Source organism: Megascapheus bottae, chromosome 16 (assembly GCF_031878675.1).
Source record: "Megascapheus bottae isolate mThoBot1 chromosome 16, mThoBot2.hap1, whole genome shotgun sequence".
NCBI lineage: Eukaryota > Metazoa > Chordata > Mammalia > Rodentia > Geomyidae > Megascapheus > Megascapheus bottae.
The window spans coordinates 34,317,923-34,439,818 of record NC_143524.1 but is presented as its reverse complement, the minus strand read 5'-3'; the positions used below and the strand labels follow the sequence as shown (position 1 = coordinate 34,439,818).

At 37.6% G+C, this 121,896-nt stretch overlaps 2 protein-coding genes and 1 long non-coding RNA gene across 5 annotated transcripts; 1 reads left to right on the top strand and 2 right to left on the bottom strand.

Moving 5' to 3' along the window:
* Positions 1-309: 309 nt before the first annotated feature.
* Positions 310-13,261, bottom strand: Cyp2r1 (cytochrome P450 family 2 subfamily R member 1). Of its 2 annotated transcripts, XM_090348096.1 has the most exons (5): positions 13,009-13,261; positions 8,062-8,203; positions 4,149-4,781; positions 3,191-3,520; positions 310-1,168 (listed from the first exon to the last, which is right to left on the bottom strand). In XM_090348096.1, exons 1-5 carry the CDS (start codon positions 13,231-13,233, stop codon positions 993-995), a joined length of 1,506 nt encoding a protein of 501 aa, XP_090204222.1. In that variant the 5' UTR covers positions 13,234-13,261; the 3' UTR covers positions 310-992. The 2 variants fall into 2 exon arrangements, with proteins under 2 accessions (XP_090204222.1, XP_090204221.1); XM_090348095.1 differs by lacking the exon at positions 13,009-13,261 and having other exon boundaries at positions 4,149-4,372; positions 8,062-8,183.
* Positions 12,852-105,714, top strand: LOC150053141 (uncharacterized). Of its 2 annotated transcripts, XR_016538072.1 has the most exons (6): positions 12,852-12,942; positions 17,935-17,999; positions 57,924-58,042; positions 99,342-99,377; positions 101,578-101,669; positions 105,674-105,714. It is a non-coding gene; the product is annotated as an uncharacterized LOC150053141 (long non-coding RNA). The 2 variants fall into 2 exon arrangements; XR_016538073.1 differs by lacking the exons at positions 12,852-12,942; positions 17,935-17,999; positions 57,924-58,042 and adding an exon at positions 96,787-96,816.
* LOC150053142 (calcitonin-like) lies at positions 55,334-58,814 on the bottom strand. The gene is made up of 4 exons (XM_090348098.1): positions 58,737-58,814; positions 57,544-57,638; positions 56,673-56,816; positions 55,334-55,736 (listed from the first exon to the last, which is right to left on the bottom strand). Exons 2-4 carry the CDS (start codon positions 57,627-57,629, stop codon positions 55,538-55,540), a joined length of 429 nt encoding a protein of 142 aa, XP_090204224.1. The 5' UTR covers positions 57,630-57,638; positions 58,737-58,814; the 3' UTR covers positions 55,334-55,537.
* Positions 105,715-121,896: the final 16,182 nt, after the last annotated feature.

Sequence of the window (121,896 nt, the reverse complement as noted above, 5' to 3'; positions counted from 1 at the left end):
TAATAAATATCAAGGTTAAATCCATATTCCTAATAAATGTTAAGTCCATATTCTTGATAAATGTTTGTAAACTAATCTACAAGAATATTAACACTATTGTATAAAGGTGTCATGTGAAGACAGCAATAAACAAGTGAATATACATTTCACAATTTACCATTTTTTACCTTTCACAATTTACCATTGTTTGTCCTTTCATGATTATTAATAACAATATCCCATCATGCTCAAGTACTCTAATTTATAGTTACCTTGTCTCTAAATCATGTTTGGATATGAGTATTTTATCTTTCAAAATGCAATAATCCATTGAAATGTGTAGAAATCTCTAAAATTAAAATATTTCCATCTTTAAGTCATGCAACTGCTTTTATATCGAACTGAAGCAGGATAAATGGCTGTTCTTACAAAGAATCAATAGTCACATGTTAATTTGCTGCAACGTTTAATGCACAGTGGCTATGGAATGGATGCTTAGGGATCCTGGAGACCCTCAATTTTTAGGAAGAGTGACACAGCTCTTACTAAGACATAATGAACAATGCTTGCAGGCTCTACATTGGGTAAGTATTTCTACTGTTATCTCTAAAGTGCCTCTGTAGTACACACTCATTTATTTGGATTGTTATTTCTTCGTTAAATTTTTACTAGTCTGGACTAGTATCCAGTCTATTAATGACAATAGCTGATCAGAGAGGAGTCAGCACTTGGAAGCAAAGCTCCTTGAGACATGAGACAAATAGAATAAGGAAGGGATGACAGGAAGCTTGCACTGAACAAGCATGCTTTTTTTTTTTTTTAAGCATCTTATGAGACACCTGCAGTTTGTATCTTTTTGTTACTCAACATTACTCTAGTATTTAACAACAACACATCTGTGTTCACTTGACTTTATAATACTGTGGTTTTCTTCTAAATACTACACTGATTAGGTTAAAAAGGTTTGGAGGAAAGACATAATCAACCTTATCTTCTAAAACACCTATGTACTTTCAACGTCTTTTGGCACAGATAAGATAGGGCTGGGGCTGCAATGTCATGCCTAACCTGGGCTTCAAATTCGGAACTATATCATGTGAAAAATGCAAATGAAACCTCTGAAGCAATGCTGTAAAAAACAAGAACATTTCCATCCAAGCCAGCTGTTCTCCAAGACAATGTCTTCTCCCTAAAGAAAAATGCAGATACAATAAGTTTTTAAGGCTTATAGTTGCTAAAAATTAATGTCTGATATTTTGTTGTAATTAATGAAATCTGGAATTTTAAATGTTTCAAAAGTTATGTTTAGTAAAATATTCCTTTTTTTTTTTTTTTGCCAGTCCTGGGGCTGGAGCTTGAACTAAGGGCCTGAGCACTGCCCTTGGGTTTTCTCAAGGCTAAAGCTCTACCACTTCAACCACAGTACCACTTCCAGCTTTTTTCTATATATATGGTACTGAGAAATCGAACCCGGGTCTTCATGATGCTTGGCAAGCACTCTACCGCTAACCCAAACTTCCAGTCCGTAAAGAATTCTTTTAAATCTTCCAATATACAAACTAGCATTTTCAGCGTTCACAAACTATTTGTTAAGTCATAAATTTCTTCAAAGTTTTAGTTCCATCTGCTCTATTACCTCTCTTACTTTCAAAATTACCACATATCCTAAGATATATTATGAGACCTAATTTGAGGTTTGCCATTTTATTCAATAGACTCATGAGAAGCTCATTTCAACTGACTGTATTCTCGAGGATAAGTCTGTGGGTCTCTTATATGTGTCCTATTTCACAGGAGAAACAATATTTCCTAGTAAGAGATGTGATAATATAACCTGGGAGGCTAGATTCCAGTCTTACTTTAAACTGTTCCTTTCTCAAGGTCTGTCTCTCAAGACATTTGTTAATAAATTCTAACTATACAAGTTTGATTAGAGTCAAAAAGTTTCTAAAGAAGCTTGTGCTTTTCAGCAGTTTAATGCTAGTTAATTAACTTACTTTATTTATAAGGAAATGGAAAGACTTGGAAAAATCATAAGTGAGCCAGACCTGAAGAAACATAGGTTCCATGGTTTCCCTCATATGTAATAATTAGTATGTGTCTAGGATTTTCCTAGGAGAGGAGCATAATAGCTCAAAAGCTATGTACTACATATGGCCATATAAGAAGAGGCTAAGCAAAATGAACTCCAGGATAGGGAAACCAGAGATTTATCCTTGTGGGTTATTGCTTTTAATATTCTACATGAAGATATTTCTTTACTCTTTTTTTTCTGTTTTTCCTTTTTCTTTCCCTTATGGTTTATCCTCTGTTGCTGTATCTGAATTTGGTACCTGGAATATTGTATATACATTTATTAGTTTATTTGAATCAGAGGAGGGAAGGGGAAAAACAAGATGAGGAGTCAAAGGACAAAGGATGAACCAGTTTAACAGCGATATTAACAAGACAATATGTTGGAAATGAACTCTACAACTTGGAAGGGGGCAGGGAAAGGGAAAGGGAGAAAAACATGGGAAAGGGTAACTGTTCAAAAAGTAATATATGTATTCAGTACATTAGGAATGTAAGTAACTCCTTTATACATCACTATAAGAGTTACTTTAAGTGAAGATCTGTGTGTGTGTGTGCACATGAACTAGGGACTAGGGACTAGGGTCTGGGCACTGTCCCTTAGCATTTTTTTTTGCCAGTCCTGGGGCTTGAACTCAGGGCCTGAACACTTATCTTTGGGCTTTCTCAAGGGTAGAGCTCTACCTGAGTCACAGCACCACTTCTGGCTTTTTCTGTGTATGTATTCCATTTCGAGGAATGGAACCTGGGTCTTCATGCATGCTAAGCAAGCACTCTGCCACTAGGCCAAACTCCTGGCCTCCTTTAGTATTTTTACTTAAGACTAGCACTCGACCACTTGAGCTATAGCTCCACTTCAAGCTTCTTGCTGTTTACTTGGAGATATGAATGTTAAGATACTTTCTTGCCTAGGCTGGCTTTGAATCATGATCCTTAGATCCCAGACTCTTAAGTAGCTAGGATTAGGGCTTGAGCCACCAGTCTCCAGTTAATTACCTTCAATCAAACCATTCTTTCCTATATGAATTAATATAATATTAGTCAGAATATTTAATTAGAGAGGAATGTCTGATATTAAAATGTAACACATGGTGAATCAAACTTCATTCTGAATTCATAGTTGTGAAAATTGTCTTACCCAGGGAAAAAGGTACCAAAGCTTCCTTCTTGGAAAAATATCCACTACTGTCCAAAAATCGCTCAGGATAGAACATTTCTGGGTTTCTCCAGTACTTTTCATCGAAGTGAACAGAATAAAGATTTGTAATTATTGTTGTGCCTTTAGGAATGGAATAACCACGTACAATAGCATCTTCAGATGTTGCATGGAAAATCCCTAATGGAACTATGTTACAGAATCTTAAAACTTCATGTAAAACTGCTTCAGTGTAAGGCATTTTGCATTTGTCATTCCAAGAAGGCTTCCTATTTGGGCCCATAATTAAATCAATCTCTTTCCAAACTTGTCCTGAAAAAAATTGTTCAAGTTATTAAACAATTTTTAGAACTGTAAATAAAATAGTATATATGTGTCTGTACATATATATATATTATATTCAAAGTAATTTTATTTGGAGTAAAACAGGATAACTTACAATAAGCCACCAGGATACAGGAATACTCACATTTAGATTTTTCATTATTTTGGAATTCTATTTAAATATATATTACACATCTTCTACCAATACTAGCCAATGTTCTGTACAATTTGGTCATAAAGACACAGTACAAAAAAAAACCCTCAAAAACAATAAAAAAGTGAATCCAGAATTAAGTGAGGAAAATTGTAAAACAGTCCTCTAATGCAGTGAAAAAAGTAAAACATAAAAGTCAGATGAGAGAAACCAGAGATTAGATTCTAGCTTTGGCACTTCTGGACCCTTAGTCTGTACCCTCATTTATAACATCCGTACAGAAAGTCTTATATTGAGATTTTTTTACAGGAATGAAATACTTTGTTAATGAGATACTAGATTTAAATACTTCTCTTCTTGACTAACACATCAAGGGTTTCTAGAAATGCTTTGCACATTTGCCAGAGCTGAAATATATGGTTCATATATATGGGCAGACTTTGATATCAAGAGAATAGTTACCTTGAATGTTTGGATAAAGGGCCATGAAAAGCATTGCCCAGCGTAGCACATTGGTTGTTGTTTCAGTTCCAGCAATGATTAGTTCACCCACTGAGAAAATTAGATTTTCTTTGGAGAAAGTAGATAAGGGATTACTTTTACCTTGATCCATTTCATCTAAATATGCATCAACAAAATGCTGAGGTGAATGAGGCTTTCTGTTGGCTGATACTTTTTCAATAAGTCTGGAGAGAAAATCATAAACCACATCTGCATTTCTAAATAGTTGTTGATGCTTTCCAAAAGGTAAGATGCCAATCCATGGAAAGGCATTATACAGGAAGACTGAGGCACTGGCAGCTAGTTCTACATTTTCACTAAATAACTCAATCATGTGCTGAAAATCAGTGTCTTCATAAGTAAATCGTTCTCCAAAAAGGATCAGATTAGTTATATTTGAAACAGCATTTGTTATTAAGTGCTTAAAATCAAAAGGTCTGCCTTTGTATGTTTCAATAGCATCAGTAAAAAACTGAGTTTCTTCTAAGATTTTAGATTCAAAAGACTTTTGGCCATATCCAAAACAGCGAAAGCTGTTTACAGCTAATCTTCTGTGATCAATCCATCCTCTGCCATATCTGGAATTGAGTAAGCCTGAAAAAGATATTAAAATATTGTATATTTCCAACTTTTCTCTATTTTTTATCAGTCATGGGGCTTGAACTCCGGGCCTGGGAGCTGTCCCTGAGCTCTTCAGCTCAAGGCTATACTGCCCTACCCCTGGAGCCACAGTGCCACTCCAACTTCTATTTAGTAAGTCTATGGAATTATGAAAAGAAAATACATAAATGAATAGTTATTTTTCGAATTGTCTTTCCACATAATTAGATTATTCTCTGCTACTCATTAGGCACAAAATATTATAACTGATAAAGTCTGTCTACTCCCCAGACTGGCAGAAAAGATCTACAATTCTCCCAGCACAGAAATTATGGCTAGTTTTGGTTAATTCAAGATGGGTTGTTTGGCTTTAATATAAGTCTCACTTATAAATGACTTCAAGGGCAAATTTTTATCTTGGATTAAATGAACATTTAAAAATCATTCTTTTAGGGTTGGAAAATTTCTACTTAAAACATATAGGATATAAATTTCTTTCCTCCTCTTCCTCTTTCTTTTGTGGTCATGGGGCGTTCTTTTCCTTCTCCTTCTCCTTCTTCTCCTCCTTCTTTTGTGGGTCATGGGGCTTGAACTTGGCCTGGGCACTGTCCCTGAACTCTTCAGCTCAAGGCTATTTCCCTACCCCTTGAGCCACAGTCCCACTTCCTCAGATCTCAGCCTCCTAGTACCTACAATTACAGCGTCAGCCACCATGCCTAGCTTATAAATTTATTTTACCAAATAAGGTAACCTACAGTAGAAATATCAAATAATGAGGGTAGGGAACAGCAGAGACAAACAAGAAGCTCATACTTTTCTGAGGTAGTTACTGCTTTCCATAAAATTCTGCTGTCCTGTTGTGGCTACTATGGAAAATATCCTTTTTAAATTAACTGAAGAAAAATCACAGTATCTTTAGTGCACGTACTTATATAGCTAATATTCTCTATGTAGAATTACATTGTTCACTGGAACATCAGACCACATCACATTTTCTTATGTTCATGAAGTATATATAAAATTTGAATTTCAACACTTGTGAAACATGTTTAAAATGAGGTGCTTATTGATCCAGCAATTCCACTCCTGAGCATTTACCCTAAAGATTGTAAACCACAGGCAGTACAGCCATATTTATTGCAGCACTGTTCACCATAGCCATGGTGTAGAATGGGCACAGATGCCCTTCAATAGATGAATAGATCAAGAAAATGTGGTGATGCAAAATGGAATTTTACTCGTCCATCAGATAGAATGAAAAGGAAGGAAGAAAATGCAATCAAAAGTCTAATGTATAGCCTACAAAATTAAGAAGAGTGAAGGTAGGGGAGGGATGTCAAAAGGGGTGACATTGATTAAGATATATTGTATTCATAAACTGTTAGATGACAACTCCTTTGTACAACTACTTAAAGATAATAACAAGAAAAGGAACCCCAGCAATATGGAAGCAATTTTACATCCCATAGCCTAGTCTTGCTCTCCACATTCCCACGCAACTATTCAATCAAGAAACATGAATTCAACATGTATTATGGAATGCTGATTATGTTCCCAGCAGTTAGGGATTTATTAGTGATGAGTCAAAGATCTCCATTCACATGGAACTACAAGTAGGAGAGATGGGCAACAGGTAAAGGGGTAAAAAGAGAAAATATAATCTAGGTAGTAAATCCTTAGGTAGGTAAGTAAATCCTTAGATAAGTGAGTTAGTCAATCAAATATTCAGGGGAAAGTAACTGTAGGCAGACACAGGAGCTGTAAGAAGCAAAACCAAAATGAGAGCAAAACAATCACCAAAAAGATGACAGCAAACTAGAGAAGTGTGTGTGATTACAGAACACATAAAAAAGAAGGTTGAAAGAGAATTTTCATATCAATCCAATACTGGCCCAAATGGGCCTGATCCTATCTAAAGGGCAACTTGTCTCCATTCTTACAGTTGGCTAATGGTTGCTATGATTTTTCAGTTCGAAGGTCAGTGCATATGTACTTTCAAACAGTAGATAATTTTCTTATTTTTATTTTGCTGTTTTCTTTTTAATAAACTTAACTTGAATTCTCACTTTATATCTGTGATTAAAAAAAACAGCCTAAACTATAAATGTAAGCTTTGAAAATACATATGAATCTTGTCACATCATCTTTCATTTTCATCACTTTCTTAAAGGTTTAATATTAAAACTTATTGCTTTCAAATGTATTTTGATCTGAAATTTTAGTCTTTAAAATTGGTTCTATTTTTTTCATTAACTACTTGATATGTTTTGTGATTCTAAGTATTTTTCTTTTCAACTAATAGCTTTTTAGCCTACCTAAGCAAAAAGTTAAATTTTTCTTTGAAAGTGTGAAGTTGTCACTAAGTTACAGAGTTTAGAGCATCACTACTGTAAAAAAAAAATCTTATTAAAATCATTGCATATGGATGGACAGTGATAATCTGCTGCTCAGGAGGCTGAGATTTAAGGACTGTAGTTCAAAGCCAGCCCAGGCAGGACAGTCCCTAAGACTCTTACCTTCAATCAACTACCAAAAGTGGAGTTGTAGCTCATGTAGTAGAACATTAGCCTTGAGCATTAAAGCTCAGAGACAAGAGTCAGGCTCTGAGTTCAAATCCCCAGGACCAGCACGAAATAATAAGGAGAACAGGAGGCCTGGGTTCTAGTTTGAGATTTTCCATTTGCTAGTTCTTGCCAGCAGTCATTTATCTCATTTCAACACTGTGAGGCTTTCTTATTACCAGTTTATTCAACTTTTATGTTTGCATCCTATTGAATATAGATCAGTGACACTAAACCATATAGAAAGCTAGATCTTTATTTAAGCTTCACAATTCATCTATGTACTTACCATAATAAGGAGTAATTAAGAAAGGCTCCTTCAATTTTTGCTAGTTTATAAGTAAAATGACAGTAAAAATGTTACAGAGTACTCAAGTTTGGCATAAAAAAGACGCTCCTGATTCAAATTATGTATATGCATTCATATGTACATGCATATTCTTAACTTGTTTCACATTAGCAAGTACTAACTCTGTAAAACATTATTTGTAACATTGATTAAAACTGCTTAAAAGAAAATGAGAATTTAATAGTTTAAGATATTAGTGTAATGCAGCCTGAAATGCCCTCAGAAATTAATATTTCCATAAGTATATAAATGCATTTCTGTAATCAGTACAAAAGAATCTAAACCATATGCACTAAAACTACCTAAATTAAGGAATGTAATTTTAAATAGTTTAATAATTTTCCAAATAGTTGGAAATACGTACCTCCCATTTTTGTCATTTTTATGAAGAGAGGAAGGCATGGTCTATCTGCAAAAATTTCACTTTGATGAACAAGGCATTCCTTTATTACGTCATAGCCATTGAGAACCACAGCTGATAGGCCTCCAAGATCTAAACTGAAAATCTTTAAGAAGAAAACAATCAAATGGTTAAAGAAATATAATCATAGAAATGCACTTGTAAGCTCAGTCTTCCAGGGTTCATTACTTTCTTGAAAATATGAGCATATATTAATCAACTGACAATGTCTCAATAGTACCATTCACTATAACACAATAGATCTGAAGCTATAATCATATAATTGGTAAAATAGAAAGAGTAGTACTCAGGAGGCCTGGTTTCTAGTGCAAGGTTTTCCATTTGCTAGTTCTCTGCAGCAATCTGTGGATAAAAAATAACTCATGAAACAATATTATTGCCCAAGAGATTGAGGAGAATTTAATTGATAGACATGATTAAACTCTAGTATGTTACTTGTTCTCTGATTTTAAAGGATCAGAGAATACATATTTGTTGGAGAAGTTTTGGTTAGAGATCCAATGGCTCATTCTAAGGAGCAGTTAGTGGGCTCTCTGGAAGCAGTAAGGTAATGCACACACAAGCTCTCATCCAGTCTTTTGATGGGTTTGCAGCAGAAGGCCAAACACTTGAGTCTACTCAGACACAAGATAAGCAATCACACAACCAACAGTTTTTTGCTGACATCAGGCATTTTCTTTGTATACCTTCTACTTATACTTCCTATAAGCAGTCATAGTTTTCATGGGGCTGCAGGGTTCTCACAGCGGTTTGAGGTTCCCATAGCCATTAGGTAGCTATAAGACCTGAGCCAGATCACTTAACTTTGATGGACTGTAAGTTGCCACCGAAATTTTATTTAGACATTCTTTTAGGATTCACTAGACCTTAAAACATTCAATATATAAAAATCTGTTATTTCCAAGAAGAATGGAGAGGCAACACCATCTGTTCATTATTATGCCAGGCTTAGGTAGGGAAGAGCTTATCAAAGGTATGACAGACAACTCTGAAGTAGAAATATATTGTAAGCAAGGCTCATTTGTATTTGCTTCACTGAATCTTATGATGTTAGCCCTGAACCACTAAATGAAAAAAGACCGTGAAGAAAAGACATTCACCACACAGGCATAGGTGACTATCCTCTCAATTTTGCCTGACAGCTTTTTATAGACACAATATGGAGACAAGGCTTATCTCTGTATGAATAAGTTGGGAAGATTTAGTATTGGTCCACACTAATTCAGAAGAAACCACAAGACTTGGAAGAGACCAAAAGTTCTACTGAAGCATTTTTGTCAGCAAAAGTGATAGAGATTGTTAAGTGGAAACAAAGTCAGTCCCACCTGAATGAACTGGCTGCCAGAATCTCAAGCATAAGTATAGGCCCTAGAACTGGGCAGGAGCTACCTTCAGAAACTTGAGGAAAGAGTATAGACTCCCTGCTATAAGCACCAGGATTAGTGCTGGGCAGTGGAAGAATTTTCCACACAAAGGGAATGGTTATGAGCTGATAAACAGCCACAGGGGAGTCGGTGGAAGGACAGTCTTTCAGGTCTCAATGCAGTTATATAATATTGTTAAGAGGAAATCTTTCATAGAAATGTAATTTTAAGAAAACCAATAAAAAGATGGCATAATTTATAGGAAGTGGTTCTGATGTAGGAAAAGACCCTGGTACTAAAAGTTATCCTAGTATAAATACAGAATAGAGAGGAAATGTATTTCAAAGTAAAGCTGTCAAATGTAGACACTAGATTATAAAAACCAAGACTTACTGTCTCAGAAAGGTGTTACTCATATTGTTACTGTATCTGACTTTGGTACCTGGTATATTGTATATACATTTATTTGTGCATTTGAAAATGGGAAGTTAATCCTTAATGTACTATGTTATCTCTCATCTCCTTTGTTGTCCCTTGGTTATCTCATAATGTTACAGTATCTCACTTTGTTATCTGATATATTGAATTTATTTGTATTTGGTCATTTGAAATTTGATAGGGAAGGGGGGAAAACCAAGATGGGTGGAGGGGTGGGGGGGAGGGTAATGGTTACCAAGACATGTGAAAGGGTATCAATGTATGTGAATTAATGCACCTTCTATCTGGCAAATATCATGTAACCCTTTTATTAATTACAATAAAAAAATAAAAAAATATTAAAAAAAGAAATGCAAATCAAAAAAAAGAAAATGGGAAGTTAAGGGAAAGACAAGAAGAGTGGGAAGGGGGAGGGAGAGGGAAAGTGGGAGAAAAACATGGGAAGGGGTAACAATGTTCAAGAAGTAATGTATCCACTATCTGATAAATGTAACAGCAACTCCTCTGTACATTACCCCAACAATAAAATTACAAAAAAGAATTTTAGATATTATTTTTGAGAGTAAAACAGGGTAAATTTTCCCTTTAGTATTTTATTTTAGTATACACTGTTTTCTTGTTGGTAAAGCTTTGCGAATCAAATTGTAGAACCTAAAACAGGTTTGATACATGAAAAGGTCTAATAAAATGCCTATATATTCTTTGATTTATTCACCTGCTTTTAGAACCTATTATTGGTAAATTTTGATGCTGATGGAGGTGTAAACAAGAAGATAGGACACGTTCTCCTTAACTTCTGTAAGTCACTTTATGATCTAAGTCACTTCCTCTTCCTGTAAATCATCTTCCTAAATAACTTCACTGTCTCAGTTAATGATCACTTCATCTGTCTTCAGGTTTCTCAAGTCCAAACCCATGTGAGTGATGTTTTCCCTAAATCCAGCATCAACTGCTCAGATCGGATTTTAAGTGTTCCCTAAAGGCCTATGTGTTAAAGGCTTGTTTTTGAGTTTGGTACAACCTGGAAGTGGTAGAACCATAATTCATGCTTAGAAGTTCTCATGAACTACCTTAAAAAAAAACATTTTTCTCATCTTCAACATGCCAGCTAAATTATAAACTCCTTAGAAGCAGATTTCAGCTTTGAATCCTTTAGAGTCTCAGTCAGTACACTGCATAAAGTTCTCAATGTTTGCTGTAAAAATAAATTGATGTTATCAATTCTATTTGCCTTAATTATTTTTAGGTCTTTAAGCAAATTACCTGAAAAGTATATGATAAAGCTAACTGTATTGACATTGCTTCTTGAAATTTAGCTCAATATTAAAGTTGCTGCAGAAACTCAAAGACTTAGAGTAAATCCCCAAAGAAATGGTAACTTATAGCATAGAATATTTGTATGTAAGAATTATGAAGAAGAAAGCCAGATGCAGTGGTTCATGTCTGTAATCCTAGCCACTCAACAGGCTGAGATCTGAGGATTGCAGCTCAAAGCCAGCCAGGACACTAAAAAGTCTGTGAGATTCCTATCTCCAATTAACCACCTGAAAACTCGAAGTGACGTTGTGGCTCAAGAGGTGGGGTGGTAGCCTTAAGCTGAAGAGCTCAGGGACAATGCCCAGAGTTCGAGTCCTATGACTGACAAAAAAAAGAATTATGATGAAGAATGGATTTTTTATGTGTACAGAGTAGGTGTCACTTGAAGTGATTCTCATAAACAACTCTATTATCCAGGTTTTTTCCCTGTGCAATCACATTTTAAATAATAAAGTGAGAATGAAAAAAAGATTGTATTTCTAAGTAAGTCACATAAAGTATTTTCTCCCCAAACTACAGCAGATAATAATTTTTTACCTCCAGCAAAAGTAACTAACCTTGAGACTGACAGAACTAAGAAGTACTGCTAAAACAAAGGGAGATCCCTATAGGGTTGAACAATGCTCATTTTTCAATGCATATAACCTCATTTTTTCCTTCTTTCTGTTTTTTCAATACTCCTTTCTTGATTTACCTCTATTTGATTTTTAGTAAGGACTTCTCTTGGTAACAGCAACAAAAATCATGGAACTCTCAAAAAATAACACCAGGAGCAGGGCACTCACTGGTGGCTCACACCTGGAATCCTAGCTAATCAGAAGGTGAAGATCTGAGGATCATGGTTCAAAGTCAGCCCAGACATCAAAGTCCATGAGACTCCAATTAATCCCAGAAAACAGGAAATGGTACTATGGTTCAGGTGGTAGAGCACTAGCCTTGAGCTGGGGATCTTAGTGACAGTGCCCAGACCCAGAGTTCAAGCTCTACGACTCACCAAAAAATAAAATAAACAGGAATAAAATCTGTTATGCATGCCAATTTCTCATCTCTTACATTATATCTAACTATCCCTACATGGCAGCTTTCTGGCATATTTATAACCTAATTTGTAACCTATTCTGATCACCTTGTCCCAAAGGAGTATTTGTAGTAAATACAGTTCCTTTCAGTTCAAGTATTTATATATGGAGATTATAATTCTCTATTTTGAGAGAAACTATTTCAAATATTCAAGTATTGAAAATACTTTTATGAGTCTTTAACTCTCATGCTAGAACTTGCAAAATTATACTCATGCCTTGGAGAACTGGACAGTGGAAAATGGAATCTAAGAGTTTATCCATCTATTATTTATCTAAGTCCCGCTCTCCTTCTGTGCTATTGCAGAAACTTAGCTAATACTTATAAAAATTCACCGCCTGGACTCCCTGACAAAGCAGAGTCTTAACCTCTGACCTCACAGGGTCGAGAAGTTTTTGTCCACAGCGCAGGCGTGGGTCCAGGAGGACGCAGCCTGCAGCGCGCAGGCGCAGTGCTCGCTGGGGGGGGGGGCACCTGAAGGCGGGAAAGTAGCTCCAGCGTCGCCTCAGGACAGTGGCCTGGAGTTCCCCAGGCTGAAGCAAGGTTCCCTCAGCAGGGAGGATGGCCTCGAGACCCTCTCCCTACCCCGCCGGCGGAAGTACCCTCCCAGAGCCACAGCTACACGGTGAGAGAAGTCCCTCATCCAGGGAGGAAGGGCGTTGAGCCCGAGCCGCCCCGCGAAGAGCCGTACCTCGCCGTACACCTGGCTCTGCGTCCGCAAGTACACGTGAGGAAGGTCAGCCGAGGTGGCCAGAGAGTAGATGTTGCCGATAAATGGCAGCCCCCGAGGGCCCGGGGGGAAGCCCGCCGGCCGTCCCTGCTTCTGTAGTTGACGAACAACCAGTACAAACAGCAGCAGGAAGAACGCGCCCCCGAGAGCCGCCAAGAACACCTCAGACGCCCAAAGCTCCCTCATGGGCTCCTTCAAGCTGGGAATCTCACCACCAGGCCGCGACCGGGGCGTTCCCGCCAGCTCTGCCGCGTCCCATTGGTTAGATATCCAGAAGTCCCGCCTCAGCTCGGTGGCTATTGGCTAACGGAATGTAGGACGCTCCTGTCGAGTCAGGTCCAGCCTGGTTAGTTTTGCAAGCCTTAGGAGCTGAGCGGTGACCGCTGACCCACAGGGCACCGAGCCCGGTGGCTCTTTTCCACGGTGTTGCCATCAGAACATCCTGGGCACAGGTCAGGATAGTTTCACTCACTGGGGCCAGATGAATCTTAGCTCCCTGGCCTCCACTCCGGGTTTTTTTTTCCTTTTTTTAAGGCGCCCTTTTAGGTTACCAGGTGTGCCTATTTCAGACTAGTAAGTCTGGAGAATCTCACCAGGACTCTGTACCTGCCGGAACTTGACAACGTTCTCAAGAATTCACGTGTGTTCTACTTCACTCCTCAAGAATTGTGATGAGTTATGAATTTGACGTAGTTTACCTGTCATTTTCCCTGTGTCTCTCATCTTCCCATATCGATTACTCATGGGCCTTTCATAGGTCCATTGTTCAGGAGCAAAACTCGGAGATTTTTCTCCCACCCAACAACTAGGCAACTGATTTCATATTGTTATTTCAGCTTCTATTCATATTTTTTTTTCTATCGGCAAATTTCTTGCGGCACAAGACCGACTGGATTTGAGACTCATAGCAGCCTCTAATAATGATTTGACATTGGCAGACGTTTTGTAGTCCTCATTAGCATAAGTTTCATCCCTACAACAAACATTTATTGAATGTCTGCTTCATGCAGATGGCCTATGCAATGGATATTAGAGTATGAGCAATAATGATATCCACCCACAAAATATCCACTACTGCTGATTACAAATGCTTGATATTACCTTTAATGATTTCTTAAATCTGTATTAATCAATCCTTATAAATCTGCTAGTGGAAGGAAAAATAACAGCGAGAGATTATTGTTAAATTTAGTCACTAATGTCACAAGATAGATGCTGAGATTGCAGATGGGGGGATAGAAATGCTGAAGCACTCACCAATGCCTGAGGTCAGCTTTGCTTTTTCCCAGCATCATCAGGTTTTGTGTGTCAGATCTGGCTACAGCTATTAGGCAATAGAGGCAGTTAATTCATCTTTTATTTTCAGTAGGATTAATTAAAAAAAAATCCTACGTTCACGTAGAGACCATTCTTTCTTTGGCATTCTTTCCTGCTATTTTAGCAGAGAACTCAGTTATTCCCAATGTCTTATTGACCACCCTTTGGAAAACAGTAAGAAAGGTTCTTAAGAATAAAACTTAGAGTCTAGAGCCTTCCCCATAACCACCCATATTTTATTGATGCTTACTAAATATAGCTCCCTGTGCTCCTTCTTCCCTCATTTTCTCCTCCTAGCATTTGTTTGTTAAATGATAGAAAGTGATCAATAGTATTGTGTTTTTCCATGCTTTTTATTTATCATCACAATTTGTGTGTTTGTGTGTGTGGTACTAGAGTTTGAACTCAGGTTTTCATGTTTGTTATGCACACACTCCTACCACTTTAGCCACATTCCCCCCTCCCACTACGGGGATGTTTGGAAGTAGAGGATTTCATTGTTTCATAACAGTATGCAGGGTGCTGGAGAAATTTGAATATATTATACAGAAGCTTGTGATCTTCATGGGTAGAACTGTAATGGTTATTACAGAAAACAACACAATTTTGCTCCACTTAGAATCTCTTTTCCAGCCTTTGGGAATTACTTTGGTTTTTGGACATGGTTTGTTACTTCAACTCATGGGGATGGTTGGTCCCAAATATGGCAATGTTTAGACTTGTTGAGATGTTCATGAGATACTTAGATCTCTACTTAGAGGTGCTCAGAACTCTACCTACATAAAGGGATCAATGTAGTTACTTCAAGTAGGGGTTATTCCAAGAGGGGGTTGTTTTTTAAAAAAATGTGAGTTTGACTTTCTGTTGTTTGCACTGTACACATTCGATCTAGTCATCAAGAACCCGCTTCCTTTCTGCCACAGAGCATCACATAGCCTTCCTTAGAAACCAAGAAGATAACGATGCCACACTGGACCTGTAGAACTGTCTTCTACATAAATCTTTTTTCCAAATTGCCCAACTGATTATGTTAATAACCAAAAACACCCCAAAATAAAAAGACAAACAGACAGGGACTGACCCAAGCCCCAGGGCTCATCCTGAGATTGTTCAGGTGAAAGTGTCTCACTGTCTCCTGACAAGCTTTATAAAGTTGCTCACCACACTGAGCTAGTTCCCTAATACAGAATGATGTAGCTAGCAAAAGTGTCACCTTTGCACATTGTATTATACATACTCTTGATTTGGAACAAGACGAGGTAAGAGTAAAGTGTTTAGCTGACTTATACCCTGATGCAAAAAGGGAGGGGAAAAAAAAAAAAACAAACCCAAACAAAAAAAAAACTTTTGGTTGAGGGTAGTCACTTAACTTTTGAGCCTCCAGTACCTTCTGTGTTCCACTGGAGGGCGCATTAAGACAGGCCGAAGAGGCTCTGGCCCTTTAGCTCACACACAGTTCACAGGTGAACTAAGGTGGACTGTTCTGACTCAACTAGCTCTGTAAACACTCCCACAGTTCAAGGCAGCTGGGCAAACAGCGTCTGGAAGGGCTTCTCTCAACCTGATGGAAAGTGTGTGTGTGTGTGTGTGTGTGTGTGTGTGTGTGTGTGTGTGTGTGTGTGTGTGTGTGTTAGGGAGTAACCAGGTTGCCTACAAAGAGGAGCCTTCTAAATGATGCTAGGCTGAGCAGTCTGTACCCCAAAGAAGGCAAAACTACTGGGAGAGCCCATAGGAGTTTTGAATCTGCCTTTTCTAGTTTTCAGATTAGCCTGGCCTCTTGCTAGATTTCCCTGGTCTCTGATTTTTTGATTAAGGAGACTGTACTTCAGAAGCTGCCCATCTTTGGGAAAATTCAAATTCTAGTCATCCCTTCAGTAGGCCCCAATTCTTCTTCTCTGGGCAAGATACTGCCTTCTCAGGTGAGCTTGTTGTATGGAGATTCCAGATCGCTACTCTATCCCTCCACTTTTTTTTTTTTGTCTGTCACAGGGCTTGAACTCGGCCTGAGCGCTGTCTCTGAGCACTTCAGCTCAAGGTCCAGATCTCTACTCCCAAAGTGCTCAGAATCACATGTGCACTGCATCTGTTTCTGAAGAAATGCAGTTCAGTGGAGACTGGAACTTGGGCTTTAGATACACTGTGCTCCTTGGGAACAGTCATTAAACCAGGGTAGTGTTGCAGGCAACCATCAGGAGATAGGTGTGTCCATGGATGTGGTGTTTGGTGGGGACTGATGTGATGGATCTGGTGTTGGGTGGGGACTGTCGTGGCACTTGGATCTGAGTTCAACAGAAGTCATTTCTTAGCTCCTTCTAGGCGCAGGGAAATATGCAGATTAGAGCCTTCAGCTCTGTACTTGTCATATAATGTCCCAAGGACTAGGGACATGAGTCTCTCTCCCCTCCCCTCCCTTCCCTCTCTTCTCTCTCTTCTCTCTCCACTCCTCTCCACCCCTCTCCACTCCTCCTCCTCTTCCTCCTCCTCCTCCTCCTCCTCCTCCTTCCTCTCTCTCCCCCCCCTCTCTCTCCTCTCTAGATCTCTGAGTTTCTGAAATAAATGAACAACTTTGCACAGGAAAATATAGTTCTAGTTGCTCAGCCTCTCCAGCTTCAAGCAAAATTTGAAGTCCTCAGGGCTGGACACATCTCTCTGCACTTGCAGGCAATCAAGCCATTTATATTTGTGGATTCCTTTCATGGGCTTTCAGGCCTAGAGAGGGAGTCACACAGAAACAGAGGCCACTCTGTTTGTACACTGTACCTACACTCTTAGACAAGAATCTCCCAAAATACAGGAGGCACTTTAGAGAGTCCAGGTACACATGCAGAATGCTGTGTGCTCCCAGAAATGTAAAGTCCTAGGAAGAAAGAAGGTTATGCAATGAACAATCAACCCACAAGGTGGCAACAGAGAACTATACAAATGACAACTAAGAGCTCTAAAATGTCAATCTGAAAAAAAAAAAAAGAAAATTGATATAAAACTCAGAAATGTTTTTCATGTCTGAATAATTAACAGGAAAATAAGTGAAATCTCTTGAGTTTAATTGATGCTGAAATGGCTGGGGGGACATTTGTTGACTATCTACTACAATATTGAAAAGAGCCAGTGATAGTATATTCATGTGGGAGCAGATTGTTCCTTGTTATGCCATTAAAGATGATGATAGCAATGCTGTTTTGTAAATATTTAAATAAGATAAGGTAGATGATAGCAGTACAAATTTAAAAAAAATCCTTGTTTTCAGAATAAGAAATTTAGTCTTTATTTCTGAGTAGGGATAAGAAAGGTCTTTTCTTTTTGGTCAGTCCTGGGGCTTGAACTCAAGGCCAGAACATTGTCTTTGGGCTTTCTCAAGGCTAGAGCTCCACCACTTGAGTCAGAGCACCACTTCTGGCTTTTTCTATGTATGTGGTACTGAGGAATCGAACCCTGGTCTTTGTGCATGCTAGGCAAGCACTCCTACCACTAGGTCAAGCTCCCAGCTCATGGTCTTAATTTTTAACAAATGCTTTTTCTATATCTTATTGAGATGGTCATATGGTATTTCTCTTTTATTTATTTTATCAGTGTGGTGATTTACACTGACTTTGGATGGAAAATCATGCTTGTGTTCCTGGAATAAACATGTACAGGTGAGAAAACTGAATCACAATAGGTTAAGTAATCTGTTTAAAGTCACAATCAAGTAAATGATAAAAGCTGGATTTTACAATCCAGAAAGTCTGGTTGTACAGTTATTTATTATTATTATTTACCATATCAATGGTTGTTGTATATTCATGAAATATATTTATCTATAGTAATTGCCTTATACATTTTGGCAAGTGAAATGATTTTTCTTTCTTTTTCTGAGGATATTTGTTTGGTTATTTCTTCCTTCTTGTGTTTTTGTCATTGTTGTTGGTCACAGGGCTTGAACTCAGGGCCTGAGGGCTATCCTAGAGCATTTTTTGCTCAAGACTAGGGCTCAACCACTTTGAACCACTGCTCCACTTCCTCTGGTAGTTAATTGGAGATAAGAAAGATAAGAATCTCATGGTCGGGGCCAGGAGTTTGGCCTAGTGGTAGAGTGCTTGCCTAGCATGCACAAAAGCCAGGGTTCGATTCCTCGGTATCACATACATAGAAAAAAGCCGGAGTGGTGCTGAGGCTCAAGTGGTAGAGCTCTAGCCTTGAAAAAGTCCAAGGACAGTGCTCAGGCCCTGAGCTAAAGCCCAGGGCTGGAAAAAAAAAGAAAAGAAAAGAATCTCATAGTCTTTCCTGCTCAGGCTGGCTTTGAACAACTATTCTCAGATCTCACCCTACTGAGTAGCTAGGATTACAAACATGAGCCACCATCATTTGGATTTACTCTTCCTTCTTAAAGTTTCTTTTGTGATACAGATTTGCATTGCATATACAAATTCCTTATCAGATGTAGTAATGTTCATATTTTTCATTTCATTATAAAATTTGAGGACTTTTCCTTTTTCAAGAAATTGGTTTTATCAAAGTTGCCAAAATTATTGGTATATAATTATTCATACCATCCTCCTTTGACATCTGTATGGTTTCTAATTTTTTATTCCTTATATTGGTAATTTGGACATATTCTTTGAACATATTTGAACATATTATTAAAGTAAATATTGGTAATGATAATTTTCAGAAATTCACTTTGGGCTTTGTTGAATTTCACTCTATTATTTCAGTAATTTCTACTCTTGCTTTGGTTATTTTCTTTTTTCTTCTTTCTTTGGATATTTTTTCCTAACAGTTTTTGGTGATAAAGGAAGAAATAACTCATTCTTAATCTTCTTTTTCTAGCATATTCATTTAAAGCTATAACTTTTTCTATAATCATTTTGGCTACACTCCATGTATTTTGATATGTCTTATTTTGATCTTTAGTTCTGTGTATTTTTTCTTTGATAAATAGGTTGTATAGAAAGGCGCTACTTAATTTTCAAATTTGTATATTTTCTGTTGTTTATTACTAATCTATTTTCACAATGATGAGACAAATACTTTCAGTGATTCCAATTCTTTAAAATTTATTGAGAACTGTTTTATATTAGCATGTAGTTAAATTCAATAATTGTTCTAGGATAACGTGTGGATTCTGTACTTGATTGTCAAATTGTAGGTCAATTACTTTGAGTTGCTTAATTGTGCCATTCAAATCCCATGAACACTGTACTTTTGGAGTGCTTTTTCTGTTGGCTGTTGGGAACGATGTGTGAAATTCTCCAACTATGTGAGTTTATTTATTTGTCCTTATACTTCCAGTTATTTCAGTTGCATATAATTTGAAATTATGTACATTTAAAATGTAAGAGTTTCCTCCTCCCTTACTTCTGAATTTACACATTTCAAGATTGTGATAGTATCTGAAAGTTTGCTTAACCTGGAACTGTATAAGTATAGTATATGTGTGTGTGTGTGTGTGTGTGTGTGTGTGTGTGTGTTTTGTGTGTTCTAGTAGTGGAGCTTGAACTCAGATTTTCACATTCTTGTTTAGCTCACAACTGGCATTCTACCAGTGTGCAATAACTCCTTCCAGTTTTTTGTTGGTTAATTGGATATAAAGGTCTTTTGGATTTGTCTACTGGGGCCTAGATTCAAACCTTGATTCTCAGATCTCAAGGTTCCGAGTTACTAGGCCTACAGGCACCAGCACCCAGCTTGCTTTGCCTTTCCTTTCCCTTCCCCCTTCCCTCTTCTCTCTTCCCTCTCCTCTCCTTTCCCTTTCCCCTTTCCCCTTTCCTTTCCCCTTTCCTTTTCCTTTTCCTTTCCCTTTCTTTTCCTTTCCTTTTCTCCCTCCCTCCCTCCCTCTCTTCCTCCCTCCCTCCCTCCTTCCCTCCCTCCCTCCCTCCTTTCTTTCTTTCCTTCTTTCTTTCCTTCCTTCCTTCCTTCCTTCCTTCCTTCCTTCCTTCCTTCCTTCTTTCTTTCTTTCTTTCTTTCTTTCTTTCTTTCTTTCTTTCTTTCTTTCTTTCTCTCTTGCTTGCTTCACATAAAGGTAAAATGCATACAATTATGGAATACAACCTGGTTATATGTAATTGAAGTGTTTTGTTCACTAATATATACTATGATTTCTGCTAATAATGGAGCTTTTTTAGTTATTTATTTATTTTTATTTTTTGTCGTTCGTGGGACTTGAACTCTGGGCCTGGGTGCTGTCCCTGAGTTCTTCAGCTCAAGGCTACCTTCCTACCCCTCGAGCCACAGCACCACTTCCTGTTTTTCAGTGGTTAATTAGTGATGAGTCTCATGTTCTTTAGCTGGCTTTGAATCATGATCCTCAGATCTCAGCCTCCTGAGTAGTTAGGATTGATTACAGGCGCCAGCTACTGCACCCTGCTGGAGCTTGTTTATTCTTGTATTTATTTTGTTTGCCCATCTAGTTTACATTTCTTTTTCGTGTTTTCTTTTGTATGAAATGCATTTGCTTATTTCTTTTTTTTGCTGTCTTGTTCTTTGATCTTGGCAATGAATTTATTTGTCAAGACTTACTGAACATAAGCTTTGAGTGAATTTAATTTTGTACAGATTATGCATCAATAAAAAATTTAAAGTTAACAGAATAGTAAAATAAAATTAAAAAGGAAAAAGGAAGTAAATTTAATTTTATTTTTAGTTGTATTTCTAAATGTAAGTGACATAGAATACTTCTGCATATTTATATGGCATGATATATGTATATAACGTTTAATCAAATCAGGTAATTAGCCTGTCCATCACCTCAAATATTTGTCATTTCTTAATGTTGGGAATATTAAAATAAGTCTTCTCTTCTTGGGTTTGCAATATAGAATGAATAGTTATAAACTAGAGTTGCTGTCTTGTGCTAGATATTAGAGCTTATTCCTTCCATAGAAACTGTATTTTTACTCTTCTTGCAAACTCTTTTTTTCTCTTCTTTCTCCTACCATTCCCTCTATACATATGGAGGGAATACTATTGTATTTTCAATGGTTATTACATCAACTTATTTTTCTTCCATGTATAAATAAGAACAGTTGGCATTAGTCTGTATACCACTTAATGTAGTATCTTCCAAGTTCATCTCTTTGAGATACTAGTAATCAGTATCTTATAACTCAGATTGCTGAATCATGTGGTAGTTCTATTTTCAATTCCTTCAAGCAACTTCACTACTGTTTTTCACAGCTGGCTGTACAGTTCTGCATTCCCATTAGTAGAGTATATTCTCCCTTTTCTTCATATCCATAACTGAATGTGCTGTGTATTACCTTTTTGATGATAGCCATTATAACTGTGATACAATATTATTTTACTGAGGCTTTGATTTGCATTTCTTTGTTGTTACTTAGGTTGAGCGTTTTTTCAGGTACTTGTAGGCTAGTATGTCGTGTGTGTGTGTGTGTGTGTGTGTGTGTGTGTGTGTGTGTATGCTAGTATTGGGACTTGAATTCAGAACCTTGCAATTTTTCACTTTAGGCTGATACTTCACCATTTGGTCCACACTTCCATTTCTGGCTTTATGCTGGTTATTTGGAGACAAGAATTTCATGCATTTACCTACTTTAAATTTAGGTGACTTCTTGTTATTGAGTTGTTTTGTTTTCTTATGTTTTTTCATATATATATATATAGATATATATATTTAATTTTTTTTGCTAGTCCTGGGCCTTGAACTTTGGGCCTGGGAACTGTCCTTAAGCTCCTTTTGCTCAAGTATAGCATTGTACCACTTGAACTACAGCACCATGTCTGGCTTTTTCTGTGATTAATTGGAGATAAAAGTCTCATGAATTTTTCTACCCAGGTTGGCTTTGAATTACCACCCTCAGATTTTAGCGTCCTGACTAGCCAACTAGGACCACTTGCTCTCATTTGCAATTTCTATTCAACAACTTTTGACTAATATTTTCACTTCTTTTTATATAACTTTTTAAAATTTCAGTGCATAGAGAGGTTACAGTTATATTCGCCAGATAGAGGGTGCATTACTTCTCACACATTAATATCCCTTCTTATGTTTTTGTCCCCATTTCCCTCCCCGTACAACCTACCCTCATTTTTCCCCTCCTATTTCAAATAAACAAGTAAATATATAACATACCAGGTAACAAAGTGGGATACTGTAACATATGAGATTAACCAAAGGGCAATACACAAGAAGAGAGAAAAACATAATACAGAAAGAATAACAGTCACTTAGAATTAAGCTCTTGTTTCCATGTCCTGGAGGTCCATAAATTTAAAAAAAATTTTTTTTGATAAGTCTGAGCTTGAGCTCAGGGTCTGAGCATTGTCCTTGGGCTTTCTCAAGGTTAGAACTCTACCACTTGAGCCACATCATCACTTCTGGCTTTTTCTATATATGTGGTACCAAGGAATCGAACCTGGGTCTTCATGCATGCTTGGTAAGCACTCTCGCACTAAACTAAACATTTGGCCCTAATATTTTCACTTTTGACTAATATATTCTAGAAAAACAGACCTACAATTTCAATAAAGACACTATATCTCTATTAGTATTCAAACCTGTAACCAATAAGGAAAATTATACAATAGAATGATGTACAAAGATTACAAGCAGAGAATCTATAGAGGAGTAAGTTTGAATGCTAAATAAACATATGAAAATATGCTTTATCTTACTTATAAAAAGTAAAATTAGGGGCTGGGGGTTTGGCCTAATGGTACAGTGCTTATTTATCAGGTTCGATTCCTCTGTACCACATACATGGAAAAGCTGGAAGTGGTGCAGTGGCTTAAGTGGTAGAGTGCTAGCCTTGAGGAAGCCCCGGGACAGTGCTCAGGCCCTGAGTTTAAGCCCCAGGATTGGCAAAAGAAAAGTAAAATTAAAGCATGAAAATAGTCTTATCTAATTCATCAGTAAGGACATTGAACTAATATAATCTAATAATTTTTTAAGTGAATCAAATCTTGTCATTTACTAAAAATATTTTGAGAAAAGAAAGCCAGGAAATATTGGTGAGGAAAGAAAATATCATATCTAGTATTTTATCTGTCTGGTCTCTATGCCTTTGCTTATACAATTCTCTTTCTACCTTGTTACTTAGCTAGTATCTTCTTATCCTTTAGATCTTAACTGCTTTTGTTCAGGGAAATATTACCTGATTCCTTAGATAAAGGCCAGGTGTTCACAATCTCTGTAAGATACATATGTGTTATGTGTTTGTGGTGTTTTATATTTCCCCACTTTCTCATTTCCTAAACTTTGCTTTAATTAAGCAGCTTTATATGTCACCTTCGACAGGCTAGTTCCTAGTCATACATTAAACACTAACTAGTCTAACTATTTATGTATAGACATTGTGTAGATGTGATTTGTATCTACAATAAGTTCGTTATGTAAAATTACCTTTCATAAGATGGCTGGCCCTTATTTAAGTAGTTGTAAGACCTTAAAAGCATAGGTACAGTGGGGATGTGGCTCAAGTGGTAGAATGCTTGCCTAGCAAGCCAGAGGCCAGGATTCAAACCCCAATACCACCAACCAACGTACAAAGAAAGCAACTAACAAAAAGTATCTGACAAAAAAACAGAATTGAAATTTCCCCAAGGAAAAAGAAATTGCTTCTTCTTATTTGAGCCTCAGTTCCTACCTGAGAATTTCTAGCTTTCCCTTTCAGATGTCTTCTCTATGGATTTTGTTAGCCAATCCCAATAATCTTGTAAAACAGTTCTTTCCAATACATCTATTTACATTTATACATAGGTTGAGTATCCCTTACCCCAAATAATTGAGATCAGAAGTGTTTCAGATTTTGAATGGGGAGGAGGTGTTTTGGAATATTTGCATATATAACATGATATAGCTTAGGCAAATGGTTCCAATTTAAACACAAAATTGATTTATGTTTTGTATATACATTAAATATAGCCTGAAGGTAATTTTATGCAATAATTTTGCTGTGACTGCATTTAGACTGCCACTCATCTTATGAAGTCAGGCATGGAATTTTCCACTTGTGGTATTGATAGTAGCATTTAAAAACTTTTGGATTTTGGAGAATTTCAGAGTTTGGACTTTTAGAATGCCCAACTTCTTTTTTTTATATAATAAAATGAATTGTTAGTTTATTTTATTCCCCCTGTTAGTTCATTTTTCTTTTTTCCTTTTTCCATATATTTTTATTGTAATTAATAGAAGAGTTACATTATATTCACCAGATAGAAGGTGCATTACTTCACAAACATTGATACCCTTTCTCATGTCTTAGTCTCCATTTCCCTCCCCCACCCTAGGCCCTCATCTTGTTTTCCCCTCTTCCCTATCCGATTTCAAATAACCAAATAAGCCTATATATAATATATCAGATAATAAGGTGAAATACTGTAACAATATGAGATAACCAAGGGACAGTGAAAGAGATAAGGTATAACATAGTACATTAAGGACAACAATCACTCATTATATGTTTTTTTGTTTCTATATCCTGAAGGTCCTTCCATTTAGCATCATTCTATATGGCCTTATGTATCTAGGTTCTATTGTAAATCTCTGCTAGGAGAGCCCAAGGTTTCTAATGATTATGACAAATGAGGGAAATGAGCTTATGTTCCTTTGAGTCTGGCTTACTTCACTCAAAATGATTTTTTCTAAGTCTTTCCATTTCCTAACAAATGGGGCGATATCATTCTTTCTGACAACAGCATAGAATTCCATTGTGTATAAATACCACATCTTGTTGGTCCACTCATCAGCTGAGGGGCATCTGGGTTGGTTCCATATCTTTGCTATGGTAAATAGTGCTGCAGTGAACATCGTTGTGCCAGTGGATTTAGTATGTCCTTGTTTCTGGTTGATTGGGTAAATGCCAAGTAGTGGAATTGCTGGGTCATAGGGGAGCTCTATGTTTAGTCTTTTGAGGAACTGCCATACTTCCTTCCATAGTGGTTGAACGAGTTTGCACTCCCACCAACAGTGTAGTAGTGATCCCTCCTGGCCACATCCCCTCCAGCATCTGTTGTTATTAGATTTCTTGATCATGACCATTCTAACTGGAGTTAGGTGGAATCTTAAGAGTTGTTTTGATTTGCATTTCTTTTATGACCAGAGATGTTGAGCATTTCTTCATGTGTCTATAGGCCATTCTTACTTCTTCTTCAAAGAAGACTATCTTTAAGTCTTTGGCCCATCTTTTTTTTTTTTTTTTTTTTTTTGCCAGTCTTTGGCTTGAGCTCAGGGCCTGAGCACTGTCCTTGGATTTTCTCAAGGTTAGAGCTCTACCACTTGAGCCTCAGCACCACTTCTGGCTTTTTTCTATGTATGTGGTACCAAGGAATCGAACCCGGGTCTTCATGCATGCTAGGCAAGCACTTTAACCACTAGGCCAAACTCCTGGCCCCTTTGGCCCATCTTTTAATGGGATGGTTGTTTCTTTGGAGATTAGTTTTGGAGTGATTCAATTTTTTGAACTGTTGATATATTTTAGATATGAGGCCTTTGTCCGTTGTATGGTTGGTGAAGATCTTCTCCCACTCTGTAGGCTTTCTAGTTAATTTGCTAGCTATGTCCTTTGCCATACAGAAGCTCTGCAGTTTAATGCAGTCCCACTTATCCAGACTTTCTCTGATTTGTTGTGTTTCTGGGTCCTTATTAAGAAAGTTTCAACGTGGCCGAGAGTTTGGCCTAGTGGTTAAAGTGCTTGCCTAGCATGCATGAAGACCTAGGTTCGATTCCTCAGTACCACATACATAGAAAAAAGCCAGAAGTGGTGCTGAGGCTCAAGTGGTAGAGCTCCAGCTTTGAGAAAATCCAAGGACAGTGCTCAGGCCCTGAGCTCAAACCTAGGACTGGCAAAAAAAAAAAAAAAAAAAAGAAAGTTTCAACCTGTGCTAAGAAGACCTAGTGTATCTCCTATTCCTTCTTGTAAAGTTTTCAGTGTATCTACTTTTACCTCAAGATCTTTGATCCATTTGGAGTTAATTCTGGTGCAGGGTGACAAAGAAAGAACCAACTTTAGTTTTCTGCAGCTACTTAGCCAGTTCTGCCAGCACCACTTGTCTTTCTTCCATTCTATTTTTTTTGTAGAATGCCCAACTTCTGTCTCATCCTATATATACATATACACATGTGTATAATATTCATATGTCTATACATATATAAATATATCATATCATGTATGTATATGCATATATCTATATGTATATTTCCTACTAGTTCTTTTTCTCTGCTAGAATCCTTCCTGATTAAATTGGTATACCAGATTATATATTTTTTTGTGTTTTTTGCACATCAGACTATAAACACTATTAAAACAGAAATATTGCCTATCCTGTTCACCTATGTTTCTGATGTCTAGAATATAATTATATGCTTAAAAGTCATTATTTGACTGCATGAATTTTCTACTCAGAGGAATATGAGAAGCATAATTTGAAAAATTTCAATACAACTGTAAGGAATTTTAGTTAGCAAGTTGTAGGATTAGAAAGAGATAGGACTTAAAGCTTTCTAAATGCAGCTAGTAAATTCTGAGGAATGCCAAATAATACCAGTTTACTTCTTGGGAAAGTCATCCTTATGGTAAGCCACTGGAGGATTCATCATGTTTTCCAAATTGTAGCAAACATTGAAAGCAAGAAAGTAGATTCTAGGAGCTAGTAATCTCACTTTCAAAGAGGTTCAACAAAAGTTTCTAGGATAGCTTAGTGACAATAAGCCTTGATATATTAAGGACATGTAAATACTAAAATTATCAAGTAGCCCATCATCACATATTCTAGGAGACTTATTTCATTGTTAAATTCCAGTGAAAATATGAAAATGGAGTTCATTCTGATTCAGCACAAAACATTATAACAACCTAATATGATAATTGCAAAAGAATGAATCAGGATCTTGGCACCTATTAAAGGACAAACATTACCTTGTAGGTCTTCAAAGGAGGGGGAAGGGGTGCCAGAAAAAAAAACTGATGACATCAAATTTTTTTTAATGCTAAAGATTTAATTTTTTTTTAAGACAACAATTGAATTATGCCCTAAACGTATGTGTCATCAAAGTGCTTGAAAGCTGATTATACCAACATCATTTAGGTGTTAAATTAACACATTTTCTTCTTTCTGGCCTGCCCTCCCTTCCCTCCTTCCCCTCCTTCCCCTCCCCTCCCTCTCCTCCCTCCCTCTGTTCCTTCCTTCCTTCCTTCCTTCCTTTCTTCCTTCCTTCCTCCCTTCCTTTCTTCCTTTCTTCCTTCCTCTTTTTCCTTTCTCTTTCTCTGTCATTCTCTATATCCCTTTCTTTTTCAAAAGTCTAGAGTTTATTTATTTATTTATTGCCAGTCCTGGGGCTTGACTCAGGGCCTGAGCATTGTCCTTGGGCTTTCTCAAGGCTAGAGCTCTACCACTTGAGCCACAGTACCACTTCCAGCTTTTTCTGTGTATGTGGTACTAAGGAATTGAACTCAAGTCTTCATGCATGCTAGGCTAGCACTCTACCACTAGGCCAAAAGTCTAGTTTTCAGTTGGCTTTTTTCACTCCCTGTAGGCACTCTTATCACTTGAACTATGACTCCAGTCTGGCTTGTTTCCATATTAATTGGAGATAAAGGTCTCTTGGATTTGTTTGTGTGGGCTAGTTTTAAGACTCTCATCCTCCAATCTTAGCCTTCTGGGTAGCTAGGATTATAGACGTGAGCAACCAGCATATGGCTAAACACACATTCTCTAAGGTCTACATGACATCAACTGACTCTGAATCTCCAGAGATCAAGTCTGAATGTCGCATATTTGCCATGTTCTTCAGGTAATTTCAATGTCCAGTCAGTTCTTTCTTTCATCTCACTGGTTAAGGTCAGCTTCCTGAAACAAGCTTCCTGTTACTCATTCCTTTTATTAACTGGCAAAATTTCTGTAGTTCCTTTTTATTTACTAGCTCCCATGTGTTCAAATGGCATTTAGACAGAGTGTATTCTTCAGTAAAATCATCATGAAACTGGTTTTAGAAAAGAATGGAGAAGCAATATACTGTTTCTTTTCTCTCCATCTATATTATTTAGATGCTGATTTATTACATACCTTACTAATTCTTTCATACAGAACGATGGATGTATTGATGTTCAAATGAATATCTGTAGGTGATCTGCATTTCTGGTAAAAGGATTCTAGAACACAATTTTCTCAGAGGTTGTCATAGCATACTTTCATTGAATCATAACATCACAACAGGGGCTATTCCTTCTGGCAACCTTGACATAACAAAACTCTTGACTCAATATTTTACAAAAGGACCTCAGGCTTAAACAAAAATAGAGTTCTCTGGATGAATTCAAATGCTAATTTTACTACTACTTTATTTTTAAACAAGTTGCTTTACCACTTTGCATCTAGATAACTATATGTGTGTGGTGTGTATGTGTATGATACAATGTAGCTGCTACACAAAAGATACAAGTCTATAAAGATATAATTGTATTGATGGGATCTTAAATGAAAAAAGCAAAACACAGAATAATGTGTATAGGATCAATTCTACTTTTGTTAAAGCATATAGCTGGTGTCAGTGGCTCACATTTGTAGTCCTAGCTATTCAAGAAACTGAGATCTGAGGATCATGGTTAGAAGCCAGCTCAGGAAAGGAAGTGTATGAGAGTCTTACCTCCAATAAGCCACTCAAAAAAGCTGGAAGTGGCACCATGCCTCAAGTGATAGAGCCTTGAACATAAAGAGGCTCAGAGACAGTGCCTAGGCCCTGAGTTCAAGCCCCAGGACTGACAAACAGACAAACATATACTATGGAGGGGATTTCTTTGAAAGAGAACCAAAAAATTAATAATAGCATCTCTAGAATATGGGAATATAGAATTTAATTGGGAAATAGAAAACTGTATTTTGTTTTCTAAATACTCTATTTAAATATTTGAGTATGGGTTTTTATAAGACATCAAATGCATCAAAATAGTACAGTTTAGTTATAAAGTATCAAAGTTACCTTTTTAGTTAAAAAATAAATAAGGGTATTTGCCCTACTTGGATGATTACATTTATTCAAGACAGTTACCATATACACAGATGTAGTCACTGACTCAAACACATTTGAAGTCAGGAAGCCATGAATTTCATCTGAAATACTAAAAATTTTGATCAGGGTTAGTTGTTCCATAAGAATATGAAGAAAGATAAGGAAAATAGTATAGCAACTTTAGCCTTTTAACTTTTTCATAGTAATGGTATTACCAAGAACAACATGATTACTTACCCCAGTTTTCAAGTTGACTGTGAAACAAAATATATTAGTGTAGCCTCTTGGACAACTATAGATGATATTACAGAGGAACAGTGTTAGGTGGGACCCTACAAACACTTGCTCTGTCCAACATTAGAAGATTTGAAAACCAATTGACTGGTGTATTGCTCAGGCTATGAGGAAAATTACTCTGGTTTTCTAAACATATATCAACTAGGGGTTAGATTAGATGAGTAGAGTGCAGACAAACAGTAAAGAAAAGCCATTTGAGAGAATGAAATTTGTCCATATTTTCTGTAACTCTGATGGAAATGCCAAGATAATTAAGAATGTAGTATCAAACCAAGAAACTCAGTACAGATTTGATGTTTTCAGGTTATTGTTGTGTTTAATGGTTGAAAAGTTTTGATTTGAAAATGTGATTATACAGTCATGCTGAAGAAACCCTCCCATTAAAAAAAGAAAAAACAGTAAGCATGATAACCGTCCTTAAATAATAACTACCAAGGCTTATAGAAAAAAGGAGTTCTCAATGAGTATATATAAAATCTTAAGATATTAAACTTTTTGTGCATTCAAACTTCTTACTCCCTTTGCTAAGCAACAAGAGCATGCATTTATTTAGTCAAGAAGACTAATGTTAACTCCTCTCTCCCACATGTTTTACCTGACATTAAGAACAGTGAGCTGTTATTCTTGCCTTTAGAAATTTCCTTTGGTAATTACATGGTTCACATCACACCACAGGATAGTATACATGTATTAAGGAACGATCTGGGTCTTATTTGTATTTGTTTGCTTTGTCTAGCATAGTTATAATTTGTGTGCGTGTGTGTGTGTGTGTGTGTGTGTGTGTGTGTGTGTGCGCTCAGAATGAACACAGGGCTTTGATCCTGCTTGGGAAGCTCTCTACTGTTTGAACTGTACCCAAATCCTTTGGTTTGTATTTTGTTTTTGAGAAAAGGTATTTCTACTACTTTTGACTAGGCTGGCCTCAATTTCTTAATCTTCACTTAATTTTACTTCTTGAGATGCTGGGGTCATAGGCGTGCACCACTGTAACTAGCTTCAATTATCAATTTTAATTGCAGCAAAGATTTAACTATTAATTTTCTTTCTAAAATATAGTCAGGAGAACTAAGTTAAGTGAATGTGTGACCAAATGAATGAAAGGCTATTGGGGAGAATCAGCATGAGATTCTGTCAAGGGATCAAGAAGGACCAAATAAAGGAATTAGAAAATTTCTCACAAAGCTAAGATAATTGATGAGTTTTTGAAGCTTAATCTGAGCAAATGATGTAGCACATCTAATGGCAGATCTTGGCTTCTTTTTTTCATTAGCTTCTGCTCCTATTTCAAGCCTTGGCTTTGGCATCACTTACTTGAGGAAGTTTACTGATCTTCCACGGTAGTTAAGTCTCTTTGCTTTATAGCCTATAGTTCTATGCACTTCCCATCATGCTCATGACATCAGACTAAAGCTACTTGAGGGCAGGGATGAATTTCTTATTTCTTCTCTGTCCTAAGCACAGGACATAGTGACTACTCTGTAGTTGCTCAATTTGAATCTTGTTGATTTGAATTATATGCAATTACTCAAGGATACCTGATCATATTTCTCGTGTTTTTTTGGGGGGGTGTTTTTTATGTTCATTAGTTTCTGTTAAGTAACATTATAATGCGATTGGAGACTTTTATAAATTCCATATGGTTCTAGAGTAAGTTCAATCAATAGTTTTGGTGTGAGGCTACTTTCATGCAATCTAATTTAAAAAGAATTAATCTATTATAGATTTTTTTTAAGACAGACTCATTACATAGTACTGCCATGTTGGCCTTATCATCTTACCTCTACCCCCTTCATTCTGGGAACACAGGTGTGAGCCATTATACCTAGCTACTTTCGTTGCTTTTAAATTCTTTCATCTACTATTTATTTACTCATTCTTTGATTCAAGCATAGTAGTATCTGACACATGGTAGGAGCTCAGTAGTTGAAATATTGACTCAATAAGTGAGTATGAAGTAACTAAAATAGGAAACTGTCAAAGGAAAAGTCAGGATTTAAGAAATGAAGAAATAGGTCATAAAACTATGGGAATAGCTGTGCTCTTAAACATTTAAGTTAGTTAAAGATATAGCACACTTAGTATCTAAATCTGGGTTTCTAAATACCATACTCAAATGGGACATGTCTCCTTGGATAAATGGGTGATTCTAGGTTTGAAGCAGGGGAAAAACACAAGATAAGTTCATAACATCTTGTAGTGCTAGAAAGTGAGGACTCAAAAGCACCTAAATGTACCACCAAATCCATGGCATGAACTACTAGACAGAACATGGAAAGGGACACATAGTAACTATGTTAAGAGGAAAACCTAGCTTAACCAAGTGATCAAGTTCAATATAAACTGCACTAGATATTAACTGGACTTCTTCATATGATACAATGAGAAAATAACCTAAATCATGGATATTCTTCCCCAAGATTTGTAACTTCAGTTCAATCATGGGAAGACCTCAGACAACTCAATTTAAATGACAGTTTGATAAAACTATCTAGCCAGTGTATTTTTAAAATTCAAGGTCATGAAAAGCAAAGAAAGACTGAGATGTAAAGGAATCAAAGAGGACTAAGGAGACCTGACAATGAAATGCCACATGACATCCTGGGGAAAAATACTAGTGTAAAACACTCCAAATAATTCTACACCGAAGAAAATAAATGCAACTATGTGAATAAATTCTATGGTACCATTAATATTTGCTAATGCAAAAGTCATCATTTGATAATGGACTAAAGCGAAGGATATATAGAAACTCTGTGGACTATTTTTTTGTAATTTCAAACAGTAAAAATAATGCCCTAGGGCTGGGAGCATGGCCTAGTGGTAGACTGCTCACCTAGCATGCACAAAGCCCTGGGTTCGATTACTAGATACTATGTATACAGAAAAAGCCAGGAGAACTCTAGCCTTGCAAAAGCCTAAGGACAGTGTCCAGACCCTGAGTTCAAGCCTCAGGACTAACAAAAAACAAAATAAGGAATAATGCCATATAAGGCTTGACTTTAGGGTCTGCCGGGGCCAACCGGCAGCACCAGGGTTTGCAGATTGGGGTTCCTGAAATAGGGGGCAAGGACTAGGAAGAAATAGAAGAGAGACAGACACACCGGGTCCAGGATGTCTGCAGTCCAGGTAAAGACTGCGGAGTTTATTTTTCACTCCAGCTTCTTCCCTCCTTGAGACCCAGGGAACTTCCAGGTGTTACATTCATATGGTAAATCTCAGGTCATTTAAACAGAATAAGGCCAGAAAACAATAAGACAATAAAGCCATTGTCTGATGCAAATCAAGGTACAGTTTGATTCCACTCTGGCTCCCAACAAGGGTCCATTTAAGATGCAAGAATGCTTTACTGATTTTAAGATCCATAAAATCTTGACTTTCTCACAGCACACGTGCACACACATGCACACACACATATACTACCAATGTCTACATAATGTTTTTTATTGTAATTAATAAAAGGGTTACATGATATTTGCCAGATAGAAGGTGCATTAATTCACATTCATTGATACCCTTTCACATGTCTTGGTCCCCATTATCTACATAATGTTTTTGAATCTACAGAAAGATTTTACATCCTTGCTTTTATGAGACTAAGCTGAGCCTTTTCCAGATTCTTAGGGTAAAGAACTAGTTGTAAACATTGTGGTTGAGATTAGGGATCTGTAGAGGGTAATCTTTTAAAAGAATATGACACTTAAAATTAACACGACAAGAGGTTTATAATAGGGCAAAACCTAGATACATAAGGCTATATAGGATGAGGCTAAATGAAAGGACCTCCAGGATATGGAAACAAGAACCATAGAATGTGTGATTGTTGTTCTTAATGTACTATGTTATTTCTCACCTCTTTTGTTGTCCCTTGGTTATCTCATATTGTTACAGTATCTTACCTTGTTATCTGGTATCTTGCATATATGTTTATTTGAAACAGGAAAGGGGAGGGGGGAAACAAGATGAGACTAGGGAGTGGGGGAAGGAAATGAGGACAAAAACATGAGAAGGGGTATCAATGTTTGTGAGTAATGCACCTTGTATCTGGTGAATATAATGTAACCCTTCTATTAATTACAATAAAAAATCCTGAAAAAATAAATAGAGCAATGGGAAAAAAACACATACAATAACTAGTAAAAAAATAAGATGAGAGGCCATGTTTCCAGGGATGGTCATTTTTACCAATGAGGCAAAGTAACTAATAAAGCTGGATTGCTTTTGAATAATAAAAAAATTAATGTGACAGTGATGGTAACCAAGTAAGTCCAGAAAGAGGATTACCAAATACTACAAATTTATCAACATGTTTTTACTTGGTCCCAGGGAGACATAGGTCCCAAGGATATCTCATGTTTGGTAAAGATCAATTTCTTAATCTTCTCCAGATACCTATTATGATTCTATTCTAAGAAAACAAGGCACAGAGGACAATGATATCATATGAACTTAGCACTGTCGCAGGTAATTTAAATGTTTGTGTTCTTTAATTATCTGAAAGCATAAGTGCCAAATCATCTGTAAAGGCAAACTCATCAGAATAATAGCAGATTTCTCAACAAAACAGGAGGGTATTACGTGATGTATTTCAAGCTCTGAAAGAAAATAACTACCACCATATATTACCCAACTCAGTAAAACTTATCATTCATAATTGAAGAAATAAACACCTTCTATAATAAGCAAAATGTAAAGCAAGCTAAGGCCACTAAACTAGCAATGCAAAAGATACTCAAAGTAATTCTACATGCAGAAAAATATAACTGTGAAATATGGGTAAAATAAATCTCACTAGGTAAGTATATAAGCAAATGAAGACTATGAAGGAATTGAATGCTACAGAAGCAATAAAATTGCAAGAATTACTATGAAGCTTTCAGTAGTAGTCTTGATTCTTTAATCAAAAGATGTAGCCTGATAAACTATAGACAATAAAAGCCTTCAATATGATATGACATATATCATATCTCCTCGTCCACTTGACCAAAGGTATGGTTCTATGGTCAGTGTTAGTGGAACAGGGCTAAGCACACCACCTGAGAAGGAAACACTGAAAAATCACATGAAATGTGATATACATGTATGAAAATATTACATGGTGGAAGCAAAGAGTTGGTGATATCCTGTTGACATCTACCATGCATTGGACATTAGATGAAAGGCCCTTAAATATATGATCCTCTCAGCAATTATAAGAGAACAATATTATTCATATTTATTATATGAATGAGTGCTTAACTATTGTATGCCAATTGGGCTATGTTAGTTGGCTGAAGAATGGGCAAGAAAACTGGAATTCTCTGTTCATATTATGTATAATTAATATACATTAATAATTATAATTTTTAAAGGGAGCTGGAATTATTTCATAAACTCAGATTAGCAATGGTGCACATAGGAACCCATAGCAGCCAATGACTAGTCTTGGTTTCAACAGTGAAAGAATTTCATGGCCACTCCACACCTCCTCCTCACCTGTAGCCTTTACTCTTCAGGTCTTTTTTCCTACATGGCACTATTTTCATTTTAAGGTGAGGTTGTGTTGATTTGGTGTCATCACCTCTTTTGTCATCCAGCTGGTATTGAACTTCTGGTATCAAGTGCTCCTTTCACCTTAGCCCCCACCTATTGGGACTATAGGGATGTGCTACTACTCCTGGCAATAAGGCACTACTGAATAATATCCCTTCTTCTTATTCTAGCACTTACACATGCACACACAGATGCTCCCATGAATACACATGCACACATATCACACATGCACATTGGCAGTTTTATAAGTTAACTCACCAAATGTGTGCTAATTGAGATTTTGCTATTCTTTCATGTTCATAACAACCTTTACATGAACATTAGACAATCACTAACGAGCAATAATTGAAAACCACAAGGACTGTAATAAACAATAAGAGGCCATTGTACTTGATCACTGGGGTTTTTTTATAATGGGATTTCAAGCATCAAGGAAAAGTTTAGTGGGGGAAAGTCAGGGATTGGAGTGACTTCCAGTTAGTGTTCAGATTGCTCTTCCTCCCACTCATTCTGTAAAACCATTTTCACGTCATAAACTTAAAGCTTCAGAGCCTGAGTGTTTTGCCAAGTCCTTAAAAGGATGAATGAGAAAAACTGTTATTTATTTAATAAATAATACCCTCCTGCAATTAATACAGTGTATTCATATATGTAATTTCATTTATCCAATATGAATATCTACTATGGACTAACCAGCATGTGACAGGCAATAAGCTAATATCAAGGACAGTCTTGTCATTTAGGGTCACTTACTTAAAATTCATAATATTTTAGCAGAACTTGATTTGAGATAGGAACAAGTGTGATAGGATACAGAAGAGATTCTCTTCTTAGGAGAGAAGAGCAGAATAAGTAGATATTATTCAGTGTGAGCCTTGAAACTGAGGAACAAAGAGGAGGAAGAATACTTAAGACAGTTGGCATATGAAATGCCACTAGAATAAAAAGCATGTCTTGTTTCATTTAGATTCTTGTACAGTTGTCTCAGGTACTGATGTTGGGTAGGGAGCAAATGAGTTGGATGGTATCCTTCCCTCAAAAAGAAAGAAGGCTATATTTTAACCTGAATGATATTTTATTTGGAAATAGGGTTTTCATAGAGATATTTGTCAAGCTGACATCATTAGTCCTTAACTGACACCTGGGTTTTTTTGGTGATTTTTTTTTTTATTAAAGAATTTGTTAACATTGATTTTTACATCATATTTCAAATGACGTGTTTAACAAACAAGTATTCAAGAAGGGAATCTCTATATACAATCACAGGCACTTAATTTTTAGAAAATATTCAAAATTAGGCAAAGGGTTTATATATCATAGATACATATTAATCAAAGTAATAAAACATTATGTCTATAGAGTCATAAATTTTTATGTCTATGTGGTTGTTTTTATATTTCCCGTATCATGTCCATATCATTGGGTATGCAAATGTTGAGTCCTCGCTCTTTCACTGTTTGGATCTAAAAGCCACATATTAAGGATACTATGCACCTTTTGCTCCTTTGGTCTTGACTTGTCTGATGCCTGTTTTTTTTTTTCTATTCTTTTTTTATTTTTTTGATAATTTTTATTGTAATTAATAAAAGGGTTACATGATATTTGCCAGATAGAAGGTGCATTAATTCACATACATTGATACCCTTTCACATGTCTTGGTCCCCGTTACCCTCCCCCCACCTCCCCATCTTGTTTTCCCTCCTTCCCTATCCAATTTCAAATAACCAAATACAAATATATCCAATATGTCAGATAACAAAGTGAGATACTGTAACAATATGAGATAACCAAGGGATAGCAAAAGAGAAGAGTGATAACATAGTACCTTAAGGACAACAATCATTCTTATATAGTGATGCCTGGTTTTAATGATTGGCATCCTGATACAAAGGGAAACTAAGACACAGACAGACAAGCATAGCAGAATGATCTGAGAAATTCAGGGAGAATACCATATGAGGACAGAGGGAATGCTGAAGTACTGGCAAACCAGCAGCATCTAGGGAAAGGCAGAGGATTCCCTGTAGGTTTCAGAGCCAACATGGCCACTGATTTGTGTCTCAAAGCTTTCGGAACTATGAGATAATACATTTCTGTTATTTTGAACCAGACAATGTGTGGCACTTGGATTCAGCAATCCTAAGAAATGTACACAAGGAGTCAAGAAGTAGCTGTGAGGAGTCTATTAACATGTCCTTAATTTTATACTTATGAAGGTTTTGTTAGAAAATCATAATTTACTGGTAAAAAGAATGTAAAAACAACAGAGAGATTTGAAGATATATTATTTTTAATTGCAAAAACTAAAAAAACTATACCAAAAAATTTCTGGCTCATGTAATTGTAAGAGCCAAAGGTAATGTGAATTTATGTGTCATTTGATAGAAGTGTGTGTGTGTGTGTGTGTGTGTGTGTGTGTGTGTGTGTTGTAGGGTTGAACTCAAGGCTCAGGCACTATCCCTAAGCTCTTTTATCCCTAAGCTCAAGGCTAGCACTCTACCAGTTTAAGCCACACTACCACTTCTAGTTTTCTGGTGATTAATTGGAGATAAGAGTCTTACAGACCTTCCTATCCTGCTGGCTTTGAACTGTGATCCTCAGATCTCAGCCTCGTGAGTAGCTAAGATTATAGTTTTGAACCACTAGTGCCTGGCTGATAGAAATTTTGATCAAGGCTCTGACTGCATTTACTTCAGTGTTTCAGAGTTCTCATGTTTTTGTTTCTTCCTTGAGCTGCTCTTGTTATAGTAGGAAGGTGGGCTGTCATAATTCCAAGCTTTACTTCATAATTTGCCATTAAGAACAGCTATGACTTCTTATTCTCAGCCAAGGCCTTGAGGTTCTGATGACCATTTCTGACCCTATGTGCGTATTTACCGATTAACTTAGGCCTGTGTCATGAACCAACTATAGCAAGCAGGGATTAGCCTGCTGTTTCCATTAGTCTCAACTATATAACAGAATACCTCCAAATTTAAAGGCTTACAAACAACAGCAGTTCATTTGCTTATGATTCTATAGCTTGATATTGTAATTTAGGATTGTTGGTACCATTTCTGCCATATTATATACAAATTATACACAATCAAATAAGTACATCTTTTTATGAACATGTATTTATTGAACAACAGTTTCATTGTGTTATTTCCAAGTAACCACATCTTTTTGGGGAGAGCTAAAAGCATTATGATTATTTAAAAAAATTTTACTTCTAACCTTATACTATGGGAGAGGTTAACCACAGGGGTAGAATCTAAAAGGTAATTAAAATTGGGCATCCTAAATTTATTCTTCAGATTAGCAAAAAAGGAATGAAATCCTTGGGCAGAGAATAAAGGACATCTACTATATCTTCCAATCTGGTGCTCTAAAGTGGTCATAATTTGGTGGCCTTAACATTCATGTTAAGGTTAAGACTAAACAGGAGGTTTTGGTTTCATTCATTCAGTTGTCCTTGAGCCAATGAATAGTGGTAGAATAGGAAAGAGAGATCAGAGGACAGAGGCTGGCTAATATAGTACCATGTTGATACATCACTTATGGCTATCTTGCTCCATTTTTTTCCTGGGATGAGATAATTTTCTAAATTTATAATTTTCTACTATGAAAGACAGCCAATTTTAGACAGATTTGTAAAATTGAAAGGCCCTTCTGTCTAAGTCTATGTCATTAACATTGAAAATGTTGAAAATGAATAAGCACTATATTTTAAGCAAATGACTCATAGGTATTTTCTGATATGAATAGACAGAACTATAATATACAAACCATTAGAGTTAATTGAACTAATTTAATATGGGAAGAATTTGGCTATATATCATTCTATATGATCACAGGCAGAAGTTGAACTTGACAAGCTCTTTCCCCACAAATTATGACAAGAAGATAATCACGAGCTGGGAAGATTTCTGTTACCTCCTTTAAAAAGATGAAAAATATGTAATCTGACACTTAGAAAAGTTGAGATTTCAAAGGCAGCGTTTTATTTTAATATTAGTTTAATGAAATATATGGAAACAAATTGCTGAAATCTACCTGTGTGTTTCAATATAGCTACACACCTAGATGTATGCAGTTATCTTTATATAAAAGAAGGCCCCAAACCTGAAATAAATCAAATTGTGGCCTATTCACTTATCGGCAAAAGCACAATTATTTTCAACATGCATTTATATTATTTATAAATATCACTGATATAAGGAAGGTGTTACAAAGTTTATATGCAAAAATGAAATATACTATAATATTTATCAAAATTCCATAGCCAGTTTGTCATAATTGTCTTAATTTTTCTGGACTCTTATTTCTACAGACAATCTATGCTTATAACTTATGAAAGAATATTGTTCTGATATAAGCATGATAAATATATTTACATAAATATAACAAAAGTAAAAAGATGAAGATGTGGTATTTAATTTCAGTCACTAGTTAGTGACAAGTGACTTGTTTTCTCAATAGGACAATGATTGATAATACTGAAAGACTGACTGCTCAGTTTTTATGTATTCTACAATTAGTTGGTTACAGAAATGAAACACTCTTAAGTTTAATCTCTGCTTTTAATATTTTCCCATATTATCTGGAGATAGAAAAATTAAGCTAAGACTCATTCTTTTAACTTTTAAGTGCTGACAATGAAGCAAAACAAAACAAAATCAAACAACAAGCCATGACTGGTAATTTTCTAACTTCTGTGATATAGGAATTCCCATGGTCAAGTTCAAGCTACCAGTGTGACACCACTGAATGGAAATGTAGAAGAAATGTGAATAGCATACAACTCTTATTATTTCTATCGAACAGATATAATAGATATAAAAGTAAAGATAATAATGACAAGTAGTAAGGAACAGTAATTTTAAATAAACTGGAGTTTTGAGTATTACTTTTTATTTATTTATTTATTTATTTATTTATTTATTTTTTACTAGTCCTGGGCTTGAGCCCAGGGCCTGAGCACTGTCCTTGGACTTTCTCAGGGCTAGAGCTCTACCACTTGAGTCTCAGCACCTCTTCTGGCTTTTTTCTATATATGTGGTACCTAGGAATTGAACCCCGGCCTTCGTGCATGCTAGGCAAGCACTCTACCACTAGGCCAAACTCCCAGCCCTGAGTATTACTTTTTAAAAAACAATCAAATTATAACTTTATGTAATGTAACTTAATGAGTGGTTCAATGGAATTTAACAAATGGCTTGCTAGTTCTGAAAACTTAACCATCAACTCGCAAGAGCCAATGTATTCAGTGCCAAAACAACCAGTGTTTTGCCTTTTTTTTTTACCTGTCCTGGGGCTTGAACTCAGGCTTGGACACTTTTTTGCTCAAGGCTAGCACCCTGCCAATAGAGCCACAGCACCACTTCTGGCTTTTTCTGAGTATGTGGTACCAAGGAATCAAACCCAGGGCTTTGCGCATGCTGGGTGAGTACTCTACCCCTAGGCTACGCTCCTGAGAATACTACTCCAGAAATTTCTCAAGAATATCCAATAACCAGATAGTATGACAGCCCATATCCAAGTTCTCCTCTAAGATTATCCTTGGAAATAAGATATCCTACGAAATAAGTATTTAAATGACAGACTTTGGATTGGCATGGCTGCCTTTAGTTTTATTACTTAGCTGCGACTGGGCAAATATTTGAAGACTTTCACCAGCCCTTCAGCCTCTCTTCAAATTCATCTCACAAAGTATAATCGAAGGAAAATGAAAGCATCATTTGTGAATGTAATGAAATGGATATGATTCACCCTTTCATATATTTTTAATTCACAAATACTAACTTTTGGATATAGGCTTTGAAGCTCTCTATTAACTCAGCTCATAGCTGAGTTATGCCTTCATTTTCTTAGACACAGTCTAGAGTAGAAAAGCTAACCTGCCTGAGGCCTTTCAGGCCAAGCCCAAAGTGATGAACCAGAAAGAAAATAGAACAAGGAACCAGATCTTTGTGAGATTTGTACACATGTATATACATACATATACTACTAAATATCAGGCCGAAGTTAGAACAGTTTGATTATTATCAGTCTTCTCACTTTCAGAAGCTAAATTTATTTTTTTCCAGATGCTCTGTCTCTTCATCCATATTGAATAATGGGTCTTGTCAAGGGCACAAAGTAAGCATGTAGTCTCCTATAGCTGTTGTATTTTGGTAAGTGCCTAGAAGGCTTGTGAACCAGGGAGTTTTGTTGAGGACTGAGGCTCTCAGTTCTGTTCTTCTGCAACTTGAGACCCCTGTTGTTCTTGTTCCTCTAGTATCCCAAGGGTGGGTCAATCCACCATGGAAATAAGGAGGTGGAATACACATGGAAGTGGGGAGACTTCTACCTCTCCCACAAAATGAAAATCTAATCCTTTACTAAATCAGAGAAAGTCAGAGGTCATTCCCGTCCACAACCAAGGTTTGAATACTTTTGAAAGCACTTGAAGGAAAATAAACTCTGTAGTTCTTCTAGGCAGATTTCTCTTTATTTTTCTAGTCAGCTCTGCTGTTTCTTGTTGAGTCTTTGGGGAGTCCTATAATGAGCATCTTTGTTGTTGTACATCTCCAAGATTAGGGTAATATCATTTTTTCCATCAATATCTACCTAGAGCAGGTGATCAAGATGTCAGATTAACATAAAAAAAGCCGATGACCTGGTAGTCCCCAATCTCACCCTGTATAGAGATAACAGATCATGTCATGATGACAATGGATGACATATCCAAATGTAGTAAAGCTTGGCAAAGATCCCAGAAAGCACAGATTTTGTTCCATATTATGCTAGCTTTCCTATAGAAATATGACACAGAAAAGATACTAGAGAGTGTATATAGTACCAGTCCCCTCCTTTAATGGAAAGTAAAGCTGTGACCACATTTCCAGATGAGAACTTACCTGACCATCATCACAAAAGAGGCCAAATTAGAGCAGGGAATGGGAAGTCATGACCCCTAAAGCATAACTTAGGCCAATATATTTTACTGTTAAGTGTCTGCTTGAGAATCTGGTTTGTTCAACACAGGAAGGAAGCTCATCAATGTGAAGACATCCTTATACTGCTTATCCAACCTCCTCAGCCCTACTCTCCTGAAGATTTCAGAAATTTCACCCAAGACTGGATGTCCTAAGCCTAGATGGAGGCACCTGTGACCCAAGTCTATTCCCAGAAGATCTATCCCTATTCAGCAGAGACCCAGGAAGGGACAGAGACACAGAAAGAGTCTGTTGTGAGCTGTCATTTTGGTGCTTCACTGGGTTTGTGGCTCAGCGGCTATACCAGGTCTTTTTGGCCAGATTGTGAGAAGATGGTTTATGACCAAATCCCAGCTAAAATGATTATCAAAGAGCTTCTTGTAGCAAGCATGCCAGCATCATCCTAAAATGGGGCTTCTCATTCTGGCTAAAAGGGTTTCTGGATTCTGGAGGGATTCTGGAGCCACATGTTCTCTTTCTAGATGTGTTTCTATTTCCTGGTTTGGCAATCCTTGATATTTCTTGATCTTGACTCTTTTTTTTTTGCCAATCCTGGGCCTTGAACTCAGTGCCTGGGCACTGTCCTTGGGCTTTCTCAAGGTCAGAGCTCTACCACTTGAGCCACAGCACCATTTTTGGCTTTTTTCTATGTATGTGGTACTGAGGAATTGAATCCGGGTCTTTGTGCATGCTAGGCAAGTACTCTACCACTAGGGTAAATTCCCAGCCCTGATCTTGACTTTTATAGATCTTAATCCAATCTATTTACCTAAGTTAACTGTTTTTTTTCTATCCCTTTTGATCCCTGGTTTCGTCTTGTCCCACGTTTAGTGTGTAATTTCCTGTTTTCTTCACTGCACAGTTTTAAACAGCACACATAACCTAGTAGGTTATATAAGGGAACCCTACTTTGTTTTTAACTGTAAAATATAATAAGCTATTAGCATCCTGTAAGTGCTGTGTGCTGTGAGACACTCCAATGACTATAAAAAAAACATTGAGTATTATGAGAGGATACAGGTGTTAGCCAATTACAATAGCATATACTAGATACAATGAAAATAAGCAACAGTCAAAGTGCCGTGAACCATACTAGTTTTAAAGTGTGGTCTTCAAACCAGTAGCATTTAGTATTACTAAATTCTGGGATCTCTGGCACCAGCCTAGAATTTGTACTTTAACATAATGAGTATATAGACAACACATTGAAAAATGCAGTTGCAGAGCACAAAGGAAGAGATGATTCTACCTGGGAGGAGTAAATATGTCATTGATAGCACCACAGAATAGGGGACTTACCCTAGGCAAGGAAGGACAGAGAAGATTTTTGCTGAGCATGTGTGGGGAGAGGGCAAGAGGTCTAGTCAGAGGGAATGACATAGAAAGAGGCATGAGGTACAAACAGTGTATTTGGGGAATGATATGTAGCACTTCTGTGGGGACAATGAGTGAAAATAAAGTTGAAAATATAGAGTATGGACATATTCTGAGAAATCTGTTTTGCTAAGCTAAAGACTGTAGGCAAGGTTAGGAATGGTGTCACATGCCTGTAATCTCAGCTATTCTTGAGGGGAAGGTAGGAAAATTATCGTCTGAGGGGGTCCAGGCAAAGGCAAGAGATAAACAAATTGTCTGGGAACATGACTGAAAGCCATGAATTTAAGTTTTAGTGCCACCCACCAAAAATGAAACACATTTAAAAAGGAAAAGTGTAGGCAATTGGGATTCAAGAAGGTCTTTGAATTGAAGAATAAGAGCTGATCTCTCTCACTTAAATGAAAAGAGTACACTGAATGGAAGAAAGTGATAAGAGTGATAAGCCTAGAGGAATTTATTGAAATAATTCAGATCAAATACTGGAACTAAGACAAAGACTATGAGAATGCATGCTACTTTAATAGTTAAAGACTGGAAATAAGGCGAGACTATGGGAATGCATGTTATTTTAATCTGTGGTAATTTTCTGTGTAGTAATAAATAATACTGATTTTGATACCTGGAAGTCACATATGCTGTAACAAATAACATAAAGCTATCATGGTAGTTGAAAAGCCAGAAAAAGCAATTGGTAGAAGTATTTTGAAAAGTGTACTTGAGAGAGTTTAACTTACCTTAATGCAACTTTAAAGACACTGTTGCTAAGGACTCAGAAGGAAGTGAGGTTTATGTTATTGGAAACTGGAAGAAGGAATATCCTCAGTTTATAATTTATTTTAGGCTCAAAGTGGTAGAGTGGTAGCCTTGAGTGAAAAAGCTCAGGGACAGGGCTTAGGCCCTGAGTTCATGCCCCATGATCAACCATAACAACTTTAAAAAATTGTTTTTATACCAAGGAATTACCATTTAATGAACAGTCCATAAATACAATGCATCTTGATCAGTGCTATCTTTTTCAACATTTTCACCCTTTTCTCTTACTGTTCTTAACTTTGTGGTATATACAATATAGCCTTAGCTGCATTTCCTCCCCACTTCTTCCTTCATTTGTCTATACTTCTTGTCACCACTCACTTATAAGTATACCCATATCCTGGGTATACTTTTGTTGGGTACAATATAATTCTTTCTAATGGCTGAGTAAAAATCTTCACTCTTAGCAACTGAATCCTAGGAAAATTGTTTCCTGCAGTTATGTGGTAAAACAGAAATTAAAGAAATTAATATAGATATATAGCTAAGGAAGGAAGATATGTTGATGGTATCATTTGGTATCTTCCTGTTTACAATGAAAAAGCAAGAGATAAATTGAGGGGAAACTATTGACTAAAAAGGAATGACAACCTAAAGAGTTTGAAAAGTCTCAGCCTATGCAAATGGCCAAAGATGCTAAGATCAAAAGATTCTCAAGAAAACATGATCTTGAGAGAAGGATGAGCTTGCTATCATACATTTTGATAAAATATGAAGACAAAACATTAGAAATTCATCTCATTGATTACACTAAGATCAGAGAAATCTACATACAATAAAAAGTTCAGAATGTTCAATAGATTCAAAGGATGCTTAAGATTCTTTCAGTCAAACCAGAGGGTCTCTAGGAGACTTGAAGACATTGATCCTCATGCATCTTAGCAGGAACCAAGGAGAGAAAATGTATGTATCATCTGGAATAGATGAGCACTGTTCTTGGCTGTCTCAAAACTAGAGCTCTACCACTTGAGTCACAGCACCACTTCTGGCTTTTTTCTATGTATGTGGTACTAAGGAATTGAACCGGGTCTTTGTGCATGCTAGGCAAGCACTCTACCACTAGGCCAAACTCCCAGACCCAGAGGTCCTATCTTTCTTGAAAAAGACAAGATAACTCAGAGGTAGAGCCTGAGAGTCAGGCTTCAATGCCTAATTAAGAAACATTTGTCCAGATGAAACAGAATTGCCAATCTGCAGTCACTTCTCTTCTTTGCATGTTCTGCTCAATTTGAGCCAGAGTTTACCTGGAATACAGAAAGACCCTGTGGCAGGAGGATCATGCTGAATGTAACACACTGAAAGAAGTAGCTGAAGGGCTGGGAGTTTCGCCTAGTGGTAGAGTTCTTGCCTAGCATGCACAAAGACCTGGGTTCGATTCCTCGGTACCACATGCATAGAAAAAAGCTGGAAGTGGTGCTGAGGCTCAAGTGATAGAGCTCTAGCCTTGAGAAAGTCCAAGGACAGGGCTCAGGCCCTGAGCTCAAGCACAGGACTGGCAAAATAAAAAAAGAAGTGTGGCTGAAGCTCAGAGTAGGAAGGTGAGCATGATATGAAATGAGATTGGAGCAATAGTATGTGAGCTTTGTGGACTACACTAAAGACCTAGCACATTGTTGGCTATGAGAATGGAAACAAGAAACCACTTCTACAAATTTCTAGTTCTATAGATGAGCCAAACTCTCCAGGAAGTCCTTAAAGTACCCCTCTTTGTGGAAACAATTAATCTTATCATTGTCTTGGCAAGTCTAAATGCGAAAGATGAAGCCAGATTTACAGTGCTTGGCTCAGAGCCCTACCAGAGACAAGAGCAAGACATTTCTTAGCTCTACCTATCACTTCAATGCAGCAGCAGCTACATGAAAGTTTCATTGAAAACGTAGTGGTCAAATGATTGAAATAATTGATGAATCTTACATCCTCCATCCTCAGATACATAGCGTGTATGTGTATGTGTGTGTGTGTGTTACAGGATTTTGTTATATAGCATACATTGGCTTTATTATTCATTATTTTCTTGACTCAGCCTTCATAGTGCTGGAATTACAGACATGAACTGCCAATCCCAGCTCTAAAGCTGCATTATTGAGACAGAAAGGTATAAACATAAGAGGAATCCAGTTAATAAAGATGTCACATAGGAAATCAAGTCCAGCTAATATTTTATTTCAGCCAGGTGCAGTGGCTTGCAACTATCATCTTAGCTACTCAGGAGGCTGAGACCAGGAGGAATTTGGTGTAAGGCATGCAAAAAAGTTTGTAAGACTACCTCTTAGTGGAAGAAACTGGACATGTTGGCACATGCCTTTAATAATAACTATTACAGGAATCATAAACTAGAGGATTGCAGTTCAGGGCAAAAAAAATCAAGACCTTATCTTAAAAATAGCACAAAAGAGATATGGCCCAGTAAAGTACACTAGTGAGTGTGAGGCCCAGAGTTCAAACCCCAGTATTGCCAAGAAAGTAATATGCTTTAAATCCCTCACAATTAACACTAAGTTGATTCAGAAGTCCATTGTCAATTTGTCCTGGAAAATCCTCCCAAGTGAATCTAATGAGAAGCAAATGAAGAGAATGAGTTCTGCTTACTAATGGGGAGGTTGTCTAAGAGCTACTGTGATCTCAAAAATAGGATGATCTACCTCTTGAAACAAGGACCTCAAAATTTCAAAAACCAATTAGAAGATGAATTAGTGGGAGTATTCTAGAGGAGATTCAACCGTATGGGTTTGTCTGCATGATTCTAAGGGTTTCTCCTCACCCTAAGAATTTTAGAGCCAGGCGTGGTGGCTCACGCCTGTAATCCTAGCTCCTCAGAAAGCCGAGATCTGAGGATCACAGTTCAAAGCCAGCCCTGGCACTAAAGACTGTGAGACTCTTATCTCCAGTTAACTACCAGAAAACTAGAAGTGACTCTGTGGCTCCAGGAGTAGGGCTGTAGCCTTGAGCTGAAGAGCTCAAGGACAGCACCCACGCCCAGAGTTCAAGCTCCATGACCAAAAAAAAGAAAAATCTTAGAGGCAAGATAATAACATGAAACACTTGCTATAGGATAAAAAGAAATGAGACATCAGAAAGGAAAGATGGGTGCTAATAAAACTCAGTAAAAGGGAAGAAGAGAAGGACTTAATCTCATGAGGAATGGAAGCATTTGATGCCATGCCATTGATTTTAATTTCAGCTAGGCTTTGGGAACCAGGAGAAAGAGATCTAATAATGTATCCTTTCTGGAAGCAATGTCTTCTAATATGAACGCAGATCTAAACATCCAGCCAATCCTAGTGGATATGCTTTCCAGATTTGACTTAACCTGGAATTATTACAGTTGGAAGGGATATCACTTATCTATTACTGTGTAGTAAATTATCTCAAAATTTACATCTCAGAGCCACAGACATTGGTTATCTTACACAGTTTCTGAGAAGAGGCTCTGGAAGAGGCTCAGTGGGGGTGGTTCTTGTGCAAGATCTCTTACTAGGATGCAGTCAAACTCTCAGCAAGGGTTGCTTTCATCTCAAGACTCTGCTGGGGCTATAGGACCCACTTTTGAGCTCATACATAGTTAATTGCAGGCTTATACTCCTTGCTGGCTGTGGGCCAGAGACTTCAATTCTTTGGATACATGGGTCTCTCCATATATTTATTACTTCAGTGGGATCATAAGTAACATCTGGTGTCCCATAGAGGAAACCATCCAGGAGAGAGAAAAATGTGAGCAAATGAGTGAAAGAGTGGTCCAGATGAAGCAGGACTGTGAAGTAGAATATTCAGAGATGTTCTAAGTACAAAGATAAAACATCCAATTAAAGCGGAAATTATAAACAAAAACTTCAAAAAGAAGACATATAAATAGCTCTTAATTTCACAGGAATATGGTCAATTAAGACTGCTCATTAAGAAAATAAAAATCAAAATTTATGAGATGCCTTTGCCAAATTATAGGAATAGCTAATATGAAAGCCAGCCTCCAGTGCTTATGTCCTGGATTATGCTCCCAGGCCAGTGCTGGCAGGAAAACCTATAACTCCATCTCAATGGAAAGAAACTTGATATGGTGGTGCAGTCTTGTCATCAAAGCTATGATAGCAAGTAAAAGGTAAGATTATGGTTCAGACATGTACCCTGGCAAAAATTGAGATGCTATCTTAATAACCAGAACAAAAATGGTAGGAGACATGGCTCAGTGGGAGAGCCCTACAATGCGCTTAGTTTAAGGCCAGTACTACAGAAACAAACAGAAAAAAGATGAATTTAAAAGAATTGAAAAAAAATCAAACATTGGAAGGATAGGTAGAACAAATTAAGTTACATTAAATTAAATTATATATTTCTAGTGGGACTGTAAAATGAGAAGTAAAGCTGGCATCACACAAAACTGAGATACTATCTCTCCAAATAATTGAAACAGAAAAATATGAAATAAGGTGTACTATTATTTCCCAATAATACAATTTTCGGTATGGAGAACCCAATGTTAGTCAAAATGCAAATACAAGTTTTTTTTAAAGAACAACCTTTGTTCTGATGAATAAATGTGTAAAGATGGTTAGAAAGCATTGTGAGAAAGAGAAATATGAGGGTGGCTTGCCCTAATAGCTAATATATCTTTAATTGTTCTTTTATCTTAATCCATATGGAATCCTTTTGTTATGAAAGATGTTTTGTGGAAAAAAATCATTGGTGGATCCTTAAAATACACACTGATAGTATTAATTTTTTATTTTTAGTTCCAACAAATTTATACTTATTTTCTATAAAGAATTTATTACTGTGTTTTTATGCAGCATATTTTTATCTTATGATGTTATTCTGGCTAGTTTAAATGTTATGTATTATTACTATTATTATTTGGCAGTACTGGGGACTATACTCAGGACCTCACACTTGCAAGGCCAGTGCTTTACCCTTTGAGCCATACCCTTAGCCATACCCCTATATCTGGGTTATTTCCAGTTATTTTCTTGCTTTGTGACTGGGCTGTTCTGGCTGTGATCTTCCTGCTTGTGCTTTTCCTGTTGCTGTGGACAATACTAGCCCAGCTTAGTCATTCATTGAGACGGAGTCTCAAAATTTTTTGTGCCCAAGCTAGTGTACAACCTTGATCCTCTTATCACCTCCTAAGTAGCTAGGGTTATAGGCTTGAGCTATCACTCTTGGGAAATATATTTCAAGTGATTGCCTTAACTTAAAAAATATCATTATCCATGTTTACTTATTCCTATTAATGATGAATAGAATGAATATCTATATATGCCAGTCACCTAGTATAGAAAATAAAATTGGGGGGAAATATTTGCTAGTTTCTTTCAGTCTTCCCAGAGTTATTCTTTGGAACTTAAAACAAACTATACTATTTGTTATGTATTCTTTTTAAGTAGATTTAGTTTTACACTCAGATATGTGAAACTTATCCAAGTTGACTCATATTTGTATTCATTGCTATGTACTGTATTACATATACCCATTATGTACATAAATCACAATTAATTTAATGTATGCGTTAATCTAATTTCAGCAGCAAGCTAGAATAGACACAAAAGAGAACAAACTTTAAGATGATTTTAAGACCAAATGAAAATTGTTATCAAAATGATTAGATTTTTTTCACAAAGTAGATTTGATAAATTAGCCATTTGGCAAATTGACCTAGAGCCCAAAATCTGAATGAGAGGCAAAACAAGCTATCATTGCAATAATAATTTCATTCTCTAATGCTTTTTGCATTAGTTGGTGCAGACTGCCATCACAGAATATTACAGACATTTATTTTCTCACAGATACAGAGAGTGAAAGTCCCTTAATCAAGATGTGTCAGGGTTGATGCCTAATGAAGCCTCTCCTAGTTTGGAGATGGTAGCCTTCTTGTGGTGTCCTTAGCCTACCCTTTCATCTTCATGATCAGGGAGAGTACTAGAGAGTTTCCTTTCAATACAAGGATACCAGTCCTGTCAGATTTGAGCCCTATCCGTATCACCTCATATAACCTCAGTTACCTTCCTAACAACTCTTTCTCCAAATACAGTCCCTTTGGAGTGTTAGGGCTTTAATATATGAATGTGAAAGAGACACAATTCAGTCTAGAACTCCTCTAAATTTTGAGTTATTACCATTCAGCTATTAAAAACTGATCCTATTTAGCTTCTAAGATCAGAGGCGATCACTATTATAAACTTAAAAGTAACTTAACTGTTTCTGTAATAACACTATCTAAAAGTATTCTCAGTGCCAAAAGCATATGAAGATATTTATTTTTCTTGATTGTGGATTTGTTGGTAGTTTGGATGAGTCTGATCTCAGCTGGTTTAGGCCAAGTGTAGGGTGGGCTCAGAGATACCCAGCAGATCACGTTTTCATCCAAAACATCTCATTTTGGAGCCTACAGTAGGACAAAGTACATAGAGGACATGTTCTTTTCAAACACAAAATCTAAACCACACTTCAACCCTCTGCTAGCATTATGACTATCAATGTCACTTTAGCCAAAATAAATCGTGTGATCAAGGAGTAGAGAAGTCGCCATCAGCCCACCTCAGCCTGGCAAGGATGAAAGTGCTTAATATTCTAGCATAGTAAAGAGCAATATTGAATTTAGCCACTACTTACATACACTAGAGCTCTGACTATTTGGAATGAATGTAAATCGACATTTTATTGAAAGTCTTTTGTTTTCTCTTGATAGGAGTGAAAAGTAAAGGCTAATGCTGCAGCCACACCAAAATTTATTGTTTCTGCATGTTGTGCTTTAACACACTTAACATTCTCTCTACATATCTTCTTAAGTTTCTGAGTAAGTGAACCCAACCAGGATTAAGGTTAATTATTCTTTCATTCTTTGAGCTCTGACTTGACAGGAATGTCTGCAGGGTCCTAAAGTTAGTTTTGATACTTTATTAGTTCTGCTCTCTGAAGCTGCCCTACACCCAATACTAGAAGGGTCTTTCTACAATTTTCTCTTCTCATTTGAACTTATTCAGCTAATCATAGGAAACATCACCTAGAGAGTTCCCTTACTTTCAGCCGATTAGAATTAATCAAGTGGGTAAGGGTGTAGTTAAACCTATGTCCAAACTGAAGAAATAGTCTGTATGAAGACCTCAGAGAAGGAAAAAAATTAATGATAAACTGGCAGCCATTGAAGTCTTCAAGCAGTTGAGGTATTCACTTATTTAAGATTAAGGCCCTTGGGCCAGGAACATGGCCTCGGGGTACAGTGCTTCCCTAGCATGCATGAAACCCTGGACTTGATTCCTCAGTACCACATACACAGAAAAACTAGAAAAGGCAAGTGTAGATCAAGTGGTAGAGCAGTAGCCTTGAGAAAGCCCAGGCCCTGAGTTCAAGTCCCAAGACTGGCAAAAAAATTAAGGTCTTGAACAAAGTTAGGCCAAAGAAAATCAAGCCCAGAAGGACTCCAAGAGTTAAACACGAACATAAAGGAGAATATATAACTCCAATATCAATATCCAATATCCAATATCAATAAATATTTATTGATTATTGTCTTGTAGCAGGAATACTGTTTTCTGTCCTGGGGGTATATAAATTAGCAAAATGGCTTTATCTCTGTCCATGTAAACCTTATATTCATCATAGAGAGAACAGAAAATAAACAAATAAAAATTATAGTATGGTAAAAGGTAGCAAGTGCTAAGGAGAAAAATAGTAATGCAAGGAAGGAGAATAAGACATGTTGGAGGTCTGTGCAAGTTTAGGAAGTATGGCCAGGGTATGTGCCATTTGAGTAAAGAACAGTAGGAAGAGTCCATTCTGCAAGGGTATCCTGCACAGGTAGCACAAGGTGTAAAATTTTGTGGTGGTGGAGTGAAGAGAGGCTGGGGTTAGAAAATAGGCAGAAAACCAGTGTATAGGAGATGAAGCCAGGGAGGAGAATGAGAGACTATAAAAAGAAAGATCAAGTTGGACCTTTAAGTCATTGCAATACCTCAGCATCTACTCAGTGTACTAAGGAATTCCTGAAGTATTTTGAAATAAAAGACATGTAGTATAATCTGCCTTTTAAAATGACAGCTGGGCTGTTGTGTTAAGTATAGTTTGGAGTGGGGAAAAGGGATGCAAGTATATGTGATCTGAGAAAGTCATTAGAGTCAGTAGCAGAAGAGGGTGCCTTTTTAAAGTAAGTAACCGTAACTAACTGAATATCCACCAGTGAAACTGGCTATCCAGTCACCTTGAAGTTACACTCAGCAACCTGCCACTGATGGTCCCAGTAGATGCTAGGAATATTGACAGAGGGAAATTCTTATACTAGATGAGACATCCCAATCTTCTTTTCACAGTTACTCTATAATTCTACATCTATCTTCTTAATCTCCTCTTAAGTTCCATAAAGGAAGAGAGTTTTATATGGTTTGATCTTTGCTCACTTCTCAGTGTCTAGAATAATGACCCTATACAGTAGGTAGTCATTATTGCACAAATATCTCTGTTAAGTTTACTGCAAAAAAATTTTTTTGCAAGTCTTTGGTACTGAACTCAGGGACTGAGCACTGTCCTTGGGCTTTCCTCAAGGCTAGTGCTCTACCACAGCACCACTTCCGGCTCTTCTATGTATGTGGTACTGAGGAACCAAACTCCAGTTTTTGCGAATGCTAGGCAAGCACTCTACCACTATGCCAAACTCCTAGCCTGCTTGCAAAGACACTTCTCTGCACTTCACAGTTTAGAAAGTTAGGCTGGATGACAGTGATGGTTGGACAGAATAATCCATATCTCAGACCATGAGCCATCATTTCTAAGGGGCTTTTAAGGCTAATGAGGGTACAAAGGGGCTCGTAGTGGAAGAAAGACAGAAATAGGTGAGGACAGACATAAAAGATGAAGTACATGGGTAACCTTTTGGGTTGAGAACCAAGGAAACCTCTGAAAATAAATATGCATTGTCTTCTTTGACATGCACGATAGAGGACATTTCACTAGAAACAGAGTACAAGACATGGGCAATCCCTCTCAAGCATGTTGTTTTTTTTATTCTAGTGAGTCAGCAAAGTGCTCACAGCTTCCCTGGGACAAACAGCATAAATAGCAGCAGGAACTCCATTTAAGAGTATTGAAAATACATTTTTAATTTTGATCGATTTCACAACTGACAACATTGACATTTCTTTTTTTTTAATTTTTTTTATTGTAATTAGTAAAAGGGTTACATGATATTTGCCAGATAGAAGGTGCATTAATTCACATACATTGATACCCTTTCACATGTCTTGGTACCCATTTCCCTCCCCCCCCCACACCCCCCCACCTGTCTTGGTTTTCCCCCCTTCCCTATCAAATTTGACATTTCTTTAAATAAGTAGTTCTGTTAAGTCACAGCCTTATCCGGTGTCCCCAGATGCTCAAGAGGCAGTGATTTCATGTCCCCTTGAGGTTTAGCAGTGCTGCCAACATCAACAGGATGGTTGATAGGGACCAGATATGCTATCAGATAAGCCAAGGAGACATGCTCTCATGTTTATTGGATATAGAATCAGATATAAAATGATGTACAACAGGAAACTGCAATGAGCATATTCTACACTTAACTTCAATTCTTTTCACATGAACGAGATAGTTTTCAATAGCAGTAAGGATACGAATATGTGTCTTCCACGGAGCTTTTCCTCTAAATGATTTTCATTACACATTTAAAGAAGTAGAATATATCTTCCTTATGACCTAACAAGAAACATAGTTTAGTGATTTTAATTGTCAGGCTTTTAAATCTATTATTTCATTTACTCTTTATATTAATGATGGGATCTTGATATCATTGAAGCCCTCAGTTTTTAAAGGGAGAAACCGAAGCCTACAGAGAGTTAAGTGACTGGCCCACATGTGGTCTTACAGCAAGTAGAGGGCAGGCATAGTTGAACACCAGACTCTACTTTTAATTTAGAAGTATAAAACATTACAGGATAATGGCATGACCTTTTAAGCCAAGATATTAGAATAATCATAATTAAAATGGCAAAGAAGTAGTGTTTACATTTTCTGTTCTGATGATCTTAGTGGCACAAGGAAAAGTAGAAAACCAGGGAAGCTAAAGTCTCAGTGCTTTTCCTTCAGACACCAGTGTAGATACCTGTCTGTGTAGACATTTTCAACTATAACGGGTCCTTAGAGGCTCAAGGTATGGAATATATTCATACAACATCTATCTTCCCACCCAATAGTACAAGGCAGTCACCTTCTTCCTGGAGTCATTAGCCGTTCAGTCTTGAAGGTCCCTGCGGCGGCGGCCAAAGGCATTGGAATCCACATTGGTGGGCACAAAGTCATCCTTCACTATACCCCCTGACCTGCTCAGCAAGCCTGCCAGTCGGTGGGTCATACAGGTGGCAGTGTTACAAGATCTCTTCTCGGCAGTGACACTGATTATCAGAATGGCAAAAGAAAGAAAAGTCTGAGGGTGATGACTAGGGTGGAGCTTGTCCTATGAGATCATAGTAATATTGCTGCTTGAAGAACCACTAATTAACCTTAAGTATTTCTCCTAATCAATTATCAGAGAAGAAAAATCGCTAGGCTATTAGGGAAAATGTTGTGATTCATCCCCATGGGGAACCTAGAAGGTGTCAAGATGAGTGGCCATGAAACACAGGGCTATAACAGCCAATGTTTTCTGTATAAATGAATTAAAAATCAGCAAAGGCTTATGAGGCCAGGGTGAATTACAGTGCCACACCCAGACTTATTGCAAAGACAATGGAATCCATATCCCAGTCACAGGCACAAGTACCCTTTCTTAAGAAAATGAAAATTTCTGGGTCTTACCTGAAAGAAGAGAAGTCCAGTGCTGCTTACCTACCTGCCCTTTAATACCTGTTCTTGTTGCTTGAGCTGTGCCACTAGGATCACCATCATACCTTATGTCCAGCTACCCCAGGTCAAAAGCTACTTCTAAGCACAGTTCTTAAACACCACAGCCTGAGATGTGGGTCAGAGAAACCACCACTATAGCTTAGATCTTTTTAGAAAAATAGTTTTATTCCCCAAACCAACCAGCACAATTGAGAAATAGGATTGAGAAGTTCTGCTCTGAAATCCTCAGGAACCTCAGAAGAATACCCTGTTCTCTCATATCTGCCCAGATGATTCTCTCTAGGCCTCTGAGTCCTTTTTTTTGCCCATATGAGGTTCCAGATATCCTCTTCCATAGGAGAACCACCAATAACAGCCCAAAGAGCAATCAGAGAAAACCCACATGCATCAAGTTATAGGAAGGAAGAAAGAAGGAAATTAGGAAAGGGGAAGCTTAGTTGGCATACTGGGGCATGCCAATATAAGGGTAGTAGTCTGTTTCCAAGTTGCTGGACACATCTCTTTTCTTGCCAGGTGCTCCAACCCCAATTGCAGTTTGGGGGAAAGTGTGAAACTTGTTGAGCTCTTGGGTGTACGTGCCCAGCATGCAGGTACTCAGATTCCCACATCGCTTAGATCTGGAGCTGTCCAAGCTGCAGGGGGAAAAAAAACCCATGCCAGACAGTACCATGCAGTAGGGGCTGCCTCTTATGCAGTCAGCACAAGGATAGACCATGCAGGAGGACTTCAAGCTAGGGAAGGAGGCACAGGCAGGGAGGCAACTCATACTTCCTTCATTGGGAGGACTCAGGGTTATGACCAGTCAGGACAGGCTGAGGAAGGGCTGCAGTTGGGAAAGGGTGATCTTGTCTGGCATTCCACATGCTCTTCAGTCCTTCATGCTTGACAGGGTGCTTCTCAGGGTAGATGCAGCTCCCTACATGCCTCTGCCCAGGCAGGACTGGGACAGGCCAGGGCTTGTCTCAGGGGACACAGGAGGATAGGGCTGGAGAAGGGTGCTCTCCTTGACCCAGTGACAACATGCACATTTCTGTAGAGTCTCAGACCTACCTCAGTCTCTCCTCTACCTGCCCATACCCCTTGTAAGGCCTTCCCTTCACCTTGCAAACTATAACAAGGACTCCTTGTAGGTATGAAAGGACATTATATGCAGATTAATGTGGTGGAGCCAAATGAAACATTCTCCTGAGATATATCAAAGATATATGCCCAGGCTTCAGTTTTATTCCTACTAGTTTTAATCCATTCTGTGCTGGGAGGTTTCCTCAATATTGATGAACCACTGTAAGAAATTCCACACCTTCCCTAAAGGCTTTTGAACATGGATCTTCTAAATGTGATCCACCCAGTCACTCTAGGTGACCTGTATCCTCTATGGAACCTGACAACAGCTGGACCCAGGTTCTTTTAAATAACATTGCCTTCTGGACTTCTGACCATGTATATGCTTTATCATTTGCCATCTGCCATTGTGTTGTGAGAGCGTGTGTGTGTGTGTGTGTGTGTGTGTGTGTGTGTGTAGTGGGTGGGAAAGGGGAACCTATGCTGGACTGGGTGGGGATCCTTACCTGGAGTCCTCTGCTTCTTGCTTCTCCTCAAGCTCCAGCTCCCTGGCTTTCATCTGGACATAGTTTTGTACTAGCTCAGCCAGCAGAAGGCGCAGATCTCCCTCACTGAGGGTGGCCAGGTCTGGGCTGCTCTCCAAGGTAGATCTGCAGAGAGGAGGCAGACCCAAAGCAGGCTCTGAGCCACTGCCTGCTCCCTCCCCAGAACAAGCAGCCAAACTTCTTGGTCCCTGCCTCTTTCCCTAGGGATATAGCTGCCCTATCTCCCTCCCAGGGCTCATGGCCAGTGTCTTCACTGACATGGTGTACATGCAATAGTATGCTGGAGTCAGTTCTTATGGGCTTATGAATGCTGATGGTTACATTTATCAGGAATTTTTCAATTTAAGTATTAAGCTCAGCCATTATTAAAAATAAAATGATAGAATTTACAATGATTATTGAATCTTAAAAGGCTTAAATTTCATAAAATTTGTATGTCAGCAAGGAAAAGATCAACATGTTACTAATCAGTTTTACTAGCAACAAATTTACCACCAAACTAGTTCACAGCTTAGGATGGTGTCTATTTCTCAAAGCATAGCTTAACTGAGTACATAGTTTGGTTACCAATATAAAAATCAATTAGAAAGCAATGAAGGAATTTTGTGAGAGTTAATAGTCAATATGGACTATATAACACAAGAGTATTTATTACTATTTATAAATTGCATGCCCCATCTTTATGTCAAGAAATTTATAATAAACAAATATTTCCCTCAAGAGATAGCTCTTACAAAAAAACATTCAGAACACTGCAAAGAAGAGTCAGGGGATTGTATGATTTCACTAGAGCTAGAAGGGGAGTAGGGCTCATGTTTCCTGTCTGTCTTACCTGAATGGTACTGCATGAAGGCTGCCAGCCTGGTACAGGACCAAGATGCTTAGAGCTAGGAAGAGAGAGAACTTCTGGAAACCCATTATGTCTTCCTGCAAAAGAAGAATGATATCATCTGCAGCAGTTCTCTGTTTGCTTCTGCCTGTCTCTAACTACTTGGTTCTGTGGTTTCTGCTGGTTACTACATTTCTTTTCATCTTTGTTTCTTTACCAGCAAACTGGACCAATGGAATGTCCAGTGGGCTTATAACATACATGGTTTGGCAAGCTAGAGGAGTGATTTGGAAGAACAGATTGGTGGTGAATTCTCAGTCCCAAAGAACTTTTTTTCTGTACAACACATGAACCTGTTGATTGAGCCCCTCCTTTTCCACTAGGTTTTGGGGATTGAATTCCGAGCCTCTGGAATGCTACAGTACTCTACTACTGGGATAACCCCGATTACAGGAATGCACCACCACCTTGGCTTGTAGAAGCGATCCAAACAACCACCCAGGTAAGGAAACCAAGAGCTAGCTGCCTTAGAAGTGTTGGGTTTTGGTGTACACCTGAGGATAGGGAGAGAGAGGATAGGGTGAGGGAATAGCTCCACCTGTCAACCCCCCCAACTCCCTAAACAGAGCTCAGCTGCTCTACTCTCTGGCTATGCAGTTATTTGTAAGAACCAAACTTAAGAAAGTCTCAAGTCTGGACCCAAGGCACTTTTCTCAGTAACTCCCCAAACCAGCAGTGAGGCTTGCAATTTAGAACTGCCTGTCGTTTAGCAGTTTTTCTTTTTAACCATACCTTTATGCTAGCCCAAGCTCTGAACCAAATTCCCAGGGAATGCTAGATACTAGACCTGATTCTTGGAATATTTCGTCTGCAGAAAGCTAACCAATGCAGGCTGCTGGCTGCTGCGTTCTGTTCTGGACGCTCAGGGACTGAAGATTGGCTTAAGCATGTGGCAGCAGGAGAAAGTTAAGGTTGGAGCCCGCGGCCACGTGGGGAGAGCTGAGCAAGGAGTTCTCTGGTAGATACCCGTCCGATTCTAACTGGATCGGGAGTCTGGAATGAATCGCGAGCTAACAGACTGGCAAAGAAACTGAGAGAGAAGTGGCAGGGATATAAACAGAGAAACAGACAGATGGCGTAGGGAGGAGAGAGAAGATGGAGCGCGCACACCTGAGCGGGGAAATCTCGGGGCTCACCTGGCGGGCGGTGAATTGGAGCAGAGGCGGCTGCGAAGGTGTCCAGCTAGGGCCCAGTGGCACTTGCCGGGGGGCCGGGGAAGGGGTCACTCCGGAGTGACTCCGGCCGCAGAGAGCGAACCGCGGCTCTTATCCCCGCCGCCCTGGGTCGGGAGGGGTCCTCAAGCGCCTCGGGGCAACCAATGGGCGCAGTGTTTTGTGCCCCATCCACATTGCGTCACCCCCCCAAGCTTCCGCAGCCCGAGACGTCCGTCAGGACCGTCCCACTGGTATTTGCATTGAGGTCATTCACAAAAATGAGAGTGGGGATGGGAATAAACGAGAAAAGCCCTGAAAGCGGGAATTCGAGGGCGGGTATGACGTAAAAATGGATCTCACCACTTCGTTCTTAATTGGCTTTGAACTTTTCTCATGCTCACTCCAATTCCAGCTGCATGGTCTTGGAGGGAGGGGGTCCAAGGCGGCAGGAGCCCCTGCCTCCCCCAGGTCTGACTCTAGGTCTCTGCCCGTGTGAGCGAGCCAGAGGGTGGATGAGGCTGCTGTGGAAACAGAACTTTGTTACAACTGAGTTCCAGGGTAGCCGCATCTTTCCGGGGTTTGGGATCACAGGTGGATCGCAGAGTCTTAATGTCCTCATCTTTAAAATGGACACATTAGTCCCATCTTGAGGAACTGCTGCAAGAAAGCCCAGCTTTCAGGAAGCAGATATCTGCCTGTCGGTTGCCAGCAGGGAAATCCTGAAGATTTCTACCCATGCTTTTCCAATGCTTACTGTACTAGACTGCCTCCTATCCCCTAGAAGGGTCCCAGGGTCTCAGGGTGTTCTTCAGACGTTCTCCTGCGTGAGAAAGGAGTCCAAAGCCCAGCAGGCCGAGAAGCAAGCAACAGATGCTTCCAGAACTTCCATCCAAACCTCTCTCTCTTCCTCCTCCCGGTTCCACCATCCATCACCTCTCACTCCACCTGCTCCAACCATTTACACAGCTGCGCCTGGGCTTCCGCTGCTATTTGCCAAGATGTTCAAGTGGTGTTTATTCCGGCCTGGCCCCTCTCCACCCCTCTTCCTTACTTAGGTCTTAGACTAAAGAGCAGATAGGCTTGACGGCGCTGTGGTGTCCTCGCACAACTCACACTCACGCTGGACACACAGGCTGTCACTCAGACATTGGCGCACAAGGATATTCTTAGAGGACCACGCTCGAATGTACCGCGAGCCTGTCTTCGTCTCCCCTTGCAGGCACCTCCAAATATCCTCCTCTGTGTCGGTGGATCTTTCACATCCTCACAAATAGACGCAGTCCACTGCCCCCACGTATGCTTAACCTGCATCCCTCTCAAACCCAGCCGTCTTTCGGGAGACCCCTCTGTTAGAGCGTTCACCACCCCCCGGGCACACCTGGAATGGCCGAGGTTTAGACGAAAGCAGTTACTGGGTGTGCAAAAGGAATTGCGCTTTCTCGGAATTTCCCAGTCAGAGCTCACGGGAGCTCTATCCGCAGCCTTCTTTCTGTCTGTTGCCGGGGTTGTATGGACAGCAGTAGCCTGGTCTAGGGGCTGTGGATGGATACCAGGATCCTGGTTTTCACGTTTTCGGACAACTGCTGAGGCACTCCTGCTTCACAACGCATCTCTTCTTCCTGGCGACAATGCCTCACTAAGATGCCCGTCTGCTGGGGGCAGAAGAGAGTAACAACTCAAGGCTAGGGCTGGGTGTCTCAGATCCCTTTCCAGAGAGTCAGTAGGCCTGGAGGCCTCAAGACCCCAGACAAGAAGAACTGGAAGGGTCAGACGACGGCAGGCTCCCCTGGTGCAGAGCTGGGAAAGGCTAGCAGCTCACTGGGGGACTGGGCAGAGCCCGGCGGGGGTCTCCTCCTTCGCTCTGCTCCCTCCTCTCCCAAGTATGAGTGTTGGAGCTTGGGTACAAACTTCTGTGACTGACCCAGGGGAGCTTCTGGGCTTTTTTTTTTTTTCCTCAGTTGTTTTGCTTTCTTCCAGAAATTAAGTTCTGAGCTCCCGTGGAGCTTCCGAAGGAGTTGAGGAGGACAAGTTATGGCCACTACGTGGCGCACCGTGGCCAAAGTTTTCTTTTAATACCAGGGATTTCTAACGTTCAGAATGTCTAAAATCATTTGTGAGCATATGTATCTGGGGTGTGCATTTATCTAAAGAAATAACTTTTATTCATGTACTGGTGACCACACCGTGACATCAGTGGTGAGAAACTCTGCTCCTGGCTCTGCAGTGTGTTTCTTCAGCCTGTAGCAGTTCCTCTCAGTGAACTCTTTTGTCTTTAAACAGTTTATACCCAGAGGACCTTGGTGCAGCCTCGAGCAGTTTCAGACTTCACTTTATACTGGGCAAAGAGAAAAGCAAAGAGGCATTATCCCTCAGTCCCTCTAAATCTGAAGGACCAAAGATAAAAGGAAAAGAAGAAGTATTTTCTTTGGCAATTAGCACCATGCTGGGTGCACCAACAAGTGCTCCACTAGTCTTAAATGGAAATGAATTCTGGCAAATTCACTAGTTGGTCTCTTAGAGAAAATGCAGAGCAAGTTACAGTTGCATAATACTAGCTTCCCAAATTAGGAGTGCAAAACTAGGGTTCCCTGTTAGAAGTTTCCAGGAACAAATTAGGAAAGTAAGAGCTATGACAAGGGACAATACTGTATACTCTATTGGAGGTTATAGTAAGGGAGGTTAAGTTCAGAACAGGAAGATAAACCTTGCATGACTCAAGAGCTCATGGCAATAAAGAGTAGAAGGTGCTTACTAGGACGTACAGATTGTGAGAAAAGGAGAGATGCTGGTCAATCTGGAAACCTAATGTATAGCAGTGACTAAAGATAATAATGTTTGCTTAACCTTTTCCAAGAGAGTAGATCTCAGATGTTCTCATCACACATACACAAGCACATATAAATACAACATACAGAGGTAATTAGAAGGGGGATAGAGCTGTTTATTAGCTTGATTGGGATAATAATTTCACAAAGTATATGTCTACGAATGTATCACCTAGTGGATCTTTAAAGAATAAAACCTTTTCATATATACAGACAAAAAAATTAAGAAGAAAAAGAGCATTAGCTACAAGTGGACCTGAGTATGGACTTTGATGATGCTTTTAGAATAAGTAGATCTTTACATAGGTGTCAAAGAGCATATCTTTATTTTTTAATTACAGAGGTATAAAATTATATGGAACAATGTTGCATGTGCAATAAGCATAAACATTACATAAAATATTGAAATAAGGGAAATATAAATAATAAAATATATTAATTTAATTTGTGATTTAATATTCTATAAATATTAAATATTCTATAAATATAAATATTAAAACATTTACAATTGAGTTCCATCTGTGTTCTGAGCACAATACACATATTAGCATTCATATTCTCAGCAGTTTAATAAGATGGGTGTTACTGTCTTCATTGTATAAGCAAAAGAACAGTAAGATTATTTAGTTTATGTTAATTGTATTTTCTTGACTCCTAAAATTCTGGAACATAGCTTATCTGTCTGTGATGCCAGGTAAGAAGTCTGGCCTCCTGGAAAGGGGCACTGGCTCAGAGGAAGATATGGGTCTGTCTTCTTTAGGGCTGATGTGATTTGTGGTGAGAGGCTCAGTGACCAAGCATAAATCACTTACAATTCTTATACCAGCATCCACTAGACTGACAATTTTGCAGTAAGAAAATTAATGTTGGCTTTGCCACTTAAGTGAATTGCTAGAGAATAAAGACCAATTAGATTCACAAAATAAAAATTTAAGATACTATAAAAATAGTTCATGTTCTTTTTTTTTTTTTGCCAGTCCTGGGCTTGAGCTCAGGGCCTGAGTACTGTCCTTGGACTTTCTCAAGGCTAGAGCTCTACCACTTGAGCCTCAACACCACTTTCAGCTTTTTTCTATGCATGTGGTACCGAGGAATCGAAACCGGGTCTTCGTGCATGCTAGGCAAGCATTCTACCACTAGGCCAAACTCCTGGCCCGTGTCATGTCTTTTTGCAAGTTATTAGTAACCTTTGTAATGTAGCTCTCTGGCAGTTTTACCTAGAGCTCAAAGCACACTCTTTTTCTTTCAAAGCATCTTTCTTTCTTTCTTTCTTTTTTTTCTTTCTTTCTTTCTTTCTTTCTTTCTTTCTTTCTTTCTTTCTTGTCAGAGTAATGCATAGAGGGATTACAGTTACATTCATTAGGCAGTAGGTGCATTACTTCTTGCACATTGATACCACTTCTGATGTTTTTGTCCCCGATTCCCTCCCCCCACCCCCTCCCAATCATCTTGTTTTCCCCCCTTCTCTATTTCAAATAAACAATTAGACTATATACAATATATCAGGTAACAAAGTCAAATATAGTAACAACACGAGATTAACCATAAGGGCAAAAAAAAAGAGAGAAGAGAAATAACATAGTACATTAAGAACAACAATTGCACAAGAAAAACTTCTTGTTTCCATGTCCTAGAGTTCATTCCATTTAGTCCCATCCTATATGACCTTATGTACATCAGTTTTGAGCTATTGTGATCCTCTGCTAAGAGAGTCCTAGATGTGTACTAATTATTACAAATGAGGGAAACCATTGAGCCTATATTCCTTTGGGTCTGGCTTACTTCACTTAATATGATTTTTTTCCAAGTCTTTCCATTTTCTTATGAATAGGGTGATGACATTTTTTTCTGATGGCAGCATAGAATTCCATTGTGTATAAGTATCACATCTTCTTGATCCATTCATCTACTGAGGGGCATCTGGGTTGGTTCCATGTCTTAGCTATGGAAAATAATTCTGGAATGAACATTGTTGAAGCACTTTTTCTTTTTTAAAGAGAGGAACTTATTTTATTTTGTTTTGTGTTGTTATCATTAAAGTACATACTTCTTAAGACAGTGGAAAAACAGCTCTAAAATGTCTCAAGTATTTTCCTCTAAAGTGAGGAGGTATGGCAGAAGCAGTGATTTTCAAGTAGGTCTAGCCAATACTTTAACAAATATATGGTGAATAATTTGGTTGAGTGATAAGTCAGCTGAGATTTAGGGAGATGGATTAGGTTAATTAATAGATACAATAAATACATAAAATACATTTGTTTAAAAAGGTTACAAAAGCATAATTATATGGCTATTCACATTCTACATGGTTCGTAGAAATAGAATGAACCCAATAAATACATTTAATTGGATATGTGAAGACTTAGATTAGTGAGAAATGTAGTACTATTTATGTATTTGTTATTAAATGAATGAAGGAAAAGTACAACTAGTTAACAGAGTTGAGCAAAGATGAGTCCACTGAATTTCCCCATTTAGTCTCCCTCCTTGTGTTAAAGTAGTGAGTAAAGGTGTGCACTAATGGAGCCAACAAGTAAAGCTATCTTTGATTATAAGGTCATCTTGTGAGGTTTCAGTATAAGTAGAAGGCAGAGTAGGATCAAATGAACAAGGCCTTGCATTGCAAATAAAAGGGCTATACATACTGTGTTTTTGTGTCTTAAGATCATCATTAGCCAATCTGTTGATCTCCATCCTGGTATAACCTGAACAAGTGTAAATAAATCTAAGTTGTTTCACCTATGTTGCTAATAGTCCCTTTATTTAGGGTACCCTGGACCTAGGGTAGAGTAGAGTATATTCTCTAGGCAGCTATTATGAGCTAATTTATATTTTTTTTGGGGGGGGGTCTGTTCTGGGTTTGAACTCAGGGGCTGGCTTGAACTCAGAACTGCCAGTCTTTGAGCTTTCTCAAGGCTAGTACTCTATCACTTGAGCCACTGAACCACTTCTGTTTTTTTCTGTATATGTGATACTGAGAAATTGAACCCAGGACTTAGTGCATGTTAGGCAAGCACTCTACCACTAGACCACACTCCTGGCCTGTAATTTATTTTCTTAGGAATTGGATAGTTAGGTGCTTCATTTGGCTTTGTCTATAGAAAGTGAGCTACAAATTAACAGCATTGAGGTGCATTATATGCAGGAAAAGATGAAAATAAACAGGACCAACTTATTGAACAATCATAAATTTACATATGAAACAAAGAAGAATAAAGAATAAAAAACATGGTGAATAAGTGAATTTGTTTTCTGTAGCTGCGGTAGCAATTTTAATAGCTTAAAACAATGCAAATTAATTATCTTATCTGTGAAAGCTCAGCATCCAATATTTGTTTGCTAGGCTGAAATGTTAGAAAGGTTGTGTTCTTTGCAAAGATTTTAGGGGAGAGCCTATTTCCTTTTTGTTTTCACCTATAGCGGCCAGTCACATTTCTCCCTTTCCTCCATTATCAAAACCAAAGTCCTGGAATGTCATCACCGTGAGCTACTCTCCTGCTTCCTTCATCTACTAAGTACAATCCTTGTGTTTATACTGCATTCAATTCTAACAATTCAGGCCAAACTTTCCATCTAAAAGTCTTAAATTTAATCATATCTTAAAGCCTTTTATATACCCTTTTCTCAGGAGTCAGATATGGCCATTTTGGAGAAGTTATCATTCTGTCCACCATGTTAAGCACGCTAATTGACAAGGACTGTAAATAGTGGGATCTCAGAGAAAGAGGGTGCTGTAGGTTGGACAACTTGAGAAATCTCCCTGGAGAAGTTGGAGCCAGTACATAAAGTAGCTATAAAGAAGGATAATTGAAGGATAATTATTAAATCCCCGTTAAGGGAAGGTATCTACAGAGTGAGGGATTAAGGTGAGCAGACAGCTCCTCTTTATATCAGCCACCGTCTGTCAAGTTTGATATAGATGTCTATGAGACTCCAGTAGCAGTGGAGAATGAACCCTTTCTATCACAAAACTTTGTGCACTAGTAGCTTATTATGCTGCTATTACACACTATAGTTGATGCTTGGACTTTGAGTATCATGGCTTTGAAATCTTTGCTAAACTCCATGGACAATACCTAAGCAGAAAGTTTTCTAGTGAATTAAAACCAACCAATTGAAAAAAATAACAACCTGTATTTGTGGCTGAGCAGAATTTGAGCAGTAGAGAATTAGTAAAACAAGTGAGTAGTGCATGTGAGCTTTAGGACTTTTCCCCACCCAGTATGGGAAAGATTTCTAATATTCCCCAGGAACAGAACACAATTATTTGTACTCAGGTATCAAGACTATAAACCTTGTGATATGTGCCCCCTTCTTCATGTGACATACCAACTATCATTCAACTAGAGCTTCAAACTAGGGAAATCAAGTCAGTGGAATTTAAAACTGATTAAGAATGAGAAAAGCATTTAGGGATGAAAGAAGGGATTAAATAGTTGATCTATGTGGTTTTCTTGGAAAATAAGGGTCTATCTGACGTTCTTGTAGAGAACAGCTGAATATTGCCTGAGTGGATGTTGTTCCCAACGCTAAAGGCACCTTATTTGCTGAATGCACCAGGAGAGGTTCCTTCCAAGGTCCAGAGATATTTTTAGAGTAGCTTCAGTTGCCAGGAAGGAACTGAGTATGATGGAAAAGGACCAGAGTGGTCACTCTGAAATGTTGGTGACGTCAAGGAATTACTCAGGATGGACTCTTCTAATATGATTAAAATTCTCCATTGGCTTAGACTCACTGGATCCAAAAGGCTGTCCTTTTCCTGGCTAGGAACACTGTTCCATGGAATCAGAGAGATAGAAATAGGAACCATCCCATTCTACCAGAAAGCTCATTAGAGAGATAGTTTCATTATGTCCTTTGCCAGGGATCAGTAAAGTTGCATATAAGAAAATTTCTTATATAAATTGAGTTTCAGTAGAATTGTAAGGAGTATAGCTTTGGGGTCTTATGCAGCTGGATGTGAGTCTTGGCTCTACCACCCATTGACCTTGAGCAGATACTAATCTCACTGAGCTATAGTTTCTTGACATGTAAAATGGGAGTGTAACAATAACTAGCTGACAGAATTAAAGATATTAATCCTGACACATTGCTTGGCATGGTGTAGGTACTTAAGACTGGTGGTTATTATTAGTATAACAAAGCTTATTCCTTCAACTGCCAAATTACATCAGCTTAATACAGTAAATTAAGTAAAATCATTACATACGCCTCGCCTACTGAAAAAGAAGACAATCCATAAAGTCCTTGATTCTCAAAATAAAATTAATTGCCAAGGCCACAATGGAATGAATTTGCCTCCTTCAACCCTCTCAGACACAGGCCTGGCCATGTTGCAGCTTGCTGCCCAGCAGGATTAATGATCATATATATTACATTGCCTGGCATAGAACAGCCACTGTAGAGTGATGGATGTGATTATCATTATAACAAAAGGGCCCTCTTGCAGATGCCAAATTCTATCCAGTTTCAATGTGGGTAAAATGAGAAAAAGTGTCTCACAGTCTTCTCTACCTTTTCCTCCTCCTCCTCCTCCTCCTCCTCCTCCTCCTCCTCCTCCTCCTCCTCCTCCTCCTCCTCCTTCTCTTTCTTCTTCTTTCCAATCCTGGGGCTTGAACTCAGGGCCTGAACACTGTCCTGGAGGCTTTTTTAAGGCTAGCACTCTACCACTTGAGCCACAGCACCACTTCCAGCTTTTTCTATATATGTGGTACTGAGGAATCGAACCTGGGTCTTTGTGCATGCTAGGCAAGCACTCTACCCATAGGCTAAACTTCTGGCCATTCTCTACCTTCTTATAAAGATTAAATCCAATATGTTTGAGGCCCTTTTTTATGATTCACTGTCACTATCATAAGCATATCATTAGTTAAACACTACTCTCAGGGGCTTGAATAATTAGATGATACCATACATTTTTAAGATCTAATATCTCTATTTATGGCTATTCCATTTCATATTTTTCCAGATTGTCAACTATCATTTTTGCTAGTGTTACTACCCATTTTCATCTGGTGTGTGGTGAAGCAAAAAACAAAAAAACAAAACCAACTTTGTAGGATGGTATTAGAACAGATGACCTATCCAAACATTAAGAACTTGTAAATACTGGTCAAGAGCTATAGAAAAACTTTCAGACCATCTGTTCCATCTAATCCATTTAAGAGGAGAGAAACAAAGCTTGTCAGAATTATATGTAGTCACAGAGGAAACAGACACTGAGTTAGCACTTTTGAGTAATGATCAGGAGGAGGTGGAGTTTTGTAGCAATAGTTTCAACTGCTTGTGTTCTGAGAAGCAAACAGAACAAGCACATAAATGGAATCTGTGTGTGAGTATAGAGTCCTTACATGTTGAATGGTCACAATATCAATACAAGTTGTTGTGACAATGATTTTACTCATTCAGATGCTCTTTTCTTATTTTTTTTTTGCTATCATCTTGGTTAGGTTCAAGGGAAGACACAGTTAAGTAACACCTGGTGAGTGGGTGTCTTTGGATTTCTCTCAGGAGGTATAGTAGTGGGAAAGACAAAATCTATGATGTGAGGGTGGCCAGGGAGAGCATGAGCCTAGATATAAGAGTAGAGACATGAGTAGTGTTTTCCTTTCTAGGCAAATAGGGAATTGGTGCTTGGAGCAGGGGCAAGATGATTCAGCCTTCAGGTGTTCAGATAACTATTGATTTCCAAGTTTCTTTTTGACACCAAAGACTAGGGAAATCTTAAAAGGCTCTTTGGAAGCCCCTCAGACAGGGGCCAAACTGTCCTCTACACAACTTTTAGCAGTAGTTTAACATGTTTAGATAGTCAAGGCCTGGATGCTTTTCAGCACTGATTAGTACTGTTCATAGAAAACCCCAGTGAAATGAAAATGTGGTGAAAAGCCTTCTAGAGGAGCCTAAGGACTCAGCAAACATCACAGGGTAGAGAATAGTGAATTCCTGTCCTTCCGCTTTTCCCTTCTGGAAAACCTGGAAATGATTTGATCTTTGGTTTGTGTCTCAGAAGTTCATCCTCACTGGAAAAAAATGACTACTAAGAAATCCTTTCATCTCTGTAGAAAGATGGAAATGTAGGTGCAGAGGCAGGATAAGGGAGAGGCTGTTGGGGAGTTTATTCCTACTTTTATCATAGATGCATGAATTTCTACACTAGTCCCTGGTTTTTGTTTTTCCTCCTCTGCAGTCCTACTAGGTGTGGAGTAAACTTACTTTTCATTTGTAATCATTAGGTGATAGATTATCTTAGGAAAATCATTCTGATGTGTGGCGTCATGTAACTAAAATAACTGTAAGGCCCCTTCAGTTTTATGTTTTTATTATTAAACAAGGAGTTAAACAAGAAACAGAATAGAGAAAAACAAAAAGCATATGAAAGCATATGTGCCAATAGTTAGATTTACTTGGAGGTTGGTTGGGAGACATGGTTGATGGGTTTCCTCTTACTCTGGGGGAAATGTCAGTCAAGTTGATGTTAAGCTGTTCCAGTAGTGACAGCTGCCAAGGAAACACCTTCCAAATATGAGATCTCTTATGTGTATTTTTGTGAACTTTTATTTCCACCTAATTTTAGGAATCCTATCTTGATGAGGAATTTCATTCCCTTCCAGTCCCCCATCTCCTTATCTGAGCATATGTACACATGTGGTACACTCCATTCATTGGAGCTGTGAACATTAAGAAAGTTGCACAGATATAGCCAGTGATCCACAAACTATGAGGCTGCTGCTCTGCTACAACTAACTCCTAACATCTATGGAAAGCTGAGTGCTGGGAGATGCTGAAGACTCCTCACTTGGCTGTGTTTACCAGCAGAAAACAGAAGAAAGAGCAAAAAGACAGGGCAGCTAAGTGGGTGAAATTTTTTTTATTGTAATTAGTAAAAGGGTTACATGATATTTGCCAGATAGAAGGTGCATTAATTCACATACATTGATACCCTTTCACATGTCTTGGTACCCATTTCCCTCCCCCCCCACACCCCCCACCCATCTTGGTTTTCCCCCCTTCCCTATCAAATTAAGTGGGTGAAATTTGCATTTAGATCCCAGGATTTATAAAGTAGGGGAAGAAAAATTCTGCTTTAGTTTTCCAGCCGGTGTGGGAGTGTTAAGATATCGTTTCCACAATAGTAGCCAGCACCTAGAGTAGATGGAGCACTGCCTTACATGTGCAAAGCCCTGGGTTCCATGCTTAGCACCACAGAAGAGGAGGTGGAGCACAAGAACCTTTGGAATCTGGTTTGGAAAGTGTGGAACTGGTAGTGACGGATATTGCCAGTCTGCCATAGATAAATTTATACCAAAGGAAAGAAACTCTAAGAATGGAATTTCATCCATCAAGCATTGACACTCTTCTTTTTCTTCATGGTAGGAAGGTCCTTCAGATTTTAGCATGTCATAATTTGCTACCAATTTTACCTTAGGTTTCTGGGTGTTCTAATGTAATGAATATCCAACAGAGGGCAGATCTTCTACTTAATCTTATTTCCTACTGCTCAAGCATGTAACAGATTCTCTGGATTATCTCATTTTATAGTTGAGAACATCACTTAGGTTGTCTCCATCTCAGATTCTTACTTTCTTCATTCTGGCTAAAACTATCATGAATCCATGTAATAGAATGGGCACAAAGGCACATTTATGCTGCTGGTATAATCCTGTGCTAGAAGAGCACTGGGGATTTGAGCATGTAGGGTCTAGTCTAGGGATGCAGCAAGAGCTAGAACTAAGAACTAGCAGGTAGACCATAAGACAGTGCCACTTACGATTGCCCTACAGAATGAGTTCTCGAAGGACTGACCCCAAGATTATTCCCCAGAATAGCTATGCTGGTTCTTTGTTCTGTATCCAGAAATGGCAGATTTCTTGTACAAGGTGGTCACATTTCTCTAGGGACTTATTCCACACTGCATACTAAAGACAGGATCTCTTCCACTTCTTACTTCCCCAAACATCCCTGTCACACGCAAAGCCGCAGGCAAACAGTATTGATCCTTTTCTGTCCTTCAGAGCAAATGTAGAGAGGTGCGAGGGCAGGGAGCAATTTCTCATTGCTGAGCACTGAGAGAACATGATAAATGGATACAGGGAAGACTTCATATTCTGAAGGGCTTCTCCCTCCCCATTATCTCCCAAGGAGTAGCGGGTGTGGGGGCATCCCAACAGCAACAGTGCCTGTCAGTCAGGAGCAGAATCAGGGCTACTCTGAACTCTCCTCTGCTAATGCAGCCAGGGAAGAATGCCAAAGAAGGAATGCTCCTTAATTTAAGTGAGCTGGAGGATATTTACTGAATGGAAATCAATCCTTTTTGAAATTAAAAAATGGTCTGACTACAGATCCTCTCTTGAGCAATAAAATCTACTGACATGGAATTCAGGCAAGAATGACCTCAGGATTATCTTCTGTGGATATTCGGTTCATCAAAACTTCAAACTAAACTCCTTATTCTCATGGGAACTCTCCAATGGCTTCACTCCAGGCTGTGACTTAGCATTTTAACAAAACCCTAACCAAAGGTCTTATTTTGGAATATAAGGCAGGCTGACAGGCTTTTGGAGAAATTCTGATTTGGCACTGCTGCATAGACATGTAGTCTATAAGCCTTTCTAGTTAATTATTGCCAAACAGTTGTAAAACATGGACTAGATTAATCAATGAGAATCAAAAATATATGACAAATGAGCAAGACTAATATGTCACAAATCTGGCTAGCTGTATAGGAACTGTTGCTGAGCATATCTAAAGCTTACTGAAAAGATGGCCTAAACCCCAGCAACTCAGTAGCCCAGTGACTCAGATCTCTAAATCCTAGTTTCTCAGTAGGCTGAGATCTGAAGATCACTGTTTGAAGCCAGCCTTGGCAGAAAAGTCAATTGTACTCTCGTCCAATGCGGAGGTGTGGCTCAGGTGGTATAGAACCCCAAAACCAAATGAGAATGTGAGTCCTTTAAGTTCAATCCCTAGTACTGTCACAAAAAGAAGGTACATATAAAGTTACTGGAAGATAGAAGAGACAGAAGGATGATCTTGAATTCTATCTAGTGCCCCAGAGGAGCTATTAATATTTCCTTTCCTCCTTTCTGACTGGATCTTACTATTAAGTTTTATTACCACCTTATAATACATCCTCCATCAAGGACATGTGAGGTCAGTCAGTATAAAATCTATGAAGGCTACTGTGATTAGTTGAGGGGAAGGAAAGACAGATTATCCTGGAGATGAAAGAAGGAAGATAGTTCCCACAGAAGATCCACTGCTCTTTTCTTTATCCTATATGGCATTTCTTTAGATAAGATCTTGAAGCCAGGCAGCAGTGGCTCATGCCTATAATCCTAGCTCTTCAGGAGAATGTGACCTGAAGATCATGGTTCAAAGCCAGCCTGGGCAGGAAAGACTTTCTTCAATTAACCTCTAGAAAACCAGATTTTTTTCTATGATATAAATATTCTTTACCTGTTTTCTGTATGTCAAAGCTACTAATATCATATGGTTCCTAAACACTAGACACTGACTAGCACAACTAATGAACTGATTTTTTTAATCAAAATTAAATATAAATTTTCAGATGGCTAGTAGGTAATAATTTGGACAATGCATGTTCTTGACTTAAAAAATGAAAATAGTCAAGGTTTGAGTTGACTTTTATCTTTTTAGTTGGATGTTTTGGCACAGTGAGCATATATCATATAGTGTCAGAGAAACTGAGTATAGCACAGGAAATGACAAAGCATTAATCTTCATTTTCAATATGGGAGATTTATTCACTTAGTCAAAAGAGATTTATGGAACTTTACTGTATACTGGGCACTGTGTTAGAGCAAGACATCCATGCAACTGGCCTCCAGGGACACAGGCCTATTGATAAATAATTCATCAGTGCTGGTAATGGGTATCATTTAGTGCTTGTATTAGAGACTTTTTTCTCCTTTCCTTGGTACCTTTTCCAGCCAAGTCTGATGAATCAGAAACGTCTGGTTTCTTAAGGCTTAAAATAAGAAGAGGTCAGGCAATATCTCTGTTTTATAAAAAGGGGACTCCCATGTCCTGATGTGGCTGAGAATACAGTATTTAATTTCCTATCTACTACAGAAAAATATTTAGAAACCCATGTGGGAGAGATGGGGAAGCATTTCTTATACAGATTACTCACTGGAGCTATTATTTAAAAAACTAGTCAGAAATTTCAACAAAACAGCAAGAATTTCATCTATTTTCTTTCCTAATGTCTTTATGTTAGAAGAAGATATATGATGTTCCTGGTACACTGGCTTCCTGGAGCCATCAAACTGTAGATGTGATTAGGTAGGATTATTAAAATATGGTCATATATCTTTTTAGTCAACCACAATTTCTAGTTACTTTGCAAAATATAGTTTATTTTAAAATGCACCCCCAAATCTCTAAGTACTTTGACCTACCAAAGACATTCTTTTATTTAATATTCAAAGAAAAATTACTTCTCATTCTACATAATAGCAAATTCCAGCAAATTCCCCTTTAACTTAATTTCTTTCAGTTCTTGTGATTTATGTTCATGTTATAGTGAAGGGAATGGAATGCTTGGAGGTATTCTTAAAAGCCCCTGAACAATTGAGTTCACCATTGCATTGTTGGTGTTGGTTTTTACTTGACTGAAGACTGAGTGAGAAGAATTCAGTACTGAAGATGTATGTGTTCATGAAGCTGAGATCCAGGTCCCTGAGGAATCTTGCTGGAGGAGCCACTGTGGTTTTCCCACACAGATTCAGTAATTACCTAGAATGGAAGGGTAGTTAAGACCACCATACTTGATTGTAAAAGCCATTCATTGTAAGACATGAGGTGGTTAACTTTTATGATTTTAAAATAGTTTATATTTAATATTTAAAAGTCTTTAAAATCTCATTTTTCTAATTATAAAAGCATGCATAGTGTAAACATTTCCAAACAATATATTAAAGTAAGAGACAGTAAAATTATTTGAACATACAGTAATGACTATAAATCACATTGGTGAACATCCCATTATCTTTATTCTTGGGATGCAAACAACTGCACATATCCACATGAATTTTTATATACATGAGGTCATTTGTTCTAACAAAATACAATCAATACCATGTAAGTAACAAAAATAAGAAGATATGGGTAAGTACTTATGGCAAAGAGAGAACGCAACTGCCTAGAAATGAAATATGTTCTTAAAAAATAACCTAATTCTAGCTTCCACTATGAGAGAAAACACGTCACTTTTGTCTTTCTGGGCCTGACTAACTTCACTTAGCATAATTGTTTCCAGGTCCTTCCATTTATTTGCAGATGTTGCAATATTCTTTCTGGTGGATGAATTAAATGCCATTTTGTATATATACCACATTTTCTTGATCCATTTGTCCAATGAGGGGCATCTGGGATGATTACATACCTTAGCTTTGAGGAATGGTGCTGCAGGGAACATGGATGTGCTGGCAGCTTTACTGTATCCTAGTTTATCCTTTGGATAAAAGCTGGATCATAGACTAGTTCTACATTTAGTATTTTTTTTTTGAGGATCTTCCATACTGCTTTCAGGAGTGATTGAACAAGTTCATCACCAACAGTGTATTAGGGTTCCCATCAACACGGTATTAGGGTTCCCTTTGCCCACATCCAGGCCAGCATTCATTATTGCTTTAACTAAAATACAGTAGATTCAGGGGAGAGCTTAAACAGTGTAATTACTTAGAAAGGCAAAATCATACCAGGAAAGGGGGTTAAGAGGAGCAGACAAGTGAAGAGAAGCTGAGTGGGCCAAGAATTGAGTGTGTCTTACAAAATTAAGAACAGTGAGGTAAGGGATGGATTGAGAAGGATTGGTGGGGGTACTAAGAAGGATGACTTTGATCAAGATGCATTGTACTCTAAACTGCTTTGTTGAATGGCAACTCCTGTATACAACTACTTAAAGATAATAAAAATATTATAAAAGTAAAAAGTGTAACTTCAATTTATTCTGCTTTTATAAAAGCATTCTTACCTTTAGTAAGTAAATATCTTTTTTAAAATTTATTTATTTTTTGCCAGTTCTGGGCTGGAGCTCAGGGCCTGAGCACTGTCCTTGGACTTTCTCAAGGCTAGAGCTCTACCACTTGAGCCTCAGCACCATTTCCGGCTTTTTTTCTATGTATGTGGTACTGAGGAATCGATTCCCGGTCTTTGTGCATGCTAGGCAAGCACTCTGCCACTAGGCCAAATTCCCGGCCCCTAGTAAGTAAATATCTTAAATTTAGCAATCCTTTTGGCTTATTTTTTAGTATATTGGGGTATAGTAAATTCAATATTTTATAGCATATTATGATATGATCCCAATTGACAACAATTTTATAGTAATCCTGTTTTTGTTTATTCACCTACCACCTAGGTAACCAGATTTTTGTCTGATAATAGGAACAAAAGGTGCTTGGAATTATAAGTGCTAAGCTTTTTTATTTCTGACCATTTTGAATAAATTATTGCTTTTTTTGTAATTTTCTATATTACATAAACTTTTCCTTTTCCTCCTTTTTCCAGTGATTATTCAGCAGGCACACTCTAATTGAGACACTCTCAATTAACCAATTTAAATTTGAATCTTTATTATGTACAGTATTCTATCTTCCTTGCCATTTTCCCTCATTGAACTTGTCTCCATCTGGCATATATTTTATTCTTTTTTTTTTTTTTTTTTACTGTGCTAGGGTTTTAAACTCAGAGCCTCTTTACAACTTAACCATAATCTTTTGTTGCACAAGTTATATATATATACATATATATATACACATATATATATATTTTTTTTTGGTTGGTCATGGGGCTTGAACTCTGGGCCTGGGTGCTGCCTCTGAGCTCTTCAGTTTAAGGCTAGCAGTCTACCACTTTAAGCCACAGTGCCATTTCCTGTACAGGTTATTTTGTGATTCAATCTCCCTTCTTGTACTTAGACAGTTATCCGCCTATTTTAGGCTTCCTATATTAGCTGGGATAGCAGGTTTATTGTTTCTGATTTTGGGGGTTCCTTGTTTCTGGGATATTAAATACTCTTGTGATATTTTATTTCCTCTGATTTTTACTTCTCCCCCACCATTTGTTTTATTCTCAGTTCTTTCCTCCCTTAACTCATCATTATTATATTATGTTTTCCATTTGCTGTTATTTGAATTTTAGCGTCTCTATCTTGCCAGATGATTTCAGATTTATAAATAAAGTTGTTTGGGTGTTTTTTTCTTACCTTATCTTTAAAATTTGCATTTTTCCTCTTATTCTGCTACTTTACTTTTCCATTTGGATCTTTTACTCATTATCAATTTTATTTTTACTGTAGGAAATTTGTTTCTATATTTTATGTTAAATTACTTTGTGAATGAATTTTGTGATAGTTTTTGCTTACTTTCTGAATTATTTGCATTTTGTTGGTGAATTCTCTTAGGTATATCCCTCTTTGATTTTTTTCTGCTCCTGTTTGAGATTTTCATATTTCTCTCTATTCACTTTTTCTGAAGGATTTTCATCCCTTCAGTCTTGATTTAAAACTTAGAGACTATAAAAATATTAGAGACTAAATTAGCATTCTCTAAAACCACAATTTGTGATTTTGATCAAAATTAAAGAAAACCTTTAGCTTTAAATTTTAATCTTCCTCAAAAGAATCTACCAAGATCTTTAAATTTTTAGCGTTAAGATTCTCAGCTTCCAACTTGTTATTTGGTGAATAAAAACCAATTACTGTCAAACTTTTAACCAGTTTTAAAGAAGATATAAACCACACAAATAAACCACACAAATGATATATTTTGCTTGGGGCATGATGAAATATCTAAAGGTCCTTGGAAAGGTATTGATTTTTATAGGTAGCCTGTTTGATCCTTTCTATGAAAGCCTTTACTTAATGTTACATGAACACTTCAAAATCACTTAAATAACGAATGTTCTCAAAAAATATCAGAAAAATTGGGGAGAGAGGGAAGGAATGACATTCTCCAAAAAGAAATATACTCTTTCCTGATCTTTGTAACTGCAACCTCTCTGTATATTATCTTTATAATAACAATAGAAATGTAAAAAAAACACAAAAAGACTATAAAAGGGAAAAAATTGCTGGAGACAAAAAAATTTGGACCTCTTTTGTGGTCTTAACTAAAAACACTATGCTTATTTTACTCTTTCCTTGAGATTTCAAAAACTTCTGATTTTATACAAATGCACATCTATATACAAGTACATAATAATAATTACTTTTTAGTGCTGGTGGTACTGGGGTTGAACTCAGTATCTCATGCTTGCTGGGCAGTTCACTTGCTTGGCATATGTTCTGCCACTTGAACCACCCTTTGAGTCTGTCTTTTTACTGGTTATTTTGGATATAGAGTCTTGCAGACTTTTCTGCAAGGGATGGCCTCAATCTGTGAGCCTCCGGACCTCAGCCTCCTGAGTAACTAGGATTATAGCCTAGGATCTTAATGCCTAGCATATAACTGTTTTTTATTTTGTCTCATTCCCATTATCACAATTCACATGCTTAAGGAAGAGATATTATATTTAGAGTTATACTTACAGTCAATTGAAAAGAATTTTAAAAACAATTGCAAAATTTAACTAGACAGAAACTCAGTTTATTGCACCTATAGGGAAAAAGGGAAATTGCCTCTTCACTCACTCAAGATTTTCTAGAATAAACCAATAAAGAGATGGAATAGGAGAAAAGGCAGATAAATTTATTACTGCATACAAGGAAAAATATAGCTTGGAGGAAAATCCTAGTATTATCTTGAAGTTACTTAGAAGTTTGTAGACCTCATTTCTATAAGGGAATAGAATGGGGAATGTAGAAAATTTTCAGGGGTGCAGTAAATGGTTTCTATTGGGGGAAGGACTCTAGTAGGTTTGAGGAATGTACAATGACGAGACAAAGTCAGAATGTCTGTAGAACTGATGAAAACGTTTGTAAATGATTCTCCAAGGGGCCTAAATAGGGAACAGATGGTGTACAACAAAAGCCTGTGTAGAAGTGTAAGCATAATCCAGTCTTTCTTCTTATGAGTTTAGTTCATGAAATCAGTGAAGGGAACAGGTTCTTTGTTGGGTCTGGTCTGGGCAGAGAAGGGATCTCTGCAGGAAGCCATTGCCTGTGTATGGACAAGAAACCAGGGAAGGTCAGAGCAACCTTCATTCTGATGTAGGTTTAAAGCCTCAATATATCAAAACACCAGTCTTCATGGTACTGTGTTTTGGGTCATAACAAATCCAACCAGGTACATTCATCCAAACCAACTCACTATAAAAGAGCCCGGTGGGTTCTATTCTCCATTAAAATAATTTCTAAAGCAAAGGGTATCTTTTACTTAACCATGGCACATTTCTCTTAGTAAAGACCTCTGCAGTACAGTCTTGGAAGTTTTGATACTAATACTGAGAAAATAAATAATAATGACTAGTTAAACTGTTGAAAAGTCAAAAGTTTCTATTTGTTTTTAATAAAATTGAAAAGGGACCTAATCAAGATGTCATCTTATAGATTACTAAAAATTATCTAATAAGCTCAAGAGTGGTTTAAAGAACTGACATTTTGCTAATATGAAACTTCTTCCTTCCTGTTCTCATTATTCTTTATGTCAGTGGTGTTTCTCAACTCTTATATTCATTAAAACAACTACAAAAATAGTAACAGAACAGCTGCTGAGCTTTTTTTTCCATTTTAATAACAAGTATTGCCCATAGATACTGGAACTGATTAAAAAATACCCATCCATCTTCTTAAGAGATGTGTTTCCAGTAAAAATTGACTTTTTATATTAGTAATTATTTAGCAATATATGTACCAGATTTATGATATTTTAATGACCTTACTATCAATAATATTTGTAACAATTATTCACTTCAGAAGAAAAATTTATTCTTACCACATTATAGATATGAAAACTAAAAATATATCAAATTCAGAAGGAGTCAGAAGAGATGAATAAAAGATTCTCAGGCAGAAAATGTAGTACATTAGGATGAAATTCAAGGGGAAAACACAATGTAAAATTTTTGACAGTTGAAGAAGTGCCTTTAAAATTTTTTAAATGGATGATGTCATTGTTAAATTGCTATGGCATTTGGATTCCCAAGGCTGTATTTAAAAAGAGCAATTTGATAGCTTAAAATGTCAATATTTATAATATATTGGAAGTTCATGCTTTACAACTATTTTAACTTAGCAACAGTTTATGTTATCACCTAGAATAATGAGTAAGCAAAATTGAACTAAGTAGGCTTTCAGTAATGGCACTTAGTTTCAGTTTCCTACTAAGAGAAAGTAGACATAATTATACTAAATTTACAATGTATAAATGAAATAATGCATGCAAAGGTCATAACATGAAGTAATGATGTTCGTTATTGTCCTTGCTTGTAATATGAAGATACTGAGTTAAATTGACCTGCCTAAGAAAAACAGCATAAGGCCAGCTCCAGCTCCAATAAGAGAAGACCTTGTGGAAACCACACCATACAGTCAGCATACCTAGGATAGCTAAATACAGGCAAAGAATCCCAGAACATCAGGGACTTATCTGGGTGCGACTTACTTGGGCTGGACTAGTGCAGAAAGCCAAGCAATTCCCCAGTCCTCCATAGCTAAACAATGTTTATGAATTTTAGGAATTGAAACTTAGTCCTACACACAGACCTATGTGATTTTTCTTTTTAAAAAGATTTGTCCTTTAGTCAGGCACTGGTGGCTCATGTCTATAATCTTAGCTACACAAGAGGCTGATATCTGAGGATCAGAGTGGGAAGTCAGCCTGGGCAGGAAAGTTGTAAGAGCCTTATCTCTACTTAATCACCTAAAAACTGGAAGTGGAGCTGTGGCTTTAAGTGTTAATGTATTAGCCTTGAGCAAAAGTACTCAGGGTCAGTGCCCAGGCCCTAAGTTCAAGCCCCAAGACAAAAATTTAAAAATAAAAGAATTGTTCTTTAATCACAGTTGGGGAAATAGAACTTATTGGAGGTTAACTAATTAACAAGGTAAACTAGAAAATGCATAAACCCAGTAAAGTAATGGCAAGCTAGTAAATGCTAGTAAACGCAGTCCTACCTCCACTCAATTCTGGGTCTATGGGCTGTGTGAAAGCGGCTCATGTCTGTAATCCTAGCTACTCAGGAAGCTTAGATCTGAGACTCATAGTTTGAAGCCAGCCCAGACAGGAAAGTCTGTGAGATTCTTATCTCCAATTAACCATCAAAAAAATTAGAAGTAGAGCTGTGGCTCAAACAATAAAGCACTAGCCTTGCACCAAAAAGCTCAAGGTTAGTGCACAGGCACTTATTTTAAGCTCCAAGACCAACACAGACACACACAGACAGACAGACAGACAGACACACACACACACACACATCCCACAATATAATTCTATATGTATATGAGACATTCCTTTCTAAGAAGGTTGTGGCATGAAGGACTATTAAACTCGATGCATAGGTCCTAGGAACAAACTTTTGGGTGGGTTTCTAAAGCTCTACTTAGGGACCAGAAGAACTCACTAAGGCCCTGGACATCTCAGGGTGAACTCTAGGTCACATCAGTGCCAGAACCTGTGTAATACCAAGTCAATTGTCAGCTCTGTCTTTTCATTTCCTGGAAGGAATGACTTGTTCGAATTTGGCTAGCTGTTGGTTGTATTATTATTATTAGTTTTTAGATGTATGTAGTCAAGGAAATTCAACCTGTGCCCAGCTTGATGTGAGAAATAATAGTTTCCATAAGTCTGAAACTCTGAGCCATCTTGGTTCAGAAATAGAGGGGGAAACACACACGCACACACACAGAGGTATATATGCAAAAAAAAATCTTCAGGAGTAGGAAAACAAGAGTCAGATTATAGAGGAGCTCAGATGCTATTGCCAAGATTTTTCAACTTAGTCCAACACAGAGGGGAATCATGGGACATTTAGGACTACAGAATGTACATCTCTTACTAGTATGCCAGTAGGAACTGGAAGTTAATTTGAAAGAGGAAAAATATAGGCCCTAATTAAATGACTAATATAAGGGCTCAATTTTGAGTAGTGGCAGTAGGGTTGGGAAGCAAGAAACAGGTTTTTTTCTTTTTCCTTTTATTGTATTGTCTTGCTTCAGAATAACCCACAGGAACATCTAAAAACCAAGGCAGATTTCTAGTCCAACAAGAGGAACCTATTTTAATGGGTAAGCCATGGAACTTACCTTTTCATTAAGTACCTTAGGAGATCCTTTTGTGCATTGAAATTGGAAGCGTTAGGATGAGAAAATTATTAGGAAGCAGTATGGGCTGTATTACTAGTGAGTCAAAAACTTACTGCATACTCTGGATTGGGCAACCAATGGTAAAATTAATTACTAATTAGCTAAAAAGGAACCATGCCTTAGGTAAGGGCCCTATACCAGAATGAGACATGGGGATTCTTCTACATATGAGTTATTAAGTAGTGTTCTTGAAAGATGTCTGTCACAAGGCTTGGAAGAAACCAAACTAAGAAGGGATTCTGCTAAGCCTGCACACAGGAGGAACTCTGTGTGGAAATGGTTTTGGTAATTTCTTTGCCTCCAGTAAGGATGATACTGGACTTTTGCAGCCAGACCCCAGGCTATTTTCAATGCCATAGCTGATCCTGTAAAAATATTAGTTTGGGTGCTGGTGGCTCCGGCCTGTAATCCTAGCTACTAAGGAGGCTGAGATCCGAGGATTACATTTCAAAGCCAGCCTGGGCATGAAATCCCTGAGAATCTTCTCTAATTTACCACCAGAAAACTGGGAGTAGCTCTGTGGCTCAAAGTAGTAAAGTGCTTGAGGAAAAAGCTCAGGGACAGTGTCCAGGCCCAGAGTTCAAGCTCTATATGTGTGTGTGTGTGTGTGTGTGTGTGTGTGTGTGTGTGTGTGTGTGTGTGTGTATAGTCTTCTTTTTTATATTTTTTATTGTAATTAATAAAAGGGTTACATGATATTTGCCAGATAGAAGGTGCATTAATTCACATACATTGATACCCTTTCACATGTCTTGGTACCCATTACCCTCCCCACCCCCACCCCCACCCCCCCGTCTTGGTTTTCCCCCCTTCCCTATCAAATTTCAAATAACCAAATACAAATAAATTCAATATATCAGATAACAAAGTGAGATACTGTAACAATATGAGATACCCAAGGGACAGCAAAGGAGATGAGAGATAACATAGTACATTAAGGACAACAATCATTCATTATATGGCTTTTGTTTCAATATCCTGGAGGTCCTTTCAATTAGCTTCATACTATATGGCCTTATGTATCAAGGTTTTGCTCTATTGCAGATCTCTGCTAGTGGAGCACAAGGTTTCTACTGATTATGACAAATGAGGGAAACCATTGAGCCTAAGTTCCTTTGAGTCTGGCTTACTTCACTTAATATGATTTTTTCTAAGTCTTTCCATTTCCTAACAAATGGGGCGATGTCGGTTTTTCTGACAGCAGCATAGAATTCCATTGTGTACAAATACCACAACTTGTTGATCCACTCATCAACTGAGGGACATCTAGGTTGGTTCCATATCTTTGCTATGGTGAATAATGCTGCAATGAACATTGTTGTGCTAGTGGATTTAGTATGTCCTTGTTTCTGGACAATTGGGTAAATGCCAAGTAGTGGAATTGCTGGGTCATAGGGGAGTTCTATGTTTAGCCTTTTGAGGCACTGCCATACTGCTTTCCATAGAGGTTGAAGGAGTTTGCATTCCCACCAACAGTGTAGTAGTGATCCCTCCTGGCCACATCCCCTCCAGCATCTGTTATTATTCGTTTTCCTGATCCTGGCCATTCTAACTGGAGTGAGGTGGAATCTTAGAGTTGTTTTGATTTGCATTTCTTTTATGACCAGAGATGTTGAGTCTTCTATTTTAAATCTTTAAAAGTTTTCTTACATGCCTCAGAATAAAAACCATACTCCTTAAAATGCCTAGAAGACACTATATGATTTAGACTTCCTTGAAACTTCCCTTACCTCTGCTATCAAAACTCAATCACTTGCTGATTGCTCATTCTGTTCAGTATCTCAAACACTAAAGATGTGATCCTACTCAAGGCCCTTACATGTGCCTTAATCTCTATCTGGTAGGCTCTTCCTCCAGGTATCTGTATGACCCTCTGCCTTTATGTTTTTACAGAAACAAAACCTTCCCAATGAGACCTTTCCCTGGAACACTATATTTAATCTAAAAGTACATTTCCTCTAAAATACGTTCTAAAATGTGTGTGAACATTAGATGATCTGCATATTTTATTTTTGTCATCTCTTGCAGAATTTAAGAGGGTAAAAATAATCATAGTGTTGTGTTTTACTGTACTATATCCAGCACTTAGTATAGTGTCTAGCATAAACAAGGTACCCAGTAAATATATTGTCTGAACAAAATACAGAATAGATATTATAATAAAAATAATTCAAGGGAAACTTAAGTTGAAGACCATCTTTATGAACCAAATGGAGATTTATGATCTGGATGCAACAATGAAAACATGGACAAATAAGTGTTTAAGGAGAATGTCTGGAGGGTATAAATCAATTGATTTCATCCTGGAACAAATCTTCTGACTGCTTTGCAGAAAGCATGGGCTCTGATATATGTGAATTAGTGCTTCATGAATAGCATGGAAGTTCTTTAGTCAAATAAGCTTGAGGAATTCAGAAAAAAATCAAATGAAAATGTAATGTGAAATCTTCTTTGAAGAGAACTTATTTGTACAGAATACTTCTATAGTCACTTACTTTAAGACATAATCTATGTGACTTGGCCTATGAATTTCTGTTCATTCCGTGACTCAGCTGCATTTTTTTTTGTTTTTTTCTTTTGGTGACATCCTTCTAACTGCTATGCTAGGGGAATCCAAAGCCAAAGATTTAGACTTAGTGTGCTGTTTCTTGGAACTTGGATCTACAAGTTAGTTAAATCAACCAGATGGGAAAACCACAACAAGCACACTGTTCTCACAACTGTTGAAGTGCCCTCTGGTGGAAATAGAAACAAGAATACGCTCCTGGCATCCACCTAAACACTTGTAGCTGTTTAATTTTAATTTCCTATGTATAAAAATGAAAGTAAGGGCTAGGGAGTTTGGCCTTCTGGTAGAGTGCTTGCATATCTTGCCCAAGGACCCAGATTCCATTCCTTGGTACCACATACATAGAAAAATCCAGAAGTGGTGCTCAGGCTCAAGCCTTGAGACAGCCCAAGAACAGTGAGTGCTCAGGCCCTGAGGTTAAGCATAATAATAATAATAATATTAATAATAATAAATTAAAATTCAGTTTCATTGGCTCCATTTTAGTGCTTATCAGTAAGGTGTTTAGTGGCAATGCAAGTGGATGGTAGTTACAGAATCTTTCCACCCTTGAGCAGCATGTATTAGATCAGAATCAATTAGCTGACATGTTCTAAGTCTGTAGTCACAGTCAACAACTATTCCAAAGCTAGTAAAATATATAGCATTCTGTTTTAACAGGAGCAAGTGGTTCAAATTATGCAACCTAAGAAATTTTGTTACAGCAATAGAAATAGACAAATATAACTCCATTGATTTTTCTTTTCAAAGTCCTTTTCTATTAAAAGATTTTAGTAACATTGATTTTTTTACATCATTTTTCAAAAGTCAAGTTAAACAAACAAGTATTCAAGAATGGAATCTATATACAATCACTGACACATACATTTAAGAACAAAATTACAATTAAGCTGAGGCATTGTATGTCATAGATACATATCGATCTATATATCAATATATCTATAGAATATATATCCCATCATAGACTTATATGTCTATATAGTTATATTTATATCTCCAAGTTCATGTTACTGACCTTGAGTACCTGAGTATTGAGTCATTGCTCTTGTACAGTTTGGATCTAATATCCACATATGAAGGAGACAATGCCCCTTTTGTCCCTTTGGTCTTGGCTTATCTCACTTAACATGATTTGCTCTAGTTTCATCCATTTCCAGGAAATGCCATTATTTTATCTTGTCTGGTGGCATGTAGAATTCCATTGTATATATGTACCACATTTTTTTTGTATCCATTTATCTCTAGTGGGGCATCTAGGGTTGTTGTTTCCATCACTTGGCTATTGTGAATAGTGCAGGTGTCCTTATGATATCCTGCACATGGCTGTGCAGGTGTCCTTATGATATCCTGGGTTATGAAGCTCAGGATAGATGCCTAGTAGTGGTATGGCTGGATCATAGGGAAGTTCTAGTTTTGTTTTTGGTTTTTTGTTTTGTTTTTGAGAAACCTTCAAACTGCCTTCCAGAGTGGTTGTACTAGTTTACATTCCCATCAGCAGTATAGTAGGGTTCCTCTTTCTCCACATCCCCACCAGAATTTGTTGTTGTTTGAATTCAGAATATTGGCCATTCTGATTGGGGTAAAGTGGTATCTTAGGGTTGTTTTTATTTGCGTTTCCTTTATGGCCATGGATGATGAACATTTTCTCATATATTTCTTTGCCATTTTAACTTCTGGTAAATCTCTCTTTAGTTCCCTTGCCCATTTAGTGATTGGTTTGTTGGGTTTGGGGGGATTCGTTTCTTGAGTTCCCTGTAGATATTGGATATTTAGCCTTTGTCGGATGTATTGTTTGTAAATGTCTCTTCCCAATTGGTTGGCTTTCTACTTGAATAGCTACATCTTTGTCTTTGCTGAAACTTTTTATTTTTAAGTAGTCTCATTTGTCGTCACTCTCCAATCTGTTGTGACCTTGGGACTCTGTGCAAGGGCAAGAACCTGTGCCCTTGAGTTTCAGTGTCTCTCCTACTCTGTTGTGTAGCACTTTCAAAGTTTCCAATCTGACACTGGGTTCTTTGATCCATTTTTGAGTTAATGTTTGTGCATGGCAATAGGCTGGGATCAATTTTTAGTTTTCTGCATGTGGCTGCCCAGTTTTCCCAGCACCAATAATTGAAGGGGCTGTGTTTATTCTATTGTGTAGCTCTGGCTCCTTTGTCGAATGTAAGCAGACTATAAGCAGGTGATTTTATTTCTGGATCTTCTATTCTGTTCCATTGATCTTCTGGTCGAAGTCCTTTTTTAAGAAGCAGTCAGTTTCAAAAAAATTTACAGTTCCAGTTTAAATAAGCAAATATATTGCAATAAATATAATATTTTAGCATTCACAGAGGTATTATTTATAGAAAATTATTTTATTTCTATAAAATAGAGCTTAACAATTATTAAACCATTTTTGACTTATGGTAATATTATTTAGCTCCTGTGCTTTTTCCATTTTGTCCTTTTTTAGATGGGTGCTAAATTTTTCAATAAAAGCAATGGATAGGGTTCTAAGTTGTTCACTAAACCATTTCAGAAAAGGATTTTCAGTGCTAGGGACTGAACCTACAGCCTAGATGAGCACTATGTGATTGCTAAGAATGCATTCTAGCAATAGGCTACATATCCCCTGTCTTAAAGTGAGATTTTTAATTCTTGTTATTTTCTGTACAAACTTTCATTAATGTTCTTCTCTTTACCCTTCCAAATATCTGATATTTCATGATATTAAACATATTTGAAGGGCACGACTCAAATTTTATTGTAAGCTGTTGTTTTATGTTGATTTTGGATGTTGAACCTGATAGTGACGAAATCTAGTTAAATCATGTAGAGAAAGTTGAAAGAATTGGAAGCTAAACTTAGAGAAGACTCTACTGGGGCAATGAGAATTAGATCTGTTGAGATAAGCTTGTTTTCATCCTGCTTCAAAAGTCTTTAGCAGTTATGTAAAGTTCATCCTGATTCCAGTGTCTAAATCTTCTGCGTATAATAACTGCCCAGTAGGTAGGCGGCTAGTTTGGTTTTAAACAAAAAAACGTATTTTAAATAGTTGTACAGGGTGTTTTAATTCTACAAGTTAGATTGTAAGAACAATGTATATTGATCAATGAAGGTGACTTATTCTTCATAAATCCAGGGATTCAACAATTGTTCATCCAGAATACTTAACATGTGATAGACATTGCATGGGAACTTTGTGTTTTAGCAATGAAGAGAAATACTTTTTCTTGTGGAAACTGTGGATCAACAGAGGGATTAATTATTACTTGACATGGCCAATCTTCAGACCATTAAGAAAGTACATTGTGGGACTCATGGAAAAGAATTTTGGAACCATGGAAATGCCTGATTTATTTGAATTGTTTAAAATGTCTAAATCTGAATAAAGGCATATATTTACATATATTTAGATTAATTTCCAATGTGGAGATGTACAAAAATAAAAATATTCTTAATATTAGTGTTTTCTAATGTGGGGACTACAGACCATAAAGTATCGAAAGAGTTATTTCAGAGGCATTAGGCATTTGTTTTTATAATTTCTGGCAGCACTAGGATTGAATTTAGGATCTCCTGCTGATTAGGTAGATGATCTATCCCTTGAGTCACTCATTGTACCTTTTGCTTTGGCTCATTTTGGACGGAAGTCTTCCTTTATACTGAGGCTGGCCTGGGCTGCATCCTTTTACTTGTGGTTCCCTGTGTTGCTGTAGATAACATGTTAGGTATCATAGTACCCAGCCATTAAATGAGATGGAATCTTATAAACTTTTATATCCAGACTCGCCTTGAACTATAATCTCAAGATCTCTCTCTCTCCTTATCCTTGAGCCACTGTACCTGACAAACTTTTTTTTTTGTCATTCCTGGCTTGGGCTCAGGATCTGAGCATTGTCCTTGGGTTTTCTTAAGGCTAGATCTCTACCACTTGAGCCATAGTACCACTTTTGGCTTTTTTTCTATGTATGTGGAATTGAACTCTGGACTTCATGCATGCTAGGCAAGCACTCTACCACTAAGTCAAACTCCCAGTACCTGACAAACTTTTAAAAATTATTTTTAGATAGAATCTCAATATGTTGCTTAGATTGGCCTGAAACTTGTAATACTCCAAATTATACTTCCTGAAATGCTGAGACTGCATGTGCCACCATACCTAGCTTAGTAATTGCCTAAGACTGATTATCAGCCAGGCATTGGTGGCTCATGACTGCAATCTTAGCTACTCAGAAGGCTGAGATCTAAGGATTGGAGTTCAAAGCCAGCCCAGTGAACTAAAATCTGTGAGACTCTTATCTCCAATTAACCTCCAGAACATTGGAAGTGGCTTAAGTGGTAGAGCGCTAGCCTTGAGATAAAGAGCTCAGGGACAGCGCCCAAGCCCAGAGTTCATGCCCATGACCCACCAAAAAAAAATTGATTACCGAGAATCCCATACTTATATAAGTAATCACTGAAATCTTCATGTATTTACTCAATTGTCCATTCAGTATGTATGTGTGTGTGGTGCTTTTCTAAAAGTTGGCAAGAGTAGGAAACATTGAAAAAGTATTTTCAAAGTTTGAATTATTGATTCATAACATAGAATTTACTTCATTTTTTAAAATCAAAATTTCAGGTGTCATATTCATGATTCTTATTCCTTCTTTCCTTCCTTCCTTCCTTTGGCTTTTTATGGACAAAGTTGATATACAAATTGCTGGGATATACAAGATACTTTGCAGGCCAGGATAACTTAAAAGTTTTGAGGTATTTGATGATGCCCTGTCATTTTGAATGAAATTTAACTTGACCAAAAGTCACACTATTTTGCTATATTCAAACACACACACATATACACACACATTCACACACATATTTCTTTTATTTATAGCAGTTAACTTAAAATGAAACAGTCTTGTTAAAAATAATGAGATTCTGTTTCTATGGTAACAGCACAAGAACCATCCACAAAGGAGATTTGAAAAACTCCATAACCTGTCCTATGAATTCTGCGATTGTTAATGATCTTAGGAGAATGGGAATTCTAGTGGCATATGATATCAGCAGTGAGGGAAAAAATATTGAACTTCATTCTTTGTCCCTTTTTTGACACAGGGAAAATGTGAGACTCATTAGCCAAAGATGTTATCTTAAAGTGTAGTTGTTGGACCAGTGAACAGTGAGCTATCCCAGCGTTCTGTTGCACTCATAATATAACAGTGTTTTCTTCATTGATCTGAGATATAAACTGATACAATCAACACATTATTGTGGATATTCTGGCAGGTCTTCTTAAGAATTGAAAGACAGTCTTATACTCTACAAATAAAGGAGGACTTTACAGTATTAATATACTTAAATAGCATGTGTTAAAAAGGACAGAGAGGGTCAGCATGAAATATAGTAAACATGAAGTAAAATAGAAAGATTCTGGCAGCAGTTACCCACTGCTGTCTAGGAAATAAAGATACGATAAGTTGTTACTTTTAAATTTATTGTGGGATAATATTGTGTGTGTGTGTGTGTGTGTGTGTGTGTGTGTGTTTGTGCGCACACACACACACATGCATGTGCACGTGCCAGTCTTGGGGCTTGCACTCAGAGTCTGGGTGTTGTTAATGCTTTACTACATGAACCACAGCTCCACTTCTGGCTTTTTGGTGGTTGATTGGAGGTAAGAGTCACTTGAACTTAGCTAACTGGGCTGGCTTTGAACTGTGATCTTCATATTTCAACCTCCTGAGGAGCTAGGATTATGGATATGAGGCTGGAAAGAGATTTTTTAAACATACTGAATAATATTCTGTTTGTACTTGGTGACTAATTTTGTGTTTAAATCTCTAAATTTCCCTGTTGACTAATTAGCTGCCAAGAAACAGGCACAAGAATACATTCATGTGAAGTATACAGTGCAGTGTAACAGTGTATTTTCACTGGAGATTTGATCAGTGACTTAATAACTATGTGTATGCTTAATAACTACGTGTTTTTTGCTCCAATTATGAAGTTTGACCTTCTAGATGGTGTATAAGTTATCGAAAATTGGAGATTTATCAGTTTGGATTCATGGATAAAATTAAGACTGAGAAAGTAGACTACTATCTTTGACAGTGATGTCATTCGCTCCCTGATAGCCTGAGTGACTAGTTATTCAACCTACATATCTTTTCTTTTACATACTTTAAACATAGCTCTTGAACCCAGAAATAAGTTACATCTTTGGGAATATGGGAAAGTAGTTTCTGTTATATTTGTTTGTCAGGAAACAATTTTTCTAGTCAGATGTAGGGCTTTCTCTCCACTCTACCTCATCTAATTTCTAAAGTGATATGTATATTGGCATATATGATTCTATAAAGTACAGACTTCAGAAAAGATAATTTCTTTCTTTCATTATAGCTGCTAGTTAAATCTTTCAGATATGAACCACTTATGTGTGATGACATTCGGGAACTTCATTGCTGTTGTACTTAATATGTCATTTGAATGGGGGAGTTAAGAACAAGTAGAAAAAATGTTTTAAAGAGCTTCCTTGGGCTTTTGGCTTATATTGTATTGATTATCACAGAGGAAGCTTGGACTATAATAAATTATGTCAGATCTAATGTATACTTATTAAAGTGTCTTGTAACATTTACCAGTTGGTAAGCAGGGTGGGGAGGCTAATGAGACTGGGTTGTGAGGATCTAAGGTAGCTTAGGCTTGTCCTTTCAATAGAATGTTTGATATGAGATCTGAGAGCAGGTTAAAAATAGAAATATTTATATCAGTAGAAAGATTAAGATACTTCATTATCTCTAGATGGGATAAAAATGGTAAGGGAAGTGTGTTAAAGGGGTAGATTGGAAGCTTCCTTTGTTTGACTCTGTATGAGAAGAATCAAAGTAATAAAGGAGAGACTACATCTTAAAGAGAGATGACAGGAAGAGCTTCAGAACCATGAAAGAGGGACAGGGCTGCTGAAAACAAAGAGGAAAAAAATATGAGCCAATCTGTATTGCCAACCATGGTGGTGGGGTAGGGATAGGGAGAAAAAGATACTACTACAAAGGTCAGCAGGTAGCCCTGGCAAGAGATTGGCTCTGGCTAGTGATAAGCCCACATTTCTGTAAGCCTCAGCCTATTGTGGGGACTTTCTGTGGAAGTGAATACTCCTGCATATGAGTTTACACTTGAGAAGAAAGACATTTTGATATTCCCCGAGAGCTATAGCCAGGCATCATCTTGAGAAGGCTGGGGAAATGAACACTTCTGGGCATCCAAAAAGCAAGGAATAGCCATGGCTCAAGAGAATATTGTATCTTTATACCTGTGTGGAAGATGACTACAAGAGGAGTTACGGAGAGAGAAGGAATTTCTTACATGGACCTACTACTTGCTGAGGTGTTTCAGCAGGGGGAACGTTTAACAGGGACTTTAGATTATAGAAGATAGTAACAAACATAACATGTTACTGGCACAAACATATATAACCAATTGAATACAATAGAAGATACAGAAACAAACCCATAGAGCTATAATCATGTGATTTCTCAAAAAAGGAACAAAAAATATTGCCAGTATCTTCAATAAATAATAGAGGGAAACTGGATGTCCATCAATAGAAGACTGGAATGAGATCTCTCTCATTCTTTACAAAAGAATCGATTCAAAATGTACCAAAGGCCTTAATATGAGACCTGAAACTGAAACAATTTTAGGTAAACATAAACTACTTGGAGATACAGGCATAGAAATCACATTTCTTAAAAGGACTCCAGGAATAAGAGTAATAATTAAAAATGGAACTATACAAAATTGAAAAGCTTCTAGCTAGGTGCCGGTGGCTCACACCTGTAATCCTAGCTACTCAGGAGGCTGAGATCCAAGGATCATGGTTCAAAGTCAACCCCAGGCATGACAGTCTGAGTCTGATCTCCAATCAGAATAGCAATCATTAAGAAAACCACAACTATGCTGGTTAAGGATATGAGGGGAAAGAAAGCCTCAAACACTGTTGGTGGGAATGTAAATTAGTGCAGCCACTGTGGAAATCAGCATGAAGACTCCCCTAAAATTAAAAAGAGAACTACCATATCATCCTGCTACATCACTGTTGAGCTCATACTTGAAAGGATGCATGTCAGTACACAATAAAGATACATGCATGCCCATATTTATTGTAGAAGACTATGAAAGTTACGAGCAAGATATATTAAGAAGAGCTATGTGCAGGAGGGCTAGCAGTAATAAGGAAATATTATTAGGTTATTACATGCCCATCTAGGAAAAGCAAATAACCCCTTTCATATTGTAAAATTAGTATGCACTAATAAAAAGTAAAATGTACTGCAGGTGGTTTATGCCTGTAATTCTAGCTACCCAGGAAACTGAGATCTGAGAATTATAGTTCAAAGTCAGGTCAGTCAAGAAAGTTCATGAGATTCTAATTTCCAGTGAACTACTAAAAAGTCAGAAGTGGAGCTGTGGCTCAAGAGATAGAGTGCTAGCTTTGAGCAAAAAAAGGTCAGGGACAACACTGTGGCCCTGTATTCAAGTCCCAGAACAGGTACCAACACACACACACACACACACACACACACACACACACACACACACACTTACATGTGGAATAAAAACCCAGTGGCTCACACCTGTAATCCTAGCTACTCAGGAGGCTGAGATCTGAGGATTGTGGTTCAAAGCCAGTCGGGCACTAAAGACCTAAAGACCATGAGACTCTTATCTCCAATTAATCACTAAAAAACTTGAAGTGTGGCTTGGCTCAAGGGTAATGCGGTAGCCTTGAGCTGAAGAGCTCAGGGACAGTGACCAGGCCCAGAGTTCAAGCTCCACAATCAACAACAACAACAAACCCAACCCAAATGGTAATAGATCCATTGACTACATATTCAGAAGAAAACAAGAACACTTAGTGGAAAAACTGACTTCCTGGAATTGGAATTACTATCACATATTTCAAAAATGGATTTTATTTTCAAAAATGAAAAAGGCTTTTGCTGATTTCTGATAATAGCATTAATGGGATTAATGGGAAAGATCATGGTATAAGTGCACATCTATCTATGCATAATACACCATTTACTGAAATGAAGCAAATAACAATCTAAGAGAAAGATCTCAATGATGATACCAGAGCAGGCTTTATCTCCATAATAATCTCTGAATAAAGGATGCCAAGCATAGGGCAGCACATCTGCTTTTCCTGCTCATGAGTACTGAGGACTCAACTGTGGGAAGTGGTAGAGAGGGAATTGAAAACTCAAAGTAGTGATTTCCCATGAGAGGAGCAAATGCTGGTGTTGCAAGTCGACTCCAGAAAGAATGGAGAACATCTTACTTGGAAAGGAAGAAAGCAAAGAAATTTCTTGAATAAGTAGCGACATGCTTTTATTACCTAACTTCCTGTACAATATTGCTCTATGAAAATCTTCAGTATAGCTGTGGTCAAGAAATGATACTATTGGGCCGGGAGTTTGGCCTAGTGGTAGAATGCTTGCCTAGCATGCATGAAGGTCCAGGTTCGATTCCTTGATACCACATATATTAAAAAAAGACGAAAGTAGTGCTGGGGCTCAAATGGCAGAGCACTAGCCTTGAGAAAGCCTAAAGACAGTGCTCAGGCCCTGAGTTCAGGCCTCAGGACTGGCAAAAAAAAAAGAAAAGAAAAGAAAAAAGAAGAAATGATACCATTTACTCACAAAATTAAATACATATTTGCCCTATAAACAGTTCTCAATACTGAAGATAGATTTTTATATCAAATGTTGCAAAACAGTCAAAATTTTAAAGATGTCCCATTGGTATTCAAAAATGGATGAGGAGAGATTTCAATAAATTTAGGATGAATCTGCAGAATTAGATTTCCAGACTGGAGTTGCACCTTGGGAATGTAGGCAAACTTCAACTTCTTTCAAGAATTCCCAGTGCAGTATCAATTAGGATGTAGGATAAATCCAATTTGGAGTGTGTGTGTGTGTGTGTGTGTGTGTGTGTGTGTGTGAAATTTAGGAGTGGGCTACCATTAGGATCTGGGGTTAGGGTCAAAGTTAGGGATATGGAAAATAAATTATGGTCAAACTGAAAGCAAATTTTAGAACTACAAGCAGAGTAACAGGAAGATTGTGAAATCGAGTCTTTGCTATTAATAGCATGATTTGGGTACTGTTAGGGTTGGGGGGTAGCCTAAGTATTCCAGTTAGGATTAGGGACAGGTTGATAGAAAATATTGGGTATGATGGAAATCTATTTTAACAAGTATCCGTTTAAAGTTAGGATAAAAAAAACTAGTATCTATGTCATTTGTTTGGTTGTTTCCTTTTGTTAGCATTAGTTGGTCATTATTATTAGGGTTTGCTTTCTAGTTTAGGTTAGGGGTAAGGTTAGAGAAGGGTAAGCTTTAGGGAAAAAATTTTCCATTAGCAATTAGAGGTCAAAGAAGAAGAGAAATAGGGAACCAATGGCAGAGTTGGAATTAGAACCTCTAAGTGTTTATTACTTGTTGGTCTGTTGACCATTAATGGAAGACCATTAATTTTTTATCTAGGCATCTTTTCATTCTTACTCATTGAGTAGTTGAGTAGTTTGATGTTTATTTCTCTTCTGGGTAGATGAATATGTCACAATGTTTTATTTCCTGCTTTCAGACATTTAGCATTTTCATTTTCCTGGATTTCATGTATTATTTATTATTTTGAATAGTTGTAATAATTGAGATTTTTCCTGTCTTGTTCCTGGTGTTAAAGAAACTGCCTGTAATGTTTTGTCATTTTGTGTAGTTTTATTTTCCCACAGCGCTAGAGATTAAAACCAGGGCTTGGTGCTTGCTAGGCAAGTATTCTACCACTGAGTTGTAAGCCCTGGGTTTTTATCTAGTTTACTGATTCTCAGACACTTGCATGCCTGTGTGTTACCAACATTCTTCTAACTTGGATCTGGGAGTTGGGATTCAGTGGTAAAATGTTCAGAAGAATCCAGCAAAATAAAATTCTTCGGAAAGAATAGGGCTATTCTGTATTTGTAAGCCCTTTTCAATTATTAAGGCTTTAATGACTTTGATATGTGCCTTTTCAAACACCAAAGGTGAATTGGGCAGTAAGTGTAAAAATAAAAGAATAATGGTATTAAAATTGAATTATATTACTAGGCCAGATATAAGCAACAGAGCTAATGCTCTGAACAAAATCAAGGGCTTAGATTGAGTATATGATATTCATGTAATTGGTATATAAGTTGTGACTAAAATTATTTTTAAATTTGTGACCAAAATTGTGTTGCTAGATTTTTTTTCACATAGCAAGTAAGAACAATAAAAGGCATAATAACAATAACAACAATAATAATAATAAACCAACTACAACCATATCAAATGTGAGTAAGTTAGAAAGAACACAATCTTAATAAAATAGAATCTTCTAAGGTGAGAAAAATTAGTGTTTTAAGGAATCTACTATATTATTCTTTCTCATTCACCATTGAGCAGTGACAATGAGACAGACAGGTAGGTTTGGAAGCCTCCAGTACTGGCCCATCTTTCACCTACTGTAAGAAGATTCCCTCTTATGCTTTGATGGAATATTTGCAGAATTGTGATGCTACTTTTAGACCAATTTAACTAAAAATTATTCTTTGAAATTAGCTTTTTCTTATAATTTCAGGTAACAGTTGCCTGGATTGACACTTGAAAGCAACACAGACTGAATTTCTTGTCTTTCAAACAAATGCCTGGGAAAGATTTCAGAGAATGTTTTGTTTCCCTTTGCCTCCATCTCTGATTTTCTTTATGAGTGAAGTACATGTATTGGGTGGTAGGCAAGTGTATATAAATGTATTGACTGAAATATGGTAGATTGAAGGGAAAACTCAAATAATGTAAGTTCCTTAGAAAGGCAAAGTCAAAGTTCAACAAAATAAATACCCAGAATCGGGTACTTGAAAGGGGTAGGGTGGTGTCTAGGGGAAAAGGGTAGAGACAAAGGAAGAGAAGAGGGAGAAATTGCAGACAAGAGTTCAACATATATACCACAAAATTCGGAAGAGTGAGGGAAGAGGTAGGTTTGTAAAGGTGGGTGAGACTGTAGAAAGAGGTGACATTGATCAAGATGCATTGTGTTCAAAAACTGTTTAGTTAAGTGGCAAGGCTTTGTACAACTGCTTCAAGAAAATAACAAAAAAGAATGCTTAGTAAAAATGAGTCACAAAGGATAAAGAGAATGAATATCCTTGATTCTTTCTTTCAACGTTCTCTACTACTGATGTTCTTTAAGAGCTCTTGCTGCCTATTTCTCTGAATCTATTCTAGTTTGACAAACATTAATTTGTGGAATATATTGGTTTAAGCAGGAACTTCTGATAAATTTGAATGTAACATATAGATTGCCCAGATATTTTTTTTGAAAATCTTGCCTAAGGGAGATTTCATAAGAAGTAGCTCACCTTGTGTTGAAGTCGGGAGGAAGTTTAAAGGAATTAATGGTTATATAGAAATTGGCAATGAACAGAACTGAATTGAGTTCATTCTCCAGTATTTACTCTCTGTGCATCTTGGGATAAATTCCTTAATCTCTTATATTTCAAGTAATATTTAAAAGATTCAATTTATGAAGATCTTAGAATGGTGCCTGGTATGTAGAAACTGCCTAAGTAATATTACTTGATGTTTTTCTTATTATTCATTTTAGGAACTAGCATTGTGACTGCAATTGTTATTTGTGTATAGCCAGTCCAGAAATCTATTTAAAATACTGTTGAGGAGTATTTTGTAGCTATGGATTGTAGAATAATATAATGTAAGCTGAAAATATTTGGGCTCACGCAATGGGCTAAGAAAACAGTGAGTTTATGGGCAACTTTAGGATGTTTTTACTATTTGTTTCTATTTGAAATTTAATTCACATTTACCTAGGTATCTTCAAGAATTTCTGACCTCAAAACATTATCCTTTAATTCTCTTGTTAGTGTGTGTGTGTGTGTGTGTGTGTGTGTGTGTGTGTGTGTACACGTGTACGTGTGTGCACCTATGTGTGAGTGTGCCAGGCACTGTCCCTGAAGCTTTTTTGCTTAAGGCTAGTGTTCTATCACTTGAACCCCAGCTCCACTTCTGGCTTTTTTGGTGCTTAATTGGAGACAACATTTTCATAAGCTTTCCTGCCAGGGCTGGTTTCAAACCCAAAACCTCAGATCTCAGCCTCCTGAGTAGCTAGGATTATAGGCATGTGCCACCTGTGCCAGGCCTCTGTTGCCTTTTACTTGCTTCTTGTCCAGAGCAGGACAAGTAAATTATCTGATGGATGTGACTTAGGAGAATGTAACAGAGTTAGACTACTTCATAAGGCTCAACAATGATGCAATAGAAAGTGGATTTGCCTGTTTTCTGCGCTTGAGCTTCTTCCTGATAAGGAGTCAGTATGAAGAAAGGGGGGTGAGTCCTGCCTGAGAGAGGTAGGTGGCTGAGTTTCTATATTTTGGCTGCTTCCTCTGTGCTTACATAGTTGTGTCAGTTCAGTCCCTTATCTCCAATTTAGAAGGAAGTTTTATTTTGGATTGTGGTCCAAACGATTTTCTCTAACCTTTTAGCAAAGATGATTGACTTGATATTTGAGCAGTGCTGGGATCAAATTAGAGCCGGGGGCATGCTAGACAAGTGCTCTACCACAGAGTTTAACTCTGGTTCTGATGATTCACATTTTCATTTCTCTAATGCTAATTTATAGCCATGGTAACTATAAAATGAAAGTCTGATATTCATTTCACCTATTGATCAATGATGATTCATTCACTTATTTACCTATCCATTGATATGACCATTGTAAATGTGCTTACAATTTTACACAAAACTATAAAATACCTACTCCTGTGAGATTTGTAGCTGGGAAGTTAGGCCATAATGGCAACTTCTTTGTACAACTACTTAACAATAACAAACATATATATATATATTTTTTTTTTTGGTGGGTTATGGGGCTTGAACTCAGACTGGGTGCTGACAGGCTGTTCCTGAGCTCTTCAGCTTAAGGCTACCACTCTACCCTTCAACCAAGCCCCACTTCCCGTTTTCTAGAGGTTCATTGGAGATAAGAGTCTAAGGTCCTTTTGTGTCCGGGCAGGCTTTTTGCACCTTGATCCTCAGATCTCAGCCTATTGAGTAGCTAGGATTACAGGCGTGAGCCACCGTGCCTGGCTATATTTTAGAAATATATTATTAACTAACAAATAAAGCAGAGAGAAAGACTTTAAAGTGCAATGGGATGAGATTGAATTTTAAATTATTGGTCAGGAAAGGCATTCTTGAGAGGGGAAAGGAATGAAGGAATAGAAGAAGCAAGGCCTGAGCTGCCTAGGGAAGGTCTGAACAGTATATGCACATATTAGAGGGAGTGTGTGCAGTGATGGTCCATGTGCTCACAAGAACTTTGACACTGAAAACAAGGAGAACCTTTGAAGGAGTACAGGAGTGTCACAATATTTCTGTAATTTTAGCACTGCATAGAACATAAGATTCCTAGTCTTATGAAAATTATATTTTAGTAGAGAAGGCAGAAAATGAAAAAAAGTAAGATTTATGGAATAGAAAGTGTGGTCCATATACAGCCAATGGAAAGGATGTCAGGGCAGGAGAGCATGCTAAGCCTTGTGATGGGAATTCCTTTGGGGCAGCACAGTAGAGGGTGTGTGCGATGGAGGATGAAGATTACTGTAGTAACCAAGGTAGAAAAGAATGTATTTGACTGGGGAATAAAGTAGTAGCAGTGAAGGTGGTGGGACATATTTAGAAGACAGACATAACTGAAATACAGAATGAGAGAAATAAATCAAGTATGGTGCCAAATGTTTTGGGAAGAGTTACTGGAAGGATGAGGTTTCCTTTGATTATGTTGCAAAAGACTATACGAGGGGGCTGGGAGTTTGGCCTAGTGGTTAAAGTGCTTGCCTAGCATGCATGAAGACCCGGGTTCGATTCCTCGGCACCACATACATAGAAAAAAGCCGGAAGTGGTGCTGAGGCTCAAGTGGTAGAGCTCTAGCCTTGAGAAAGTCCAAGGACAGTGCTCAGGCCCTGAGCTCAAGCCCAGGACTGGCAAAAAAAAAAAAAAAGACTATACGAGGAAGGTAGGTTTTCAGAAAACTGGGAGTTCATTGTGAACCTACTAAATGTTCAAGTCCTATTAGGTAACCACGTAGAGATGTTGAAGAGGCTGACTAGAATGAAGGTCAAAGTGTCTGTATAGAATTTGGGCTTTTGAGTTACATTTAGTTTGATTCATCCTTATCCACTGGGAGGGAACAAGAAGTATCAAACCTGAAGTTTAACTACCTGGGTACTCATGTCGAGCTCTAAAGTTTACTTAGTGCCCTGGAGTCATTATTGAACCTCTCCCTCCCTCAGCTTTGTCATCCCTAAAATAGAGTGTTGTGAGATTCAAGTGAGTTCATCTTTCTCATAATCTTAACATTGTATCTTGCATGAAATAAGTACTCAAAATAAAATAAAAAAGTAATTGGCATTAATATTGCCATCTTTGTGCTAAGTAATCACTATTTGAGGAATTTTATTATATGTTCTTTATCACTCACAAACCTTAGGTGGCTGGCACTATTACTTCAAAAGGGCCTGAAGATGGCAGGGAAGGTTGTTTCATTCCTACTTTCTGGCAGAGCTGGGATTCAAGCCCAGGCAGTCTGGCTCCAAAGTCAATGAACTTCAGAATACCACATTGTACTGTCTCTTAAAACATGTTAACTATGGATATGATTCTAGGATATACCATCTTAATCTGCTTAAGAACCTGCTCAAAGTTCACCCAGAGTCTGGGATTTATCAATTGAACCTCTAAGTTGTATTGCTATTGCCAATATACTTTCTCAGAGTATAATTTTGACTTGCCCTAGGAATGACCTGTTTTTTCCATTTGCCAGGTATTATTGCCCTCTGTCTTTCTCTAATGTGCTACTCTGTTTTCTTCTAGTACTAGGCATTGAACCCATGGACTTCAATCTTCTAGGCAAGTATTCTACTTGGGCATTGGGAGTACACTAGGCAAGTGTACCCCCAGCCTTTTATTTATTTATTTATTGTTTGTTTGTTTTTCAGATAGACTCTAACTTTGCTTAGCTTAGAACCCCGATCCTTCTTTTTCTACCTCCCATATGGCTAGGATTATATGTGAACCAATGCTTTGGGGTCTTGTGCTCCATATCCTGTGCTTGAGTGATTAGTATTCCACTTTGGCATCTGCCAAAGAGATTCAATTCTGACCATTTTTGAGAAAAGATTCCTTTTTGTTATTGTTGCCAGTCCTGGGGCTTAAACTGAGGGCCTGAGCCCTGTTCTTGGGCATTTTCAAGGCTTGCTCTCTACTACTTGAGCCAGAGCACCACTTTCAGCTTTTTGTGTGTATGTGGTACCCAGGAATCAAACCCAGGGCTTCCTGCATGCTAGCCAAGCACTCATACCACTAGACCATGTTCCCCTGGAGAAGAGATTCCTGTTGAGAGTCTATCTCTTGTGGCTTCTGCCACTTGGGGGCATTCTTGCTTTGGCATTTCCTATCCATTCTTTCCTGAATAATTAATGCGTAGCTAACATCAACTCATAAACATTTAGGCTATTTTTTCTACATATACCACATAATTGCATGTATTTTTTGTTTTGTTTTGTTTTTTTTCTCTTTTCCTTATCTCTTTCCCCTTCACCTCAATTTCTCTCCCCCATTTTCAACTTTTTTTTTTTTTAAGACTAACTACACCAGAATGCTTTTGGATTCTTGATCCTCCTGACTCAGCCTCCTGAGCGCGGGGATTACAGGTGTGCATATTGTAGTAACCTGTCAGGATTAACTGTCTAATCCTGTTTTTGTTTTTTGTAAAACTACTTGGACACCTGCGTGTGTGTTTTCCTTGTGACCACCTGTGTGTGGTATTTTCCTAGTGAACAGAACCACCTGTGTGTGGTGCTCTCCTTTAAAAGCTCAGCCCCATGGAAGGTCAGGGCTGCTCTCTATCAGCCTGAAGGTGGCTGTGCTGCTATTAAACTGACTCCTAGCGCCATTCACTGAGTGCTGGTGACTCTATTGTTGGAGGGCTTGGGGGCCCCAAAATGGCTTGGATATTACACATACACTAATAGATTCTTTTAAGATTCATATCCAGTACCTTATTAGATAAAATTGCAAAAATTGGGAGAATGTAGCTGGGCACAGTGGCTCACAACTGTAATCCCAGCAACTCAGGAGGCCGAGATCTGAGGATCATGGTTCAAAGCCAGCCCAGGCACTAAAGAATGTGAGACTCTTACCTCCAATTAAGCTCTAGAAAATGAGAAGTGGGATGGGGCCGGGAGTTTGGCCTAGGGGTAGAGTGCTTGCCTAGCATGCACGAAGACCGGGGATCGATTCCTCGGTACCACATACATAGAAAAAAGTCAGTAGTGGTGCTGAGGCTCAAGTGGTAGAGCTCTAGCCTTGAGAAAGCCCAAGGACAGTGCTCAGGCCCTAAGCTCAAGCCCAGGACTGGCAAAAAAAAATGGGAAGTGGGGCTGTGGCTCAAGGGGTAGGTCAGTAGCCTTGAGCTGAAGAGCTCAGGGACAACTCCCAGTACCAGAGTTCAAGCCCCATGACCCACCCCACCCCCCAAAAAATTAGAATGATTTTGTCAATCATTCACTTTTAATCTCATAAAATTAAAAATGTGTAGACATAATCATGGTATATATAATAATTTATGGCACTAATTCAAGTGTGCTCTGAAAACAACTTTTTTTTATAAGAACAATTTCTTATAAAATTGAGAGTAAAACTCTACTCATTGAACACTGTAAAAAATAAAAATAAAAGTGGCATAAACTAGAAGTTGTCAAATAGCTGCTCAGGTGCCGATACAGTTGCTGCTTCTTATATTTTTAAGGGCTAAAAAAGTCAAAAGAAGAATGAGAATTTATGACATATAAAAACAAATACAGTTTGATGTAACCCTTCTATTAATTACAATAAAAATATATGGAAAAAAAATACAGTTTGAATGCCAGTGTCTATTGGCCATGGTTTGGATATTAAGTGTCCCTGAAAGGCCTATTTGTTAAAGGCTGTTCTGCTATTGGGACGTGGTGGAACCCTTAGTTAGTGTTGCCTAACAGAAGGAAGTTACTTCATTGAGTTCATTCCTTTTAACTGATTAAATTCTGGTCTCTCTCTCCTTGCTTCCCAGCTACCACAAAAGGTGCCCCATTATGATGTTCTGCCTTCCCAAGACCCCCAAACAACAGAGCCAACCATTCATGGTCTGGAACCTCCAAAACAGTGAGTAGAAATAAGCTTTGCTCCTTGAATTGATTATCTCAGCTATTTTTGCTAACCAATTTTTGCTGGAACATAGCCGATGTGTTCTTTCAGACCTTGTTGATGGTTGTCATCATGCAGTAGTGACAAAGTAATTGTGAGAGAGACTGTATAGCCTAAAAAGCTTTAAGTATTAACCATCTTGCCTTTTGCTGAATAAAAAAATGCTCCCAACTTCTGAAATAAATTCATAAGCAAATCACAAAAATTCTTGCCAAAGCCAGAGTTTGGCATCACCTGGTCAGCTGTCCTTCCACTCAACCAGCAGAGCATTTGATGGATGTTGCTGATTTTAATCAGAGTTAGCCTCATCAGAGAAAAAACATTTAGTATAATCCCATCCATCTCTCCATCGTTATCTTCCTATGCATTGCCTTTGAAAACAACATGATTTGTGTAAATAGATTTATTTAATATGGAGATGCATTTTTGAGCACCAAGAGGATTTTTTTCATAAAAATTATTATTGAGTTCTCTTATTATAAATTACTTTTAGGGTAAAAATATACTTTTAGGGTAAAAATCACAAAAGCACAGAAAAGCATAAATATGAAAATAAAAATCCCTAAAGTCTTACCTTTTAGAGATCATCATCATTATACTCAACTTATTTCATGCTTAAGATAAAGTTGATGTTTATTTAGCTTCTCTCCTATAAAGACAATTTTCTGTTGGTCCAAATGCAGTCGAAGAGCCCTTTGTAAGGTGAAAGCTCTTGGTTAGCCCACCATCGTACCCCAAAGGGGAGATCATTGTACAGATGATTAAAATCAGCTGAACTGAGGCTCACTGATTAAGATCAGACATTAAGGCTGGGGAGGTGTGAAAGAAGCCAGCAACTATGGTTATTGTTTAGATGTCTAGATTTCAGGTCAACTTCTATCAGGAAAAAAACAAAAACAGAAAAATGTTCTACTGTAGAAAATATTACACGAACATTCATTTATCCATCAACCAATCAGTGCGAGAGAATACACTTACTTTATTGCTACTGTAACAAATGAACACAAGCATAGTGACTTAGAACACTACAAATTTATTCTGTGGATATGTCTACAATAATAAACATCTATTTTAATCTAGATACAAAATTAGGCTCTGGGATTATGTGACATGAAAAGCTGAATTCTAGGCCAGAGGAAATAACTTGAGAGAAGTCACTGAAGAGTGATAAAAATGATGTATTTGAGAGATGGTTCAGTGGTTGGGATCTCTGTATTATAGGTAGGGCTTTTTGAATAAAACATTATGGCTTAAACAAAAATATCATTTTTTTTGAAGGTAGGTAAAGTGAAAAAGGAATCTGAGAGCAAGAGAGTAGTCAGGCCATGGACATACTTGGATGGGGAATGGAAAAGTTGGTAAAAAAATAAAAAAACAAAAAACAACTAGAACTTCTCTCCATGGACCCAGCCACCATATGGCTAAAATGATCATGCTTCACCTCACCTCATGAGCTCTGCATCTGGTATTTTTTAATCCTTTCCAGATTCTTAGGGAAAAAATTTAGATCGTTATGAGATCCAAGAAACTCAAAGAAATCATGCAGTGACATTATAGGGAAAATCTTCTTGGAGGTTTCAATGCTATATTGCCTGAATGAATAATGGATTTTTTTCTTCTGAAGAGAAATAGGTCATCAATACATCTATTGCATTTATTTTTTCAATTACAGAGGGCCTAAAGTCGTAGGATAAATGCTTTGCATACTTTGTATAGTATTTGTATGATTGCTTTGTGGAAATAAACAAGTTCTGATTCTTAAGGAATTTTGCTAGTTCACCTTATTGAACACCTGTCTTTTTCTAATCCAGTGATTCTCAACCCTGACTGCAGAGACACTGGGAGAATTTTTTCTTCAGTTTTTAATATATTTTTATTGTAATCAATAGAAGGGTTCACCAGATAGAAGGTGCATTACTTAACAATCATTGATACCCCTTCTCATGTTTTTTGTCCCAATTTCCCTTCCCCACCCCCTACCCTCATCTTGTTTTCCCCCTTCCCTATCGTATTTCAAATAAGCAAATAAACATATATACAATATATCACATAACAAGTTAAGATACTGTAACAATATGAGATAACCGAGGTACAACAAAAGAGATGAGAAATAACATAGTACATTAAGAACAGCAGTCACACCTTATATGGCTTTTGTTTCTATATCTTGGAGGTCCTTTCATTTAGGCTCATCCTATATGGCCTTATGTATCTAGGTTTTGTTCTATTGTAAATCTCTGCTAGGAGAGTCCTAGGTTTATACTAATTATGACAAATGAGGGAAACCATTTAGCCTTTGTTCCTTTGAGTCTGGCTTACTTAATATGATTTGTTCAATTTCCTTACAAATGGGGCGATGTCATTCTTTCTGACAACAGCATAGGAATCCATTGTGTATAAATACATCTTCTTGATCCAATCATCAACTGATGGGCATTTGGGTTGGTTCCATATCTTCGCTTTGGTAAATAGTGCTACAATGAACATCGTTGTGCTAGTGGATTTAGTTTGTCCTTATTTCTGGATGATTGGGTAAATGCCAAGTAGTGGAATTGCTTGGTCATAGGGGAGCTCTATGTTTAGTCTTTTGAAGAACTGCCATATTGCTTTCCATAGTGGTTGAAGGAGTTTGCACTCCCACCAGCAGTGTAGGAGTGATCCCTACTGGCCACATCCCCTCCAGCATCTGTTATTAGATTTCATGATTATGGCCAATCTAACTGGAGTGAGGTGGAATCTTAGAGTTGTTTTGATTTGCATTTCTTTTATGGCCAGAAATGTCGAGCATTTCTTCATGTGTCTATAGGTCATCCTTATTTCTTCAGAGAAGACTCTCTTTACGTCTTTGGCCTATCTTTTAATTGGATTGTTGTTTCTTTGGAGGTTAGTTTTGTAATGATTCAATTTTTTTGAGCTATTGCTGTATTTTAGATACAAGGCCTTTGTCTGTTGTATGATTAGTGAAGATCTTCTCCCACTCTGTGGGCTTTCTATTTAGCTTGCTAGCGATGTATATTCTTTGCCATACAGAAGCTCTGTAGTTTAATGCAGTGGGAGAAATTTTTATAAAATATTTGTGCCTCACTTTAGATCAATTAAATCTGATGTCAATTTTTTGGTTTGTTTGTTGCAAGAAGCTGACCAAATGCATAGATGAACTTTCAGTAGTTTACGCAAGTTTTTGGAAATGAATTATCTCAAGATAAAAACTATAAAACAAGCAAAGAATAAAACCTTTCCAAATGTTCCCTTTACCATAGTAAGAGTTGTCACTCTGACAATTTTTAAGAAAAATGTTAAGAACAGTAAGATGATGTTGGCAATTCTGAGGGAACTTGAGAATGATTGCCTTAGTGATTTTAGGGGAAGTATATCAAATTAGATGCCCCTGATGAAGACTTCAACCAAACAAGTTTGCAAAGGTATCTTAGTCCATTGGTACTGATACCACAACGGAATAATTTGTTGAAGACAAGCGAAGGGATTTATTTTCTTAAGCTTTGGAGGCTGACTAAGGCTAACATAAAAATACTTGTAGATTTGAGGTGAGGATTGTTTCAAGATGGTTCTCTGCTGCTGTTCTCTCACCTCACTTAGCAAAATTGCAAGAAGCTGAACGCTGAGCTGATACAAGCAAAGAGTGTGAGGGTAAGGGGGCTCTTTAAAGCCTCTTTGCCAAGAATCAGTCACCTTACCTCTTAAGTTCAAATAAAGGAACTTTGAGAGAATGCATGAAATCAAACTATAGCAAATGGGATTAAATTTAAGAGGACTAACGATACAGTAGAATTTACCATGCATGTTTAACCTTAGGGAATATAATAAAAGATGCAAGCACCTTTTCTATCATGCTGTATAATGAATTAGAAAATTTGCTAGAGCCATGGGTTATAGGAATCACATGCCTATTGATGTTATTCATTAATAGAATTAATATATGTATCTATTCATGTTTTTTGCAGATGAAATCCACAGCTTCATGTATACTCAATATGTGGGTTAGGTAAGTGATCTACTAGGGAGCTACACACTCAACTCCCACTTACTTTTATTTAACCCTAACCCGGTGAACAGCTCAGCTTGAGGTTCAAGACTGGGAGAATAACTTGTGTTTTCCATCTCTAGAGATAACAAATGCTTAGAAGATGCTATTGAAGTGCTAATTTACATTATATTTAATATGGAATATAAGAAACATAAAACTTTCAATACTACTTTCATCTCTAGCTTCCATCTTAAAGTAATTTAACAAATCTAAGTGCATTCAGGCCTAGAAAGGTAATTTTTGTTTGGGGAAAGGTGAACAAACAGGAAAAAGGGACATGTAAGAACATTATTTTAACTTATGAAATAATTTCCATTACTAACAGAGTCTGTGTGGATTAGACTGGTTAATTTTTGTATTAAATAATAGGATTTAAAAGCTCATTGTGTTTAATAGCTTTAGTGAGTAGTCTTTTGGTTATAAATGGTAAGAAGTTCATCCCAGTGTAGTTTAATATGAACAAAGAGTTGTTAACTTATGTAACTGAAAGGATAAAGAAGTAATTTTGTCTTTGGTTGTTGCTGGATTTAATATTGGCAGAATATCATTGGATTACCTTTGTTTTTCTCTATCCTGATTCTTCCTTCCACTGTGTTCCATTTTCAGCAGATTTTGTCCAATGTGGCACCAAAGATGTTTGCTAGTAACTCTAGGCAGATATTTTCTTTCCAGCTAGTGATTTCCAAGGAAAAAGACTACCATTTTCTCAGTAGCTCCAGTGGGGGAAAGGGATCACAGGAATGGGAATGGATATTCATTGCTGTGACAAATACATGAGAGAAACAATTTAAGGGGAAACAATTGTTTTTGTTAAAGGTTTCAGTGTTTTTCAGTTTTCAACATATACAAGGTGCATACATACATACAATCTAAATGTTTTTTAGTTGATTTAAGAAGCAACTGGATTTTTGTAAGCAGAGGAAGGAAATAAAACTCAGAGTTTTTTTTTTAGCTTTACCACATGCTGTATATATACACATGTGTATATATAATAATATATATTTGCAATGTATAGTATCATACATAATCTTTGCAAACAACTGATAATGAATAATGATCACTAGAATCGGAATTACCAGGCATTTGAAAGAGATGGCTTGCTAATATTCCATTTTGAACCTTACATGAAAAAAGAACAAGTTTTTGAAAATAAAGAATTGAGGAGAAAGAAAGAGAAATTATAAATCATTGAAAGAGCCCCTTCCCTGCATTGAAAACACGCAATCAATACACCTCCTTGTGCAGCCTGGATATTTTAAGTTGTAAGCCAGAAATAATATCATAAAGGTTTATTTGGATGGCAACGTAGGTAAAGAATATTTCAAGATGTCTGTACACTTTACAAAGCTTTTCATTAGATCACAGAAACAATGCCAAATTTTAGCTGTAGCCTGAGTTCCTACAGATTTATCTATGGCTGATTTTTATTTTTTGATGAACTTTGATTTATTATGTGAAGATCCAGAGAGTGAGCTCAGAGGCTTTCAGGAAATATAACCACCACAAGAATTTTAGTACCCTTTACATTGTCCCAAACCTATTTAATCAGGGTTAAAGATGTTGGACCATCAATCTGAATACAAACACACACTTATTTTTAAAAACCCTAGAGACAAATTACAAATTATGACCTATAAATGAACCCAGAACAGTTATGCTTCCTCTTGGAAGATTTCCAAGTTGCCATTAAAGTTTGAATTGATGAATTTAAGCACTATTCTCCCTCAAATCACTATTGCCAAAGAATAGTGGTTAGGAATTGATTTGCTGTTCTAGATGGGCCAGGAAAAAAATACTGCAGAAACTAATCAAGGAAGGTGGATATAACAATGGGTTGGCTGCACAAGAAAATATCCAACACTGGTGGCTTAAGTCACTAAAGTTTACTCCTCCTAGCCTTCAAGATTGAGAAGTCCAACATCAATATATCAGCCACATATGTTTCATCTGTGGCAACTTCTCTAGGCTTGTGAATGACTAGCATCATGTTATGACTAACATGACTCCTTTGTTTGCATAAGGTCAGAGAGAGGGAGCTCTGTGAGTCTTCTGAGGTCACATACATGTTCAGGATCATACTGCCTCACCCTCAATCCCTTCCTATACCTGATTATCTCAGGAAGCCCTATTTCATGACGCCCCAGCTACCACCATATTGTGGGTTAAACTTCAACATGTGAATTTTGGGGAACATAAGTACTCAATCCATAGCAGCGTTCATGGTTACAAGTCAGAAAAACATGTAATTTGGTTTTTTTGTTTGTTTGTTTGTTTTTGCCAGTCCTGGGCTTGAGCTCAGGGCCTGACCACTGTCCTTGGACTTTCTCAAGGCTACAGCTCTACCACTTGAGCCTCAGCACCACTTCCAGCTTTTTTCTATGTATGTGGTACCAAGGAATCAAACCCGGGTCTTCATGCATGCTAGACAAGCACTTTAACCACTAGGCCAAACTCCCGGCCCAACATGTAATTTGTTTTATCAGACCTTGACTATACAACCAACGGATTATCTCATTAAGTCATCATTCCCTTTGTTTTAACCCCTCTAAGCAGTTCTAACCCTTCTAAAGACTTATAGTACATTATATTTAGAAAATTTAGAATTTATCCTGCCATAACATTGCCTATTTATCACCAAATATAATCTTTTTTACTGAAAATACTACTGTTACTGGGGGAAGGTAACATAATGAAGCAATGAAGCAATCAGTGGTGAATGAGGCTCTTGTATTCTCCTCATATACACAAAAACTACCTTCACATCCCAACCCTCGAAACAGATCTACTGCATGAGTATAATATTTAGTGATATTATATGGCAAGTGTGCCAGAATGCTGCAGAACTTTAAATAGAATTGTATTTTTAGAGTCTCTGATGACGTCTTTATATAGACCATTGTCCCTCCCTAGTCTGATTTTTAAGAGGACAAATTTTATACCAAGTATCAGTAGACATTATGTAAAGTTTTAATCAAGTTCAAATATAGCAATGTATTTCTCCTTAGAGTAGAAGGATATATAGGTATAATAATGCTGAGCCCAATCAGAACTGTATGTCTTAGCATAGTCTACAATAGCTGAAATTAGACAGTATTTTGGGAGAAGACTAGATGAAAACCTTAAGGCAAGTTAGGTTGAGATGCTCTCATTTGTTCATTTTATAGACTAATAATCTCAGTAGTTTTTTGGTCATTTAATATGTGTATTCTAGATTCACTCCTTTTGCTACATCCTTTTAGATGTTTCTATCCTGTAAACAAAATCTTGCTATGGGTGTAGTTTCTGTTATTGTTCAAGTTTTTATTGAACTGAATGTGTTTAAGATGATCTTTAACTTTCAAAGACCTTTGTCCTGGGAACAGCTGTCCCCATGAATAATTCAGTAGTGAATTGTTTACTTGTTACACTTCAAATTCTCTTTTTATTGTAAAGAGCTTCACGGGTTCTTACCCTTAGTTACTGCAGTAACTTAATTATTGGATATTTACATTTTTTTTCTATTTACTCTCACCAGAGATTATCTTCCATATAGTCTGGGAACTTATAACATGCTTTAAGTGGAGATAGCAGTACTGTGCTTTAAGTAAAGATAGCAGTATGTGCTACTCACATATAAATAATAACAAAAAATGTTACAAAGCATTAAAAGACAATCCGAGATTGTGTCCCAAGCCAGTTGTGGTGACTTAAACCTGTACTCTTAGCCATTCGAGAGGCAGAGATTGGGGATCTTTGTAGGAGGCAAACCTGGGCATAAAAGTTCATGGAGGGCCAGGAGTTTGGCCTACTGGTAGAGTGCTTGCCTAGCATGCATGAAGACCTAGGTTCGATTCCTCGGTACCACATACTTAGAAAAAAGCTGGAAGTGGTAGAGGCTCAAGTGGTAGAACTCTGGCCATGAGAAAGTTCAAGGACAGTGCTCAGGCCCTGAGCTCAAGCCCAGAACTGGCAAAAAAAATGTTCATGGAAACTCTCTATTAACCAATGGCTGGATGTGGTTATGAGTGCCTGTTATCCTAAATACACAGGAAGCACACTGGCTGGGCACAGGATACACTCCTGTCATCCCCAGCGATGCTAGGAAGCCCAAGTAGATGAACTGCTTCCCAGGCTTGCCTGGGAATGAAGCAATATACTACCTCAAAAATCACCAAGGCACAAAAGGCCTGGAGAAGTGGTAGAATGCCCATGTAGTAAGTGTGAAGTCCTGAGTTTAAATCTGAGTACTAGCAAAGAATAAAAGAATGTGTCCCAAATGGATAAAAATTGGAATGTTACAACTATCAAAATGTTGACTGAACTCCTGCACCTCAGGTCACTCACTATCCTCCTGGAGATGCTAAGTGGAAGTCCATTCCGATGTTAACACTAAGTTAACTGATGATTAATGTCATCTCCTTAGGAACCAAGGAGTCCTCCGAGTCTTTATGTATGTCCGCTCAACAAGTTCATCAATAACTGTCTAAATCATTAATCTACATGTTCATGTAGCCTTATGGCATACAGATAGAAATTGCTTTCTCCTTGAAGTCAATCAATCAATATCTTTCAGTTTTTGTCATTTAATCAATTGTCCTTCTAAGTAGTCTATATCTCTATGCTGGATGCTGGAGATAACAGCTGAATGCTTGCCAAGCATACACAAGACCCTTGGCTAGATCCTCTGCATTATATACACCCACAGGCTCTTTCCTACCTTGAAATAGCACAGAAGTAATCAAACATTTCAACTTCTTGTTTTTTTCTAGAGTACCTAAGCTAAGTGCTCATCACAAAAATAGGCTCTTGATAATTTGACATTTAGAAGCTTTAGAGTTCTTTTGAAGTTGTCTCGTGCCTGATAGACCCCGGGACAAATAGTGTATTTTCTAATAAATGTACCAATGGATATACAGGAGAAAAAAGCAAGAGAAAAACCTATGTTTAATTATGTATTTAATTTAGCTACCAGGTTAATTTCTATCACCTTGTAAACTTTTCAAAATAATTTTTACCCTATCCTCCTTTGAATAGCTTTGTAGTTTTTCTTAGTTATATAGGGAATTAGACTTTTCCTATTAGAACAAGATGTGAATTTATAGTTTCTTGGACAACTCAGATGCTTCATTTCCAACTTAGAACAAGAAGAAATACTCTCTAACTCATATTTAAAGTTAGCATGATAGGAGCTAAGACAAAAATCCCAGATATGTAGCGATCTTTTGGTTGGCATTTGGAAATGGGAGAAATTTATTTCTTATATAACAACAACAACAGCAGGGAATCCTATTATACCAGCATCAATATGTCTGGAATTATTCAAATATTACAAAATTATTCATTTTGTAAAATGTATTCCCCATCAGTCAGTTATAGCCTTGAAGAAGTTATATATTAGTATAACAGTGGAAAAAGTTTATCTTCAGGTATTACTTTTTAACACTATTTAAAGTTTTTCCTTAAAGTATTAAAAAAGACAAATTGTGGGCCAGGAGTTTGGCCTAGGGGTAGAGTGCTTGCCTAGCATGCACGAAGATGCGGGTTCGATTCCTTGGTACCACATACATAGAAAAAAAGCTGGAAGTGGTGCTGAGGCTCAAGTGGTAGAGCTCTAGCCTTGAGAAAGTCCAAGGACAGTGCTCAGGCCCTGAGTTCAAGCCCAGGACTAGCAAAAAAAAAAGACAAATTGTATTCAATGGAAACCAATTAGAATTTAAGATACTTATTAAATAATATATTCTTTATTATACACAGGTTATCATTTATCTACAGCTATTGCTATCTATGTATCTATCTATATCTACTTACCTATCTACCTACCTATCTGTATATTTTAGTCCTTAGCTTAAGTGTGCATACACATACACATAAATTTTTTTTTTGTGGATCATTGGGCTTGAACTCAGCCTGGGCACTGTCCTGAGCTCTTCTGCTCAAGACTACTGCCCTACCTCTGGGCCTGGGCATTGTCTCTGAGCTCTTCAGCTCAAGGCTACCACCTACTCTTGAACCAAAGCCTGGGCTGTCTTTGAACCTTGATCCTCAGATCTCAGCTTCCTGATTAGCTAGGATTACAGGCATGAGCCATCATGCCTGGCTACACATAAAATTTTATATACATGGGTATGGCATCTTGCTTGGCCATTATAGAAATTATGAAATATTGTGTTCTATCATTATCATGTCTACCAATAGTCCTACCAATATTCCTCCTTCTCCTCCTTCTCTTACTACTACCACTAATACTACTACAACTACAACAACAACAACAACAACAACAACTACTACTACTACTACTACTACTACTAAACTATTGAATAGTCTATGTTAAAACAACTGCATGCTCTGGGCAATAACCAAGACATGTTGTATAAGGCTTTGCTATGTTCGGTGTGAACTGTTGCTTCATTTTGAACACACATGTCACATCACCATGTACAGTGTTTAAGGATTTTTATTGGTAGAAAGAATAGCTAAGTTAGGGTGCTTACTATCTGCTTACTTAGTTACCTAAAATTCAACATAAGCTCTTTAGACTTTAGTCACTTGGGTTCTGATTCTTTGAAGCCTTTGAAAACTACAAGAAAAGCATTGTTGGCCCCTGTCTTGTGTTTCTTGTTTGCTTGTTTTAATTGTGAATCTTCCATGATAAAGTGTCTCACCAATACACCATCTATCTTAACACTATTAACCTATCACCTTCAGACCCTACAATTGTCATACAGCTCAGCCACCATTGTACCACTAATTGTAAATAGTTGTAACTATGAACCAGTGGGCAAATAGCATCAGATTAGCATCTTTTTATCTTTTCTTATGGCCTAATATTCAGCTCTGAAGTCCAATATTGGTTCTCTCTGACTGTCTTGCTCTCGCCCATAATTCTGATACTCTAGATTTTAACCCCTGCCCCATAGTGTGAAAAGAGAATTTCTGTCCAGTTCCCACAATTTTCTGAAGTGTTGGGATCAAAACCCATACTCTGTGACTTGAAATTTTCAAAGTCTTGACTGTTTCCTTGCCTTATGGATTATTGACAACTATTATTCAATGAGATCTGACACTTAGGATGATAGCATCTAAATTAAACATCTGAATGCCTTGTCAGACACTAGGCTGGACTTCCCACCTTTCTTTTCAAGTCTCTATTTTTAGGATGGTTTCATCAATCCCCATGTACAATGCCTTTATCTTGAAAGTTCCAGTTTGGGTCTATTGAGATGATGATCAAAGTGAAATTGTTTTCAAGAGTTTTTGTTTGTTTGGGGTGGTACTGGGAAATGAATCCAGGGCCTGTGCCAAAGTGAAGTATTTATGAGTTTTCTGTACTAAGTTCTGGGAGCATAAAATGGAGACTGAATATATACTTTCAGAGGGAATGGCATGAACTTTCATAGGGAATGGCCATCACACATGTCTGAGAACATCCTTATTTACATCATCGGTCTGCAGGGCTAGCCCTGCAACCTTATTGGTCAGAACAAGGCAATTTGTATAAACAGCATCTCTTCATCTTTCATTTTTAAAAAGGATTTATTTTTATCCCAAAATATCTTTCAATCTATTTATCTGAAGGGGCCTTACATCTTTGGCAAAATTCCTCTGGCTGCATTAGCTGGAAACCGCTCTGATCACCTCTCTTTGGCTTCCAATCCCTGTCTGACTGACAGCATCTAAGAGATGACCTCCTCCGGGAATAAGTGGAGGGATCCTCTGGAATAAGCAAAAATATTTGTGAAAACAGAGCCTTCTTGCAACTACTTATAAGTTTCCTCTGAGTGATTAGCAAAAAGAAATGTGCATGGGAATCTCCCTACTTGAATTTGTCCCTCTGAGGACAGGAAATTATTTTCTATCCATTATATAGGGTTGCTTGGGTGGAACAATGCCTTAAAGATGTCACCATTGCATGGAATGGTCTTGTGTTTATTATGCAGAGTGGATAGATGCCTGTAGAAATGTGAGCACAGTGTTAAAGGATCTCATATTGCAGTGTGAATGATGACAATGTTTTTAACTGAGAAGAGCATTGCTGTGCATCAGCCAAGAGACTCTTTCTGCAGCTATTGGGAACCATTTCCTCTGAGACTCATCCTGTTAGTCCGTCATCAGGTGAGAGTGTCTCTTGGGCTGACTGCCAGTTCTTGGATTGCTGAAACACTTGCCTGGACTCTGGCTACTCACCTCACAGTGCTCTCTCATAGTTCAGAGTGACTCACACAGAAAACTGTTACCTCATTTTGTTGAATTCCATTGTGTGGGCTGAAGGTTGAACTTAGCCGGGAGAGAAAAAAGAAGGGATCAGAGATGAGGCACCTAATTGACAATGCCAATTACAAAGTGACAGATGAGCACATCAAAGGTCTTTTAAAAGGAAGGTAAGGTGAGGGCTTTGCCCTCAGCTAGACTTTTGCTGCAAGGTACTGTGAGTCACAGGCTGAGCTGAGGACAGGTAAAGTGAATGTGAGAACGCTGATGCAATGATAGGGAGATATTTAAGTTACCAGCTTCCAATGAGATCTCACAGGAAAGAAAAGTAGAAATGACTGACATTTCTATTGAATAAAAGGCAATACCTTGAGAACTCTGTTCAATGAATGGCTGAATAGTATTGATATAGCCCATATGTGAGCTGGAATTTATTAAATAGTTAGTAGCTGGAATCAGCTCAAATCATTCTTCAAGTTTCAAAGTCTTAGGTTTCAGTTCAAGAGTGTCCTGTCTTTGTTCAGTCATCTGCTTTAAAAAAAATAAGTCTTCAGATATTTATTGATTCAACTTTTGTGCTAAGCACTATTTTGAGTAGTAAGTCTGAGAAGATTGCTCACAAGGAGCCTACAGTCTAGTGAAAGAAGGCAAATCATATTCAAATAATGTATTTGAGAGATGATATCAAAGAATAGTAAAGGAAGTGTAAAAAGTTGACATAAAGAGATTTGGGTAGGGTGCTCAGCAAGTATCGTGTGTGTGTGTGTGTGTGTGTGTGTGTGTGTGTGTGTGTGTGTGTGTGTGTGCTAGCATACACACACAGAGCTAGCAATCTGCCATTGGAGTGCCTGTTTCACTTTCAGCTTTTAGTAGCGATTGGTTGGAAATGACAGTCTCGGCAAACATTTCCTCTTCGGCTGGCTTCAAAGTATGATCCTCAGATCTTAGCTGCCTGTGTAGGTGGATTATAGGCTTGAGCCACTGACACTTTAATACAGCAAATATATTTTCAAAGTAGATTATACTGATTTTTGTTGTTGTTGTTAATCCAGGATTGAGATTATAAGATAGAAACTGAAGAGTAATTCAGCATCCAAACTGAGAGTGCTATGGTGGTAGAATGTGGCCATAGGAGGTAAGGACTAAGATTGATAGAGGAGAAAGACAGAGACATAAGCAGATGCAAAGGATGTGCATGGGAATGGTCTCAGTTCTAAGTTCTAATACTTTTCTTAAAGCTAAAGTGAATTTATGGGTGAGAGGAGACTAGCCAAAGAGGATGAGAAAGAAAAAGAGAAAGATGAACTAGATCATATAGGGTTCAAAGGCTATGAAAAATTATTCAGAGTTTTTTCCTTTTTTGGGTCATGGGGCTTCACCCACTGGGGACTGTCCCTGAGCTCTTCAGCTCAAGGCTATCACCCTACCCCTGAGCCACAGCCCCACTTCCCATTTTCTAATGATTAATTGGAGATAAGAGTCTCACTTCTTTAGTGCCTGAGCTGGCTTTGAATTGCAATCCTCAGCTCTCAGTCTCCTGAGTAGTTAGGATTACAGGTGTGAGCTACCATGCCTGGCAACTATTTACATTTTTATCCTAATTGTATGGAGGATTGTTAGAAGAGAAATGAGTCAATATTATCTACCCTTAAAAATATTGTCGTGAGGATTATGTGGAGCAGGAATTATAGGAATGATAGTAAAAGCCAAGAGAATTTGGAATACAGTTGGAAAGGCATGAGATGATGGTAGCTTAGTCCAGGCTCTCCAGTAGATACTGCAGGGGTAAGGGGAAGGGATTTGCAATATGTTTGGGGGTGAAGAGAGTAGAGTTTATAGGACTTCGTATGGGTTGGATATAGATGAGATAAAAGGGCAGTATTTACTAAGAGGGTTATAAGTGGAAGAAGAATAGGCTTGAATAGAAAAGTCCTTAATGAGGACATGATTAGTTAGAAAGGATCATTAAATATCCAAGGGAAACCATATATGGCTTATTCAGCACACATACATCAAAAGATATCTTATAAGCCTCCCTATAAAGTCTAGAAATTTAAAGCATTACTCATCAGGGTTTCTTGCTGCTAGAATTCTCCAGAAAACTTATATTCTGGCAGTCAAAAGCACTCACAACACTTAGAACAAAGTGTTATGATGGAGAGGAGACAAGATACTGGGGTACTCATTGAGTCACCAAAGGTCAAAGTTGCTATAGGTGAGCAGCAATACATTTCCTATTAGAATATTTCCATGTCGGTTGTAGTTTCTTCTGGATGTCATTCTCTTGCATCTTCTGTATGTATCAGTCTAGCATCCAGACCTGATCCTTGGGGTTAACATTTTTTCTACAGCTATCATCTGTGTGGTTTGAATGTGTCCTCTCTAACATTCATGCATTGTCATTGTGATGATGAGAGATTTGAGTCATTAAGAGCTGATGATGATGTGAAAATTCCTTTCTTAATGATGGGCTTAAAACTAGGGCTGGGAGTTTGGCCTCGTGGTAGAGTGCTTGCCTAGCATGCATGAAGACCTGGTTCGATTCCTCAGTACCACCGGAAGTGGTGCTGAGGCTCGAGTGGTAGAGCTCTACCCTTGAGAAAGTTCAAGGACAGTGCTCAGGCCCTGAGTTCAAGCCCAGGGCTGGCAAAAACAAAACCAAACGAAAACACAAAAAACTACTATAAAAGAGGCTCTGCAGAGTGGTCTATTAGGCTTATCTTTATGCCGTCTGCCATGTAAAGTCATGAAGATTTAGAAAGAAGGTCCTCTCCAGACTGAATTCTGGAACTTCTTAAGAAACCTCAAAAACTGATAGAATAATTTTGTGCTCTTTACAAATTATGTAATCTGAGATATTTTGTTATAGTAACACAAAAAGACTAGGACACTGCCATAACCTTGTAACCAATCCCATTCTGCTTAAATTAGCTTAGGCAAATTTTTGCAGTATTGAATGTTAACAGTTAAAATAATTATGAATACTCATGCTGTTATAGCTCATGACCTAGGAGTGCATATAATAATTTAATTATAACCCAAAGTAGGCAGCTGAAAATGCTCATACACATAAATAAGTCTGATATCATTATCTTCATTATTAAACATAGGAGATAGCCTAGAAATTTTTTGACTACAGAAAACTTCTAAAATATTGAGAAAATTGAGTTTATGCAATACAAAATAACTGATACATGGAAACTAGTAAGTTTAGAACAGAGATTTCCCCACCCATCCAACTCTAAGAAGGTTTGGGTAATGTGTCCCATAGGGGTCCAAGGAGAATTTCTATATGGGTCTGGTTTATTGATACAAGATATTGATGCTTCTACTGGAGCATCAAAGGGGTATCAAAGATAATCATCTCTAGAACCAAGGGGCCAACTAAAGGAATTTCTCAATGCACCAGGGAAAGGTATTAAGAATAAAATGGTCCAGAACAGCTAACGAGGTTACATCAGCCTATCACAGATTGGTGGCTCATCTTTTACAACATATTATGGATGGAAAACTGATTCCTATCAGTCTCTAAAGAGGGTCAGCAGTGGCAGGTGCTTTGTGTAATTATATGAGCTGTAGCAAGCTATGTTGGTGCACCAATGCTTTCTTGCTGGAGATTTTCTCTGGCTAGAGAAGATTGGTCATGAAGGATAGCTAGATGTGCTGGGGTAGTAGGATCTGCTGGGTCACCCCTCTCCCTATGATGGACTGGAGTTGGTGGGTAAAAAAACATATTATTTCTTATCTCTTTGTCTCTCCATGCATATGTATATATGTCTATCTCTCTGTCTCTTTGAGCAGCACTGGAATTTGAATTCAGGACTTTATAATAGGTATTCTACCACTTGAGCCAAACTTCCAGCCTTCCATTGTTTCAGATAATTTTCAAATAGATCTTGTTTTACTTAATAATGCCTCTTATTAGCTGGGGCGAGAGGCATGAACCATCATGTTCAACCAAAGGATTTAAAAAAAAAACATACTGTGTCTGAAAGTTCTATAACATCATGGAAATACTGAGAGCTATCACAGAAACATTTGTGGATCTAGAACTCTCCTTTATATAGGTCATAGTTGAGAGCTTGGAAAGATAGGAAAATGGCCTTGGAGTGTCAGTCATAGATCAAGGTATTAAAGATCTTTAGATAACACTCACAGGATAGACATTCAGAACCTCTTCTTAACTTTCTCATTTCTAGTTTGCTCCACCTCCTTCTACTGAGCATACTTCTGTTGCTTTTCTGTTACCAATTGAAAAGAGGGTAAAAATTTAGGCTAGAAAGTGATACATTGATATTAACTAGAAGAAACACACCAAAATTCAAAAACAGGATCCTGTTGGGAAGGACATGAACAATTAAAATATGATGGTCCTAGAGCCTTGAAGTGTGAAAGTTGAGGGTCAATAGGCATGGATGTGAACAACCTGGCTAACTCAGGGTCTTACTCAGGACACAGAACTCCTGTGACTGATGTTCCTTTGATGATGGCTGTGAGTCATCCAGAGAAGGTTAAGAAGAGTGTATGTTGTATTTTAAGAGGCCTTCCATTCATAATGGCCATTAAAAAGGTATGTTTTCAGTTCCCTGGGAATTTACCCTAGCAAAACCTCTCATTGTCTGAGAGCACTGAATGGAAGAGATTATTACTGTAGCTAGTTTTATAAGGAAGTTCTTAGCAGATATATATCCTTTTCAGTATGGAACAATGCTGAGAGGAGAGGGGGGGGGGCGGGAGTCAATTTGGATTCTGTGAATCTGAGCCAAGAGAGAATTTTAATCATTTCAAAGGAACCCAACCTGAGTAATATCTGACGTCACTCACTGAGGCTGTTCACTTCTCAGAGTGACCAGCTTGGGTCTGGGCCACTATACTTTGTTCATTCTTTGGCAGGAACAGGCAACTCTAAAAATATTCAGTAGAAGGGACTTTTGCAGGCTTGTGTTGGCATCTCTGTTTCTTGGGGAAAGCAGCCTCCAGGCAGGTGGCTTGTATTGGACAGTGGAAATCAGCTAAGATAGAGTGCCCAGGAATTGTGTCTAACTGGAAGGGTTTGTGAAGACTATTTCCTGCCTGTAAGGCCAGTCTTCTTACTTGTTTGGGAGAATGAAAAGGAGTGTAAAGTTGTATGTTTCTAGTACATTAAGGATTCCAGGAGCAAAGGCCCAGTTGGCTGCTAAAGACTCTATATGTCTAGGTATTTTAGGAGGCAGAGATTGGAAAGACCATAGTCTAAAGATAGATGGGCAGAAAAGTTCTCAAGACTTCTTTTCAAATAATCAAGAGAGCCTAAAAAGGACAATTGACAGGAAAGTAAGGAACCAATCTTAGGGGTATCTTATGGCTCCAGAATGTTGTGATTCTGAATGTTGTAGCCTCCCACAATCTGCAAAGTAAGTGCAGCTTATAAGTATGCCTCATAACTATGGGACCCTCCCCTAATCACCTTATGTGACTGCTCAAAACCGGCATTCCTCTCTCCAACCTAAATTTATATTAAAGCCCTGTAAGTTTTTACAGTCAGAACTCAAAACTTTGGTGAGGAACTCCCCTAATGAAGTTACTTTAATGAAGTTACTCCTGTTTGTCTGAGTGTGTTGCTTGATTTCTTCATGGTCTGTTCACTTTTCTGTGACAGAATAAGATCTGGTCCTTAGCCACATCAGGAAGGTTAACATTAGTGGAATGCATCCAGACTTGCTCCTGAGGAGGAAGCAAGACTAACTCAAAAATAACAACAAAAAACAAGGATAAAGATAGGGCTCAGCAGTAAGATTGTCCTCTTATCAAGAATGAAGTCCTGAGTTTAAACCCCAGTACTATGGAAAGGTAAAAGAAAAAGAACAGATGCCCTAGAAAAGCTTGGATCTGTAAGTGATTAGTTACTTCTAAGTTGGCTTAGAATGAACTAATTGCAGAAGTGATTGCAAGCCTTTAAAAAGGGGGTAGAATTAGGATTTTGTTCTAATTTCTTTTGTACTCCAGAAAAGGCTGGAGGACTACCAAAATGAACAGCAGAGTTACAAAATCTTTCCTTGCTTATCAATCTAGTCTTCACTCTCCATTTAGTTGTGACCCTCTGGAGACTGGAGGATTTCTCTTTGGGTGAATAAAAAGAAAAGATTCACAGCTGCTGATAGTTCAGGGTTCTCCCCTATAAAACGACAAATATACTTCTCATCTGATCTCTATTCAGGACAAAATATGGACAACTTTGTCATCTTTATCTTCTGACTAATGCCTTGTCCTTGTGGCACTATTTAAAAAGGAAAATTAAATATAAATGAACATCAAGGAAAGCTAGAAATGCAAAACTCATTTCTAATAGGTATAAACATAACAAATAACCTATATTTACTCGCTTCAGGGAGCTAGGAGACGCTGTAGCCATGATAAAACAAAGAGAATATAAAAAATAACATTCAGAGCATAAACTCAGAGCTCTCAAAAAATGAACAATAGTATCAAAAGAATGTTTTAAAGCATAAGTTTTTCTTAATAACTTTTCCAGAAAGGGGATGAGACTATTGGAGGAAGAAAAAGAATTATGAATGAGCAGCAGGAAGAGGCAAAAACTACCAATGAAAGAAACAAAGCAAGAAATTCCCCAACATTAAAATCCATGAAAATTTAGATTGTGTTTCCACAGGAATTATCCCTCCAGACTGAGAATAATAAAAGAGTTACCCTGAGGACACATCGGATCTCTGTCCAATGCTGGCCTTAAGTAAAACTCTCAGGACCCTATCTGAAAAGAAAATTAAACCCAAAAGGTCTGGAGGCATGTGGAATAGTAGAGTGTTTATCTAGCAAGTTCAAGGCCCTCAAGGGCCTGGAAATAAGAGTGGGGAATATTTTCATAAATCAGAATGGAAATGATTTCCAATCTAAAATTTCCAGAAAAGTTATCAGTAACATAATAGTGGATAATAGTGGATATCCAGTAATAGTGGATACACACTACCAAAAAGAGGGAGTAAATCACCAAAAAGGAACAGATGGGATCGAAGGAAAAGGTATTAAACAAGTTATAGGCAGAAAGAAAACTAGGCCAATGAAAATAGAGGATTACTAATAACATAATATAAATATTCAAATAAAATAAATACTATTTGAATATACTATACAAATAATATTAATATAATATAAAATAATATAAGTATTCAAAGAAAAATATTCAAAATACATTGTCTGACTCACTTAGGAATAATGTTTGCATTGCCCTAATAAAAACTCTGAATACTTATTTGACAAACAGATAATTAACATATTGAGAGAAGATAATTTAGGGTAAGTTGTGTTTTGTTTGAGGGGAAGGGGTAATATATATGGATTCTTGTTAAGTCCATCTTGCTAAGAGTGCTTTTCTTTCATTTACTGTGAATTCCTAGTGCCAAATAAGGCTCTGCATATAGTAGGTCCAAAATAATTACACATTGAATAAATAAAGCTTTCTCATAGAATATTTCCTATAAGAAATATGTCAGAAACACTTGTATCACCATAAATTCATCTCACCTGGTTTAGTGTGTGTGGATGTACACTGGCCCTAGGCCTTGAACTCAGGACCTAGGCACTGTCCCTGAGCTATGTTTTTCTCATGGCTAGCACTCTATCACTTGAACCATAGCTCCGCTTCAGGCTTTTTAGTGGTCACGAGTCTCATGGGCTGGCTTCAAACCATCATTCTTGGATCTCAGCCTCCTGAGTAGCTAGGATTATATGCCTGAGCCACTGGCACCTGGAGGGTATTGTCTATGTTTTCCTCTGTCTAAGTGGAATCATGCATTATGTGTTCTAGTGTCTGGCTTCTTTGGCTTAATATTCTGTTTGCAAGATTAATTCATATAGTTCTGCAGAGTTGTAACTCATTCTATTTGCTGTGGAGTACCTTAATATGCAAATGTCATAAAACAAAAATAAACCTTCTTTTCAAAAAAAAGAAATATGGCA

Coding starts and splice junctions, on each gene's coding strand:
- Cyp2r1 (XM_090348096.1), bottom strand. CDS start 13,233: ATGAGGGAGCTTTGGGCGTCTGAGGTGTTCTTGGCGGCTCTCGGGGGC. Junction 4,782..8,061: donor AAAAATGACAAAAATGGGAG/GTACGTATTTCC, acceptor TATCTTTTTCAG/GCTTACTCAATTCCAGATAT. Junction 3,521..4,148: donor CCTTTATCCAAACATTCAAG/GTAACTATTCTC, acceptor AATTTTTTTCAG/GACAAGTTTGGAAAGAGATT.
- LOC150053142 (XM_090348098.1), bottom strand. CDS start 57,629: ATGGGTTTCCAGAAGTTCTCTCTCTTCCTAGCTCTAAGCATCTTGGTC. Junction 56,817..57,543: donor CTTCATGCAGTACCATTCAG/GTAAGACAGACA, acceptor TCCTCTCTGCAG/ATCTACCTTGGAGAGCAGCC. Junction 55,737..56,672: donor CAAGAAGCAGAGGACTCCAG/GTAAGGATCCCC, acceptor TTCCCCCTGCAG/CTTGGACAGCTCCAGATCTA.